The sequence below is a fragment of the Hyperoodon ampullatus genome (genome assembly GCF_949752795.1).
Source record: "Hyperoodon ampullatus genome assembly, chromosome: 10".
Taxonomy (NCBI): Eukaryota; Metazoa; Chordata; class Mammalia; order Artiodactyla; family Ziphiidae; genus Hyperoodon; species Hyperoodon ampullatus.
Window position 1 is genome coordinate 86,987,635 of NC_136923.1, and position 144,179 is coordinate 87,131,813.

Below are 144,179 nucleotides of genomic sequence, written 5' to 3' on the forward strand. Positions count from 1 at the left end.
GTCATCCACTACTGATAACTTCGAGCAAGAGATTTGCAGAACATACCTGTAAATTATTGCATTTGTGCCCTAAGAAAATGCATGCCCTTGTCAGCCCTCTTTCTGAAACTCTCTCAACTAAAAGCAACTATTTACCCTTCTTCTGCCACTGAGAGATACATTAATTTGGCACTACAGAACTCCCATTTTATTTGTTTTAAAAAATATTTATTTATATATTTATTTATTTGGCTGTGCTGGGTCTTAGTTGTGACACACAGGATCTTCGTTGCTTGTGTGGGATCTTTAGCAGCAGCATGCGGGATCTTTAGTTGCGGCATGCAAACTCTTAGTTGCCACATGTGGGATCTAGTTCCCTGACCAGGGATCGAACCTGGGCCCTCTCATTGGGAGCATGAAGTCTTAGCCACCAGACCACCAGGCAAGTCCTCAGAACTCCCATTTTGGATCCAACTGTATCCATCCTCTTCAGGCACTGCCCCATGTTCTGAACTGATTATCTTTTCTCCTATTCCCCCATCCACCATGATAACTCCTGCCTCTTTACAGCATAGAGTATAGTGCACTCTGTGGTGCTCATGGCAGCAAACATCCATCTCTGCCTCCATGCACTTATATCACCTCAGTTCTAGTTGTTGGCCACAATCGGTTCTAGCCGATCAGAACAGTCCATCCTCCAGGCCCACAGTAATTGGTTTAGGGAAGGTCACGTATTGGAATTTGGTCCAATAAGAGTCCACTTATGACTTTGTTCAGGGATAGAACAGGGGGCAAGATGCTTGCTTGCCCTTTTCACCTTTCAGTTACAAAGACCAAATTCTGAGATGAATACAGAGGCAAGAAGCCAGTTTGAGTTAGATATCATCCTTTTACTTATAACTGGAAGCATTTTAAGAGTTATCTGGGAAAAGAAAGAGTGTGTTGTAACATATTACATACACAATATGGAACTCGCTGATCTGGGGATGTCAGGCAGGCCCAGAACAAGAAGAAGCCCACTCTACCAATGAGAGAATTGGCAATTTTGTTTTGTGTCATCTCACTAAAGATGTGTTCACTAAGTTATAAACTCTGATGGTATAATTATGCAATTTTATGACATAACTCTTCCAAATTATTTGCACTTTTAAGGTCAGCCTGTTAAGCACAAGGGAGTTCTTTTCTTATGCTGCAGTAAGTTAGTTTGTAGGCCGGCAGAGTTTCCTATTTGTCTCTCAAATCATACACACTACTCCATCTGTGGGTGATACATGTTGAGTGAACAACAACCAAAAAAACAATACAACCTCCCTATCAATTTAGATAATAAAGGGAATGCCATTCATTAACATAAGCAATAATTCTTCTTAATGCTCTTCTGTACCATTGCTCTCTTTATTTCAAGCGCCCCACTGTGTTAAAACTTGTGCTTATTTTTTAATTAAGTAATATCTGGCATGGTTTCAGGAACATCTTGATTCTCCCAAACCTCAAGTTTTTCTTAAGGTTGTTATTTTGTTCTATTTTTTAAAATTTTCTATGAGTGGGCACTAAACACAACTACCAAGGACATGGCCACACACAATTTCAGTCTCAGCTGCATAACCAAGGCTGATAGAAAGATGCAGCATGTGCTACACATTCTGGGTAAACATACTGTAGCCTTTTAAGCAAATATAAACTCAAGGTGCCCTGTCCTTCCGCCCAGACCTTTGGCTGGCATCCGGGAGTCATGGTGAACCATCTGTCCACTCATGTCTATAGCGAGTTGTTGAAGACAATTGTGAGGTTGCCTCACTTTGTCTAGTTTACAGATGTGGTCCATATTGTGCACTAGGAAGATGCCTGGGCTGCAAGTGAAGAAGCCTGGGTTCTGGTCATTGCTTTGTGTCTAACCAGCAACATAATCTCAGGTAGAACATTTCACCTTACATGGTTCCTTTTCTCATCTATAAATTATGGGATTGAACTGGATGTTCTCTGAGTTGCCTTCCAGATTCTGTGAAGAGTTTTTTTTCATGGCAAAATATGACCTCCCTTCCCTGTAACCTGGCACAGAGCCTGAGTACTCTGCTTTGACAGAATCCTTCAAAACCTGAAGAAATAAGTTTGGACTTATGAGGAAGCCATGTGGACTAAGTAAGCTGTGGTAGTCACTTCCATAAAGTACCAGTCCAATAGACACCCTCCCGGGGCACAGCTGGGCATCCCCCCACTCATCCATCTATCTGTCTATTCATCCAGCATGTCTTAGACACTCACAGTGATGGGGACTCCTGTATGTGCTGTGTGAGAAGAGAGGAGTGTCAGGGATGGGAAGGGACAATGCATGAGACATCATTTCTCTGTGCTCAAGAATGGAGCTCACCATCTAGTGAAGGGATAGACAGAAATAGGGGATGAATTGACTAACTTCCTGTTGTTGAATTGAGGACCAAGGATCAGAAATTAAAGGAAAGTAATGGGGCTAAAGTAAAGAAGACTCAAAATAAGAGTCTTTTGACCCTCAGAATGCTAGGGACATATTCTTTTCACTTGCTTACTTTTCCCCACCACAGTTAGAAAACTGCCAGAAATAAATTCATTCCATAATAGCAAGAGCCTCATTGAGAAACATAGATGACTAAATATGCACTTTATAAATCAATTTACTAGATAAATGTGAGCTTGTTGAGTACTGGAACGGTGACTCTTTTATTCACTGCTGTACCCGCTACATGAGGCAGAGTCTACATGCAGTGGACACGCAATAAATACTTGCTGAGTGGCTGTTGGATGAACGAACTCGAACTAATTCTAATTGAAGTAGTGTGATGTTTTCTTTATCAATTATTAGATAAAAGAACTGATATGCCAATGTGTATGAAAGGTATTTGGCTGATTCATGAACAACAAAACATAACTTCACTTTTATGAAATTAGGAAGAGAATGATGACATGAGTATATGCTTTTAAACTTTGTGTGGTCATGGAGATCTAACAATCCTAGCTAATACAGAATCTGCTAATCCTTGATTATGAGTACATTTACTAAAAAGCCCCTGATACCCTATAAAAGCCCAGAGAAGTTGGAGGAGCCCTCTCAGTAGATGGCAATTAGAGCCAGGGTGGCCAAGTTTGGGCAAAGATTTAAGCAGCCTGAGAAACAAAGACATAGCACTTCACCCTATGATAGGCCTTGGAAATTGCAGCGGTAGCCACAGACCAAAGGGTGTTGAGTGTGTGGCTTTGTGACTCTTTGTCATCCCAGCAATGAGCCTTCTACTGTCACTGAGAGAGTAACAGCAGTAATGTCATAAAGATTATGGCAACTACTATGGCTCTTTTTTTTCCCAACAAAGGAGACCAATATACATAGGAGTTCTTTATATTTTATTTGTATACAATAAGACATATTTTGAATGCAAACCATTGCTTTTATGTAATTTTTACTGATGGACCCCATTCTTTTGGCAAAGGAACTCACAGGCCTGGACCTTCTCAAGTGAAAATAATTTAAGCTTTTATAGGAGCAGTAGAGTCATTTGAAGCAATAGGGAATGTCTTAATGATTAAAGACAGATATTTTTCAGTGTATGTGGGGGCTGATGGAATGGCAGCTTGGTCAGATCTGTATGGGATAGAATAGAGTCAAGCGATCAGAAGCTTTCAGAACGTTTTGTGGCTTGAAGGGGAAAGCTTTCAAATCTTTTAAAATTGCTCTGCACTAAGGTATTTCAGGGCCCACTTCCCTTTCAGCTTCAACCATTACAAAAATGGGAAACATTGCAATCATTCCAAATGGGCACGGTGTGCAGAAGGTAAGAGGAGAATTAGGGGTATTAGAATGCTTTATACTGGTATGTGTTCCCTTGGTCAGTCACTCAGCTAATCTACTGGCAGTGATTCTAAAACTCTAATGCCACACGGTGTGAGCCGGGAATTGTGTGAGATCTCTTCATAGGAAAAAAAAAATCTGAAGGAAATGGTATATAAGAAAGAATGATTGAAGTCAGATCAGATTAAAGTGCTAACATAGCCAATATGTTTGTAGACAATTCACTAGTGACCCTCTGAAATGAAGTTTGCTGAGAGAAGAGACAGCTCAGCCATTAGGAGTTAACTCTTTTTCATACCGGCTCCCACATAAATTGACATTTGCTAAATTTGCTGAATATGAACCTTTTTTTCTTTTAAAGGATGGACTGGTCATACAAATTAGGGTATAGTGGTTCACCTTGGTACATTTTTGTAGCAGACATTTCCAGTTGTCAATCCAGAGCTTCATCATCTATCTGCATGGACAGAGCTCAGATCCCCTTGTGGATGGACAGAGCCTGATGGCTGAAGAGCCTGTACCAGTAGATGCTGGCCGCCGTCCAGGCTCCATAAATGTTCAGTTATTCCAGTGTGCCACAAAATACACAAAACAATTTCATTTTTATGTTCATATGACATTAATTTTTTTAGGAAGTACTCACCTCCCAGATATCTCTTCTCCCCTTCTTTTTAAAGATAATTCTGATGTTGTTTGGGGAAGTACTGTGCTCAGTGAAAATATTTAATATTCTGGTTGCTACTAGTGATGTCCAGGTGACAGTCATTGCCAATAAAATGTAAGCAGAAGTGTGCTTACGTGGACCTTCTGGGAAACAGAATTTCCTAGAGTGTAGGGTTTCAAAATCCCTGGACCAGCAGCATCAATATATCCTGAGTGCATGTTAGAAATGCGAAATTCTTTACCTAGATTGTTACTCAGAAATGGGGTAACATTGTCCCAGCAATTGTCCCCAATTGTACAGCAATCTTTGTATTAAAAGTGTCCAGATGATTTTGATGCTTGATAAAGTTTGAGAACAAATGTCTTCGACCTAGGGTAATGGACCTTAAAGGTGGTTGAAAATTTGAGTCACCTGGGGTGACAGATGCTTGGATACTACCCCCCAGAGATTCTCTTTAAATTGGTCTGGGATGTGGGTTGAACCAATGCCAATCTCCTTGTTGTGACACTACTGCTCTCTAGTTGTGCAAATCGTCACCCTCTACTCCCCAGGTGATTCTGTAGCATGTAAAGATTGAAAGAGCCTGGTCCCCTAATGGCACATTCCACAATGATCAGAGTTATTCAGTGATGGAGAAGACTGAAACCATGTCTGCATTTCTGCTTCTATTCACTTGTTTGTTGAAAGCCTTGCTTTAAAAGTAAGTAACAGGGAGAGAAATGCCAAGAATCTTGTGTGTTTCCTTTTATCCATCTCCCCACCCCCAGTTGTCCTAGAAAATGAAAAGTGGGTTAGATCCCAAAGGTATTGAAGAAATTTTAAGGATGGTAGCAATGATAATAGAGCTCGGGAGCAATAAAAGAAACTTTGCCTAATGTTCACTGCAGGATCCTTGAATAAGGGAGGCTATGATATTTACATATGCTCATGTGGTCCCTCCCCAGCATTCTTAGGAGGTTCTTGGGAGGCCTCAAGCTACGGTAGCAAATGGATTTGCCCCAGCTTGAGGTATGCTAAGTAAGCAAACTCAGTAGTTTAGATCTGAGGCACTGTGGTTTGTGGCTGTCCAAGTTTACTTGTTTATTGGCCTCTAGGCTTTCCTAAATTGTTGGAGAAGGCAGCCAAAATGGGCACAAATGGTTGAGGCAGGAATCTGAGCAGTGTTTAAAAACTGGGTTGTGGTGAATGAGCAAGACTGGGTGGAGTTGATGCATTTAGTAAAAGCACACATTAGCAGTTGAGAGTGATTTTGTTTCCTAGTAGTGATGAGAATGCACAGCTCAGAATAATGCTCAGAGAGAGAATTCAGCAGGATCCATGGCTTTGTCTCTAGAGGTAACGTAGCTGAACTGGAAACCAATTTGCTTGAAATCAGTTTGATAAACTTATGGAAGTTTATTCCCCCTAGCCCCCTCAGCTACAGAAAATTGTAGCAAGTTAATGTTTCGTTAGGGCAGCCTTGCAGACCTGAATGGCATACACACCAGTTTTAAAGGAAAAACAAAACCCTTCCTTATTTTTAGTAGTGACGTAAGATAGTTTAAAAACATTTTTACTTATAAATAAAGAAAATCAACAGCCTGCTATTAGAATTGTCATCAAATTAATATGATAAATGATGTCTGCTGAAGGAAAAAAAATCTTCATTTTCAACCATCAAGCTGTGTTTTGTTTTTTTTTGGCTCATGTGTTAGTCTGGGTCCTCTCAGGAGCAGAAGCCAAGATGAACATGAAAGAATTTTAAGAGAAACACCTGTGAGAAAGAATGGGGAGAGAGCCAGGAAGTGTGATAGGAGTTTGACCGGAAGGACAGAAGGAAGTTTGGTTGGGCATTCTAGACTGCTGGGAGCTTAAGGAAGTGTTTTCGACGCCATTGGGGAGTCTGTGAGCTAACGGTGGTCATCAGAGAATTCCTGATGTCACAGGAAGGAACGTGCTTTAGTACCCCTGCTGGTATCTTTGTTGTATACTCTTGCACTCACTAGTAACAGATTATTACAAATTAGTGTGTAGATAGGTTACATTCAAGTTAGATAGTACTAACTGCTAACAAACAAGATCTTTTTAGATGGAGATGCCTGTATAACAATGAGATGTTCGATGATTTAGTTCTCCTCCACTTTCATATATTGTGAAATATTATTGATACAGCATGTTCAAAAGGTCATTTGGACTTCACTTTCCAAAATTTCTTCATTTTCACATTAAATCTTTCTCTGTTTCTTTCTCAGTTGCCAGGAACAATTAAAAAGCAATATATTTACTTTGTGCTGTTCTTGTGATTACAAGTCTAATTTTTTTAAAAAGTCATTTGTTAAACTACAGTGTGGTTTCCATGAAAATATTTTTTAGTTGTGAATTACTAGCGCAAAAGAAGTTTTGTGTTTACAACTGGAAAAATAATTCAACATGAGTAAATGGCTGCCTTTATGCAATTGTCATTTTTATAATAGAATAGAGCAGCTTAATGATAGCCAGTTACACTTACCAATGCACGAAAAGTTAAATATCATCATGTTAGTAGATCATTTGTCACAAATATAAGTATAAATACAAATGCAGTGACAGCACTGCATTCATATAGTGCTGTGGGATGATTAGGTGGCTGCCCAGATAATAAACATAAAGGATTCTCAATCCTGGCTGCCTAATAGAACCAAGGAACTTCTAAAATATACATCAGTGCCTAGATGTCACCCTTTAAAGATTCTGATCCAATTGATTTTGAGTGGAGCTGGGTGTTTATATGTTTTAAATGAAAACAACCCATACATTTATAGTGAGTTTTTGGATTATCTTAAAAATGAGAAAATAATTATCATAGAGAGCTTCTGTTATTTTAAAATGTGATCATGGGTGGTACAGTCACCTTGGAAGACACTTTGGCAATTTCTTACAAAACTAAACATGCTCTTACCGTATGACTCAGGAATAGTGCTCCCTAATATTTACCCAAAATGAACTGAAAACTTATGTCCACACAAAAGCCTGCACACAGACATTTATAGCAGCTTTATTCATAATTGCCAAAACTTAGAAGTAACCAAGATGTCCTACAGTAGGGGAGTGGATAAATAAACTGTGGAACCTCCAGACAATAGAATACTTTTCAGTGCTAAAAAGAAATGAGCTATCAAGTCATGAAAAGACATGAAGAAACCTGGAATGCATATTACTAAGTGAAAGAAGCCAATCTTAAAAAGCTACATACTGTATAATTCCAACTATATTACATTCTGAAGGGCAAAACAGCCAAGATAGTAAAAATTAGTGGTTATTAGTGGTTGGGGAAAGAACGAACAGGCATAGCACAGAATTTTTAGGATGGTGAAACTATTCTGTCCTGTACTACAGTGGTGGATACATTTCATTAAGCATTGGTTCAAACACGTAGGATGTATGACACCAAGAATGAACCCTAATATAAGGTATAGACTTAGGTAATAATGATGTATTGATGTAGGTTCACTGATTGTAAGAAATGTACCATCATAGTTGGGGAGGTTTGCATGTGTGGGGGAAATCTCTATACATTCCACTTAATTTTTCTATGAACCTAAAACTACTCTAAAAATAAAGTTTATTAATTAAATAAATATGATCATGGGTCTAACACTGGATTAGGGTAAATGAATAATAATTTGATTTAGGAATAAGAATTGATTGTAAAAACTCTTATTTCTAGTTTCTCTTTCTGTGCATCTACCCTCTCATTGATGTTTTTTCAAAATTTAGATTATTTTTTATAATGTAAGTTTTTAAGGCAATTCACTGTAAATAAAACTTCATAATGATGCAGTAGAAGAGTTTATTTGAATTCAGGAACACAGCACTTCTTAGACAAAAGAATGCCCAGGGCTTCAGTGGTGTTGGCAATTGGTCAGCCTGTCCCCAAGCAGATTTAGTAGCTGATCTCAAGTAGTTACATCGATAGAATTTGTACAACAGAAGAACTTAGATAGTAAAGGATTGCATCACCATTCCAGGTGAGGAAGCTGGAAAATTTATAACTATGAAAACTGGTCAGTTTCCTTAAAGGTTGACTGTTGAAATACATTTGTTTTATTCACAGCTACCAGGCAAATAGACAACTTCCCCAAATTTACTAGAATCACTGAAAAATAAAATTTTTATAATATAAAGTGCGGGGTGTTGTTTTATTTTTATTTAAATGAATTTCAATAAAGTATTGTCTCAAAGAATAGCTTGATATAATTTAAAAGTCAGTGGTTTAGGAATCTTATAGACCTGGTTGCTAATTGTGGCTTTACCTCTTATTAGCTTTGTACCTCAGGAATGAAATTAACCTCTTTTGACCTCAGTTTTTCAAACTGCAACACAGAGATATATAACTCTCATATATAACTCTCTGAGAGTTATAACTCTCAGACTTTTAGGGAAGTTAGGAGAGATAATATTATAAAGCAACTGGCATGAAAGTCTGTATTTCATGACCTTGTTGCTTCTGAAGAGCACTGAAGAGTTATTTTTTTCAAATGTCCCTCAATTTGGGTAAGAATGATGTATTCTTCTGACTGGATTGAGCTTATGCATTTTTCTCAAAAGAAAAAAACAGCACAAAAATGATATGGTGTCCTTTGCAGTGCATCATATCAAGGGATACATGATGTATTCTGATATTATTGATGATGTTTACAACTAAACACAATATGGGATACTGGAACAGTAAAGGAACATTAGTGGAAAATTAGCGAAATTTGAATAAGATTTGTATTAACATTAATTTCCTTTTCTTAATCATTGTGATATGGTTATATAAGATTTTAACATAAGGTGAAACAGGTTGAAGGGTATAAAAGATCTTCTTGTACTATGTCTGCAATTTTTCTGTAATTCTGAAATTATTTCACAATAAAAAGTTTTAAACAATGCAAAATATTACAAAGGAAGGTGATTGAGGAGTCTGATAATCTATCATTAAGTAATAAATTTCTATCTAACCAAATGTTGGTTGAAATGTCTCTATATACATGCTTAGCATTCTCTACTACACTAGATAAAACCTGGCCGTATAAAATATAGGAATGCAACATTTGATATCTAGGTAAAATGTTTAAAAAACAGTTTAATAAATAACTGAACATATTCCATTCCCATCTCCTCCAAAACTAAAAATGAATTACAGTAGGAATTTTTTTTTCAGGTTTGCAAATATACTGTGAGATTACTTGTTCAGAGTTTAATGCTATGACAGTTTCAGTCTATATAGCTGTCCTCCAAATGAACTAAAAAAATAATTTTAAACATTTCATCTCCCTTTCCCAAAATCCTCTTAGAGTTTTTCTTTTGTAATATGACTCTGGACCAATATAATTACAGCTTAAAATCAGAAGAGGTTCAGGCAAATAGTGTAAGATTAAATCACTTTTTTTAAGGCAGCTGGAGTTTATAAGTTGAAAGATCCCAAAGGCTTGCCTCAGAGTGTTTATAGAGATTTGTATTTGAAAATAACTTAGGGAAAAAAAGAATATTATTTGTTTAAAAATGTGTTGCCATTGATATTAAAACAAATGTTAAAAATAGAGCCTTGCTTACCATTTGTGGGTTGTTTGTGGCTTTTTTTTTTTTTTAACTGCTATTACTAACTTTGTGTTGCTGCTTTTTATATGAACTGTTTGAGTCAAAGCAGCTGTTTTTGCTGGGACAATATGCCAATTTTGCTAGAAATTTTGGGGACATGATTTAAATGTCAAATCCATTTAAGGTGTTGTAGAAAGGCTATCTAGGCTAAATTAAATAAGTCCTGTAGTACCCAAGATCCCCCTGTAGCTTCAAAAAATGCATAGCATCAGCATTTGTGTGTCCCAAATACACACGTATGTGTCCATATGGGTGAGTATGATTAAAAAGCCCTAAACAGCAAGTCCATGGTTTCTTTTTTTTTCACATAGACATACAGTAAGTCCCCTACATACGAACCTTCAAGTTGCGAACTTTCAAAGATGCGAACGTGCGTTCATATGTCCAGTCACGTAAGTTAGTTCCCGTGTCTGGCATACATCGTTACGTGCGTGCATCCTCTACAAGTGGTTGTGCTTTTGTGTACTTTACTGTACAGTACTGTATAGAGTACAGTAGTACAGTATCTTTATTTCAAGCTAGATCTGCAAGAGGAAGACTTCATTGAACTTTTTGTTGTGCAACACAAGGAGCTGACTAATGAAGACCTGATGAAACTGGAGCCCAGAGAAAGGACGAAGAGAGAAAAGAGGAAGAAGAAGTAACTGAAGAACCGAAGAGATTCACGATGCAGGAAATGGCAAGGGGATTTTCTTTGAGGAGGCACTGTTAGTTTTTGAGGCACAGGACCCGAATGTAGACTGGTACATGAAGACTGCAGCAGCCATTCAGAATGCAATCCAGTGTTACGTGTCATCTATGATGAGAAAAAAAGAGCAACTACCCAGACATCACTGGATCGTTTTTTCAATAGAATTGAATCCAGCAAGGAGCCAGAACCTGTGCCATCAACATCAGGCATTAGTGAAATTGCAGCTTGCCCTCTGTCTCCTATTGCTGACGATCCTTCAGCTCTACCATCTCCCACCTCCTCTCCCCATCTCCAGTCAGTGACTCTTCTTGCCTGTTCACTCAATGCCAGCCCCTGTATGCCAGCTGTTGGACTGTACTACTGTACTTTTCAAGGTATTGTACTGTAAGATTAAAAATGTTTTCTTTATTTTTCGTGTTTGTTTTTAATGTATTACTTGTGTGAAAAGTATTATAAACCTACTACAGTACAGTACTATATAGCCGATTGTGTTAGTTGGGTACCTAGGCTAACTTTGTCAGACATACGAACAAATTGGACTTACAAACGTGCTCTTGGAATGGAACTCGTTCACATGTGGGGGACTTACTGTATTTGATTTCTCTCATTTTTTTCAAGCCACACTTCAATCTTTTTTCAAGTTTCAAAGAATATGTTGTTCTGTTATCTTTATAATTGTCTTTTTATCTCTTTGTCATTGAATTAGTTATGACCCTCATCATTCATTAATTTATTCAAGAATTATTTATTGAGGACTAGTTATTGTTCAGGAATTCTTTCAAAAAAGGAAGATTGTTCCTGCCTCTCTCTTGTTAACATCTTTCAATGAGTCTCTAAGTTTCAAGAGAAAGCCCACGCTCTAACACAGCAGTAAGGCCCATAACAGCTTGGTGTTGCTGCAACCTGATACATAACTCCCAACACATACAACATGGCTGTGGTTCAAAACATATCAGATTACCTGTGGTCTCTTAAACTTATCATGCATTTCACATGACCATACCCTGTATGAAATTCTTCACTACAAAATCCAGCTGCCTTTCGCACATTCTTTAAAAGTCAGCTGAAGGGCCACTTTCTCTGGGAATTGCTGCCAAGTAAATGCTTGTAGAATAAATGAAGGGATAAAAAGAGAGTTAAAGTAATGAATGAATTCCTGATTCTTTTTCTGATCTGCTCTGAAGGGCTTTCCAGAGAGTTTGATCCTGAGGAGAGAGTCTAGAGCAAGAACGGCGGATAGAATAGAGCAGTCTGTTGAAACTTCTGGTTTCTGTCGTTCATTTGGTCAGTTCCTAGAATGCGAAGAGACGTGTGTGTTTTGTTTAGTTTTTCTTTTTGTTTGTTTTCTCTTTAGGGCAGTGAAGATAATGGTCTCTCTCAAACTCAAGTAAGCTGCTAATCGAGAGCAACCCATATTGGACTTGCTTTGAGGTACTCTGGAATCCTTGTTCAATCAAGAGTGTTCCCTGTTCTTACCTCAGTCACATACATACCTTCACCAAGTAGAGAAGAATCATTGTAAAGACAGAATACTCAGTCCAGTCAAGAATATTTGGGTACTAGAAAAGAAATCCTTCTAGATAATTCTTAACCAAGAGCTCCGAATAATTCTTGAGCATTGAGTGAGACCCTCATTGAAGAGAGTCCTTTTCCATTATCACATGCTGGGTTTTAATATAGACCACTGGTGTCTTCCCTCAGACCTATATTAGAGTTGACCCATGGTTATTCTCAAGAGTTAACAGTCCTTGGCAGGGAAGTCAGACACCCTCTTACTTACCTGAATGTATTGCTGTCAAGTAAGTTTTATTGCATTCTCTCTCAATTTTATTCCCCTACAAAGGTTTCTTTAAAAAAAAAAGGGGGGGGTAACAATTTCCTCTCCCCTAAAAACTTCCTCTTCCCTTCAATAGCAATTAGGAAGCCCATTCTGTACTCAGTAACTGATAGGTCCTGGCAGAATTCTAACATAGTTGTTACCATTGATTTTGTTGCTGTTTACATAGCAGTGCCTCCCCGCTCCCCAAGTATACTGGTATTTTAATTTACATATATTTTCTATCTTTACTATTAATCTCTAAATATCTTGAAGGAAATATTTATATTTGAGTCATGCATTTACCCTCCACAGCACCTTCCACTATATTTTAGAGATAGAGGTAAATAAATATGGGTTAAGTTACTGATGGAATGAAGTAAAACTCATATTCATAACTTTAGAGAGTAGAGAGTACAATGTGACTTTCTGTAGCTTCTTTCTATAGTAAAACTTTACTCCGTGTTGGTCTCATCATTCTACCAACTTTGAGAAAAGTGTTAGCTTTCTTACTTGTTCACCTATAACAGAATAATTAAATAATCTTAGGTTCTACTGAACAAACATTATTAAATATGTTTTATTATGTACTTATTAAGTTATTAAGGAATCAATATCCTTACATTTAAAAAGTTTCAGCATTAATAATTATTTTGATTTCAATAACTTTGTGTATATATTTGGGGAATGGAGTATTTGGGAACATTTTCAGGTTGAAGTTGGTCCTTTGAACTTGTGTTAGCTTTCAAATGGTATTGGAAACACACTGTGCAAAGTTAACCTCTATTGCCTTTTGTGGTTTGATCATTTAATTCAGATAATACCTCTCATTTGCTCTGTGGAAAAATGTTATTTCTTATTGCGTAGAATATATAGAATGTTTGCCATTTATCCGACATTTTAAATACAACGATTAGCATGTTAAACAGTTTTCTGAAGCCTAATAATACAAGCCCCCAGAATTAATGGAAGTGATAAGACATGATTACATGGTAGGAAGTAACTGCTTTTTCTGAACCAAGGATATATGAAACCCTAGATGTATTCCCTAAAAGTCAAATGGTTGCCTTTTTCTGTGCTGCTTTCAAAAGATAATACTGACGTTTAACTGAGATAGTAAAAGAAAATCAAGTCCTACCAGATAGCTTTCTGTGGAAAGCTCTGGATACCCATTTGTTTATCTTAGCCACTTTTATTCTGGATAAAGCACTGGACTGGGCACCCAGAGATCTGAATTCTCAGCCTATCTCTGAGTTATTCTGAGAATTCATTGTTTACTTTTTTCATGTATTCACAGTCTAACGTATATGATTATATGCATCTGGCACATAATTGAAGCTTAGCCAGTGTTTGTTGAATAGATTAATTCATGCTTAATGTGACTTTGACCTTCCTCATCTCTAAATTAAATATAGTGATGGTCAAGTTCCTTTCTCGCTCTATGATTCTACAATAAGCCCTTTCCCAAGTTGCTACAAGTATAAATCTCAGAGTATTTCTGAGTAGAGCAAAGAAGGGTACTTTTTTATTATTATTTAAGGTGTATATTCACCATTCATCTGTGGCTATTCATCTTTGGAGAAATGAGGGCTTATACATGACTTGTATTTTCCACATTCTTAATGATAAAGGCATTTTCTCTAAAAACTATATTGCTGTAAGTCTTAGGTTGGAAAAGGGTTGAATCTAAATCAAATCAGAGTCCTCAGATTTAAGTTGCCTTCTAGACTGAATTTCTTATTTGTAAAACATAGTGCAGAAGGTGGTGTTCTATTTTGTTAGAGTTCTACTAACCTGTTTCTTTGTCACCACCACACACACTTCAAGATTAGTCACCAAAATCACATCACCATTTAAAATCGCAATCACTGGCTCCCCATCCAGGAGCACACTGTCTGTAACAGCTCTTATACAACAATATCTGTTGAGGTCTAAGCGATTCTTTTGGTTTAAGGGCATATACCAGTGAACTGATGTTCATATAAAGTAAGATCTGATGATGGAGGTGATCTTTAAAGTAAGAACGTTCTGATTTTCTTTTTAACTCTTGACAAGCCATTTATCCCACCATTCGGAAAATATACACATGCACACAGCCTCTATTTCCCCACTTCTCTCTGTCTCAGATTAGTGTTCTCAGTGGGAACTCGAGGGGGAGAATCTTTAAAACTGTCAAATTATGCTGGAAACAGTATGAGCTAAACTTCCTTTTACTGAGATTAGATGTTTAATCACTTGCTAGGAAAATATCAGGGCAATGTAAGCTCTTGGTTAAATACAGACCCTGTAAATATAGACTTCCTGAGTGTAAATTTCTGCTCTTCTACTACCTGGTGGTCTTGGGCCTGGGCTCTCTATACTTTAGTTTTCTCATTTCCAAAATTGAGTCAATAATAGTGTATGCCTGTTTGTGATATTTTTGTGTATTCAACAAATTGATACATATAAAGCATTTAGAACACTACTTGGCAAATCAAAGTATACAGTGGGAATTAACTACTACTATTATAATTATCATTATTATTATTTTGAAAGGAGAGCTTTGAAATAATCTTTATTAGGTACAATAACAATACACTTCCTTATCCAGCATTGTCCAGTATTGAGTTTTAAATATTTGTTCTTTGGTATTATAGTACAATATTGACAGCATGTAAAAATCAATAAAGTATCCTTCTTTAGGAAGTGGCCAGACAGCTTTTTTTAGTCCAGTTCTCTGACAGATATTTTTAAATAGTAATCCAAAGAGTAAATATTTAAAACTCAATATTGGGCAATGCTTGACAGGAAAGTGTATTGGAATTGTTGGTACTGGTATGCTGAAAGACATAAATTTAAACATTCAAAGAGTTCAGCAAAGCCCAAGTAGGATAAATATAAAGCAAACAATACCCAGGCAATCTCAGTCAACTGCTAAAAACTAAAGATAGAGAAAAAGTCTTAAAAGATTCCAGAGAAAAACAAAATATTACATAAAAGGAAATAATGATTCAAATGATCTGTGATTTATCCTCAAGAAAATGGAGTCCTGAAGCTAGTGGAATGCCACCTTTAGGGTGAATACATCTCTAAAGAATGAAGGCAAAAATAAAGACACTTTCATATAAAAGAAAACTACAAGAATTTGTTGCCAAAAGATTTGCACTACATGACCTTCTAAAGGAAGTTTTTCAGATTTAAGAAAAAGTATGCCATATGGAAACTCTGATTTTCAGGAAGGAATAAAGAGCCCCCAAAATGTTTTTAAAACCCACAAGAATGCAATATTTGAAAAATCTATACAACCAGATACAAAAATTAAATGTTTTAATTTTTTTCTCCATCACTGTTTTCAACTGTGCTTGAAAAAAATCTATCCTATTGACCCTAAGACATCTCAGCCACTCTTTCACAGTTAAAAAAGTTCTTTCAATCTACTTGACTTAATCTCATATCTAGTTAACACTCACTCTTCCCCTTCCACTCCTGCTGATAAAATTTTAGCAGACGACTAGGAGTGGGTAAATGTGTGGCCTGTTCTATCACTTCTCTTCTTTCTCTTTTCTGTGTCCCTTTTTCTTATGTTGCGAAGGAAAGGTAGAAAATTAAATAAAAGCATAAAATATCTTTTTACTAGCAAGTGCTGCGATTGTCTTTTTTGGTTGCTCCTGACACAGGTATGCAGACTCTGCGTATCCAGAGCCTGACCATTTCCTGGGACCTTTGAGCCATCTTGTGGTGCATCTCATGGACTGGGTCTGTGATGGGCTTTTAAGAAAACTCTTCATTTTTGATGTTCAGCAATACCTCCTCGCCTACCTTTTCTAGCCAGGTGTTCTATAGCTGCATACTTCTGGGAAACACTCTTTGCCCAGGTTTTGTAAAATATAGAACTGAACATGTCTAGACTTGGCTGGGCTGCTCAAGACTGTCTTCTTTCGTCTATGTCTATTTAAGCCACAAAGAATCTCTACCTGACTACACAAAACTTGTAAAATTGCAGGTTATTTCACTGTGGCCTCCTTTCTCTGCTCAGCCATTCATCCTCACTCCTTACCTCTTCCTCCATTCAAAAGGACAGAAGAAAGATCAGAAGTCTCCTCCTAAGTGAATGAACAATCAGGAATGAGATGCTAGTCTTTCTTTTAAGCCTTCTTACTTGGCTGTAAGGAGAGGATAAAAATACGTCTCCATCCTACAGCCACACAGGAAAAGAGAGAAAAGCTGCAGGACTGTCCCTCTAAGCCAATATCTCACCACTCCTTATATATCCTTGAATTTCCTCCTATTTTAGAACTTTTGCTAGAAGAGTTTAATGGGGAAATGACTGCAAAGGCAGAATAATTTTGACTGCCTGTGTTTAAGTCGTAGGGAACTATCTGAACCTTTTAATGTTGACTGCTTTTAGAATGTAGAAGTAATCATCATCTCTTTGTGTTCATCCTTGGACCCTGTTCACTAATTCTGGGGCAACAGGAAACAACTCAGCATTCTGTCTCAATTGTACAGATCAAAATCTCCTACATATAAGATCCAATTCTTTTTTTTTTTTTTTTCCTATTTGGAAGGTGGAACAAGATAAGAGACAATTGGTTTAGCATTCTTGAGAATTCTAAATTTCTCTGTGTTCTGTCACTGCTAGCAGACATTAACAAGATACGCATTTTGTGAGGTTCAGTCTAAATGACCCCAAGCGCTCTTGACTACGGGTCCTGTAGCCTCTATGTTCTCAATTGCCAAGTTAATTGGGCATGTCCATCAGAGGAGTCGTACTGCTTAGGGTCAATGCCAAGGTCTACAATTGTTTAACTTTGAACTAATGGTTTTATCAATGACAAACTATGTACTCTATATCCACATTTATGGCTTCACTGTCACCTATGTTAATATCTTCTAAATCTGTATCCAGCTGGTCTTCTCCTGAGTTCCAGAAAAGAAAACATGTATGCAATGCTCATGTCCAGTTCAACATGATTGAAACTAAACCTATCATTCCTTTTCAAATTTTCTATTCTTTTTTTTTTTTTTTTTTTTTTTTTGTGGTACACTACGCGGGCCTCTCACTGCTGTGGCCTTTCCTGTTGCAGAGCACAGGCTCCGGACGCACAGGCTCAGCGGTCATGGCTCACGAGCCCAGCCGCTCTGCGGCATTTGGGATCTTCCCGGACTGGGGCACGAACCCGTGCCCCCTGCATCGGCAGGCAGACTCTCAACCACTGCGCCACCAGGGAAGCCCTCAAATTTTCTATTCTTATATTAATTATTTCCAAGAATATATTTAGAGCATTACTCTCATGGATTAGTCCCATCTCATGGAGGTAGGTGGATAACAATGGAACATTATGTAAGATAATAAGTACTACAGAGAAGATGAAAGCAGGGAACAGAGAATGAAGAGAGTGCTATCTGACATAACTTGGTCAGTAAAGTCCTCTATGTGGTGATATCTAGGTTGATATATGAAGGAACTACAGCAGTAAATCATGTGGATATCTGGAGGTCGTGCACTACGAAGACAGAACCTGGGCTAGAGTGTTTAGGAAAAATCAAGAAGGCAAGTGTGCCTGGAGTACAGTGATCAGGGAACAAAGTGGTAGGAAGTGAGGTCAGAGAAACTGTGTGGGTCAGATCACATATGGTCCTACAAGCTGTAACAAGGGTCATGGTTTTTTCTCAGGGTAATATGTGAGACCATTCAGGATTTTTAGCAGAAAGGTGACATGATCTTTTTAAACATAACATCAGTGGAGCCATGTGAAAGCATAGACACAGTGGAGGAAGGGGAGTCATTGTGGCAGAACAAGTATATAGCTATGCAAGGGTGCTGAGAATTAAGGTGGAGATGACATAGATTGTTCCTGACTTCAGTATCCCTCACAAGAAGACCATTAGCAGCTATCCATAGATAAGACACTACTGAGAAAATACTGGGACCCTGGGGGTGAGCCTGAAGCACCTCCCTGGACCACAGAGACTGAGAAGGACTTGAGGGTAAGAGAAGCTGTTTCACTTTGCCTACATGGCCCCTCCCCCAGGCTGGCACAACCCCACACTAAGAGCGCCACCCCTAGACCTGTGATTTATCCAGTGGGAAAGATGGTCCAAGATGGACATAAGCTTTCCCATCATTGCAGGATGCTCCTTGGAAGACCCACTCTGTTAAGATTCATGGTGTTGGGCTTACCTGGTGGCGCAGTGGTTGAGAGTCCGCCTGCCGATGCAGGGGACACGGGTTCGTGCCCCGGTCCGGGAAGATCCCACATGCCGTGGAGCGGCTGGGCCCGTGAGTCATGGCCACTGAGCCTGAGTGTCTGGAGCCTGTGCTCCGCAACGGGACAGGCCACAGCAGTGAGAGGCCCGCGTACCGCAAAAAAAAAAAAAAAAGTGACTTTTACAATTTTAAAGTGTATAATTCAGTGATTTGAAGCACATTCACAATGTTGTGCAACAATGATAGAATGGGCCCATACCCTGGGAACCTAAATCTGACAGAACTGCCAATCAGTTCTTTGGCCAGACAGGGTAACCAGCTCCGATCTGCAAAGAGACTAGGCTCTCTGCTTTGGTGCAGCTGCAAGCAGAGGCAGTCTGGCAAGATCTGAGCACTGGTTGCAAGAAGCCCTGCCCTGCTTCTCCACCTCTATCTGATCGCCAGTGTTGAGTGTGGCAGATTCCCTCAGTGTGAACACCATGAATCTTTTTTTTTTTTTTTTGCGGTATGCGGGCCTCTCACTGCTGTGGCCTCTCCCGTTGGGGAGCACAGGCTCCGGACACTCAGGCTCAGTGGCCATGACTCACGGGCCTAGCCACTCCGCGGCATGTGGGATCCTCCCGGACCGGGGCACGAACCTGTGTCCCCTGCATCGGCAGGCAGACTCCCAACCACTGCACCACCAGGGAAGCCCCAAAGTCACCATTTTTTATCTGTATGCTTCCACAATAAAAGAGTTCTTTGCAAAAGAATAAGAAACTTGAAAAGATTTCTTTGTTAGAGAAGAGATCTTGAGTTAGTGATCTATTTTTTCTAAAATGAAATAAACTAACCAGAATTATATAGGAAGCTACTTTCTAACTGATGTAGATACACGTATTTCTATTTTAGACGCTAGAGAATAATTTAGGCATGAAGAAGGGTGGCTGTTGTTTCAATTAAAAGCACAGAATTATAGAATTATTTTGGTAACTAATATACATATAGCTTATGGAAGAAGAAACAAACTTTAGATAAAGTGCATGTAATAACAGCACACATCTAGTAAACGGCAGAACCTGCAATAGAAGTCACATTTCAACACTCAGTTTCCATCTATTGCTAAAGATATAAGTATAAACTATTCTACAAAATCAGTGTAACTCCATGTGGATGTCTAGATATGTTACTATCTAGTAATTCAACCTGTATTGGAGTAAAATAAGTACATCTGATTGTAAACCCTGCTTAATGTAATTATCATTAGGTCAACCTTAGCCCCTTAAAAAAGAACAGATTCTGGAACAGAGATGATTTAATATCTTCTAATCAACATAAGCAAGTATTATGGTTACAATATGCCTTTTCCAGCCATACGCCTGTGTAGTCATCCTAAAAATGTCTCCTGACTCAAAACATCCACCAAAATATATCAAATATCTTATCTAATGTGTAGCTGAGGTCATATGAAATAATGGAACTTGATGCTTCTAATTAAAAGTGTGTTTTGAAAGAAGGCATAAACCTACTAGGATGAGGAAAATGGGAGAGGGAAAAATAGCATTAACATTTTGAAAGCCAGGAAGCGTCACACTTGTGATAATGGAATTAGCAGCTCTAAAAAAGCTGAATTCTAAGCTGGCAGTGGGGAAAGCCAAGAAATCACTTTATTTATACCACAGAATCCTGCCCCCAAAAGGCTCAGGACTTAACAGTACCAGGTACCTAGTAACTGGGATAAATTTGGGAATAAATATATAGAGAGTTATTGAAATTTGCATGAGAAACAGTTAGAAGCCCCAAACTTCTTCCCACACTTTGGCAGTAGGCAGGAGGACCACAAAGTACCACAAACTGGGTGGTTTAAACAGAAGACATTTATTGTCTCACATTTCTGTAGTCTAGGAGTCTGAACTCAAGGTGTTGACAGGGTTGGCTTCTTCTGAGGTCTGTGAGAGAAGATTCTATTCCAGGCCTTTCTCCATGGCTTACGGATGGCCGTGTGTCTTTGCACATCTTCTATGTATATCTCTGTGTCCATATTTTCCTGTTTTATAAGGAAATCAATCATATTGGATCTGGTCCTACCCTAATGACCTCATTTTAGCTTGATTACCTCTGTAAAGATCCTATTTCCAAGTGAGGTCATATTGTGAAGTACTGGAGGTTAATTTAAGACTACAACATACCTATGCTGGAGTAAACATGATACAACTCATTACACCAATAAAATCTCCACGATCCATGAACATACACAAAGCTTCCGGTCTTCCTCTAATGCCTCACTTTTAACTATAAGTAGAGAAAAAGACTGAGAAAATAACTTTGAGGAAACAAACATAAAGGATGAAGGAAATCAAGAAACAAATTCTCAGACAGATATGAGAAGACATCAGCAAACAAGAACAGGTGTTCTCATTAAGCCAGGGTTTAGCATCAATTCTATTCCTATGTGGGTATTTTTCTTTTTCATTTTTATAGATCTAAGAGCTAAGAAACTTTGTTCACATAAATAGATGAGAATGAAAACAATTTCCTTGTAGCTCTTAATCACTTGAACTCCCTCTATTACATATCAAAAACCATGTAGAGATCTACCACTGATTTTTTTAGACATAAATTAAGTAACAAAAGGATTAGATTCCACTAAAATTTTGTTGAAAGTAAAGCATCATGAACCACATAACCTGCATAAAGTATGTAATATAGTCTTTAGAGTTATTGATTTCCTCTAAATAAACCACAATGTTTCAAACTGTCCTTTTGGTACTCAAGGGACTTTTATATTTTAGAGCAATGTTTTAGAGCCATGTTCCATGGTGAGATCCTGAATGAATACACAGGTTTTTATTTTATTTTATTTTACTGTAAATTAACATAGAGAAACATTTATTTATCTGTGCATACAGCTCTGTGAATTTTAACACAGGTATGAATTTATGTAAACACCATGGCAGTGAGGAACCAGAATAGTTGCATCAGCCCTTTCCCCCACAAAAGCATCTCTGTGTTACCTTGATACCTTGTAGTCACACTCTCCCTCCCACACCTCACATCACCTTTGGCAAACAGTGATCTGGTCTCCATTGCTACATATTTGTCTGGCAGAATGTTATATAAATGATTCATATAATATGTAACATTTTGAGATATCTTTTCACTTAGCATAATGCCTTTGAGATTTATATAAGTTCATTCTTTTTTGTTGCTGAGTAGTACTCAGTTGTATGATGTACCACAGTTGGTTATGCATTCATCCATTGAAGGACATTTGGGTTCTTTTCAATTTGGGGCAATCATGAATAGAGCTGCTATAAACTCTTGTGTGTAGGTTTTTGTGTGAACATACGTTTTTATTTCTCTAAGATAAATACGTAGGAGTGGGATTGCTGGGCCTCATGTTAAGGGTATGTTTGATGTTTTAAGAAACTGCCAAACCATTTTTCAGAGTGACAATACAATTTCATATTTATCAGCAATTTATGAGAGTTCCCACTGTTCCAGTCCCACTAGCACTTGATATTGTCTGTGTTGTTTATCTTACCCATTCTAATAGGTGTATGTAAAATGAGAAAAGGGTGATTTTGAAAGGAGATACGGGAAAGGAGAAACAGCACCACACCTCAACCATAAGCACCTTCTCAGGCAGGTCACTTTAGGAGAAAAATAATATGGAAGGTGAAATGAATTGCTTCCATTTAAAGCACTTATGCACACATTCCTCATGGAGACATTATATCTAACCCTAAGGGTACCTTTACCAAGTTTAAAGGGCAGCTCATAGAAAAATGTTCATTTCTCTATACAAAGATAGTCAGACAGGATTGGTCATCACAGTATTGTAATAGCAAAAAACTAGAACTAACATGAGTGTTATGAATGCTGTAATGGCTGAAAGTGAAAAACAGAATGGTGGTTATGGGTACAGAATGGTTGTAAGTGTATCAGTTGTTTACCCTCATGATCATGTAGCTGACTGGGAGCTGTGATTTGCTGCCATTGCCCAGCATCATGGGAAAGTATTGTACCATGTATCACCAGCCCAGGGAAAATATCACAATTCAAAATTTGAAGTACAGTTTCTACTGAATGCATATCACTTTTGCACCATTATAAAGTCAAAAAAATCATAAGCCCTACCATCGTCAGTCAGGGACCATCTGTTAATGTATATTGCAAACTCTAGAGCAACCACTAAAACAGTTTTACGAAAAGAGTATTATAATTGATATATTAAGAAAGCAGGAAAACAAAATCATATAAAATTCTCAATTAAAACCACAAAAGGCAGAAAAAGTGTGCCAGACAAAAATAAGAACAAGGGCAACAAATAGAAAACAGTAATGAATATAGTAGATGTTACTCCAGTTATATCAATAATTACTTTAGGGCTTCCCTGGTGGCGCAGTGGTTGAGAGTCCGCCTGCCAATGCAGGGGACACGGGTTCGTGCCCCGGTCCGGGAAGATCCCACATGCCGTGGAGAGGCTAGGCCCGTGAGCCATGGCCACTGAGCCTGCGCGTCTGGAGCCTGTGCTCCGCAACGGGAGAGGCCACAACAGTGAGAGGCCCGCATACCGCAAAAAAATAAATAAATAAATAAATAAATAAATAAATAAAATAATAATTACTTTAAATATCAATGGTCTAAATATACCAATTAAGAGAGATTGTCAGAATGGTTCAAAGAGCAAGCCCAAACTATAGATTGTCTACAAGAAACCCACTTTAAATCTAAAGATATAATGATTAAAAGTAAAAAAAAAAAAAAAAATGGAAAAAATTATACTATACTAACACTAGTCAAAAGTAAAGAGGAATAGCTATATTAATTTCAGATAGAGCAGACTTCAGAGCTCTGCTCTGAAGAGATAAGAGGTGTATAACATAATGATAAAGGAGCCAATACTCCAAGAAGGCATAATAATCCTTAACATGTATGCACCTAACGACAGAGAGTCAAAATATATGAGGCAAAAAACAATAGAACTGCAAGGAGAAATAGATGAATCCACCATTATGGTGGTACACTTCAACCTATGTTTGTCAGAAATGGACAGATCTAGAAGGCAGAAGATCTAAGGACACAGCTGAACCCACAGCACCATCGATGAACTGGACATAATTGGCATCTATAGAGTACTTCATCCAGTAGCTGCAGAGTACACATTCTTCTCAAGCTCACATGGAACATTCACCAAGTTTGACTGCATTTTGAGCCAGGAAACACGTCTTAACACACTTAAAGAAATAGAAATCATACAGTGCCTGCTCTCAGAACACAATGGACTTATACTAAAAATTAATAACAGAAAGATAGATGGGAAATCCTAATATACTTGGACATTAAAAAACATACCTCTAACAAGTTCAAATAAGAAATCTCAAGAGGATTAAAAATATTTTGGACAGGGCTTCCCTGGTGGCACAGTGGTTGAGAGTCCGCCTGCCGATGCAGGGGACATGGGTTTGTGCCCCAGTCCGGGAAGATCCCACATGCCTCTGAACGGCTGGGCCCGTGAGCCATGGCCGCTGAGCCTGCGCTCCGCAATGGGAGAGGCCAAAACAGTGAGAGGCCCGTGTACCGCAAAAAAATATATATATATTTTGGACAAAATGAAAATGAAAATACAACTTATAAAAATTTGTGGGATACAGTGAAAGCAGTGTTTAGAGAGAAATTTGCAGCATTGAATGCATATATTGGAGATGAAGAAAGATATAAAATCACTAATCTAAGCTTTCACCTTAGGAACCTAGAAAAAGAAGAACAAACTAAATCCAAAATAAGCAGAAGAAAAGAAATAATAAAAATTAGAACAGAAATTGATGAAACTGAAAACAAGAAATCAATAGAGAAAATAAATAAAAACAGAAGCTGCAACATTGAAAAGATCAGTAAAATCAATAAGCACCTAGCCAAGCCAACTAAAAAAAAAAAAGAATACACAAATTACTAATACCAGAAATGAGATAGGGGATATCACCAAGGATCCCACTGACTTTAAAAGGATAGTAAAGGAATATATGAACAATTCCATGTCCACACATTTGATAACCTAGATGAAATGGACCAATTTTTTGAAAGACACACCCTGCCAAAACTCACACAACATGAATAAGGCTATATCTGTTAAAGAAATTGAACCAATAATTAACAGTCTTTCAAAAGAAAAAGATTCAGGCCAGGTAAGTTCACTGTTGAATTCTACCAAATATTTAAGGAAGAAATTATATTAATTCTACACAGTCTCTTTAAGAACATAGTAGCAGAAGAAATCCTTTTACCTCATTCTATGAGATCAGCATTACCCTGATACCCAAACCAGAAAAAGACATTACAAGACAAGAAATATTTCCCATGACCATTGATATAAAAATTCTCAATAAAATATCAACAAATCAGATCCAACAATGTATAATAAAAATTATGTACCATGACCAAGTGGGATTTATCCGAGGTATGCAAGGCTGGGCCAACATTCAAGCATTATTTAATTTAATTCATCATACTAACAGGGCTAAAGAAGAGAAATCAATGATTATATCAATAGAAGCAAAAACTATTAGCAAAACCCAACACCCACTCATGATGATAACTCTCAGCAGACTAGGAATATAGCGCACTTCCTTAACTTGACAAAAGACTTCTACCAAAACCTACAGCTAATATACTTAATGGTGAGAATGCCAAGTTTTCCTACTAAGATAAGGAACAAGACAGGGATGTCCTCTCTCACCACTCCTTTTCAACATGATAATGGAAGTCCTAGTTAACACAGTGGAACTAAAGGGAAATAAAAGGTCTGCTTATTGGGAAGTAAGAAAAAAATGTCTTTGTTCGCAGATGACATCATCATCTATGGAGAAAATCCAAAAGACATGGAGGATACTTAAATGTGTATTACTAATTGCAAAAAGCCAGTCTGAGAAGGCTCCATGCTATATAATTCCAACTGTATGGCATTCTGGAAAAGGCGAAACAATAGAGAGGGTTAAAAAATCAGTAGTTGCCAGGGGTTGAGGGGAGAAAGGATGAATAGGCAGAACACAGAGGGTAAATAAATATACATATATTTACACAGAAAAGTGAAACTACTCTGTGTGAAACTACAATGGTGGATACATGCCATTATACCTTTGTCAAAACACTTAGAATGTATGAAACCGAGAGTGAACACTAATGTGAGTTATGGATTTGGGGTGTAAACGTTGTATCAGTGTAGGTTCATCAACTGTAACAAATGTACCACTCTGGTGGGGAAAGAGGTTGTGCATGTGTGGGGATGGGATATATGAAAACCTCACTGTACTTTCTACCCAATGTTTCTGTGAACCTAAAACTGCTCTAAAAAATCAAGTTCGTTTACCTTAAAGAAGTAAATAAATGTTAGTAATTGGTAGGAAGGTGTATGAAAATGCAGTCATAGACTATTATAACAGGGGTTTCTACAACTGTAATATTTCTTAAGCTCAGTGGTAGGTACACAAATATTTATTACATAATTCTTTATGCCTTTTTTGCTTATCTGAAATGTTTAATAAAAGATTTTGAAAATATCATCCCATCCTTTTCTTGCACTATCAGCTTTTTTTCATGTTCATTGAGTGATGCAATCAATTTCAACTCTGTGTTCTTCTATTATACTCCATTAAAGTCTCTAAATCTTAGAATTGCTTTGGAAAAAAGGAGGCATTAAATATTGATAACAATTTCCAAGGCTGATGATATTCTTTATTTCCAGAAATTTATTTTTGGATTTAGAAAGCAACAAACAATAATTCTAAGAAATTAACTTTTGAAGTTAATCTTCATGAAATTGAGATGATAAATCCAGTGTGAAAAATAACTTTTCAATAACTCAATAAGTTCATTACAATTATGCCTAAATTCTTGGTTAGCTAGTTTTTTATTAGTAAGTGGGCTAGGCCATTAGAACAGTTGCTATGATTAACACAATGGTATAGTGAATTAATTGCAGGCAGTATGATATTCTTGTCATTTTCTTTATCTGTATACTATACTTTCTATGTGACTTGGATTTCTTTGAGCATCATTACCTAATAGAGCAATTAATATAAATTGATTAGCTATGGAAGGGGTGAAATTCCACTTTATCCTAGAAATATTGATTGCTAATATGTTTGCCTTTTATGTATATTTACCAAGAAACCAATCTTTGCACTTCTTGAGGACAGAATGTCTGGTTCAGCCATGTAGTCTCCAGCACTCTCTAGGGTTCCCCCTCTTTCCCCAAAGCAAATGGTTTTTTGTTGAATGACTGAACGAATAAGCAAGTGAAAGAAGCTTATTGAAATGTACTTTTAAAAATTTCATTTGCCTTGTGTTTTACTGCAACTACAATCACATCTCGAGGCCTGCTCCATTTTCGACATGGGCCAGTTCACCCGTCCCTAGGCCACTTAGTGCTCCCCTTCTCCAGGGAGGTCACAGATTGATGCTGAACTTGGTGGGGACACCTGATTGGCAGAGAGAACTACAGCCCAGAACTCCTGGCCCAAGCATCCTCCTGCCTCCGACACTGGAGTAGCTGGGACTACAGTGTGAGCCACCACGCCCTATAATCACATCTTATGTATAGCTCAGTATGTTATATGCATTTAATTGCTTTATACACTTGAGCATTTCTTTATACCATTTTTAGATGATCTTTCTCATTCACATTTCCTAACTGACTTATTTCTTAACAATTACATTAAGGTCTTGATGTCAGTTTACCCATTTAAACATCGTATTTTGACATGGGTGAGTTTCAGCTAACTTCTAGGGCCCTGCCAATCACAACCAGAAATGGCCCGAGACAGCACTGTGTAAATGCCAATAAAATTATCCTAGTTTTGCAGATGTTTAGATTTATTTGTATCAAATTTGACTGTGAATACGTGTCTCCATGTATAATGATCCAGAGCAAAAGGATGAAAGCTGTCCTTAAAAGAAAAAAAAAAGACATTCCGAATCTCTACTGTAAATTATACACCATACAAAATCAGTCCAAATTGTTCAAACGCTTGGACACTCATAGTGTTATTATGCTCGCTGCTCAGAGAACTGTATAATTATCCCAGTTAACAGCAATTTGCTAGTGCTGATCTCCTAAGAAGAGATGCAAGACTTACAGAACTAAAATAAGTACAGATGTGGGTCCCTGTTTTTGTTCTCTGACTCTGCATGTGAAAAACAACCACTTAATTCCGGGCACTTTTCATTTCTGTAGTTAAGATGTTAAGCTAGATGGATCAAGTGGTTGCTTGGTAAATAAGAATTTCAACAGTGAGCTAAATTCTTTTAATGGGAATGGACATGAATTTTCCTTACTTAATGAGGAAACTTTATTTAGTCCATTGTATCTTTTTCCTTCCTCAGCATGGGAAAACTCTTTTTGAAAATGCTTTGGTTTGGGTTGACACTTCAGTATAATTTATTATAGTATCAAAAAATAATGAGAAAAAAAACTAATGGGAAAGTCGATGAGAACTAGACAGGTCTATAGCCACATCCGTACCTCTAAAAGGGAACCAGACCTAAATTGGTCCTTGATTTAAATAAATACAAATAAAATGAGTGAAACCAAATTGTAACACTAATATTGTTGGTCATCCCCCATCCTGGCTTTTTCACTGATCGAGAGAAGAATTGGGGCATCCGGAAGGAAGTTATTACCGAGTATATAAAACCTTCTCCTGAGTACATAAACCTCACTCTCCCAGCGGCTCCTCTGGGTCCTTTAAATCAGTCTTCACTCTTAATTGTGTCAATTAACAGTGCCCTGAGTAAGCCACAGGGGCAAAGCTGAGAAGTCGGAGAAGGAGGTGAATATGTGGCAATTCTCTTGACATAATGGAGACTAACCTAAATTACACACTTTATTATAATGGCATTACTAACCTAAATATCACTGTGGATGATTCATTCCTACCATAATCATGGGGGAACCCTTCAAGGCAGCCTGAAAGAGAATTGGCCCCTCGTTTTTTATCATTTGATTTGACACATTCTGCCTTAAATATAATAGCAAGTTAAGAGTGTGTGGCATTTGTAGTCCATCTTCAAAGAGTTGCTCTTTTAAATCCAGCCTAGATCAATATGACCAAAAATCATGGACATTTAAGCATAGTTAAAAGGAGATTGTTAGGAATGAGGCTGTTTTTACCCTGAGCATACTTCTCAGTTAGTTACTCTGTGGTAACTGGAGCTAATAGGACAGTTCTCCACGGGCAAAATGAATCTTAGAGTTTGAAGCAGTGACCTAGATAATCCAGGCAAACTGCCCACTTTTGCCTGGAGTGTCAGGAAAATTGCTCTAATTTCCCACTTCACTTTGATAGTGGAAGCCTAGTCACTTTTCTTCAGTGTCCTATTAAGCTCTGAGCTCCTCTTCTTAGTCTATAGGATGGGGCTGAGTGTGTCAGTTGGAGTTCGTTCTCTGGAGCTTTGGCTTTGATCACTATTGAACTGGATGGGACTGAAAGAATAATTCTGTTGAACTCAGGGGAGCTGTGCGGTCATGCTATACCATCCAATCACTCTTGTGTCATTTAAAATGATGCTGTGTGAATAGCAATAAACGAATACTTCAATCCTGGTCACTCTTTGTTCTTTCATCCATTTACAGATATTTATTAAGTGTCTATTATATCCCTGTTATAGTCCACAGTAGCGGTATATATGTGGCTATAGTAGAAATTGGTCATTTCTTTTGGCTACCCGCCCCTGAACATCTTTCATGTGTTTGGGAAATTCCCCCAGTGTCGGCTCCCCGCTGCTCTCTGGGGAAGGCATTGACTCACTTTTCCAGCCTCACGTTTCAGGGATGATACAGGCTAGATTTCGAAGACAAAGCCAGTAAAGCAAAGAATCAGGTATTTTGTGAGGGTGGCAGCTCTAAGCTCCAGAGCAGCAGAGAGTCATGGAGTGAGTACCTTTACGGGTTCCACATTCTCAGTGTTGGTGGTAGAAGCTGAAAGGTCTGTGCTCAAGGGAGGAGCAGTGATATCTCTATTGAACTAGTTCTACCATGTGATTTTGGGCATTGGTCTTAGCTGTGAAACGTCTATAACTATTCTGTCTCCCCAAAGGATCCATAAGCTGCCCAATATACTTTAATATATAATTTTTCTGAATAAGCTAGCTAGAGCTGGTTTCTCTTATTTCAGATTAAGTGGTCAGCGAGGAACCCAAGACTGAGTGGTCATTTCTCCTGAGGGAAGAGGGGTGTCAAGAATAGAATTATTCTTGAGCTACTCTTGCTAACCTTAACTGAGACTCAGCTGTACTTTGGCCAAGATTATATGGACATAGTAGAAATTTGGTCTTTGAATAAGGTCTGATTGAAATGCACATACATAGAAATATGGATAGATGGATGATAGATGTCAAATAGATGTCTAATTTCAATTATGAATTGTGATGCTTTGCTATGCCTGAAAAATTAGGGGATTTCACATTAAAATTTGGGGGTTTGTGTCATCTTATTTTATTAGTCAGGGTAATTAATGCAACAGACACGCACTCAAATCTCAGGAGTTTAACACAATAAAAGTTTAATTCTCAGTCATGTCAGAATTATATGCTGGCGTAGCCTCTCCCTAGGGTAGTTCTCTTCCAAGAGGGGACTTGGGCCATATCAGACAGAACGCACAGCCTCCAAAGCCATTCACTGTGGCAGGGGAAGACGGAGAGGAAGGGACAAACTATATCTTAACTGTCTGAGATCAGAAATGACTTACTTCCTTCATATTAACTTGGCCAGAATTTCATATTTCCAGCCTAACTTCCAGAAGGGCTGGGAATGTAGAGAAGCATAGAGATATTTGGTCAATCTTAACAGTCTCTGGCAGTCTGTCCTTTGGTCACTCAGTACTCATTCACTTTCTCTTCTCACACATGGAACACATACACCCCCCGCCCTAAAGGGAGATAACCCAGTCTCATTCAGTAACTGTGATTAGCTCAAGTCTCAGATCTCTGGGTAGTCCCATATCTTCATCATGTCCAGATGTTGTTCCTTTGCTCCTGAGGCCCGTGGGTAAAATATGGCAAAATATCTGTGCTTCTCCATGTTACATAATAAAATGTATATAATTTTAAAATAGGGATGAGATAGATGCAACAAAAAGCCAAAAATCTCACTGGGAAGGAGGAGGAATGAGATAGAGTTGTCAGTGCCCCCTGGAAATTATGAAATCACACTGGGCAGAAACTATAAAGACCCCTTCCCAGTGAGCATGAGATGTATCTTGATTCTGTCCTGTTGTTCTCTCTTGGAAGAGCTCCTTCCCTGGTCCATTTCTTTCCAGGAACCCTGGCTGTATCCTCTCAGATGTTTTTATTTTTCCAGTATCTTCTTTGGCAATATGTGAAATAGATGTTGGGGACTATGACCTCTTTGCAAATTGCACAACTTTCTCAGCCTGCTTCTCCCACATGGAATGTTAGGAGCTTATGGATTGTTTCAATTCTCAAAGTGTCAAAGGGATTCTATGTATGTATGTATGTATGTGTGTATATTAAGGCTTGTGATTTCTTTGGCAAAATAGTGTATTTCCTCCCAGAAATGTAGTAGGTTTCTGACCTATTTTCATCAGTCAGTTTTATGGGTCAGTAAGTATACACAAAGTTCTTTTTGAAACATGGTTTTAAATCTGCTTTTTTCCCTCCTTTCTTTTTTGCTTAGATGCCAACTTCTCTCAACTCAACTTGAGTTTCTATTTGACACTTCCTATGCACCACTTCAAAAGCTGGGTCTCATATTTTATTCCCACTGCTGCTACTCACCCCGTTCTATGAGAGAGATTGCTATCCATGCAACCAATAAGGAAGTGATAACTGTGGTTTAGTTTCCATGGCTAATTAATCCTGTCAGAATGGGATTACTTGGGCTAGTTTACTCTATATCATTAAAGTGAAAAATAAATGAAAACAAAACAGAACAAAAAGTATGTCTTAAACTGATACCCCTGCTATTGCTACTTATAATCTCATATTCCCACTCTCATAAAAGATCTGTTTTTGTTGGTTCTTTATAGCTCTGTTTCAGCTCTTTAGGATTAACTGATCATTAACAGTTTAAGGTGGATTATGCATTTGTATCAATCTCTCAGTATTTTAGGATACTCATTTGATATAAGGTTCAGGCTTATGTCACTTCCTTTACTCAAAGTTATTGCCAAAAATCTCTCCCTTTCCCGTGGAACTTACATCTGATGGCATCGTTTACTACTGCAGTTCTTTTGCTGTATGTAGTCTCTAGGATGTTGGAAGAAAAAGAGTCTCTACAGACCAGTGAAGTAGAGCCTCAAGTTTTCAAATGCTGGATGCAGTCTTTGTGGACAGCTAATAAAGATTATTTTGCACCCTTAAAATTTTTGAGGCCCAGGATAAATTCTCCATCTCTCCATTTTGATGGGATTATACAGTCTGTGAAATGTTTAAATTCATACTTTACTAATCTTTTATTTCAAATATGGGCTAACACTTCCCAATGGCAAATCTTTTTTAACTGAAGACTATAGACTACACACACACACACACACACACACACACACACACACACACACACATTTTGGTAGACTTGGAAAGAATATAGGCCAACACTTCCCAACGACAAACCTTTTCTTTATTTTTTAACTGAAGATTAGATTGTTTGGGTAGACTTGGGAGAGAATTTGGACTTGCTATTTTTCCAGAATGATGGTTCTTTGTCTAACAATAGTTAGTTTGTCAGAGTTCTTGCTGCTGTCACATCACTTATTGTGCAACAAGAAGTTTTTTTGTACACAGAAACAGGTGCATTTCATTCTTGACAGGTAAGACTCACACCTATAACTAGATATGGGGGAATTACTTCTGTATGCTTTTAATTCTATTCTGCAATGAACAATAACTTACAGTCAAGACACGAACTTGAATTTCCTTTCCCATTGAGTCAATCCAGAATTATTAAGATGATCCTGTCCTTCTCAGTTTATTATAGTCCCCTGAACTGTACGGATATTAATGTAATTGTCAGTATTTGCATTGGTGTCAATATTTAGCAATGGTCTAATTCCGTCCATTAGTTTAAAATATTTTTTCGGCAGTCACTGAATGTTCAAAAGGCTCGCTAAAAATGTGAAAGGACAAGAAAGGTTGCCAGGTTATTCTCTTATTTTCAACTTCTAATTAAGGTATTTTAACAACACACAAAAGGAACGTTTTCAAATAAAAACACTTTGGGGGAGTATAAAATGCCATTAATTGTGATGCTTTTGTAACACGCTGAATCTCTCCTCTTTGCTGCTCCAGGAATACATCCTCACTTGGAATTGTTTTGTGTGATAAAAAAATGAGGGGGTGGGAGAGAGTATGTTTTTACTCAGTCACCACACATACATATCTCTACTTGAATGCAGGGGGACCACACACAGTACATATGAAGAAATTTGATGTGGCACAGGATATTTACTTCTGAGTACAGTAATTAATCACACAGGACAGCCAAATTAACCTAACTAGGGGAAGTTAAGAATAAACTGAACCTAAAAAAAAAAAAAAAAAAGACAGAAGAAGGAGACTGGAAGTCTTTGTGACTTCCTGGCATGGGATGGAATACTTGGATCAAACCTAGGACCTAAATAGAATGTTAGAACTGCCCCTTTCCTCTCAGAGCCCTTCCCACCTTCACTCTGGCTTGGAGAGTATGGGTAAGATAGTGCAGGGATAGTGATTAGTTTTTCAATGAATATGGCATGAGATAGAGTAAATGTTCTTTTAGAATTTGTCAAAATATTAAGTCATTTAGCTATGGTATATATCGCAATATTAATTTTCAAGTGTCCAGGTTCCAAATAATAACAAAACATCCAAGTTTATTGTTGAGAAAAAAGATTAACTTTAAATATAATTTTGAAGAGAATTAGTACTTACCTGATTTTAATTCATACTCATTTAGCATATCTTGAGGAACTTGCTTGCTGTTCAGACACCAGTTGATCCTTATACTATAATTCTTTATTTCCTTTTAAAAATACAATCTAGATGAATAGATTTTGTCAATTACAAAGAGAATTTGACTCTTGAGAAGCTTACTCTACAGTTTAAAGTCTAAAATATCTTCAATAAAATGAGTACTCTGATAGAGCTGGACAAATCTGTAAGAACTTCATACACATTTTCTAAATGTTGACTGCTGTTGTCTGAATAAGCCCAGATGTCTTCTGAATTAGTAGGATTATTCCTCTTTCCCCAGTCTGTCACTGTGAATCTTACTTCTTTATCTATTTACCAGTGCATGCCCATAACAGTAATTGGAGGTTAAAGCTTATAAAACAAAGTTCCATCTTTCTGTTAATTCAAAGCCATTTTTTTGCTTTTATTTGAAGAATTTGTATGTTCATTCTCATTTCATAGAAATGCAGAGAAAACACTTTCTTTCTAACTATGAAACTAATATATCTTTAGTATTCATCTTCTGATGAACTTGAATAAAGAATCAGGTCGTTGTTTTGAAAGAAAAATAATAATATAGGGCCAACAAATTTTCATGGAAGTTATTAATTTTGTAAAATGTAAACCTAAATGTAGATTTAAGCAAGACAACTTTGCTGAAGGACTAGATAGTTCCAGGGAGACTAGTAATTTGTATTAAGCAATAATAATAGTTACCATTTGAAACTAACTACAAAGAGCACTCGTAACTACTGTTGCTTGTATGATCTAGAAAGCATGGAAAAAGAAATTAAAAGGGAGGGTTTGAGATTCAGGGTGACATGTTTTTGAAGTGTTTAATTCATAATTTTTAAACGCCATTTCTATTAAAAATGGAGCTATCTCAGATAACTGGCAAATATCAGGATTAGTCCCTTCAGCATTTTTCTGAGCTGAAATTTGCTTTGACATCAAAGACCAGATTTTTTTTTAAGTAAGTGAAAAACATTTATGCATAGGGCTGGCATGGAATTAATCAAGCTAGGAGGTCTGGGATATTTCCATCACCAATAAGAGGATTTATAATTTCTTCTTGCAGTTCAGGACTAGGAATATATTTTTCCAGATCCCTCACTTGTACTCTTTGCTTGGAGGAAGCTAATTCAGGTCTATTCTTTGTGGTGTGTTAGAGGAATTCTCTCATCTTTCACTCAGAATATGAGGTCCTTGATACATGGCTTTATGGAACAGGTCTTCAGGCCAGAAGAGAGAGATCATCATCTCAATGTGTTGCTGTCATAGTCTCTCTGACTCCCTCTTTATTTGCACTTGTTGACTTTCGAGCTCTTTTGGGAAGAAATCTTAATTGGTCTCCATTTCGGTTTCTTAATTCAAGTGATTGCAATTTTCCTGAAAAAGTAAAATTTTGAAAATAAAGTCAGAAACTCAGTGCTATATGTTCTGCAAGCTTTCTTAACCATCCCAGCAGATGTGAAGTGTTCATGTGTATGAACACCTCAGGATATAATGCATGGGTTTGGTAATGTTAGCAAATCTAGTTAGGCCTGTACTGAGATTGCAAAACTTCTTTTGAGTGCTCTAATGTACAGAAAATTCCATTTTCTATACAGAACTATTAAATGATAATCCAGACAAGTTTTTTCTCCATTCATTTAAATGAAAGCTACAAAAATCAAGTATTCAAATATTTTTCTTTTAGCTAAATGTTTAGTCTCTTGTAGAAACAAAATCTCTGTTTTAAATTTTCTTTAGCTTTTAATTATTTTAGTATGTACAAACATCATAATGCTATGTAAAGTAATCACATTTTCTTGCATGATTAACCTTATTCATGAGTTTAACATCACCTAAATAACCCTTGAATAGTATGTCACTGCAGAAAATTTGTTGATTTTCCAGCAAAAAATGAGGAAAGAGTTTCTTGTCAAACATTTTCTTAGGGTTTCAGAATATAAGCATTTTACTTTAGTTATATCACAATTATCAGGAATATACAGTTTCACTTAATTTTATTAATATATTGATTCTCTTTCTAACAAACACTTTTAAATAAGTTGCTTTTTGATTAAATAAGTATTTGATTATGTTACTTAAAGACAATAAGAATTGAAAACAAGTGTACAATGTTTCTTAGTAAAGAGCTTAACATTACATGATCAATAAGTATTTAATTGTAATCTTATTACTAGAGATTAAGTTTATAAAGTATGTCATCTGTGCAGTAATTTAACATAGCTCAGGATGAGCAGATATTAATTATTTAGGTAAGCACTGATAATTACTACACAAATTTACATGCAATTTAAAGCAATAATAGTTATCTGCTTTTCATATAGTATCATCAAATTTGAGAAATAAAACCAAAAGGGAATTATGAAGCACAAGGAGTTTTGTGGCTTCTAGATTATCTGTTGATGGTATGTGTGAATGAGTTTCTGGTGTCAGGTTTTCTTTCAGATCTCTGTGTAGTTATTCCTCATCCTTTTTTAGAGACACATGGATTTGCACCAGTCTACTGGGCATTATGAAATTCTCCAGGATTAGTTTGTTGTAAGAGTATATACTCTTTCTTCTCATAGAGGGAATATGTGGAGGTGAAGACAGGAGAATACAATCACCAAAGTAGAGGCAGCATCAGTGTTGCCTATGCCTAGAGGCACTGGAAGCTGGCATTAGGAGGGGAACCAGGGAAACCCAGGGGAGCACGAGGCAGGGTTAATCAGCAATGATTAGAATGTCTTTCATCAAGTGAAAGTGCTCAGTGAGGAAGCTTGTGGAGGAAAAAAGAAAAAAAAAAACAAAAGATGCCCAAGGAGGACGGCAATGTCTGAGATAAATTGGAGACAGCCGGAAACCTGCTGCTGAGATACTTACCTCATCAAATTAGGCTGTACAAATATGGCAGCAGACAATCTAGTGAAAAATCTCAATGCAGAGATAAAAACATAATCAAAATTCACCAAATATTAATGAAAAGCCAGAACAAATAAAGAGAATGTCAAGCTTACTAAAAACAGTGTTTTACACTGGAGGAAACAATTATTAGGAAAATAAGAACAAGATGTTAAAATATTAGGGAGAAGTCTGATTTTCAACAAATATACATTCATTGAGGAAGAAATAACAAAGGGCACTAGACACATTGGATAACCATATTGAAAACTATATTCAATTCATACCTTGCATCACAAAAGAATGATTAACTTAAAGTGGATCATAGATGTAAATGTAAAATCTAAGACATAAGAATACAAAGGAGAAAATCGTGTCATTTGGGGCTATGCAAATATTTTGTAGGTGTGACACCACAAGCAGAAACCATAAAGAAAATAAATTGCTAATTGGATTTTGTCAAATATATGAATGTCTGCTCTTTGAAGTACTCTAATACAATTAAAGACAAGTTATAGGAAAGACAAATCCTATGTATACAAATTGCATGTTGATTAAAAGATTAGTATTCAGAATATATACAGGACTCTTCAAAACTCAATAAGAAAAACAACCTAGACAGCAGAAGCAAGAAGAACTACAATCCTGCAGCCTGTGTAACAAAAACCACATTCACAGAAAGATAGACAAGATGAAAAGGCAGAGAACAATGTACCAGATGAAGGAACAAGATAAAACCCCAGAAAAACAACTAAATGATGTAGAGTTAGGCACCCTTCCAGAAAAAGAATTCAGAATAATGATAGTGAAGATGATACAGGGCCTCGAAAAAGAATGGAGGCAAAGATCAAGAAGATGCAAGAAATGTTTAACAAAGACCAGGAAGAATTAAAGAACAAACACCTAGAAGAATTAAAGATCAAATAAACAGAGCTGAACAATAAAATGACTGAAAGGAAAAATACACTGGACGGAATCAACAGCAGAATAACTGAGGTAAAAGAATGGATAAGTCACCTGGAAGACAGAATGGTGGAATTCACTGCCACAGAATAGAATAAAGAAAAAAGAATGAAAAGAAATGAAGACAGCCTAAGAGACTTCTGCGGCAACATTAAACGCAACAACATTTGCATTATAGGGGTCCCAGAAGGAGGAGAGAGAGAGAAAGGACCCGAGAAAATATTTGAAGAGATTATAGTCAAAACCTTCCCTAACATGGGAAAGGAAATAGCCACCCAAGTCCAGGAAGTGCAGAGAGTCCCAGGAAGGATAAACCCAAGGAGAAACATGCCAAGACACATAATAATCAAATTGACAAAAATTAAAGACAAAGAAAAATTATTGAAAGCAACAAGGGAAAAATGACAAATAACATACAAGGGAACTCCCATAAGGTTAACAACTGATTTCTCAGCAGAAACTCTACAAGGCAGAAGGGAGTGGCATGACATATTTAAAGTGATGAAAGGGAAGAGCCTACAACCAAGATTACTCTACCCGGCAAGGATCTCATTCAGATTCGACTGAGAAATCAAAAGCTTTACAGACAAGCAAAAGCTAAAAAAATTCAGCACCACCAAACCAGCTCTACAACAAATGCTAAAGGAACTTCTCTAAGTGGGAAACACAAGAGAAGAAAAGGACCTACAAAAACAAACCCATAACAATTAAGAAAATGGAAATAGGAACATACATATCGATAATTACCTTAAACGTGAATGGATTAAAGGCTCCAACAAAAAGACACAGGCTCGCTGGATGGATACAAAAACAAGACCCATATATATGCTGTCTACAAGAGACCCACTTCAAACCTAGGGACACATACAGACTGAAAGTGAGGGGATGGAAAAAGATATTCCATGCAAATGGAAATCAAACAAAAGCTGGAGTAGCAATACTCATATCAGATAAAATAGACTTTAAAATAAAGAATGTTACAAGAGACAAGGAAGGACACTACATAATGATCAAGTGATCAAACCAAGAGGAAGATATAACAATTATAAACATATATGCACCCCACATAGGAACACCTCAATACATAAGGCAACTGCTAACAGCTATAAAAGAGGAAATCAATAGTAACACAATAATAATGGGGGACTTTAACACCTCACTTACACCAATGGACAGATCATCCAAACAGAAAATTAATAAGGAAACACAAGCTTTAAATGACACAATAGACCAGATAGATTTAATTGATATTTATAGGACATTGCATCCAAAAACACCAGATTTCACTTTCTTCTCAAGAGCACACAAAACATTCTCCAGGATAGATCACATCTTGGGTCACAAATCAAGCCTCAGTAAATTTAAGCAAATTGAAATCATACCTAGCATCTTTTTGGACCACAATGCTATGAGATTAGAAATTAATTACAGGGAAAAAAAACACAAAGTACACAAACACATGGAGGCTAAACAATACTTTACTAAATAACCAAGGGATCACTGAAGAAATCAAGAGGAAATCGAAAAATACCTGGAGACAAATTACAAACAAAACACGATGATCCAGAACCAATGGCATGCAGCAAAAGCAGTTCTAAGAGGGAAGTTTATAGCAATACAGGCCTACCTCAAGGAACAAGAAAAATCTCAAATAAACAGTCTAACCTTATACCTAAAGGAACTAGAGAAAGAAGAACAAACAAAACCCAAAGTTAGTAGAAGGAAAGAAATAATAAAGATCAGAGCAGAAATAAATGAAATAGAAACAAGGAAAACAATAGCAAAAATCAATAAAACTAAAAGCTGGTTCTCTGAGAAGATAAACAAAATTGATACACCATTAGCCAAACATCAAGCAAAAGAGGGAGAGGACAGAAATCAATGAAATTAGAAATGAAAAATGAGAAGTTACAACAGACACCAGAGAAATACAATGCATCCTAAGACACTACTACAAGCAACTCTATGCCGATAAAATGGACAACCTGGAAGAAGTGGACAAATTCTTAGAAAGGTATAACCTTCCAAGACTGAACCAGGAAGAAGTAGAAAATATGAACAGATCAATCACAAGTAATGAAATTGAAACTGTGATTAAAAATCTTCCAACACACAAAAGTCCAGGACCACATGGCTTCACATATGAATTCTGTCAAACGTTTAGAGAAGAGTTAACACCCATCCTTCTCAAACTCTTCCAAGAATTTTCAGAGGAAGGAACACTCCCAAACTCATTCAATGAGGCCACCATCTCCCTGATACCAAAACCAAACAAAGATACTACAGAAACAGAAAATTACAGACCAATATCACCGATGAATATAGATTCAAAAATCCTCAACAAAATACTAGCAAACAGAATCCAACAACACATTAAAAGGATCATGCACCATGATCAAGTGGGATTTATCCAAGGGATGCAAGGATTCTTCAATATACGCAAATCAATCAATGTGATGCATCATGTTAACAAATTGAAGAAGAAAAACCATATGATCCTCTCAATACATGCAGAAAAAGCTTTCAACAAAATTCAACGCCCATTTATGATAAAAGCGCTCCAGAAGCTTGGCATAGAGGGAACCTACCTCAACATAATAAAGGCCATATACGACAAACCCACAGCAAACATCATTCTCAATAGTGAAAAACTGAAAGCATTTCCTTTAAGATCAGGAACAAGGCAAGGATGTCCACTCTCACCACTATTATTCAACATAGTTTTGGAAGTCCTAGCCATGGCAATCAGAGAAGAACAAGAAATAAAAGGAATACAAATTGGAAAAGAAGTAAAACTGTCACTGTTTGCAGATGACATGGTACTATACATAGGGAATCCTAAAGATGCCACCAGAAAATTACTAGAGCTAATCAATGAATTTGGTAAAGTAGCAGGGTACAAAATTAATGCACAGAAATCTCTTGCATTCTTATGCACTAATGATGAAAAATCTGAAAGAGAAATTAAGGAAACACTCCCATTTACCACTGCAACAAAAAGAATAAAATACCTAAGAATAAACCTACCTAAGGAGACAAAAGACCTGTATGCAGAAAACTATAATACACTGATGAAAGAAATTAAAGATGATACAAACAGATAGAGAGATATACCTTGTTCTTGGATTGGAAGAATCAACATTGTGAAAATGACTATACTACCCAAAACAATGTACGGATTCAATGCAATCCCTATCAAATTATCCATGGCATTTTTTACAGACCTAGAGCAAAAAATCTTAAAATTTGTATGGAGACACAAAAGACCCCGAATAGCCAAAGCAGTCTTGAGGGAAAAAAACGGATCTGGAGGAATCAGGCTCCCTGACTTCAGACTATACTACAAAGCTACAGTAATCAAGACAGTATGGTACTGGCACAAAAACAGAAATACAGATAAATGGAACAGGATAGAAAGCCCAGAGATAAACCCATGCACCTATGGTCATCTGATCTATGACAAAGGAGGCAAGGATATACAATGGGAAAAAAAGACAGTCTCTTCAAAAAGTGGTGCTGGGAAAACTGGACAGGGACATGTAAAAGTATGAGATTAGAACACTCCCTAACACCATACACAAAAATAAACTCAAAATGGATTAAAGACCTAAATGTAAAGCCAGACACTATAAAACTCTTAGAGGAAAACATAGGAAGAACACTCTTTGACACAAATCACAGCAAGATCTTTTTTGACCCACCTCCTAGAGTAATGGAAATCAAAACAAAAAAACAAATGGGACCTAATGAAACTTAAAAGCTTTTGCAAAACAAAGGAAACTACAAACAAGACAAAAAGACAGCCCTCAGAATGGGAGAAAATATTTGCAAACGAATCAACGGACAAAGGATTAATCTCCAAAATATATAAACAGCTCATGTAGCTCAATATTAAAACAACAAACAATCAAATCAAAAACTGGGCAGAAAACCTAAATAGACATTTCTCCAAAGAAGACATATATATGTCCAAGAAGTACATGAAAAGCTGCTCAGCATCACTAATTATTACAGAAATGAAAATCAAAACTACAGTGAGGTATCACCTCACAACAGTCAGAATGGCCATCATCAGAAAATGTATAAACAAGAAATGCTGGAGGGGCTTCCCTGGTGGCGCAGTGGTTGCGAGTCCGCCTGCCGATGCAGGGGACGCAGGCTCGTGCCCCGGTCTGGGAAGATCCCACATGCCACGGAGCGGCTGGGCCCGTGAGCCATGGCCGCTGAGCCTGCGCATCTGGAGCCTGTGCTCCGCAACGGGAGAGGCCACAGCAGTGAGAAGCCCGTGTACCAGAAAAAAAAAAAAAAAAAAAGAAATGCTGGAGAGCGTGTGGGGAAAAGGGAACCCTCTTGCACTGTTGGTGGGAATGTAAATTGATACAGCCACTATGGAGAACAGTATGCAGGTTTCTTAAGAAACTAAAAATAGAACTACCATATGACCCAGCAATCCTACTACTGGACATATACCCTGAGAAAACCATAATTCAAAAAGAGTCATGTACCACAATATTCATTGCAACTTTATTTACAATAGCCAGGACATGGAAGCAATCTAAGTGTCCATCAACAGATGAGTGGATAATGAAGATGTGGTACATATATACAATGGAATATTATTCAGCCATAAAAAGGAACGAAATTGGGTCACTTACAGAGGTGTGGATGGATCTGGAGACTGTCATACGGAGTGAAGTAAGTCAGAAAGAGAAAAACAAATATTTTATATTAATGCATATATGTGGAACCTAGAAGAATGGTACAGATGAACCGGTTTGCAGGGCAGAATTTGAGACACAGATGTAGAGAACAAACGTATGGACACCAAGTGGGGAAAGTGGTGGTGGGGTGGTGATGGTGGTGTGATGAATTGGGAGATTGGGATTGACATATATACACTGAGATGTATAAAATGGATAACTAACAAGAACCTGCTGTATCAAAAGAAATACCAAAAAAACCTAATAATATAATGGACAAAAGATTTAAGTAGTCACTTACCAAAAGAGATATGTGGATGATAAATAATCATATAAAAAGATGCTGAACATCACTAGTCATTAGGAAAGTACAAATTAAAACCACAATGAGAAACCAACATTGCCAAGAGCTAATAAGGATGTGGAGCAACTAGAACGCTCATATATTGCTGATGGAAATGTAAAAAGGCACAAACACTTTGGAAAACATTCAACCCTTCTTAGAAAGTTAAACATACACTTACCACATGACTCAGCAATCTCAATCCTGTGTACTTACCCAAGAGAGATTAAGATTTATGTCCACACAGACACCTGCTTCCAAAATATTAATAGCAGCTTTAATCACCCAAGACAAACTAGAAACAATTCCAATGTCCCATAACAGGGGACTGAATAAACAAACTGATACATCCATACAATGAACTGCTACTCAGCAATAAAAAGTGACAATCTCTGATACATTAAAAAACATAAATGGATCTCAAATGCATTATGCTGAGTGAGTGAAGCCTGACTCAAAGGTACATGTTGTATGATTTCACTTATATGATGTTCTTGCAAAGGCAAAACTATCAGTGGTCATCAGGGAACTAGAGTGAGGATAAGAGTTTCAGAAACAGAAGAAGGAATTTTTTCAGGTAATGAGTACCTTAATTGAAGTGATGGATGTCTTATATGACTAAGTATTAGTCAAAACTTGTCGAACTGAACTATAAAAAGGGATGGTTTTACTAAATGTAAACTACATCTTAATAAAACAAAACAAAAACAAATCTTAGGGAGGTAAGGAAGAAAATTCCAAATGTAATGTAGCTTATAGATAAATTAATAATATTTAATTTAAAAAATGACTATAAAAAAGAACAAGCAGTTCTTAGAGATCTTAGAATAAAAATAACAATTGTTGATTTGTAAAATCAGTACATAGACTGAATAGAAGAATAACAGAGGTAACAGAAAATTAATACTAGGCATAATTCACACAAATCATCAGGAACTATAACATATTTATAAAAATATATTCTTAAGACCCAAACGACTCAGTAACTATGGAAATGAAAAGATGGAGAGAGTTACATCAGTGCAGATTAAATTAGAGCAGGTTAGACTATTAAAATTGTGAAAAAATGTCATGTAGAACAGTGAGTAGTGATAAACACTGAGTGAGGTTATATGTGGTGCACATGATGGGAAAAAGATAAGGACTTGAAAAGTTCCATTGGCTTGTTACCCTGGAAATCAGTGGTGCACCCATATTACTCTGTTCCCACCATGATCAGGGTAAGGTGAAGAGAATGGCATTCCATTTTTATTACCAGTTCCAGGACCAGGCCACATCAATAAGACAGCTGGCCCATGCCCTGACTCTTGACGATTATGAAATAGTTACTTAGTACAGTACTGAGATCTCTGCTAAAGATGCCAAGAAAAACCAAAGGCCTCTATGACTCTGCTCAGCAAACACAAAAGCATAAAAGCTTCACCTCTGCCCCATTTTCTCCTTGGAAGTCTCACCCCACTGCATCATTCTCTTGGGGAATAAAACAGATCTGGAATGCTGGTTGTAAGGAGTTCTAGGGAATATAAGCTTTCACTTCGTAGCTTCTGCACATCTGCACATCAGGAGTTTAAAATGGATGTTGAACAATCTGCCACACTCATCAAAAACATCATCTAATTTGTTCTCTCTCTCTCTCTGCATACATACACAGAGAGATACATATATACATATACATAAACATAAACATATACATGATTATGTTGTGTTTAAACAGAACATTTCTGTGCCTTCACAGAAATGGATGGGGCATTTGGTGTGGAAGGAATATTTACTTTTAATTATAAAACTCGTTTGTATTGTTTACACATATGCAGGTACTTTTTACCATAATGCAGGAACTCTATTTTAATTAAAAGACTGGGTTTTGAAATAAAAACTTATATAAAATGCTTTCATGCATAATATTCTATCTGGTCTTTATAGTAATGTTGTGAAATAGATTTGTCAAACTTTTTTTCCCATTTTATAATTGAGGATCATGAGCTGCAAAATAGTTTAGTGCTTGATTTCACAAGACTTGAAGCATTTTAAAACTTACTTAAAAGTGAGACTGGCTAGTCTTTTCTTAGGGTGATTTAGTAGTATTTATAAAAATCTAAACTGTTTACACCCTCATATTTAACATTTCTACTTTTTGGATTTTATTCTATATAAACATTCCCACAAGTGTTTGAGGAGACATCTACATGAAAGTTCGTTGTAGTTTCCTTTGTAAAGGAACCAATGAGAAAAATCTAAATATACATCAATATGAAACTGGTTAAATAATGAAAACCTACACAGTCCTTGAAAATAAAAAAAAAGTAGGTAATGTGTGAACAAATGCAATATGCCCAAGATAACTGAAAAAATACCAAGTTGAAAAATAATGTTTTTGATTCATATGTAAAATATGACAGTAATAGTAATGATAAATATGCTAACACTCATGAAAAGCATTGTAGTTATATGCATCACATTACTTAGAGTGGTTATTTCTGATCAGGGGAATTTTCAGAGGCTTTTGTTTTAAATAATGTTTATGGTAACACCTGTATTTAGGCTTTGTGTAATATTTGCAATCTTAAAATGAAAATATCAGGGTAAGATGATAAAATACTAGATGATTAAAATACATGATTTTGATGATTCTCATTATATATAATATTGTATGAGTTTGGCCTACGAGTCTCCTAAAAGCCCAAGCAGATTGATATAACAGTTTGTTAACCCTCACCCTTAAGGAGAGTGGTCTAGTATAAGGGAATCTCTGGATAACTGAATATTATAACATCTGCATTTGAATCAAAACTGTCATTTCTTCAGCAAGTCATGTAATATGACTGAGCCACAGTTTTCTCATATATAAAGTGATGGCAATAAAAATACATAGAATGTTGCTCACAGGATTAGATATGATGCTTTAAAGATCTAATTGAAAACTAAGAGCTGGTATATTGTCAATGAGATAGATAAAGACTATTTTCTGAAGAACTGTGACCATACTTCTTCAAGGCCACTCTTTGAAAGTTTTCCAGAAAATGAAATTGCATGGATTCCCTGAGAGAGCCCATATGGAATGCCACTGGCCAGGTACCACCAGCTCCAAGGCTGTGGACAAAAGAAAGGGATCCACATCATTGAAGAAGAAGAATTCAGAGCTCCTGGGTGAAATTCGAATACAGGGTATTAAAGGGACTAGCAGCACAGTGTGATTCATACACTTGTCCTTTGGTCCAGTAAGAATTATTATGATTATTTTGATAGTGGTTTCCAATTCATCAACTCAAGTTTTGGGATATAGGTGGTATATTGGTTGCCTGTTATGGCCATTAGGTTTCATCTGGAGTACTGTAAGCCATGGGTAATTCACTAGTTTGCATGTTGACATTCCTACATCAAGTTAATGGAATTTTCCCCCTAGAAACAAAATAACCATATATTTAATGTAATTCAAATTTACACAGTGCATTTCCTTATGAAATATTTAAGGATTAGACAAGCCTAGTGCAATTTAGATACTTTACTATTTAATAATATAAAAGAGCATTCTATTTTATTGTGATATCAATTCAACTTATTTTATGATATTTTAAATCTTTGTTCCATTTTATATTTGGAGTTATTTCATATATATGAAAATTATAGGGAATTAAAAAAATGACATCTACATACCTATTACCCAGATCTATCAAAATCTGTTTTGCCATGATTGCTCCATTTATATTTAAGAGTCAAAATACTCCAGAAACATTTGAAGATCCTTAATATCCAGTAAGAATCTGCTTCTTCCCTACTCAGAGATATGACCACCTTAAATTTGGTGCTCATTATTGTCATAAATTTCTCCAAACTACTATTACATAAATAAGTATCCATATACAACACACAGTATTGGTTGGCAAAATTTATAAAAATAAATATACACTGTATGAATTCCTGTACATTTTTTACTCGATATTATATTTTTGACATTACTCGTATTAATACCTGTGTTTTTTCAATCATTTTAACTTTATTTAGCATTTCACTATGTATATGTGTCAGAGATTTTAAAATTATCGCTGATTATTTAAAATTATTTCCATTACTTTTCCTATTATAAGCCATGCTGCTGTAGATATTCTTATACATGTCTCCTTGTGCATATATACATGTTTCTAGAAGATACATATGAAGATGTAGAATATAGGAGCAGAGCATTCATATCATTAACTTCACTAAATCCTGCAAAATTGTTCTCCAGGGAAGTTGAACTGGTATATACTCCCACTATCAGAGTATGAAACTTCCCTTTCTCTATATCTTCTCAACATATTTTTAATTTTTGTCATTCTGGTAGATGCTAAATTATGTTTAAGTATTTTAATTAGCATTTCTCTGATTACTAATGGATTTGAGCATGTTTTTGTTTCTTTTGACCATTTAGGTTTCCTCAGCCAGGTATTCCTTATTCTTAAAGATTTCCCATTTCCAATTGGAGTGATTGTCTATTTATTATAGATTTGGAGAAGATAATTATGTAGTCTGAATGCTAATCCTTTGTTGATTAGGCAGCTGCAGATACATTCTTCTAAATGGTAGCTTATCTTTTTTCTACTTTTTAAAATGCACCAATGTTTTTACTTTTAAGGCAGTCAAATGTATTTTTTTATAGTTTTAATTTTTGTATCTTTTTTTAACAGAAAATCATTTCCTGGCCACATATATACAATATTTTTTCTACTTTCTGATAAAAGCTGAATGACTTTGCTTTTCACATTTAGTTTTAGCGCCACGTATATTACAATTTTTGTATGGTTGAGGTAAGAATCAAATTTTAATTGTTCCTTCTGTAGGACCAGTTGTCCTGGCAACATGTATCTTTTAACTATTGCTTTCTAATTTCACTTCAATTATATATCAAGTTTTTGCATAATGTATGTGAATATTTCTTTGCTTCATATTTTGTTTCACATGCTGTTTTCGCTCCCCACATTTAATTTCTTATTTATTATGTCTACTAATGTTGTTATCTGACTGGGGTTAAAAGTATGTCAGGAAACACAATTCTCAGGCTGACATTTATTTTTGCAATTTTAGAGATGGAGATAAAGGGCAAATTTAAAAGTATTTGTGTTTACACTTTCGTAGGGGGAGAATATTATGTTGTATCCTCAATTCCTCCCTACTTCATAAAGGAAGTCTCTTTAAAAAAGGGGAATCAGAGCAGGAAAACAGAATTGAACTTGGAACCAGAATATCTTGGTCTTGTTTTTGGACATCCTTTCTGTTTCCTTTGTTATAAAAGATGCATAAAATCAGCATTGCCTGCTTTATGGAGTATTACCTCAAATAAGGTAATAATTATGCTCTGTAATTCATTATGCTAATGCTAGTTATTATTATTATCATATAAATGCCTTTTTAGAAAGTGGACAAGAGAAATACTGTTAGTTATATACACACAAATGTGTGTGTGTGTGTGTGTGTGTGTGTATCACTTTCATGCATTGAGCACCTTTTATGTACGTGGCACTACATGGTAGCTGTAGTACTGGTAGTAGAAGTAGTTGTAGTAATAGTGGTAGAAGTCTAGTAATACAGTACTGATAGAAGTAGTAACACCTAGTAACATTTAAGCTGCTAAGTCATTTGCTCAGAATAAATAAAGTATTTTTAAGAACTGGTTTCCTACAATGAGATATCACCTCACAACGGTCAGAATGGCCATCATCAAAAAATCTACAAACAATAAATGCTGGAGAGGGTGTGGAGAAAAGGGAACCCTCTTGCACTATTGGTGGGAATGCAAATTGATACAGCCACTATGGAGAACAGTATGGAGGTTCCTTGAAAAACTAAAAATAGAACTACCATATGACCCAGCAATCCCACAACTGGGCATATATCCTGAGAAAACCATAATTCAAACAGAGTCATAGGGGCTTCCCTCGTGGCACAGTGGTTGAGAGTCTGCCTGCCGATGCAGGGGACACAGGTTCGTGCCCCAGTCCAGGAAGATCCCACATGCCATGGAGCAGCTGGGCCTGAGCGTCCGGAGCCTGTGCTCCGCAATGGGAGAGGCCACAACCGTGAGAGGCCCGCGTACCGCAAAAAAAAAAAAAAAAAAAAAAAAGAGCCATGTACCACAGTGTTCATCGCAGCTCTATTTACAATAGCCAGGACATGGAAGCAACTTAAGTGTCCATCAACAGATGAATGGATAAAGAAGATGTGGCACATATATACAATGGAATATTACTCAGCCATAAAACGAACTGAAATTGAGTTATTTGTAGTGAGGTGGATGGACCTAGAGTCTGTCATACAGAGTGAAGTAAGTCGGAAAGAGAAAAGCAAATACTGTATGCTAACACATATATATGGAATCTAAAAAACAACAACAAAAATGATCATGAAGAACCTAGGGGCAAGACGGGAATAAAGATGCAGACCTACTAGAGAATGGACTTGAGGACAGAGGGAGGGGGAAGGGGAAGCTGGGACGAAGTGAGAGAGTGGCATTGACATACATACACTACCAAATGTAAAATAGATAGCTAGTGGGAAGCAGCCGCATAGCACAGGGAGATCAGCTCGGTGCTTTGTGACCACCTAGAGGGGTGGGATAGGGAGGGTGGGAGGGAGGGAGACGCAAGAGGGAAGAGATATGGGGATATATGTATATGTATAACTGATTCACTTTGTTATAAAACAGAAACTAGCACACCATTGTAAAGCAATTATACTCCCATAAAGATGTTAAAAAAAAAAATGGTTTCACCGGGAGGATTAATTTACTCCACTGGAGTGGGATGGAAATGCACCAAGTTCAGTCTTCTTTTGTCTCAGTTTTGACAAGGATTGTAAGTGACCCAGTGGACCGGGGGCTTTGGGTTCTTAGCCAGCATCTTTAACAATCTTCAATGATTAATTCTGTGGCAGTACTTTGAAATGGTGTGATCCTTTTGATTCCCTTCTCTGAACTAACCACTGCTTTGTCCCTCTTATTGTTCACCATCTCTGCATGTATGATTTCTGCTCCATGGCGAATATGCCTTTGGGTGAACATTATTATTCTCTTGTCTCTCCTCCTGTTCTTGCTTTTGGGAGTGGTTCCGCTCAATGTTTAAGGAATAGTATATTGCTTTCTTTGCGATATACCATCGTTAATGAATGAGAATGAGAATCACTGACACTTTTCAACTGAGTGTGCAATTTTCTTTGACTAAGCAAGAGAAAAAATAGGAGATGAGAGGGTCTCTCTGGAAATGTGTTCAAAATTGTGTTCTTTGTTACAATGTATGTGGCATCTAGTAATGGAAAATAAGAACACCCCCCTCCCACATGGGCCATTCATATAAAGCCAAGAAAGTGAAGCTATATGAAAGTGTATTACAGCTTGGTGTGTGTCATAAGATTCTAATGCTGCCTAAATAGTGTTTACAGAGAGCCACAGTGTGTTTTGAGCAGAACAGAGAAAGGAGATATTCCATACCCTTTCGAATAAAAATAGCCGTGATGGGAACCACTAACTTTCTTGTTTATTTTTGTGGCTTTTTGAGAGTTTTACCTATACACACATTCTCTCTCTTTCTCTTTCTCTCCATACATATACACAAAAAGGTACATGTACATATTTGAACAGGAGAACTATTGAGTAAAATGTATAAAACAAAAATATTTTAGTAGTTTTTGAATGGTAAGATCACATTAAACACACAGAAGCAACAGTGACAAAAGTTTTAATAATTGGATGCTTGGGATGTACCTTGTCCAAAGCATAATAAAATGCATTTTTCCCCCTGAACCCACCTATAATATACTCAGGCACTCAGAAACTGTAGTAAGGCTTCAGACCATAAATGTTAGAACAAAATGTTTCCCTGAATTATTCTCTAGTGACCCGGGTCGTTGAGCTTGTTGATTTAGCAAACATTTTTGGAGTACCTGCTGTACATCAGGCACTGTGCTTGGCACCATGGCTGCACTGGTGCACAGAGAAGCAGGTCCTGGATTTCTCAGAACTTACAGGCTGACGGGATAGGTGTATATTTTTTTAAAAGACTACAAATATTACATGGATTTTTTACATACTGATAAATACTGTGATGGGTGATGAGAGACTGTGGCTGGGAGAATCAAGACCTCTGTGGGGAAGTGACATTTAGATGAGAATTGAAGGAGGAGGATCAGCTTTCCAGAGATGAATGGCAGGAAACTGATCTGGGAAGAAAAATGGAATTATGCAAAGACCCTGACATGGGGAAAGAAGTTGTTACACCAAATGAGCGGGGGGAAAAAAATAATGCGGCTCATTGAGGCATGAAGGGACTTATTAAGGATTTTGGATATTTCCCAAGTATAATAACAAATCACTGAAGTGACTCATGTAATGAAGTATCATAATTGAAGTTAGTTTTTATAGTAATAGCTATCATGTATTGAGTGTGTGTTATAGATCAGGCTTTGGGCTAAGGGTTTTATCTGTATTTAATTCATATTTACAACACCCCTAGAATCACTTCCTAAATGGGGAAAAAGAGAATCTGAGAACTTATGCTGTTTTTACTGGAATCAGGTTGCCAGAAACTGGCAGGGCTGAAATTAGAATTTAGGTCTCTATCGCTGAAGCTCATGCTCTTAAGAATTCTACTAATTGACTTTCTAATGTACTTAATTAGGCCACTAGTATATATCTCAGGAGGTGGAAGAATCAGGCACTATCTACAGTCTAGGAATTTTCTAGAACTGTCGCTATTAACTGTTACTTGAGCAATCTACTGTGGTAGTATTTAAAGACTAAGTAAAAGAATCCCTCCTGAATGACAGTCACCTTCCAGCTGTGCCGAGCATTTGGTTTGGTTAACATGAGGAAAAAATGAAATGTTAAGCTCCCTCCAGTTAGCATTTATTTGTGTAATGAGCTGTAATTAAATGGCACCTCTAGGGCTACCTTGAAATGGGACTGCCCCAGCTGGTTCTCAGCATGTTGGCTGGTTTTGTACCATTTTTCACAGCCACCATCTCTCCTCCCCAGATTTAAAAAAAAGGGGGGTGGAGGCTTGCTAGTGTAAAAACTACTCCTCATGGCTTTTTCCTTCTTTATCAGCAACCTTCTTTCACACTCTCCACTATTTCTCTGCTTGTCCAAGAGCACAACTATTTTTACATATGGTAGAGATCTCATTCTAGATAATCCATTCACAATATCATATGGGCTCAAGTTACTCTGGTTTATTAAATATTCAAACTATTAACCCCTCTGGTTTGAACCTTATATCGTTTACCCAGTTCCTTCAACTAAGTCTTCATCTGCTTACTCTGCTCTCATAACTTAACTCTTTCTCCTCACAGAATTTCATCACTTCATCAAGCCATGTCCACTTTCCTAAGTCACTTTCCTTCCCCTCAGAAAGCGTGAAGATGACTGACTCAATTGCCACTTGTTTAATGAAAACTTTTCCCTGACCTGTTACAACGACCAAAGCTTGATGACATTTTTCTTGTTATTAAAATAGAGGTATGAGAACTACTTATTGCAAACCTTGTGGACCCCAAACAAACTCTTCATCTCAGATGAGGATGGCAATAGAGCAGTGTTGACCATATAACTGTGGAGGAATAGCTGGGCTCTCCCTCAGTGTCAATATGATCTGAAATGAACTTAGAGAATTGAGGCTTAGAGACTTACCATCTTCATCCTTCCTAATTGTATCCCATCTCCCTGGGGCACAGGGAAAGTAACTGAACCCCTTTGAAGTTCCAGGTGCTTGCTGTATGTAGTATATGCTTAACTGTAGTTCTCTCAAAACAAGAAAGGTAACCGTATAATTCATTGATCAAACCAATATACTCTTGAGAGTTAAATGGGATGTTATCAATAACTATTCCAAGATAATATATGTAAAAGGTACTCTTCTGGGACAAAGAAAATACAGTTCACCTAAAAATAAATAACATGTCAAGAGTTCGGGGCGGGCTCTTTGGTGTGGCTAATGGCAGACTCCAGGAGGGCTCACACCAAGGAGTACTTCCCAGAAATTCTGCTGCAGTGTCCTTGTCCCCACGGTGAGCCACAGCCACCCCCACCTCTGCAAGAGGCTATCCCACACTAGCAGCATCGTGGTGCTCTGGCTAGGTGTCAGGCCTGAGTCTCTGTGGTGGGAGAGCCGAGTTGAGAACATTGGTCCACCAGAGGCCTCCTGGCTCCACATAATATCTATCAGTAAAAGCTCTCCCAGAGAACACCATCTCAACTCTAAGACCCAGCTCGACTCAACGACCAGCAAGATACAGTGCTGGACACCCTATGCCAAACAACTAGCATGACAGGAACACAACCCCACCCATTAGCAGACAGGCTACCTCAAATCATAATAAAGATACAGACACCCCAAAACACAACATCGGATGCAGTCCTGCCCACCAGAAAGAGATGATCCAGCCTCATCAACCAGAACAAAGACACCAGTCCCCTTCACCAGGAAGCCTACACAACCCACTGAACCAACCTTACCCACTGGGGAAAGACACCAGAAACAATGGGAACTACGAACCTGCAGCCTGTGAAAAAGAGACCCCAAACTCAGTAAGTTAAGTAAAATGAGAAGACAGAGAAATATGCAGCAGATGCAGGAGCAAGGTAAAAACCCACCAGACCAAACAAATGAAGAGGAAATAGGCAGTCTACCTGAAAAAGAATTCAGAGTAATGATAGTAAAGATGATCCAAAATCTTGGAAATAGAATGGAGAAAATACAAGAAACATTTAACAAGGATCTAGAAGAGCCAAAGAGGAAACAAACAATGATGAACAACACAATAAATGAAATTAAAAATTCTCTAGAAGGAATCAATAGCAGAAGAGCTGAAGCAGAAGAATGGTTAAGTGACCCGGAAGTTAAAATAATAGAAATAACTAAGGCAGAGCAGAATAAAGAAAAAAGAATGAGAAGAATTGAGGACAGTCTCAGAGACATCTGGGACAACATTAAATGCACCAATGTTCGAATTATAGGGGTCCCAGAAGATGAAGAGAAAAAGAAAGGTATTGACAAAATATCTGAGGAGATTATAGTTGAAAACTTTCCTAATATGGGAAAGGAAATAATCAATCAAGTCCAGGAAGCACAGAGAGTCCCATATAGGATAAAACCAAGGAGAATCACACCAAGACACATATTAATCAAACTAACACAAATTAAACACAAAGAAAAAATATTAAAAGCAGCAAGGGAAAAACAGCAAATAACATACAAAGGAATCCCCATAAGGTTAACAGCTGATCTTTCAGCAGAAACTCTGCAAGCCAGAAGGGAGTGGCAAAACATATTTAAAGTGATAAAAGGGAAAAACCTGCAACCAAGATTACTCTACCCAGCAAGGATCTCATTCAGATTCGACAGAGAAATTAAAACCTTTACAGAGAAGCAAAAGCTAAGAGAATTCAGCACCACCAAACCAGCTTTGCAACAAATGCTAAAGGAACTTCCCTAGGCAGGAAACACAAGAGAAGGAAAAGACCTACAATAACAAACCCAAAGCAATTAAGAAAATGGTAATAGGAACATACATATCGATAACTACCTTAAATGTAAATGGATTAAATGCTCCAACCAAAAGACAAACACTGGCTGGATGAATACAAAAACAAGACCTGTATATATGCTGTCTACAAGAGACCCACTTCAGGACTAGGGACACATACAGACTGAAAGTGAGGGGATGGAAAAAGATATTCCATGCAAATGGAAATCAAAAGAAAGCTGGAGTAGCAAGCCTCATATCAGGCAAAATAGACTTTAAAACAAAGACTATTACAAGAGACAAAAAAGGACACTACATAATGATCAAGGGATCAATCCAAGAAGAAGATATAACAATTGTAAATATTTATGCACCCAACATAGGAGCACCTCAATACATAAAGCAAATACTAACAGCCATAAAAGGGGAAATCGACAGTAACACAATCATAGTAGGGGACTTTAACACCCCACTTTCACCAATGGACAGATCATCCAAAATGAAAATAAATAAGGAATCACAAGCTTTAAATGATAGATTAAGCAAGATGGACTTAATTGATATTTATAGGACATTCCATCCAAAAACAACAGAATACACCCTCTTCTCAAGTGCCCTTGGAACATTCTCCAGGATAGATCCTATCTTGGGTCACAAATCAAGCCTTGGTAAATTTAAGAAAATTGAAATTGTATCAAGTATCTTTTCCGACCACAATGCTATGAGACTAGATATCGATTACAGGAAAAAAAATCTGTAAGAAATACAAACATATGGAGGCTAAACAACACACTACTTAATAACCAAGAGATCACTGAAGAAATCAAAGATGAAATCAAAAAATACCTAGAAACAAATGACAATGAAAACACAACGACCCAAAACCTATGGGATGCAGCAAAAGCAGTTCTAAGAGGGATGTTTATAGCTATACAAGCCTACCTTAAGAAACAAGAAACATTTCAAATAAACAACCAAACCTTACACCTAAAGCAATTAGAGAAAGAAGAACAAAAAAACCCCAAAGTTAGCAGAAGGAAAGAAATCATAAAGATCAGATCAGAAATAAATGAAAAAGACATGAAGGAAGCGATAGCAAAGATCAATAAAACTAAAAGCTGGTTCTTTGAGAAGATAAACAAAATTGATAAACCATTAGCCAGACTTATCAAAAAAAAAGGGAGAAGACTCAAATCAATAGAATTAGAAATGAAAAAGGAGAAGTAACATCTGACACTGCAGAAATTCAAAGGATCATGATAGATTACTGAAACTATATGCCAATAAAATGGACAACCTGGAAGAAATGGACAAATTCTTAGAGATGCAGAAACTTCCGAGACTGAACCAGGAAGACATAGAAAATATGAACAGACCAATCACAAGCACTGAAATTGAAACTGTGATTAAAAATCTTCCAACAAACAAAAGCCCAGGACCAGTTGGCTTCACAGGTGAATTCTATCAAACATTTAGAGAAGAGATAACACCTATCCTTCTCAAACTCTTCCAAGATATAGCAGAGGGAGGAACACTCCCAAACTCATTCTACGAGGCCACCATCACTCTGATACTAAAACCAGACAAAGATGTCACAAAGAAAGAAAACTACAGGCCAATATCACTGAAGAACATACATGCAAAAATCCTCAACAAAATACTAGCAAACAGAATCCAAAAGCCCATTAAAAGGATCATACATTATGATCAAGTGGGATTTATCCCAGTAATGCAAGGATTCTTCAATATATGCAAATCAATCAACGTGATACACCATATTAACAAATTGAAGGAGAAAAACCATATGATAATCTCAATAGATGCAGAGAAAACTTTCGACAAAATTCAACACCCATTTATGATAAAAACCCTCCAGGAAGTAGGCATAGAGGGAACTCTCCTCAACATAATAAAGGCCATATATTACAAAACCACAGCCAACATCGTCCTCAATGGTGAAAAGTTGAAACCATTTCCACTAAGATCAGGAAGAAGACAAGGTTGCCCACTCTCACCATTATTGTTCAACATAGTTTTGGAAGTGTTAGCCACAGCAATCAGAGAAGAAAAATAAATAAAAGGAATCCAAATTGGAAAAGAAGAAGTAAAGCTGTCACTGTTTGCAGATGACATGATATTATACATAGAGAATCCTAAAGATGCTACCAGAAAACTACTAGAGCTAATCAATGAAGTTGGTAAAGTAGCAGAATATGAAATTAATGCACAGAAATCTTTGCATTCCTATCACTAATGATGAAAAATCTGAACGAGAAAATAAGAAAACACTCCCATTTACCATTGCAACAAAAAAAATAAAATATCTAAGAATAAACTTACCTAAGGGCACAAAAGACCTGTATGCAGAAATTTATAAGACACTGATGAAAGAAATTAAAGATGATACAAACAGATGGAGAGATATACCATGTTCTTGGATTGGAAGAATCAACATTGTGAAAATGATTCTACTACCTAAAGCAATCTACAGATTCAATGCAATCCCTATCAAACTACCAATGGCATTTTTCACAGAAGTAGAACAAAAAATTTCACAATTTGTATGGAAACACAAAAGACCCCAAATAGCCAAAGCAACCTTGAGAAAAAAAAAAAAAAACGGAGCTGGAGGAATCAGCCTCCCTGACTTCAGACGATACTACAAAGCGACAGTAATCAAGACAGTATGGTACTGGCACAAAAACAGAAATATAGATCAATGGAACAGGATAGAAAGCCCAGAGATAAACCCACACACATATGGTCACCTTATCTTTGATAAAGGAGGCAGGAATGTACAGTGGAGGAAGGAGAGCCTCTTCAATAAGTGGTGCTGGGAAAATTGGACAGCTACATGTGAAAGAATGAAATTAGAACACTCCCTAACACCATACACAAAAATAAACTCAAAAAAAAAAAACTCAAAATGTATTAAAGACCTAAATGTAAGGCCAGACACTATAAAACTCTTAGAGGAAAACATAGGATGAACAACACTCTATGACATTAATCACAGCAAGATCCTTTTTGACCCACCTCCTAGAGAAATGGAAATAAAAACAAAAATAAACAAATGGGACATAATGAAGCTTAAAAGCTTTTGCACAGCAAAGGAAACCATTAACAAGACGAAAAGACAAACCTCAGAGTGGGGAAAATATTTGCAAATGAAGCAACTGACAAAGGACCAACCTACAAAATTAACAAGCAGCACATGCAGCTCAATATGCAAAAAACAAAAAACCCAATCCAAAAATGGGCAGAAGACCTAAATAGACATTTCTCCAAAGAAGATATACAGATTGCCAACAAACACATTAAAGGATGCTCAACATCACTAATCATCAGAGAATTGCAAATCAAAACTACAATGAGGTATCACCTCACACTGGTCAGAATGACCATCATCAAAAAATCTACAAACAATAAATGCTGGAGAGGGTGTGGAGAAAAGGGAACCCTCTTGCACTGTTGGTGGGAAGGTAAATTGATACAGCCACTATGGAGAACAGTATGGAGGTTCCTTAAAAAACTAAAAATAGAACTACCATACAACCCAGCAATCCCACTAGTGGGCATATAGCCTGAGAAAACCATAGTTCAAAAAGAGTCATGTACCACAATGTTCATTGCTGCTCTATTTACAATAGCCAGGACATGGAAGCAACCTAAGTGTCCATCGACAGATGAATGGATAAAGAAGATGTGGCACATATATACAATGGAATATTACTCAGCCTTAAAAAGGAATGAAACTGAGTTATTTGTAGTGAGGTGGATGGACCTAGAGACTGTCTTACAGAGTGAAGTAAGTCAGAAAGAGAAACACTAATACTGTATGCTAACACATATATATGGAATTTAAAAAACAACAACAAAAATGGTCATGAAGAACCTAGGGGCAAGACGGGAATAAAGATACAGACCTACTAGAGAATGGACTTGAAGGGTAAGCTGGGACAAAGGAGAGAGTGGCATGGACATATATACAGTACCAAACATAAAATAGATAGCTAGTGGGAAACAACCTCATAGCACAGGGAGATCAGCTCGGTGGTTTGTGACCACCTTGAGGGGTGGGATAGGGAGGATGGGAGGGAGGGAGATGCAAGAGGGAAGAGATATGGGGACATATGTATATGTATAACTGATTCACTTTGTTATAAAGCAGAAACTGCCACACCATTGTAAAGCAATTATACTCTAATAAAGGTGTTAAAATATAAAAAATTAAAATAATATGTATCCACATATACAATGCCAATTGATGATGAATTTTAAAAAGAAAAATACATCAGGATAAGAGAATAGTAAGCAAAGTGATTATTTATCTATGATCATAAAGGGAATAGTCTCTACTTCAATAAGTGAAGAAGCAAGCCACACAGTTATCTGTAAGAGTAAATATACAAGCACTAAGGCTTGCTTTCTGGGTCTGCAAGGAATTATGTATGACTGAACCAGTGTAAGCAAGGGAAAAGCAAATGAGAGCTGAGTTTTGATGGATAACTGGGACCAGATCATGTAGGGTCTTTCAGGCCATGGTGAAACTTTGGTTTTTACTCCATATGAGATAGGAAACCACTAAAGATTTTATGAAGAAGAGTGGCATTTGCCTAATGTGGCCAGCAGTTCCAGGGTTGATATTTTTGTCAACCAAAGACTAGCCATGTTGAATTAGAATTACTGTATCCCAAGTCAAAATTTTTTTGGAAGAAGTCATTCTCTTGGCTTTTTCCTCACAATTACAACGTGGTCACCAGAGCACCAAGCATCACATCACCTCATGTCAAAGTCCAAATGCAGGAAGGAAAGAGGGACTCCTTCCAGTGCTTTTCTCTCTCTCTCTCTCTCTCTCTCTCTCTCTCTCTCTCTCTCTCTCTCTTTTCAGTGCTCTCTCTACTACTGGAAATAGAGTCATTAGCATCTTTAAATCTAATGAGATAAGAGAGCCAATTCTAGAAACCCCAAAACCAATTCAGAAAACTCATCCTTAAAATTCTTTTCCTCTGGAACAAATCCTGATACCAAAAATCTGTATTAGGATTCTCTGAGGAAAAGAACTAATAGTATATCTCTTATCTCTGTCTCTACCTCCATCTCCACATCCACATCTATATCTATGTCTATATTTATATCTCTCTGTATGTATATATGTACATACCCAAACACACATACACATATCTAGACAGAGATTTATTAAAAGGAAGTGGCTCACATGATTATGGGGGCTGAGAAGTTCCACAATCTACTGTGTACAAACTAGAGACCCAGGAAGGACAGTGGTATAATTCAAAGGCCTGAGCACTGAAGGTAAGTGGAGATCAATGTTCTGCTCATGCAGTCAGGTAGAAGAGGAGGGAGGGAGGGAGGGAGAGAGAAAGAAAGGGACTTTTCTCTTTCAGTTGGGGCAGAAAATCTTTCCCAGAGAATCTTCATAGCATATAACCTGACGTCACATTGCTAAAACCCAGCCATGTGCCCACTTCAAACCCATAACTGGAAAAGGGAAACAGGACTCACATGACTGACTTAGATTAAATATGTTCATCTCTTGACCCTGCCTTTTTTGAACATAATGCATCCCCCACTTTCTAATAATTGAACAGAATTTTAATTCTATTGGTAAAGAAAAAGTTTTGAGTAGGCAAACAGCAGTGTCTGTTACATAACTAAAGAGAGACCAGTAGTTACTGAATAGATGAAGAAAAGAGAAGACTTATTTAGAGCCCAAATGCATTCCATAAAAAGAGAAGGCTACAAACAAATGTTGCCTATTACTTAAGCCCTTTCTCTCTTCACTTTTTCCCACATGCTTATTCTGTGGCTTTGTACAGTCTTCCATGGTTATTAAGCATCGCAGAAATCTGTTCCCAAAGTTATTAATGTTTCCCAAGTCATTTCCCAAGTCATTTGGTTTGCAGGGCTTTCTAAATCTGCAAGTGTAAAATGTTTATTTATTTACTTAACTTCAGGCATTTTGTTATTGGGTCATCCTTTGCTAATTCTAAATTGGTCTAAAAGATACTTCAAATTTAATGCATTCTTCCTTTTTAAGAAGAGAGTTGTACAAATAAGAAAACCCATTCTAACAAGAGAGAAACTTGCTTAACCTAGAAATCAATGCAGAAAAAGGATAGTTTCTCTTTAAATTACATGGATAGTTATCTTCAGAGTTGGACTTTATTATAAATTTCTTGCATTGTTATCCATGTGCCCAGATTTCTCCTTTTGGTGCTCTTTGATTCCTTAGGGAAGCCTGTTTTTCCTACTCTCACAGAGCCCTAATGTTATTTTGATCTCTTCTTTCACCGATCCTTCAAAATTTCAATAAAGAATTAAATCAGAATTTCCACATATAAATGCAGAGTAAGTTTTAATTAGCTATCTTTCTCATGCGCACTTTTGTTGGCTAGCACATCTTACATGAAAAAAAAAGTTTCTCTAAATTGTAGAATTCTAAGTGCCAGGAAGCCATTGAGAATGTGCTTGGACTATGTGGAAGGAGCTGAAACTATTGACCTCACACCATGTATTTTTTTTATTTACTTGTGAGGCTAGCCTGATTGTCCCATTTGCCCTGGGGGTGATGCATTGAATCTCTTTCTGAGAAACTGAAAGACAAAACATACTTTTATATTTAAAAACATGTATGAGATAATTAAATCAGTTAACAATAGTAAATAAGACAGGACTGTAAAGTGGAAAAAGTATTGGACTGAAAATTGGGAGAACAGTGTTCTAAGCTAAACTCTTTCTGTGGTAAACTCTAAGACTTTGAGCTAATCTTTCAGCATCCCTGAATGCATTTCCTCATTCTTCAATTGGAGGAGCTAAACTGAAAAATCTCAAATGCCCTTCTAATTTCTCTGATTCTGTAACTTCTGCTACTTCAGAAACCACTCTGTAAAGAAAAAAAAAAGGGTAGAAAAATGAAAAACCATGTGCAATCAAAAGCAAATTGTATGGTACCAACAAAAATTACTATAACACATTGTCAAAGAGAGTCGGTGCAATAGAAATAGGGAAGATGTGGGAAAGGATGAAGGAAAAAGAAGGACAATGAAGGATGGACAAAAGGTGTGCAGCCATGAGGGAAGTAAAGAGCTATTCCAATGTGTGCAGACTCAGTGCAGACCTAAGAATGACACAAGCTGTGATGGAGATCAGAAAAGGGATAATCACAGGGTTTTATATCATGGTGTGGAGGAGATAAATTAGAATGGATTTAGAAGAACCTGGTTATGAATTTCCATATAAATAGGGAGACCATAAATTTTATCATCCTAAATACAATACAAAGAGTAAAAAGAGGCACCATTAATAACTACTCTAGAACAATAGGTATAACTGGAACTATTTCAGAAAACTTAGACTATCCCAGTTAAACTAGAGTATACGCTCACCTGCTTATAAGGAGTGCACTTCTTTTCCTTGTAAATGTGGAAACTAATGAATCATAGGTTAAAGTTGCAAAGCCTTTATTTAGGTTGTGAAAGTGGAGCCTGCTTGGAATGGGTCTGCTCTAAATTTTAGTTCTCTCAGTCAACTCCCTACAGACACAAACATACAATGTGGCATTTGTTATAAAGCAGATATTTCCTTTGTGGGGTTGCTAATTATACCTAACGGAACAGAAGACCTCCCTGAGAGTAGAAACATGATGTGGAAAGAGGGATAAACTATTGAGCTAGACAGACACACAGAGAAGAAAGATGGAAGAAATCAAGAACTGTAAACAATTCTAAAAATGCCTTAAAATATACACTGACACTTCCAGATGGATCTCTTAGATCCAATTTCCTTGACATTTATAGGCTCGGTTTCTTCCTCCGAAATCTCTGCATTTTGCTCATGGTGGAAGATGTATGGCGATTCCCAATGACACTGATGTTCATGGTGAGCACTGCTCCATTCTATGACTCATTTTATGGCCGTATAAAAAGGCATTCTTCTCTGATCAGATTGCAGTTCTGAAAGCCAGCCAGCCAGATATGCAATAATTTTTCAGCCCATGAAGTGCAAGAGGGGCATAGTAAGAAGGATAAATACAGTTCCTGCCCACTTGGAGCTATGCAGGAGAAGTTCAGAATTCTGTGGCAGCATGTAATTAGGTGATTCCTCTTAGCCAGGACACCAGGTAAACAAACTTATGTATTAATGGTTGCAATAATACAACAATAAAAATAACTATCATTTATTGAGAGGCTATATGTAATACGTGAAGCACTGTTCAAAGACTCGTATAAGCACATTGAATTCTTGCAAAATTCAAAATTCTGCGGTATATGTAGTATTATTGACAAATTACAAATGAAAAATTTATGACTCAGAGTTATTTTGATCTCCACAACACCACATGACTGGTAAGTAGCAGAGCTAGGATAAAAACTTGTGTCTGCCTGGATAGAAAGCCCCATGTTTTCTGTTGTGCCATATTTATTTTTTCTGAACCTCAGTTTATTCATGTGTGAAATGAAGGTGTGAATCTCTGCCTCATGGGCTGTTAGTGAAGATTACATGTGATAACATATATTTTTTTTAAAAGCCTGGTATAGGGCCTTACACATGATTAGATTAGATCTCCTAAACCTCTTTGATGTCTACATCTCAGAACCAAGGTATTCTGGGGTATTTTCCTTCACACCTTTCATGAGTTTCCCATCTTTCAAATTGTAGCCCTGATCATATTTCTCCAGCTTACCTCTTCCCATGATCATCCGTGGTTCTTGTCCTAATTCTTAATAATAATAGTAATGATAGTAATAATAGGAAGAATAGTACCATAGAGCAGCGGTTCCCAACTTTTTCAGCACCAGGGACTGGTTTCGTGGAAGACAATTTTTCCAAGGACCAGGGGCAGGGGGGATGATTTGGGGATGATTCAAGCACATTGCATTTATTGTGCACTTTATTTCTATTATTATTACATTGTAATGCATAATGAAATAATTGTACAACTCACCATAATGCAGAATCAGTGGGAGCCCTGAGCTTGTTTTCCTGCAACTAGATGGTCCCATCTGGGGGTGATGGGAGACAGTGACACCCGAAGTGTGTTGCTTAGGTCCAGTCTACTCCGTAATCTCGTTTTGGTTGCTGTCACTGCAGAAAACCCTGCTTCACAAGGATGGGATGTTGGAAATGGAAGCAGGCTTTTCAGTGCTTTTGTGGCAATCTCAGGATACTCCACCTTGACTTTAATCCAGAACATGTGAAGATTTGAAGTTGTGTCAAACATACTTTTAAGGTCACCGTCATTTGTGATCTCAAGCAGTTGATCCTCTTCTAGCACAGACAAAGTGGATTCACCTGGCTTATTCACAAATGGGTGGCGGATCCATTCCTTCCCAGTTCAGGGTGCTTTTGTGGTTGGGAAGTAATGCTCAAACTCTTCTGAAAGCTGAGATAGGCAACCATGCACCAGCTGGGAGAAAGAAGGCCCTGGCTCAGTCTCTTTCAGAATCTCTGCTGATGTTTGAAACATGTCAAAAATCTCAATGCTTACTCATCACCCCCATAATTCCAGTTTGGCTTTGAATGCAGCCACTTTATCTGCCGACTTGAACACACTTGTCATTCTCCCCTGAAGTGACAGATTGAGTTCATTGAGCAGGTTGAATATGTCACACCAGTAAGCAAGTTTTGTGACCCATTCTGTGTCACTGAAATGTGCTGCCAGTGGTGACTGTTTTTCTAAAAGAAATCTCTGGAGTGGCTCTCAAAAACTCTGGCCAGTGATCTACCTTAGAAAGCCATGTCACTTCTGTGTATAAGCGAAGACATGTGTACTCTGCGTCCATCTCCTCACAGAGCTGCATGAACAGATGTGAGTTAAGGGCATGTACTTTAATGTGGTTGATAATTTTAATCACATCCTGCAAAACGCTGTTAAGTTCGGGTGACATTTTTCGGCTAGCCAGCATTTCTCTACGGATGACACAGTGCGTAGACTCACATTCAGAAGTGACCTCTTTGACCCGAGTAGTGAAACCACAAAGTCGTCCAGTCCTGGGAGCCGCTCTGTCCATGCGTATACCGACAGAAAATGACCAGGTCAGTTTTCCTGGTATGTAATCATTCAAAGACTTGAATAGTTCTGCAGCTGTGGTGTTGCTTGGCAGCAAAAGTGCACATAACATATCCTCATGCCCATCCTCCTGAAAAGCATATCACACAAAAACAAGCACTGTTGCCTTGTTGTCAACATCGGTAGACTCGTCAACCTGGATTGCATACCACGGTGATTCATTAATCCTGTCTAACAGTTGTGCCTCAATATCCTCTGCTATTTCATCAGTTCGTCTACTTATGGTGCTAGCCGGAAGAGGAACACATGCCACCTTCTGAACTGTAGGCTCTCCTAAAAGTTCATGACAAATGTCCTTAGCAGCAGGAAGGATCAACTCTTCACCGACAGTAAAGGGCTTCTTAGCTTTAGCAATGCCATTAGCCACTAAGTATGATGCTCTCAGTGCAGACGCATTTGATGAAGTTGTAGCCTTCAATAGTTGCTTCTGTTCTTCGTGTTCATGTTTTTTTCCTTTTGGAAAACTCCAAAGACTTTTTTTTTTTTAATGCAGGGTGCTTGGTCTCCATGTGGTAAAGCAGTTTTGAAGGGTTCATGGCTTCATTGGATAGCTGGTTGCCACATATTATACAAAGCAGCTTGGATAATGTGAATCACCTGTTGCAATGAACCCCTAATTTAAGTAGGACTCTTGGTATTTTCTTTTAAATGCAGCTTTCTTTTTGTGGGCAGTCTTAGAGTCTTCTGCTGTCTCATCATTGAGTCTTTTCCTCTTTTCAAAGAAGCTCTCCAGCGACGTTTATTTTTTACTCATTTTGGTGAGGGTTAGCTTGTGGGCTTGCAAACACTGTGACTGAGACAAGTGCACAGTGTGGGAAAGAGGCGCAGACGGAAGTGGTAAATAAAATAATGGGCGGGCCATGTGCAGACTAAAATAAGTATCGGATTCTGACTTAAAGCCTGCCACCAGATGCAGCTGTACAATTGAAGTACATCAACTCAGTTGCCACTATAAAGCCTGCCACCAGATGCAGCTTAATTTTTACTTGCTACTCACTGATAGGGTTTTGATATGAGTCTGCAAGCAATTGACTTATTATGGTGTCTGTGCAGTCAGACCTCTCTGCTAATGACAATGTGTATTTGAAGCCGTTCCCCAGTGCTAGAATCACTGCCTCAGCTCCACCTCAGATCATGAGGCATCAGATTCACATGAGGAGCATGCAACCTAGATCCCTCGCATGTGCAGTTCACAGTAGGGTTTGTACTCCTATGAGAATCTAATGCCGCTGCTGATCTGACAGGAGGCGGAGCTGAGACGATGAGAGCGATGGGGAGCGACTGTAAATACAGATGAAGTGCTGCTCGCTTCACCCACCGCTCACCTCCTGCTCTGCGGCCCAGTTCCTAACAGGCCATGGGCCAGTACTGGGGGTTGGGGACCCCTGCCATAGATGACATTAATTAAACACTTACTGTGTTCTATATATTATACAAATATTATCTAGATTAATCTAAGCAATCTGTGTGAAAAATAGTTTAATTATCTATATTTAGAGATGAGAAAACTAGGACAGAGAGAGCTTAAAGAATTGTCCATGATTCTATGGCAAGTAAATGGCAGAGCTAGACTGGAATCCAGGGTAATCTATCCGCAGACCCCATATCCTTCATAACTGTGTTCACCACTTACTTCTGTTGTCATTACTCAAGGATATGTCTAGGATCTCACAACATCCCATGAGTTTAAAATTCTTACACTTACACATACAAATGATCCTCAGAGTTAGACAATTAAAATAGATTGGGTGATAGAAGGTTGGAAGAAAAATCATTCTCCCCCCTAAACATACACTTACCTAAATAAGCACTGGTCCATAGTCACAGAAGACATTTTAAATAGAAATAAGAGCTTTGGGGAATTTAAAGTTGCAAGGCAAGGTCAATAATTAGAAGAATATCTTGGAGCAGAGGCAAAGATCTCTGACAGAAAAGCATAAAAAGCATTTTCAATCTGTGAACATGGTAATATTAAGGGGACCACAGTGGTGGAAAAGTAAGGTGATTTGATATAGACTGAAGGGACTGTATGGGGAAGAGAAAGGCAATGATGGTCAATGATGGTCAATCAAGTTCCAAAGCCATGAAGTCAGGCAGGCCACAGAAGAACTGGCTAGAGACTGAGTGTGTAGAAGAGAAAGTTTGCTTGTTCGCTTTTAGAGGAATTTTTGGAAAAGAATATCAGAACTATACCACACTCTAAACACCATACTCTGAATGTTCTAAGGTGTGGGGAATGTCCTTTGATCTGAACTTTGGAGAGTACCTGGAGAAATTAGGGTAAAAAATAAAATATATTTTATCCTTAATTACTGTGGTATTAAGAAGGAGGGACAAAGAAAAGAACAAATGAATTTGAAAGTTGTTCTTATGATAATCTATTCTGTATCAAGTCAACTGAAATGGTACGTAATTGCATAAGTTTACCTTGAGTTTGCCATATTTTAATAAGGCCAGTACATCTCCTCCATGGCTTCAGGATTGCTGTGTGCCTGCTTGAGGCAGGTACCCTTAGCCCCTGGGCTCCAGAAACTTCTCAGTAATTTTTCTCTCTCCTTCATCTCTTCAGTCTGGTGTGGTGATGGCTTCCTGCTACTGCTAATCTACAGTTCCTCACTGCTCTCTGTTGACTCTCAGCCACTCTTACATGTAAATGATTTCCTACATTTGATTCCCTCTGCTGCAATTGCAGTGTCCTTAACACGTTTCTTTGTTACGAGGAGACTAGATGCACTAGTTTTCTAGGGCTGCTGTAACAAATTGCCACAATCTGGGTGGTTTTAAACAACAAATGTTTATTCTCTGGCAGTTTAAGACATCACAAGTCTGAAACCAAGGTGTCAGTAGAGTTGGTTCCTTCTGGAGGCTCTGAGTTAGAATCTGTTCCATGCTTCTCTCCTAGCTTCTAGTGACTGCCCACAATCCTTGGCATTCTTTGTCTTGTAGGTGCATGTCTCCAATCTCTGCCTCCATCTTCACAAGGCCTTCTCCTCCGTGTTTTTCTGTCTCAACTCTTCCTCTCCTTTCTTTCTATAAGGACAATACTCATTGGATTAAGGGTCTATCATAAATCCAGGATGATCTCCTCTTGAGATCCTTAACTTAATTGCATCTGCAAAGACTCTATTTTCAAATAAGGTCACATCCATAGAAACCAGGAGTTAGGACTTGGACATATCTTTTTGGCGTCACCATTCAACTCACTATAGATTTTCCCATTTTTCTGTTTAGACAGTAAGAGAAACAGAATGGTCCCCACTCTCACATTCTAAAATGGCACTGTACAATAGAGTTTTCTATGATGATGGAAATGTTTTCTGTCTGCACCATCCAATTTGGTAATCATTAGACATGTGTGCCTATTGAGTACTTGTAATGTGGTTAGTGCAACTGAGAAACCGAATTTTTAAATTTTTCATCTTAATTTAAATTTAAATAGTTATATGTGTCTGCAAGCTATTGCATTGGACAGAGCAGTTCTATAGGGAAAAACTGACAGATGCCAATCACATTAATTCAATGTAGTGAGTGTTATGAGAGTGCACATTTGGGGGAAAGTAGTCAGAGATAGAGTTACAAAAGCAATAACATAAGAATGGGGCTTTGCCAGGTTGGAAAGGGGTTTTCAACTATCAAAATAACATGCATGAAGGCACAGGATAGAAGGAAATGTCATGCAACATCTAGAGTACACGGTCCTAAAAGAAGGGAGGCTGCAGAGGTGACTTATAGATAACTCAATTATCATGTTGGAGAATTTGAACTTTGCCCATCGTGTAAAACAGGAAAGTGAAAAGTTCATATTATTTTTTTCCATCTTTATTGAGGTGTAATTGGTGAAAAAAAGTGGTGTATGTTTAAGGTGTACAACATGATGGTTTAATAATAATATACATTGTGAAATGATTAGAGCAATCAAGCTGATTAATATATCCATCACTTCACATAGTTACCATTTTTGAGTGTGTGGTTAGAACACTTAAGATCTACTCTCTTAGCAAATTTCAAATATACAATACAGTGTTATTAACTGTAGTCACCATGCTGTACAGTAGATCCCCAGAATTTATTCATTCTGTATAACTGAAACTTCATACCCTTTGACCAACATCTCTCCATTTCCCCTACTCTCAGCCCCTGGCAACCACCATTCTACTTCCTGGTTTTATGAGTATGACCTTTTTAGATTCCACATATAAGTGAAATCATACTTATTTTTAAAAGGTAGCCTTACCTGGAAACAGAATGGAGGATGAGTTGAAGCAGGGAAAGCCCAGAACTGTTTCTTGTTCTAGTTCCCCACTAAGAATCTATATGATGTGTGCCAAACACTACAAGTATCCAAATGTGAGAGATGAGGAAACTGTGCTGAGTTTACATAAGAGAATCTGATACATGCTTCAACTCTGTATGTACAAATTAGTTAGTAAACATGTTGCATTCTGTAGAGGAGTAAAGTCTTTAAAAAAAAAAAACTTTTTTGCTAATTCCCTAGGCAGTCTAAGGTATTACATACAGTATGTAAAAAAGAAATAAAAAGATCCCCCTGTGGCAGTTCACCTTCTACCCAGAATCACTTAGAGAGATGGAAGAACTGTCCATCTTCCAGTTGTAGGCCTGTTTGGATTTGATGACAGCAGTAATTCCTCTTGTAATTGTTGACTAATGCATTAACATTCAGGGTAATTTCTGCCATGCATAGGCTGTACTGTGCACCATCACGGTTCCTACTCTGTAATTGTGAGGATCCTCATTAATCTGAAAGAATATTTTGACATTGTGAGCTTACAGGAGAGACAATTCATGAATGACACAATAAAGGCTTAAATTATGCTGCTTTTGATGATGAGAGATGCAGAGCTGCATTTTTTTAACTTTTGCAAAATTAGGATTTAGCAGCTGTAATACAATTTCTTCTATGATGAAAGTGGATGGCGTTCAGACACAATCAATTCCAGGCCTGCCTTGAGGAAACCTTTTATTTCAGGAAGAGATTAAAATTTCAAAACTGTTTTCTGGTGGCAATTTTATTGATAAGCCTGCATTTAAAGCAGAGCTTTAAAAAATGCATGAGATGTACATAGCCAGGACATACCATGTTAGAAACTGCTGCCTAGAGTCTGAAAGCTCACAGAATTTTACAGACTACTCTGGACAGTCTCCAAGACATATTTTGACATATGTTAAATATTTTACACTCAGCCCTACTTGATGAGAAAGAGTTGTCTTTGGGGGGTAGGTGTTCCTTTGATATTGAGGACCTAAAGACTGTTTACTTTTTTTTTTTTTTTTACTGTAAAAAAGACGGGTACAGTTTTACATTTAGACAAAAGAGATACCAAAAAGACTTCTCTCTGGTATCTTTCCTCTGTATGTAAACTATCATCCATAGAAGAAGACTTGTGGTGTACACACTCTTAAAAATTTAGACTTCCTTTATTTTTATCAGTGAGGGCATTGAAGTACAGAAAAGCAGGCACTCTTTTAAGATCATTGATTCTTGTCACTGATTGGTGGCAATCTAGGGGAAAAATAAGCCTTGTTTTTCTCTCTTCTGGTTCAGTACTGTTTTGGAAACATCATGCTAAAACAAATGAATCACTATTTACTTAGTACCTCCTTAGTGCCTATCGGTGTGCTAGACATCAGAAATGACTTTGACACCAGGAAGTTTGTAATCCTTTTTGGAAAACTAAGCTGGCACACACGAAGTTATGCTCAACGTCACTAATCATCAGAGAAATGCAAATCAAAGCCATGAGATATCACCTCACACATTTTAGAATGACTGTTATCAAGAAGACAAGAGATAAGTTTTGGCAAGGATATGGAGAAAGAGGAACCTTGGGGAACTGTTGATGGGAATGTAAATTGATGCAGCCACTATGGAAAACAGGGTGGATGTTCTTCAAAAATGAAAAATAGAACTGCCGTATGATCCAGAAATCCTATTTCGGAGTATATATCAAAGGAAATAAAAACAGGATATCAAAAAGATGTCTGCACTCCCATGTTTATTGCAGTATTATTCATAATAGCCAAGGTATGGAAACAAACTAAGTGTCAATAAGTTGATGAATAGATAAAGAAAATGTGGCATGCATTATATATATATATATATATAATGCAATATTATTTAGCCATGAGAAAGAAGTTAATCTTGCATTTGCAAGAACACGGATAGACCTTCAGGTCATTATGGTAAGTGACATAAGTCAGATGGAGAAAGACAAATTACTGTATGATCACTTATATGTGGAATAAAAAACAGCAGAAACGATAGAAACAGAATAGAATGGTGGCTACCAGGGCTGGGTGGTGGGAGAATTGGGTAAATCGTTAAGGGTACAGACTTGCAACTAGCAGATAAATAAGATCTGGAGATCTAATGCACAGCATAGTGATTATAGTCAACACTATTATAAACTTCAAAGTTCCTAAGAGATTACCCCCCAAATGAAATGATAATTATGTGATGTGGTGGAGGTGTTAGCTAATCATACTGCAATATATAGATGTAGCAAATCAATATATTGTACATGCTAAACTTAGACAATGGTATATGTCAATTGTATCTCAGTTTACAAATGGTGGTTAACAACAGCGATACTTTCCAGATATAATCTCATTTAATCATGACAACTCTGGGCTACATTTTACAGATGAGGAAACAAACACAAATACATTAAATAACTTGATGAAGTCACCAAGATGGTAAATAAGGTGCTGGCATTTAAATCTAGACCATCTAACTTCAGAGCCCAAACACTTAACCCATACTGTCTCTTGACAGCCGATATAATGTGGGATCAGAAAGGGGAAGGTATAAGTCTAAGCTGGAATCGGGAAATGGCATAATTTCCTAGGATTCAAGCAGAGCCTTGAAGGTGGAAAGAATTTAAGTAGGCAGCAGAGAGGAGGAGTATATTCCATGTTGGGGGGAATGGAATGATGCTATCTGAGCAACATATTACAGCTGGAAGAGAATGCAGTGGCTGAATTTATAAAACAGGCTCTAGGCAAGGCAAGTAAGCTACAGCATAATATATCAACTATATAAACGATGCATTTGATAACTGGAAACAGTGCCCTGTCAGACACACTGATAATGCATTTCTGCTTAGGGATATGCAATTCTGTTAAACTTTTCTCAGTCCTTGTCAACACAAGTGAAATTTGTTTCAAGTTAATGACATGTAGGGATTTCGGTGGTTGTTGGTCAACTTTCTCTCTCTCCCTGAAGGAACATATGGAAATGAGGAGCTGTGTCTCTTATCTGTGTGGCTGATATGACCTCACCATATGGACACACTTACTCAGAATAAAGTCTTGAGGAACTTCGTTGAATTCACATAGTCTCAACACTGTCAGAGGAGGACTCTAATTGACAGGGCTTCTCTAAGAATAGGTGCCCTTTTGCCATTCCAGAAACATTTCATTCTCCGTAGAGAAGGTCAAAAATATTCTCCCTTACTAGTGAATAGGTTTTGTGTTGACAGCTCCTGATGCCAGTGGGGACCTATTAAATTAGATTCCATCAAACTCTGAATATTTCAAAACATAGCTCAAGGTGGACACCCCACATATATTCCAGAGACGCATGCTTGGAGAAAAACTAATATCCTAACCAATGCTGTCTACTTATTTTCAAGTCCTACCTAATTACAGAGACTTCCATTCCAAAGTGATCAGTTTTATTGAAATTTGTGTTGTCTGCTCTTTGTCATATATCACACAAGTTTTTCTCACTGTTCAAAAAATGGAGTATATGAGTTTTCTGCTTTCTTTAAGTTTTAAGAGTCCACTTTTTACACTATATTCTGCAAGCTCAGACTTGTAAAATAAAATTTTTAAATAGTGGCTTAACTTTTTATGACAATGACCCAGACCCATGATCCCTGTATTAAAAAATATGTAAAAGCACAAAGAAACCAATAAATTTCCCCAAGTTTCTAGGAGTAATCGCTGTTAATATATGATTCCAGAAAGAGAGTTTTGCTAAATAGGTGGTTGCAGTGATAAATAGAAATAACTTCATAAAAACAAATGATAATAAACATGCCTTAAAAAATAAAATTTGGTATATATCAGTTTACTTGCCTTTAACATCAACAACAAAAATAAGGTATAGCAAAAAGGCTAGGATCGCCAATTTCCAAATAACCTTTTTTTCCCTTTTCTTTTTGCTGCAAGAGATATTATTTCTATAAAGTGTAAAGGTAAAAGATCATGAAAAATATTAAGAAATTGAAGTCATGTTATGTTTTTACACATTATTTAGTTTTAATTAGCAGAAGTGAAATAAAATTAAGGACTGGGACATCAGCACTCTTACGTTTAGTTTTTTATTTTTTAACATCCTTATTGGATTATAATTGCTTTACCATGGTGTGTTAGTTAATGCTTTATAACAAAGTGAATCAGTTATACATATACATATATCCCCATATGCCCTCCCTCTTGCGTCTCCCTCCCGCCCTCCCTATCCCACCCCCTAGGTGGTCACAAAGCACCGATCTGATCTCCCTGTGCTGTGCGGCTGCTTCCCACTAGCTATCTATTTTACATTTGGTAGTGTATATATGTCCATGCCACTCTCTCACTTCGTCCCAGCTTCCCCTTCCCCCTCCCTGTGTCCTCAAGTCCATTCTCTACGTCTGCATCTTTATTCCTGTCCTGCCCTGAGGTTCTTCATAACCATTTTTTTTAGATTCCATATATATGTGTTAGCATACAGTATTTGTTTTTCTCTTTCTGACTTACTTCACTCTGTATGACAGACTCTAGGTCCATCTACCTCACTACAAATAACTCAATTTTGTTTCTTTTAAGGGCTGAGTAATATTCCATTATATATATGTGCTACATCTTCTTTATCCACTCATCTGTTGATGGACACTTAGATTGCTTCCATGTCCTGGCTATTGTAAATAAAGTTGCAATGAATATTGTGGTACATGACTCTTTTTGAATTATGGTTTTCTCAGGGTATATGCCCAGTAGTAGGATTGCTGGGTCATATGGTAGTTCTATTTTTAGTTTCTTAAGAAACCTCCATACTGTTCTCCATAGTGGCTGTATCAATTTACATTCCCACCAACAGTGCAAGAGGGTTCCCTTTTCTCCACACCCTCTCCAGCATTTATTGTTTGTAGATTTTTTGATGATGGCCATTCTGACTGGTGTGAGGTGATACCTCATTGTAGTTTTGATTTGCATTTCTCTAATGATGTTGAGCATCCTTTCATGTGTTTGTTGGCATTCTGTATATCTTCTTTGGAGAAATGTCTGCTTAGGTCTTCTGCCCATTTTTGGATTGGGTTGTTTGTTTTTTTGATATTGAGCAGCATGAGCTGCTTATAAATTTTGGAGAATAATCCTTTGTCAGTTGTTTCATTTGCAAATATTTTCTCCCATTCTAAGTGCTGCTTTTCATCTTGTTTATGTTTTCCTTTGCTGTGCAAAAGATTTTAAGTTTCATTAGGTCCAATTTGCTTATTTTTGTTTTTATTTCCATTTCTCTAGGAGGTGCGACAAAAAGGATCTTGCTGTGATTTATGTCATAGACTGTTCTTCCTATGTTTTCCTCTAAGAGTTTTATAGGGTCTGGCTTTACATTTAGGTCTTTAATCCATTTTGAGTTTATTTTTGTGTATGGTGTTAGGGAGTGTTCTAATTTCATTCTTTTAAATGTAGCTGTCCAGTTTTCCCAGCACCACTTATTGAAGAGGCTGTCTTTTCTCCATTGTATATTCTTGCCTCCTTTATCAAAAATAAGGTGACCATATGTGTGTGGGTTTGTCTCTGGGCTTTGTATCCTGTTCCATTGATCTATATTTCTGTTTTTGTGCCAGTACCATACTGTCTTGATTACTGTCGCTTTGTAGTATAGTCTGAAGTCAGGGAGCCTGATTCCTCCAGCTCTGTTTTTTTCCCTCAAGATCTCTTTGGCTATTCAGGATCTGTTGTGCTTACATACAAATTGTGAAATTTTCTGTTCTAGTTCTGTGGAAAATGCCATTGGTAGTTTGATAGGGATTGCATTGAATTTGTAGATTGCTTTGGGTAGTATAGTCATTTTCACATTGGTGATTCTTCCAATCCAAGAACATGGTATATCTCTCCATCTGTTTGTATCATCTTTAATTTCTTTCATCAGTGTCTTATAGTTTTCTGCATGCAGGTCTTTTGTCTCATTAGGTAGGTTTATTCCTAGGTATTTTATTCTTTTTGTTGCAATGGTAAATGGGTGTGTTTCCTTAGCTTCTCTTTCAGATTTTTCATCATTAGTATATAGGAATGCAAGAGATTTCTGTGTATTAATTTTGTATCCTGCTCTAGTAGTTCATTGGCTAGGAGTCAGTAAGATATAGATATATCAATATAACAGTCTTGCCCTTAAGAGGATTCAGGTAAGTGAGCTGGGGGTGGAAAGCAGTAAGCATGTTTACCACACATTAGGAGAATTGCAATAAAAAACAGAAAACGATGAAGTAGTACAGAGGAAAGCAGTGAGTTAGGGATGTTTCTCAAAAGAAGTTAGTGCCTGAGCTGGTTTTGAAGGAGGTTTAAATAAAAGAACTTGCTAAACATATGGGTGGGAGTAGGTGACATTTAAAGCAAAGAGGGGCAGAATGGCTAGCAGTAGTGAGGTATAACATAGCATAGCCTTTTTTTTTTTTTTTAAGGAACCAGAAGTATTTAACCATTGAGCATAAAGTACAAAAGGAAAGTTAGTTGAAAATAAGACTGGGAAAAATAATTACATGTGTTACCAGGAAAAGCTGTCTTATGCTAAGAAGATTGGACTTGCCCTGGAGGTAATGAGGAGCCACTAAAAATGGTCAGTAGGGACATACTAGGGTCCATAGCCTCTGGGACCAGAAGGAGAGAGACCTTTGACAAGGTTACACAGTAACAGTCAGACTGATAAATTAAAGGATCATGAATTGGAAGCATTGTATAGAATCCAAAAATATTTAAGAGATAAAGACAGAAGGGATTGATGATTGCTCATACATATAAGGAAGATTGAAAAGGCAATGCTGTCTTTCAGATTTATGATTTGGGTGATTGGATGCATGATGATGGCAACAACCAAAGTAAGGAATAGAGGACAAAGCTCAGGTTTGGAGGGCATGGATAACAACTTCAATTTTGAATTCTTGGCATTAAGGTGTTCATTTACATTCACAAACAGATATCTAAAATATATCTCCATATATATATATATATATATATATATATATATATATATAGAGAGAGAGAGAGAGAGAGAGAGAGAGAGAGAGAGAGAGAGGAGAGAGAGAGCTTGCAAAATCTAGTAGATTTAAGAGATGGATGTAAGTGTTAAAAAATGTAACAAAAAGTGAAGTAGACAAGATAGCAGTGTTCTACCTGTGCTTTCTTAGCTTCTATATTTGTCTACTTGGTTTCCATTAACTAATTACAGGTCCAAGCTAATAGCTAAAGATGTTTACATCTCCTGTATTCAATAGCCCATATTCTGAACTACTTCCTTAGGTAACTCACACACCAAAGCAGTATTTCCCTTGCCCTAAATCAACCCAGGGCCACATACAGACAACTAGGGACAAAGACCCCGATGTCCAAAAGCCCATCAGAATTACTGAAACTAACCAATCCTAAGCTGTTTAGCCCATGAATAGCCCCAGTAAAACTCTGAACTTCTCACTCCTGCCTCTCCCCCCTTGCAAATTCTGGTGCCTCCCTATGTGGCCCTGTCCCTTTCTGTTTGGAAATGTAAGGAATAAACTCTTCCTTCAGAGGCAGTTGTCTCCATGTTTGTCATCTAACTGATTAAAACAAATCCCATGTATAAATCTTGAAACAAGCAGTCCATGAGGAGGTGAGAAGCAAGCATGGGTCAAAAATAGAAGCCTGGGGAATAGGGGGCATCAGAGCGTCAGGGAATAGAATTAATAAGAGAAGTACCAGGAGAGCTAGGCCTTATTAGCATCATCATTTTCATATAAAGATAGTTGTTAACCACATCAGTTACAATAAGGTCTGAAAAGGTGTCCACTGATTTGCAAAATGAAGTTATTGCTAATGACATTAACAAAGTGTTTCATGGATATGGTAGAATCCCAAGCCACGTTAGAGACTATTTATGGATATCAGTTTTCCCTGGTGATCTTTTCTTTCCTCAGATTCCTCAGATAAAACTCATCGAAAGCTATGATTTCTGATCTTTAAGAACATAACTTTAAGCATATAATTTGTACTCTTGAGAATACTTAGGTAAGTGCACTATATATAATACGTGCTCTCTCTATACTTAGAAACAGAATTTATCAACTACAGTGTGATGGTTAGAGAAAGAAAAAAATATATATATATATATGTATGTGAACTGAATCATAGACATAAAAAAAGCTTTGGGGGGGAGAACAATTGAGTGAATGAGTAAGTTATCGCAAAACATGAAGCCAAATTCAACAGACTTATTGAAATTACACAAATTTACAGGTCTGGACAATATTTACCAATGTAATTATACTTCCTAATTTTAGAGGGGGAAAATGAAATGTGAAAAAGTCAACTTGTCTAAGGACCCACTACCATGTGCTCTGGTTATTTGCACAATGTTTTCCCTTCACTACATGGCACATGACCTTCAAGTCATTTTCTATTAAGTCTTTTATCTAGTTTGCTCCCCTTCATGAAAAATGCCTGACATTACCTTGTAATTGTATGATATGATAGATTAGTTCTTAATATTCCATTTGGCAATAGATTCTTCTTTTCTTCAAGATGAAAAACAGTCTCCTCTTTTTTTTTTAATGACCATGGCATTGTCCTGCTTATTTAATTGTGGTTAGAGTGATGTGGATGATGAGGTAATGACATATATAGAATTTTTTTTGAAGATAGTGGTGATGGTGGGGTGGTTGAAAAATTTTAGAAGGGGTAGGATTACACTGATAATTGACCTCAGTGTTTCCCACAAAACACAGATACACCCACAGACAAAAAGGAATAATGGATATTGTTCTAAATCTTGTAAGTTAAATAAGACAAAAAATGTTAGTAATATTTATTACAGAGATTGTACATTTTTAAAACCCTACACAATAAAAAACCAATCTAAGATAATTATTGCAAATTGTCCATTTTTTGATAAGCAAATACCAGAACAAAAAAGCTTCTGAAAATAAATTTTACTGACCTTATCTCTTTTCTTCCTTTCTCGAAAACCTGTCCCCATTTCAACATTCTATTTTTCTGTTCCTTTCCTATTTTCCTCCGCATAGTGGAAGTAGATAGTTATTGATTACAGTTGTCCCAAACACTCTGAGCAGCAGAGTTAAACCGGGCTCAGAGAAAAACATATTGTTCACCCAATGGAAACAAATTACTTCCAGGCCTGATTTTAATCAGACAGTTGTTTCTAGAACCCTTGTAATGAGGCCATCAAAAGGGTTCTGAAACCCTGACAATGTTGAACAAGTGTTTTGCTATGGGATGTATTTCTTCGTCAAGCATAAAAGAAAAGAAAAAGGAGGGGGGAGGGAGAGAGAGAGAGAGAGAGAGAGAAAGAAGGAAGGAAGGGAGGGAGGGAGGAAGGGAGGGAGGCAGGGAGGGAAGGAAGGAGGGAGGAAAAGACGGAGAGAAGAAGGGAGAAAGACAGAAAGAAAGGAGGGTAGAAGGGAGTGAAACTTCACCATCTAGCATTATTGATTTGATTTGATAAGTGTGTTGTAAAACAACTGTTCAGGAAGTTGTATTATTTTCATCTATATTGGGTGTTGTAAATTTTTTAATTTAAATTTTAAAAAAATGTTTTATTTTGAACTAAATTGACACTTACAGAAGAGTTGCAAAAATAGTAGTTTTACTCAACCAGCTTCCACTAATGCTAACATATTACATAACCATAGTACAATGATCAGAACCAGGAACTTAACATTGGTACAATACTATTACAAAACTACAATAACTACTGTATTTGAATCTCACCAATCTTTCTTCTAATGTTCTTTTTTCTGTTTCAAGGTCTTATCCACTATCTTATCTTGTGATTAGTTATTTCACCTTAGTTTCATGCCGTCCATAGAGTTCTTCAATTTCGCCTTGTCTTTCATGACCTTGATACCTTTAAACACTATTGATCAGTTATTTTTCAAATGGTCCTTAATTTGGGGTTAAGCTAATTTAAACTAATTTAAACATATTACCTAATGCATGGTTGAAATATGCAGTATCCTTTTCCCTTTTTCCTAATTTGGATTTGTTCAATGTTTTCTAATCACTGAGCTGAGGTTACACATCTTTGACAAGAATATCACAGAAATGATGTTGTGTCCTTATCAGTGCATCCTATCATGGGGTTCATGATGTTCAGATGTGTCATTACTGGTGGCAGTGATTTTGATTACTTGTTTAAGGTGGTTTCTACTGATTTTCCCATTGTAAAGTTACTGTCCTACACTTTGTAGTTAATAAGTAACTTGAGGAAGATCCTTTGAAACTATATAAATTCTGTTTCTCCTCAAACTTTTACCCACGGAATCTAGCACCCTTAGTGGACCTTCTCTGCAACAGTTACTGTTGTGGTGTTTGCCTAATCGTTTGGGTTCCTCTTTGCTTCTGTATTTATTAATTGGAATTCTACTATAAGGAAGAACTATCCCTTCTCTCCTACTTACTTATTTTTTATAATAATAAATAATTTTTTACTTATTTAAAGTTTAGTCTGTGGATTAAGTTCTAACACTACTGTACTTTATTTTGTTACTCATATTTATTCCAGGTTTGTCTTTTGGGAGCTCCTACAGGTTGGCTCCTTTTCCTTAAAGAAGCCCTCATCTTGTTTTGTATGTCCTTACTTTCTGATACCATCAGATGTCCCAGATGCATCTTGTATATCACCTGCCTTAGGCTTGCAGTCAGTCATTTCTCCAGAGAATCCTAGTTCCTTTATTGGGAGAATGGTACTTAGAAACCTAGAACTCAGTGCTACTGCAGTGTCAACGTCTTAGGCCCTCACAGCAGGCAGAGCTGGGAAATACATACCTGCATGCTAACTGTATTAGTTTCTGAGGGTTGCAGCAACAAATTACCCCAAATCTGGTGGCGTAAAATAACAGAGATTTATTCTCTCATAGTTCTGAAAGCCAAGTGTCTGAAATATTGAACCTATTTTGTATTCTTAGCATAAGTGACACTGGGTCATAGTGTATTGTTATCATTAATGTGGTATTGAGTGTGTTTGCTAATATTTTCTTTAGAATTACTGAATTAATATTTGATTCTGGTTGCTAACATTTTCTTTAGAGTGCTTGAATTAAGGAGTAATATCAGTTTGAAGTTTTGTCTTTGTACTGTTTTTATCTGGTTTGGGTATAAGATTTATTCCCGTTGCAAAATAAATTTTTTTAATTGGGTAATTTTCCCTCCCCCCCCCCCCCCCCAGTGCTCTGGAATAATTTATAGAGTATTGGGAATATCTTTTTTTTTTTTTGGAAGAATTTGGTAGAATTTCCCTGTGAAACCATCTTGTCTCTTTTTTTTACAGGGTATTTTCTTAACAACCTTTTGTCTTTTTACTTATTTTCTGTGAATTTTATGTGTCTTATATTGAGAGTGGTGTATTACAATCTTCTATTAGCAAGACAGGCAAAGGGTAGGTGACCGAGGTACCTTAGACACAAAGTTTCATGGAGCCAAAAAAAATTTAGTAATCAAGATAAATAATATTTAATGGGATATTTTAAAAAATCAAATCAGCAAACTGAAGCCTATGGGACAGACTTCTGTTTTTATGAATAAAGTTTTATTGGAATCTGGGCCAGGATTATGGCGATGTGAGTGACGCAGGGTTGTAAAAGTAAAGAGTTACGTTGTGTTTTTATTTAGCATTTTATAATTTAGTCATCATAGATTTAAAAAATTCACTTTGATCATATTAGTGTAGATCTTATAGACGTTTTGGGTTTTTTTTTTTTTTTTTTTTTTTTTTGCGGTACGCGGGCCTCTCACTGTTGTGGCCTCTCCCGTTGAGGAGCACAGGCTCTGGACGTGCAGGCTCAGCGGCCATGGCTCACGGGCCCAGCCGCTCCGCGGCATGTGGGATCTTCCCGGACCGGGGCATGAACCCATGTCCCCTGCATCGGCAGGCGGACTCTCAACCACTGCGCCACCAGGGAAGCCCTATAGACGTTTATTGAACTCTATTACACTCTCATGTGCTTCACCCTAGTCTAGCTAGGTCTTCTCATCTCTCTACATCTCCTGAAATTTTTGCTTCATAAAGGTGGTAAATGTTTTATTCAATTTTTGAATAAAAATTTTTTTCCCTTTAAGACTCTTGCACTTTGAAATCCCTTCTGCAGTTTTTGCTCTGATCTTCCCAGTTACTTTTTCCCCTAAGATTTAGACTGCATTTATTTTTTCTGGTGATCACACCAGGTCACACCCAGGCCCCATAACTAGTATTTCTGCTCTGATCTCCTTGGGTTTTTTCCTCAGTCTGTTCTGCTGGCCATACAGAGGGCAGAGATGTGGAACTTGTCTTTCTTTTCCTCTTTTTACATGTAATTATTTTGCTGTTTCCACTTTCTATGTCTTCAAATAATTTTGAGAGTGTAGTTTTGTTTTGAATTTTCATATATGTGAAATTATTTCATATTGTTGGGAAGGAGATTTGGGGAAGTTGTTTATTATACATCCAGTATGGCCTGAAGCTATCTGGATTATATTTATAATCCTTTATATTCATAATCCCTTATAATGGAATATGTTCCCAAGTGATATACAAACTAATCAACAACTTCAAAAAATATCAAGAATTGTTAACCTGAAACAGCTAAAGCTAACTGAAAAATGTAGCTAAGATCCTGGGGTCTGAAACTATGCAGTACAGGTACCATTTCCCTATAACAGAATAATGAAGAGACATGCAGATTGATGTTTGATTTTCTGGTTAGGGCATGGGTTTTGAAGGTGAATATATCTCTGTTCGAATTGCCAGGTGCAAAATCCCGAACAAGTTTCCTAACTATCCCAAGTTTCATTTTTTTCCTCTATAAAATCTCCAGGTTGTTGGGAGAAGTAACCAAATCATGTATTAAAAGTACCTAGCAAGAATGCCTGGCATAATGGCATGGGGTGTGTTCAAAATGTTCTATAATTTACCGTTTTCTTTTTCCTTCCCTGCAGTTTCATTGCTATACTATATTACCTGGAGTATTCCTTTTTTTTTTCACATTTCTGTGTTGGAAATATGGTCTTTCCCCACTTTTGACACAAATTTCTCATCACTTTCCTGCTCTCCCTAATATTAAGGCACCAATCTTACCGTATTCTGAGATCCGTAATTCTCAATGCATAGAATGAACTTTAGTTCTCATTGTGTGATTTTTATTGCATAAAAATTATATACAAATATCCAATCATCAGTTCAGACTATTAATACTGAAACCAGTTGGGCACAGGTTGGGATTTGTGATATTTAAAATCCTGTTCCTTTTCTCCTGTCATCTAAGTGCTTCATTACTGGATTATCAAGGAAATCCAGAAATCTCTATCACTGCAGTTCTGTACTGCTTCTGCTCTAGCTGAGCTTACACCCTTTCTTAGGCAAATCAGTATTCTTTTTCTAGTTCTTCTTTATATTCTGTTCCAGTTAGTCAACTCAGTGCAACTCAAGTCAGTTCAAATCCAGTTAAGTTTCAGACATTTCATTTCACACTTACAGAGCTATAGACTGGACACTGTGCTTGTCACGGAGGAAATAAAGTTGGTAAAGGAGCTAAAAGTCTATTAGACCAGCGACAGATACACAAAGCAATGTTGTCACACTAGTGGTCACACCTGGTGCAATAGGATGACAGAAGGAGAGTGGTGAATTCTACCTGGGTTTTAGAGCTGCGTCAGAGACAAGGTGCATTTAGAGCGTGTCCTTGTAATGTGAGTGGGATTTTACCAAAAATAAAATGATTGGTAGCCATTATTTACAGAGATGACCTCAGGTTACATACCAGTCAGTGGTTTTTAAACGGAGCCCTTGAAGGCTTAGATTTTCCCTAAGGACTTCAGAGGCTACCAAAAAAGACTTTGCCTAAAGGGAAAGAGAGATAAAAAAAAGAGTTTGAAGACTGAACATAACTGATACAGGCCAACTATTTTACATTAAAAAAAAATCTACTGACTCCTAAGTTTCAAAGACTTAGCTGATCTTTACCCTAATGAAAGTCTCCTGTTTCTAGAATCTCACAGTTTTTAATATATTCATGCTTTCTTTTCTTCTTTATCACCTTTATTATTTGTCTTTATATCCGAGACCTGGTCTAATTTGTCTTTTACTTATTGCTTAGTTCATATTATGCCCTTCATTTTAATCATTCTGGCTTCCCCACTGTCCAACGACTATTTGCTTACCTCATATATATGAGCACTTTCAATTATGTAGACTAATTGGATTGGGAAAGCAATGTTGGTATTAAAAATTGATATGAATGAGATGGGTTATTATGGAAATTCTGGCCTAGAGCAGCTTATAAAGCTTGATATTCTTCGTCGTTTATAACAAAAGTTTCCCATGCCTTTTTCTTTTCTATTCCTTAGTCCCTTTAAAAAAAATCATGACTTTGTGGACACTTTAGAGGAAGAACAACCTGAATTTCATCATGTTATTTTCCAGCTGAATGTGAAGGCAAAGGTGACCTTAGAAGCTTCTAGCTGAAATGAAAGAGCCTTTGTCAGCCTGCTTTCCTCAGTGACTGGGTAGACCTTCCCTATCGCAAACAATCGGACTTTAAGTGACTGAGTAATGAAGTTGTGTTGTGTTAAGGCATGGAGATTTAATGGCTTATTTATTACAGCAGCCAGCATTACAAACCACTAGATACTAGATACTAGAAACATATACCTCTGTGGGGTTTTTTTAAGCTATTTTTTCTTTTAAAGTCCATTAAAAAAAGCCTTTAAGCATTTCTGGGAAAACTATGTTGCTAAAGAGACTTAAACAAACAAACATATATAACTTTGAATGGGGATGCTAATTTTTTTTTTTTTCAGCCATGCTGCCCAGCATATGAGATCCTAGTTCCCTGACCAGGGATCGAACCTGTGCCCCTGCAGTGGAAGCGTGGAGTCCTAACCACTGGATAGCAAGGGAATTCCCCTAGGGATTCTATTTGTTTGCTTGTTTGTTTGCTTGTCTTATTGGGAATTATCAATCATTCCTAGACTGGTCTAGGAATGGGCTTTTCATAAAAAAATACAAAAAGTTTTTTAAAGTACAGACTGCTACTCCTGGCATTATGGGATGTACAAATAAACAGAAAGGCCATACTGTGAAATAGAAGTTTATTCATAATAATCATAATATGAATAAACTATGACATATATATTTTTTTAATGAAGAGGAAAACAATAATACCTTATATTTATCCATACATTTATTTCCAGTGCTCTTCATTCTTTCCAGGAGATCTGTTATCAGCTTGAAGAACTCCCTTTATCACATCTTGCTCTGCAGATCTATTGACAATAAATTATCCTAGTTTTAATACATAAAAATGTCTTTATTTTATCTTAATATTTGAAGTTTTTTTCTGGGTATAGAATTCTGGATTGTCAGGGTTTTTTCTTTTTTTCTTTGTCTTTCTGCTCTTCAAAGATGTCTGGTCTTCAGTGTTTCAATAAAGAAGCCTGTGATTATTTACATCACTGGTCACCTGTTATTATGTGTTTCTGGCAACTTTAATATCTTCCTTTTGATTTGGTTGTAGCAGTTTGCAGATAATATATCTGTGTCATTTTCATTTTATTTGTTTTGTTTGTAATTTGGTGGGCATCTTAAATCTGTAAATCTATGTCTCTCCCCAAATTTGGAAGTTTTGGGCCATTATTACTTTAAATATTTTACTGCCCCTTTCTCTTCTTTCTTCTTGGGATTCCATTCACTCAGACATTAGTTGTTTTGCTATTCTTCTACAGGTCCTAAGATTTTATTCTTTTTAAAAAATATTTTCCAACTTCCTTTCCAATATAGATGCCTTTTGTTTCTTTTTCTTGCCTTATTGAACTGGCTAGAACCTTCAGTACAATGTTGAATAGAAGTGGATACTCATGTCTTTTTCCTGATGAGGGGGGAAAATTAGATCTTTTGTCATTAAATAACATATAAGCTGTAGGTTTTTCATAGATGTCCTTTTTTCAGATTGAGGCTATTCCTTTCTATTCCAAGTTTTCTAAGAGTTTTTTAAACATCAGAATTGATGTTGGATTTTGTCAAGTCGTTTTTGCATCTATTTCAGCGATATACGTTTTCTCTTCTTTAGTTGGTTAATATGATGAATTACAGTGACCTTTATTTTTTCATAGACCTTTCATTCTACATGAGGGAACCAGACACAAAAAACACACAACACATAAATTATACAATATGTCAGAAGGTTAGAAAACCTATGGAAAAAAGAAAACAATATTGAGGGTGGTTAAAATTGACTAAGAGCATTGTCCTTGGGATAGGGGCTCAATTTTCAACAGGGTGTTCAGTTTAGACATCCTTGAAAGATGACTTCAAGGAGGTACAAGAATTAGAGATTTAGGCCTGCACATTCCTGGGGAAAGATATTTCCAGGAAGATGGAAGAACCAATGCAGAAGTTCTAAAATGACACATAACATGAGTGTTTGAGAAAGAGCAAGGAGGCCAGTATGGCTGGAGAGTAAGGGAGGAACCAGAGGCGTAGGAGAGGGGTCAGAGGGTGAATGAGGAGGATCCTTTTAGAGAATAGAATATGTATTTTCTCCATGAATAATATTCTAACTGGTTCTACTATACTCATTTTTCAGATAGACCCTTGAAGGATATAATCATCTTCTATAGAGCTGTCTTTACAACCCAAACCTAAAATGGGAGGAAAATGGATATGCATGGCACAAAACTGAAAAACACTGAAAAATGCCATATATCTCTATTGATATTAACCACAATATATTTATAATTTTACCACTCAGCCTGTCTCCTCTCATTTTTACATCGCTTCTGACTGAACCATAACCTTCATGTGGCATTATGTTTTGGCTTCCTAGGGTAAATAAATTTCTACAGTTTTAAATTTATTTATTTATTTATTTTTTAACACCTTTATTGGAGTATAATTGCTTTACAATGGTGTGTTAATTTCTGCTTTATAACAAACTGAATCACCTATACATATACATATATCCCCATATCTCCTCTCTCTTGCCTCTCCCTCCCACCTTCCCTATCACACCCCTCTAGGTGGAAACAAGGCACTGAACTGATCTCCCTGTGCTATGTGACTGCTTCCCAGTAGTTATCTATTTTACATTTGGTAGCGAATATATGTCCATACTACTCTCTCACTTCGTCCCAGCTTACTCTTCCCCCGCCCCAGGTCCTCAAGTCCATTCTCTATATCTGTGTCTTTATTCCTGTCCTGCCCCTAGGTTCTTCAGAAACTTTTTTTTTCCTTAGATTCCATATATATGTGTTAGCATACGGTATTTGTGTTTCTCTTTCTGACTTACTTCACTCTGTATGACAGTCTCTAGGTCCATCCACCTTACTACAAATAACTCAATTTTGTTTCTTTTTATGGCTGACTAATATTCCATTGTATATATGTGCCACATCTTCTGTATCCATTCATCTGTCAATGAAAACTTAGGTTGCTTCCATGTCCTGGCTACTGTAAATAGTGCTGCACTGAACATTGTGGTACATGACTCTTTTTGAATTATGGTTTTCTCAGGGTATATGCCCAGTACTGGGATTGCTGGGTCATATGGTAGTTCTATTTTTAGTTTTTTAAGGAACCTCCATACTGTTCTCCATAGTGGTTGTATCAATTTACATTCCCACCACCAGTGCAAGAGGGTTCCCTTTTCTCCACACCCTCTCCAGCATTTATTGTTTGTAGATTTTCTGATGATGGCCATTCTGACTGGTGTGAGGTGATACCTCATGGTAGTTTTGATTTGGATTTCTCTAATGATTAGTGATGTTCAGCATGCTTTCATGGGTTTGTTGGCAATCTGTATATCTTCTTTGGAGAAATGTCTATTTAGGTCTTCTGCCCATTTTTGGATTGGGTTGTTTGTTTTTGATATTGAGCTGCATGAGCTGCTTGTAAATTTTGGAGATTAATCCTTTGTCAGTTGCTTCGTTTGCAAATATTTTCTCACATTCTGAGGGTTGTCTTTTCGTCTTGTTTATGGTATCATTTGCTGTGCAAATGATTTTAACTTTCATTAGGTCCCATTTGTTTATTTTTGTTTTTATTTCCATTTCTCGAGGAGGTGGATCAAAATGGATATTGCTGTGATTAATGTCATAGAGTGTTCTTCCTATGTTTTCCTCTAAGAGTTTTACAGTGTCTGGCTTTACATTTAGGTCTTTAATCCATTTGGAGTTTATTTTTGTGTGTGGTGTTAGGGAGTGTTCTAATTTCACTCTTTGACATGTAGCTGTCCAGTTTTCCCAGCACCACTTATTGAAGAGGCTGTCTTTTCTCCATTGTATATTCTTGCCTCCTTGATCAAAGATAAGGTGAACATGTGTGCATGGGTTTATCTCTGGGCTTTGTATCCTGTTCCATTGATCTATAGTTCTGTTTTTGTGCCAGTACCATACTGTCTTGATTACTGTAGCTTTGTAGTATAGTCTGAAGTCCAGGAGCCTGATTCCTCCAGCTCTGTTTTTTTCCCTCAAGATCTCTTTGGCTATTCAGGGCCTTTTGTGTTTCTATACAAATTGCGAAATTTTTTGTTCTAGTTCCGTGAAAAAAGCCATTGGTAGGTTGATAGGGATTGCATTGAATCTGTAGATTGCTTTGGGTAGTATAGTCATTTTCACAATGTTGATTCTTCTAATCCAAGAACATGGTATATCTCTCCATCTGTTTGTATCATCTTTAATTTGTTTCATCAGTGCCTTATAGTTTTCTGCATGCAGGTCTTTGTCTCCTTAGGTAGATTTATTCCTAGGTATTTTATTCTTTTTGTTGCAATGGCAAATGGGAGTGTTTCCTTAATTTCTCTTTCAGATTTTTCATCATTAGTGTATAGGAATGCAAGAGATTTCTGTGCATTAATTGTGATCCTGCTACTTTACCAAATTCATTGATTAGCTCTAGTAGTTTTCTGCTAACATCTTTAGGATTCTCTATGTCTAGTATCATGTCATCTGCAAACAGTGACAGTTTAACTTCTTCTTTCCAACTTTGATTCCTTTTATTTCTTGTTCTACTCTGATTGTTGTGGCTAAAACTTCCAAAACTATGTTGAATTATAGTGGTGAGAATGGGCAACCTTGTCTTCTTCCTGATCTTAGTGGAAATGGTTTCATTTTTTCACCATTGAGAACAATGTAGGCTGTGGGTTTGTCATATATGACCTTAATTAAGTTGAGGTCGGTTACCTCTGTGCACACTTACTGGAGGGTTTTTATCCTAAATGGGTGTTGAATTTTGTCGAAAGCTTTTTCTGCATCTATTGAGATGATCATATGGTTTTTCTCCTTCAATTTGTTAATATGGTGTGTCACATTGATTGATTTGCATATATTCAGGAATCCTTGCATTCCTGGGATAAACTCCACTTGATCATGGTGATGATCCTTTTAATGTGTTGTTGGATTCTGTTTGCTAGTATTTTGTTGAGGATTTATGCATGTATGTTCATCAGTGATATTGGCCTGTAGTTTTCTTTCTTTGTGACCTCTTTGTCTGGTTTTGGTACCAGGGTGATGGTGGCCTTGTAGAATGAGTTTGAGAGTGTTCCTCCCTCTACTATATCTTGGAAGAATTTGAGAAGGGTAGGTGTTAGCTCTTTGAATCCTTGATAGAATTCGCCTGTGAAGCCATCTGGTCCTGGGCTTTTGTTTGTTGGAAGATTTTTAATCACAGTTTCAATTTCAGTGCTTGTTATTTGTCTGTTTACATTTTCTATTTCTTCCTGGTTTAGTCTTGGAATATTGTGCTTTTCTAAGAATTTGTCCATTAATGTATCGTTTAAAGCTTGTGTTTCCTTACTTATTTTCTTTTTGGATGATCTGTCCATTGATGAAAGTGGGGTGTTAAAATCCCCTACTATAATTGTGTTACTGTTGATTCCCCATTTTGTGGCTGTTAGCATTTGCCTTATGTATTGAAGTGCTCCTATGTTGGGTGCATAAATACTTACAATTGTTTTATCTTCTTCTTGGATAGATCCCTTGATCACTATGTAGTGTCCTTGTTTGTCTCATGTAATAGTCTTTATTTTTAAGTCTATTTTGTCTGATATGAGAATTGCTACTGCAGCTTTCTTTTCATTTCCATTTGCATGGAATATCTTTTTCCATCCCCTCACTTTCAGTCTGTATGTGTCCCTAGGTCTGAAGTGGGTCTCTTGTAGACAGTCTTGTTTTTGTATCCATTCAGCCAGTCTATGTCTTTTGGTTGGAGCATTTAATCCATTTACATTTAAGGTAGTTATCGATATGTATGTTCCTATTACCATTTTCTTAATTGTTTGGGGTTTGTTATATTTGCTCTTTTCCTTTCTTGTGTTTCCTGCCTAGAGTAGTTCTTTTAGCATTTGTTGTAAAGCTGGTTTGGTGGTGCTGAATTCTCTTAGCTTTTGCTTGTCTGTTAATATTTTATTTTCTCCATTGAATCTGAATGAGATCCTTGCTGGGTAGAGTAATCTTGCATTGTAGCTTTTTCTTTTCATCACTTTAAATATGTCCTGCCACTCCCTTCTGGCTTGCAGAGTTTCTGCTGAAAGATCAGCTGTTAACCTTATGGGGATTCCCTTGTATGTTATTGTTTACCCTTGCTGCTTTCAATATTTTTCTTTGTATTTAATTTTTGATAGTTTGATTAATATGTGGCTTGGCATGTTTCTCCTTGGATTTATCCTGTATGGGACTCTCTGTGCTTCCTGGAATTGACTGACTATTTCCTTTTCCATATTAGGGAAGTTTTGAACTATAATCTCCTGAAATATTTTCTCAGTCCCTTTCTTTTTCTCTTCTTCTTCTGGGACCCCTATAATTGGAATGTTGGTGCATTTAATGTTATCCCAGACGTCTCTGAGACTGTCCTCAATTCTTTTCAGTCTTTTTTCTTTATTCTGCTCTGCACTGGTTATTTCCACTATTTTATCTTCCAGGTCACTTATCCATTCTTATCCCTCAGTTATTCTGCTATTGATTCCTTCTAGAGAATTTTTTATTTCATTTATTGTGTTGTTCATCATTGTTTGTTTGCTCTTTGGTTCTTCTAGGTCCTTGTTAAATGTTTCTTGTATTTTCTCCATTCTATTTCCAAGATTTTGGATCATCTTTACTATCATCACTCTGAATTCTTTTTCAGGTAGACTGCCTATTTCCTCTTCATTTATTTGGTCTGGTGAGTTTTTACCTTGCTGCTTCATCTGCTGTGTGTTTCTCTGTCTTCTCATTTTGCTTATCATACTGTGTTTGGGGTCTCCTTTTCACAGGCTGCAGATTCATAGTTTCGCTGTTGTTTTTGGTGTCTGCTCCAAGTGGGTAAGGTTGGTTCAGTGGGTTGTGTAGGCTTTCTGATGGAGGGGACTGATGCCTGCGTTTTGGTGGATGAAGCTGGATCTTGTCTTCCTGGTGAGCAGGACAGCGTCCAATGGTGTGTTTTGGGGGTGTCTGTCACCTTATTTTGATTTGAGGCAGCCTCTCTCCTAATGGGTGGTGTTGTGTTCCTGTCCTGCTAGTTGTTTGGCATAAGGTGTCCAGCACTGTAGTTACTGGTCATTGAGTGGATCTGGGTCTTAGCATTGAAATGGAGATCTCTCACTGATTGATATTACATAGGGCCCGGAGGTATCCGTGGACCAATGTCCTGAACTCAGCTCTCCCACCTCAGAGGCTCAGGCCAGACACCTGGCCAGAGTACCATGACCCTGTCAGCCACACAGCCTGGTATGTGGGGAGTTACTTGCCTTTTGGGAAGTCTGAGGTCTTTGCCAGCATTCAGTAGGTGTTCTGTAGGAGTGTTCCACATGTAGATGTATTTCTGATGTATTTGTGGGGAGGAAGGTAATCTTCACGTCTTGCTCCTCCGCCATCTTGAAAGTCCCTTCCAAATTTCCTCATTTGAAAGAAAAAAGACATCAAGTTTGCCCAGATTCTGCTGAAATAGATTATACATTTTTTTTAAATGGGATGAAATGGCAAAGTTGGTACTTGGATGAATGCATTAATAATTTCTTTTCAGGAATCACATGAACATTTTTGAAGCAATAAATTGTGTTTTCTGAAAGAATGTAAAGATTTTCTCACTGACCTTATAAAATTAAATGACACATTTAAAAATAATTTCCTGGTTCACCTGAGCATTGTCTTTCTAGTGTTTTCTCTTTTATATGATTTAGGCCTTTTTCAGAGTTTTTGATCATTGCCAAATAAGTTGCTAAACAGAACAGTCTTTGTGGTGCTTAAATTATGGCCACGTGACAAGGAAAGCTGTTTAACTTCTTACTGCTGAGAACTGCATGTCCTTTTTAGTTTATTCTTCTATATACCCACTTCCATTTTGGAAGTGTCTTGTAATGCCATGGAGGAGAAATAACCATGACAGCAAAAACAAAAATAAACACATGGAAAAACAAGCAAAGTTTTTCTGGTTTTTTAAAGATTCCATGCTTAAGGCAAGGTCTTCCACAGGTGGTCTTCCAAACCAACAGCTTAAGCAGACACATAGAAACAAGACACTTCTGTAACACCTCAAGGAGAACATTCGAGCTTACATGCTGTTTGTCTTACCCTGCTTACATCTCCAGTAGCACTAGTTTGCCCACTTTATGCTTTGTACAGGGAAATTCTGCCTTTGGAAAGAATTTTTAAAAATGGATTGAACTAATGTAAGAAATAGTGTATCCACGAGCATTAATGTTTATCACTAAACCACCCCTACATAGCCTAATCCTCTTTCCCTATAGTACTAGAAACCATGACATGTTGAGTCTAGAGGAAAGTGAGCAAGTGAAAATAGCATTCACTCACCTGAATTCATACTTAAAATAATAATGATGATGGCAACCACAATTTAAAAAGCATGCGTAGGTTCTGTGTGATTAAACTTTGTGAAAAATTGACATTGTTATAGCAGTAATCATTAATTACCACTAATTAAGTCTTATAAAAATTTTTTGAAATTTTGCAAACCTCTCCAAATTGAAAATCCAGTAAGTATCAGGAAGTTCCAAATCTTTGGATCAAGTGAATTTTAAACTGTGTTTTGTACTATTGCGTCATCAGGTCAGCACACTAGTAGGCAACTCAAAATACAGACCATCTTTGTAAGTATTAGTCTTATATGATGTGAGGGATAAAGGATGTGAGGTTCTCAGGAATGTGTGCTTTGCATAGAATCCTAGACCCTGGTTATGCTATCTCACCTTTCCTTGAAACAATGCTAAAAGTTTGGTGCTACTCTTGTTTTCATCTTGTGAATAAGGACTCTGAAATTCAGAGTGAATAAATAAGTTGTAAATAATCACTCAGCCATTGTGTGTTGACATCAGGATATGAACCAAGGTGTTTTGACTAAATCCTGTGCTCTTTCTATTGTGTCAAGACAACTTAAAAATTGGGCACCTTTTTAGCCCCCACTGGAAATGACTATTGTCTCCTCCTCTTCTGTTTTGTCTGAATTTCCTGACTCAACTATTCACTATTGAATTCCAATCATATGTTAGTCATAAATGTCAGAGCTCCAGGAGGGGAGCTGGCTACAGACAATGGACATATCTTGATTGTCTACATTGGTATACCGCTGTTTGAAGAATCTTATTTTAGGACTTCAGCATCTTTTAATATCCAAACAAAATACTTTGGGACCAGAACAAAATACTTTGGGATGTATTTGGAGTTTGTCACTGAGCCTTTTTCCACAGACTGTCCTATAGCAAGGGACCTGTGGTACCAGTGTAGGTGCTAATTTCCAGCAGGAAATGGAAGGTAGATATGTGTTGCTAGGGTGGAACTTGGAGGTGGTTTTCAAATATGCTTCTACTAGTCTCCAGATCTTAAGAAGTGTCTTTTCACCTCAGCACAGCACCCCACCCTCTAAATATTCCATTTCACCTTAATCAAATGAATTTCTTATTTATCTGTTCTATATAACAAGCTTCCAGTAAGATTTATTTTTATAAAGTCTCTGGTTTAAGTTTGTAAACCATGAGGATTAAGGAATGGGTTGAGGGATCATTAAAGAATTCCTGATATCTTCCTGATGTGGCTTTTCCTTTTGCCCATGATAGATCTATGTTCTAACACTAGATTCCTCCTTATCTCTTTAGTTCATCCTCTAATTTCTAGGGAGGTAAGAAAATAGAGAAATGATTTGCCAAAGTGAGGGCTTTTAATCCAAAGGCATATAACTACTTTTCAAAGGGTGATCATCAAGCAGTGAGAACAATTTGATTCTCAGAATTTTGTAAGTATCTGGCTTAGATAATGAGGGGTAGTTTTGCCCTTTTAAAGTACACTATTGCTTTGAAACAATTATGGATAACTTGTAAAAGCATGATTCTCCAGCATTCAAGTATATGATAAGAGAAACATAATTTGTCAACACTCTGCAAGGATTTCACTGCCCAACACAGTAATGACTACAAGAGTTGTTGTGTGAGACTTCTAGTCTATTAACATCCTACAGTAGTCACCCTGAGTAAAGACAGAATCTGGCCTTTTGTATTTTTTCCCAGATAATGCCAAGGGTCACAGGGTAAGGCGCAAAACTTGTATGGTAGCTCTGGTACTCTTTGAGTCTGCGTTTGGTGGGGGGTGGGGCGTTCTTTATATTCTTCATTATCCACCATATCAGCTTTCTGAGCATCATCTTCAAGTTTATTTCATTCAGAAGTGATGTAAGCCATTCTGATTTAACCTTATAGAGGTTGTCTTCTCTCCCCCCATCCCCACCCTCTTTGCATCCCAAGTCCTTTCTAGTTCCTGGCTGCAAGCTTGACATGCTTCATTTGATATTGATGATAGCAATTTCTGTTATAAGGTTTTTCTACCCTCTTTCTCAAAGCTAGCTTAATGCCAAATGTCGGTTAGGAAGAAATATGCTTCCTTGTCAATAGCTAATTCTTTTTCTTAAATGACATTACTTTCATGGGTACACACTTGCAAGCATATTTAGCGTTTTATGCTTTCCTTTTTGTAAAACTACATTCTGTCTTTCTTAACTCATTTTCTCTGTGCACATGTACATGGTGCCAGAAATTATATTTAAACTACTTGCTTATTGAAGTAGTTACTGCAATTTTCATGCTTTCAGTGTGAAGGCGTTTTAGATGTGATGTATTTAAGGGTTTAAATGCAGCAACAACACACTTTTTCCCCACCCCCACTCCTAGTAGCTGTCTCAAAATTTGAAAACCACCTTCCTTCTTATGTAGAAGGACAAAGAGGCAGGGTCACCTGCCTGCTCCTCGGGCTTAAATTGAGGGGGGATAATTCACGTCTTTTCCTTTTTTTTTTCCTTGAAGATAACTACTATTTTCACCACGGAGACCAAAAAAAGGTCTTACTGTACATTTCTATAGTGGAGCTAAAAGAGTTCAGCAGCCTGTCTGAATTGAAAGGTCTAATTAGATTCTCCTTTAACGTAAGATCTTGGCTTCAAGGTACTTAACCACTAAAAGAGAGGGCTTTAAAGAGGAAGCTATAAAATGTTTAAATATAAGCGTGTTAAGTATATAACTAGGAAATACAAATACAATGTATCATATAAACTGGGAATTTTCTAATCCATTCTGAAAACTACCTTTCATGCTTGGGTCCATTCAGTACATATCCTATTCTCATAAAGGAAATGGTGATAAAAGGAAGTAAGCTATGGAGGAAAAAGAGCCCAGCAAGATCTCTGGGGATTTAAAATAGAAGCAAGCTGTTCTAATATCATTAGTGATACAAAGAGATTCGTGGTTTCTTTCTTACTCTTGCCCCTTCCAAAGGGCAGTATTTCCACATTTTATTGCAGATGAAAGATAGTGAAGGTCATTTTTCTTTTTGTTTTCTACTTTTTTCCAGATTGGCAAAATAGAAACTCTTCATGAATTTATTATTGTTAAGTAATACTTAGCAACAGATGATTATTCTCTTGTCCATATGAAATTTGGGGCCAAATATTCCTGAAATGTAATCTGCGTATTGAGCTTTGCAACTTGAATTATTCAATGATTCTGTGTTTGTATTCCCTGAAGTCCTAATTCTTTGAGACCCCTTAAGGATTAAGCTCCAGGGAAAAATAAGTTTCTCAGACATGAGCTCCAGAATCTGGAATTCTTTTCTGCCCCAGGATTAATTTTGTAATGGAAAGGCTTTCAAGAACCCTACAACTCAGCAAATTTGTAAACTTACATGGATTGTTCTTTTGCTTTCTTCTCTTTTAAAATGTCCCATGCCTTTTTTTTTTTTAATTCTGAAAAGACCAAAAAGTTTTGTGAAAGAAAATGATGGTTTCTGTCCTCTATGGAGTTTATCTTTAATAGAGATTAATTTCGTTCTTTCTCTTTTGTCAAATAAGAGGAATCTTTTTTAAAAACTGCTTTTAAATGGATGCAGAGGTGAACAGGTTTCATTTTATTGATGCCTGCAGCTTTTTTTCCTTAAAATAATATTTTTCCCTGGGAACTTAAGGAAGGACAATCTGCTAGCATTCAGGAAATATTTATTGAGCGACTACTAGGTACCCAGCACTCAGGAAAGAATAAAATGTACTATCAAACAAATATAGATTGCTACATTGACACATAAGCAATGTGTCACATTAGCAAAAAAAAAAAAAAAAAAAAAAAAACCTGGATGAGTTGAGCAGGCTAGTGTGAGTCAAGCTAGTATTTTCCAAAAAAACAAATGAGCTGAATCAGGCAATTGGCTATACATTAATTTTTTGTTTTTAGTAAAGTTGCAAAAATATTACAGAGTTTCTGTATACCCAGCTGCCAGTTTTCTCTGTTGTTAATATTTCTATGGTACATTTGTTGCAGCTAATGTACCAGTTTTGCTATATCTTTATAACTAAAACGCATAGTTTATTCCAATATCACTATTTTTTCTTGAATGTCCCTTTTCTGTTCCAGGATATCAAATTACCTTTAGTCATCATGTTTCTTAAGCTCCAATAGCCTGTAAAAATTTGTCAGACATACTTTGTTTTTGAACACGTTGACATTTCTGGGGATTACTGGTCAGGTGTTTTGTGAAATACCTCAATTTTTTTTTCTGATGTTTCTCATTTTTAAACAGGAGAGAAGAAAGATCACAGAGGAAGGCTGTCCTTCTTACAGCATATCAATGGTACTTGTTCTCAACATGACTTGTCACTGTTGATATTAACCTTGATCATTTGGCTAAAGTAGTATTTGCCAGGTTCCTCCACTGTAAAGTCCCTTCTTGCCCCCTTTCCATAATGTACTCTTTGGAAGGATGTCACTACCTGGAGTGCATCTGAAGGGGTGGGGAGTTATGTGCCAACACTTTGAGGCATGAGCATTTACCAAAATTATTTGGAATTTTTCTGCATGGGAGATTTGTTGAAAAGATGATCCTTTCTTCATTGCATTGACTTTGTGCCTTTGTCAAAAATCAGTTGACTGTACTTGTGTGGGTCTATCTCTGGGCTCTATATTCTGTTCCATTTACCAATATGTCTTTTATTTTGCCTATACTATGCTATCTTGTTTCTGGTAGCTTTGTAAGTCATGAAATTGGGCAAGTTGAGTCCTCCAACTTTATTCTCTTTCAGAAGAACAAAGGACCTAGAAGGTCCTTGAAGCCTTTCTGGTTTATGTTTGTTTTCGTCTGAGAACGTATTCTGTATGATTTCTATTGTTTTAAATTTATTAAGTTACATTTTACGGACCAGAATGTGGTCTATCTTGATGAATATGCCATGTGAGCTTGAGAAGAATGTGTATTCTGTTGTTGTTTAGAGTATTTTATAAATGTCAATTAGATCAAGTTGCCTGATAGTGTTATTCAGGTTATCTAGAACCTTACTGATTTTCTGCCTGCTTGATCTTTCAATTACTGACAGAGGGATGTTGAAACCTCCAACTATAACTATGTGTCTTTCCGCTATAATCCACTGTTATTATGTTGGAGTCTTGTTGATGTTCTAAAATGTGGAGGGGGGAGGGGCATGCTATAACCTTCTTATTAAGTCTCAACCTTTTCATGAGCTTGGGTCTCAGAGGTGAAACCTTCACAAGTATTGCTGTTCCTCCTCCAGGAATGTAGCTTTTTATTCCCCCCATTCTCCTACCCCTTTCTCTGACTGCAGTGTCTCTATTTCCTCAACGTCTGGTACCCTGTTGACATTTTTGTTCTCTGAGTGAGACAGGAAGGCTGGAATTGGAGCAGGATTCCTTTTTCTGAACTGGGGTTAAGGTTGCAAGCTTGCCCTGTGGTGAATCCCTTCCCTCTGGAGACTAGACTTTTGTTAGGGCGTAGAATATGTGTGGATTTTAAGATTACTGCTCCTCCCTTCCCCCAGCCTGGGCCATAAGGGGATCCTTCTCAGATCCTTACCATGAAACCTCAGTGGAGTTTTTGGAATAAAAGCTCACATAAATTTAGGACCTCCCTAAGACTGCTACCCCCAGGAATGTCTCACTCTCACACTAGTCTGAATTCGATCTCTACCAATTTAACAAAATAGTCATTCAAGTGTTCCTACCAAATAAGGATTCCAGTGGCTTCTGCTCCAGATTAAGCCGAGCTCAGAAGCTGTATCTCTCTTGACGTATCTGTTTTTTTAGATTTCGGGGTGGTGGTTTGTCCTGGAACCACAGTTATCTGATTTGTTCAAGAAAAGTCATTGATTTTCAGTTAGTTCACCTTTTTTCTTGTTGTAAGGTTGGAAGTGACAATTTACAAGCTCTTTATATGCTGGAGCTTAAACTGAAAGCCCTGCTCCATGCTTTTAATTAGCCATGGAGTCCTGGACTTATTATTTAGCCTCTGACCATCAGTTTCATCATGTCTTTACAAAAAATAAGATTGGATTATGTACTCTAAATTCCCTTCAAGCAAATACAGTAGGGCTACAAAGGATTAATGGACATGAAAACCTAAAGACTGGCCTCAGCAACACTGGTATTTTAGAACCCCTGACAGGGTATAGAGATTTAACTGAACATTGGTAAGCTACTGTCAGTATTAAAATGCATTTTCATGACTCCTGAGCATTCTCTTTTTCATACTTGACCTACTGGAGGCCTAAAATCTACTGATCAAGTCAGAATTCAAAACGGAGGTTAAAAACTTACTCCAATAATTAAAATGTACTAACCACCCATGAATTCACTCTTTATTCCTTACCTTCTCACTCTCAACCAATATGGTACATTCAATTAATTAATTAGAAGGTTATGCTACTTTCATGATAAAAATGGTCAAAGTTACTAAAGAAAAATAAAACAAAAAAGCCAAACAAGTTTTTCTTTGCTTATTTGTATGACAGAAGGGTTCAGTGACTTGGCCTAATTACCTAAGATGATCACTCATCCTCACAAGTGTCTAAAATTAGAGGTTAATATCTCTAGGATAATGAAAGAGACACCAAACCAAACAACACCATCATAAACAAAATGTAATATGTTGGTCTCCATGATTGTTTTATTTAATATTATACTGTCAGATCTTTAGGCACGGGGGCTTGGAAAGGTTTGAGTTAGTCATGGACGAGTCATAATTATATGTTTTGATTGGCCGTGTACACATAAAAATGACCTCCTGTGTCTCACCATCAGACTCAGAATTTGGGGTGTCCTACATTTATTCTTCGGGACCAAATCATTTAATGCTACTTAGTGGTCTCTTCAAACTAAACAAGGCTCAAAAGTAACTTATCTTTTGTTCTGCTCTGATCCTTTCTCCCATCTTATTTCCGGAGACACTTCCACTATTTTGCCCAGCTCAAAACCTTAGAACTATCTTTGACTTTGTATTCTTCTCCACCTTTTATATTAGTCTATCACAAAGCCTGTTATAACTTCTGACCAAATATCTCTGATTCTCTCTTGTTTCTCCATACAGACTTGTCACCACCTTAAAGGCCAAGTACAATGAGTACATGCTAATCCTCTTTCTTCCAATATGAAACAAATAACATTAAACTATAAAGCACCAAATCTATGGGGTAACATAAAAATAGCCTTATTTTAGATCACAAAAACTTTGACAGGTTAATCAAAGCTGAAATTTACCTCCTGTTTTTTGTGTTTTTGTTAACCCCTGCATTGCTGGTGCCCCAAACATATATTTTGCCTTTATGGGCACATAAAACAAATTTGTTAAGAGTGCATAGTTAACAGATGACGTACGAGACAGCAAGATAGTTGGGGACATGGGAGAAGGATGAGAATACTTGCTTGTGTAATCACCTTGATACAGAGGAGACAGGACACTTTTTCCATCCTCTCTCCTTCTAGGTCCTAGGCTGTGAGCAACTTCTTTGTTGTTGAAAGAAATATTTCATAAGAATATGCAAAGAGGTTTGTAAGTCTAAATGAATTCACAAATTAGTGTTTATTTCTATGTTTTAAATGTTATTACTCTATATTTCTTCCTAGACTAGTTTCAGAACAATGGCACAGCAGAGCCAAAATGACCTACTTTTTTAGGAGGGCTCATTAGCACATTACAAAGTCTCATTTTTAAAATGTCTATGGCATTTTTCCACATTAACCTTATTTGCCATAATAGATTTGTGTTTTATTAAATTGTGAAAATGGCACTTTCTATAATAAGAGATTGGTTAATTTGCTATTTTACTGAAATGGCTAATAGGGAAGATTTTCATATTGAATTAGCATTATCACTCCATAGATTTTAAAACACGTAACTGACTCTCCATAATGCTGCTGAGATTGCTTATTTATTCTTTAACTGTTTCTATGGCAAAGTGGACCATCTGTCTCGAGGTCTGATGATTCTATAGAAAAGGTGATGTTCTTCCTTTATCATCTTGTCCTTTGGTTTCAGGAACAAATTTAGACATTTTTATTTGTACCATTTGGATCTGATGTTTGGGGCATTTAAATTCTTCTCATTTGTTGAATTCTATGAAACATTTTGTTGTTATTCCAGTTTAAGGAGATGTTTGAAACCAACTGCTTTAACTGTTACTTTAAATGAGCTTTTCTGAAGGTTGAAAATAAATCATCCAGAAACCAGGAAAACTGAAACACAGTAACACTACTTTATACTTAAAAATACACACACATATATATATATTACATAGTATATATAATATAAATGATATATCCTTACTATATACTTTTTTAAAAATTTTATTTATTTATTTTTGGCTGCGCTGGGTCTTCGTTGCTGCATGTGGGCTTTCTCTAGCTGTGGCGAGCAGGGGATACTCTTCATTGAGGTGTGCAGCCTTCTCATTGTGGTGGCTTCTTGTTGCGGAGCACGGGCTCTAGGCATGCGGGCTTCAGTAGTTGCAGCACGTGGGCTCAGTAGTAGCAGCACGTAGGCCCTAGAGCGCATGGACTTCAGTAGTTGTGGCGCATGGGCTTAGTTGCCCTGCGGCATGTGAGATCTTCCTGGACCAGGGCTCAAACCCACGTCCCCTGCATTGGCAGGCAGATTCTTAACCACTGCACCACCAGGGAAGCCCTTTACTTTCACGTTTCCAAAAAAGGGAGTAAATATATAAAGTAATAAACACTAAGTAAGAAAAACTGGCAATACTGAAAAGCAGAATGAAGAAAATGGAAATTATACAGTTTTAACAACTTAACACAACAACGAGGCAGTTCTTAGGTATTTCAGATATTTCCCACGCCTAAGGTGTTACTATAGCTATAATAATAATTCATGCACGTTGTACTTTCCTCTTGCACTTAGTATTAAATCAAAGGCATCTTCCCATGATACTGCTTTCTCTTAAATCTCTTTAGAGCCTCAGCAGCCCATTCCAAGGTCATTCCAGTTTTATAACAAGGTAGGTTAAGAAGTGATTACATACCTACAAATGCAGAACAACACTTGGGAAGTAACAATTGTGAGTGTTCTAATGCTTGAAAGTGGTCTCTCATACATTTAAAATAACATGTTTACGTAAGTAAGAGTGGAGGGTAAATGAAAGATTAATAACCCTAGGTCAGAGTCGATTAATGGCCAAAGCAAATAATTGCTGCTATTGTACTATTATCTAAATATGGAAAATGGTCTTTGAATTATTGACCCGTGCCTTTAATAGAAAATGATTATAATTATGTTCCTGGTCTTATAAAATTATAAATTTCATACAGATGGTTATTGTTGCTTCCTATAATATGTCACTAAGGATAATATGTTTTCTTAATGACTATGATGCTAGACTGAACTGAATAGACTATTTCAGTGTAATCTCAGGTTTCACAGAACCATATTTTATGAATATGAATGAACTTCAACCAAAACCATGTAATACTTGCTTATTGTAGTGGACATTCCAAGATCAGACATTTTGTAAATTTCAAACAGTTTACATGGATTGTTGTTGCTTCTACTTAAACTTTTGTATCTTACATGAGGGATGATTTATTTTTAATACAAAGAAATAAGTTTATACTCAAATTCATATGTTGTTAGGAGGAAGTAGTGACTCAATTAAAATACCACTTTATCTTACGATTATTTGCTCTGATCTTTTTCACAAGATTTCAGTAATCAGAATCACTTCAATAGGGACTTCCCTTGTGGTCCAGTGGTTAAGAATCTGCCTGCCAATGCAGGGGACATGGGTTCGATCCCTGGTCCAGGACTATACCCCATGCTGCAGGGCAACTAAGCCCGTGTGCCACAACTACTGAACCCATGCTCTAGAGCCCGTGAGCTGCAACTACTGAGACTGTATGCTGCAACTACTGAAGCCTGCATGCCTAGAGCCTGTGCTCCACAACAAGAGAAGCCACTGCAATGAGGAGCCTGTGCACTGCAATGAAGAGTAGCCCCTGCTAGCCACAACTAGAGAAAGCCCCCGTGCAGCAATGAAGACCCAGAGCAACCAAAAAAAAGAAAAGAATCAGGGCTTCCCTGGTGGCGCAGTGGTTGAGAATCCACCTGCCGATGCAAGGGACATGGGTTTGTGCCCCGGTCTGGGAGGATCCCACATGCCGCGGAGCGGCTGGGCCCATGAGCCATGGCTGCTGAGCCTGCGCTCCGCAACAGGAGAGGCCACAACAGTGAGAGGCCCGCATACAGCTAAAAAAAAAAAAAGAAAAAAAAAAGAAAAAAAAAAAAGAAAAGAATCACTTCAATAAAAGTACAGTAGAAATATATGGAGTCTGCAGGAGATATAAAACTAAAGAAGCAGGTAGGGAAATAATAACACATTCTTTTCAAGAATGTTATTACTCATAAATCAAAAGTAAGTATTTGGTACTCCTAATTGTCAGTTGTGAGTTCCTAGAGCACTATCATTTCTGCAGTGAAAGTCACGTACTTCTCACTTGGATTAAAATGTTTGTTAATTACTTTAAAAAATTTGTCTCAGTAGACAGAGGGCCACTGAGCTATTCAGATGACCTCAAGTGCATTTTTTCTGTTTAATTTTCAAATAATATTATTGAGATAGATTTGTTTAAGGTTAGTATATATTGCTTGGACATTTAAATATTGATGCATCAGACATGTATCTGAGGTATCAAGATGATTCTAAAGTATTTTGGTGTAATTTTGTTTTCAAGGCTTAATGCAGGTGTTCTGGGTACTTAATTTGGGTGTTTAACAAGTGCTCAATAACTCTAAATCGAGTTTGATGAACTTTATAATATTTCCTTAATAAATATCTCATATAAATCTGATACAATGCCCTGAAAATCTCACAGAATCATCTTCGGGGAGAAGAGTTCTCATAGGCTGTCTTAACTGACTTTTTAAAGGCAGAGTCCTGTATATTACTTGATGGCTTTCATCTTTTCTGGATCATGGGGGATAAAATGTTATTATGATAAGATAGCATTTCTTGTTTAATTCTCAAGCTCAGTCTATTTTTTCAGAAACTCATAAAATCAAGCCTGACTTGGGGAGCACTAAGAGTCATTTTCCACAGTAGTTTTATATGAGTATATCTCTACCTATCTATCTACCTATCTACTGTATATATAGAGACATAAATTTTATACATATGTATAAAATATTATTTATTTTAAGTGTATTTTTTCCAAGATTTTCTCTCTCCCTTGCATGAAGTCAATATGATCTTTTTTTCCCAACTATCTCTGGAAAGAGTTCAAAGATGGAAAGGTCTGGAAAGAACTCAGTTGCCTGTGGTCTAGCATTGATCAAAACTCACCAATGTCTGGTTCTAAAAATTGTAATAATTGCAAACATACTACCTCAGATGTTGGTTTATATTAAACTCAGTGGTCAGTTGGCTGTTCCATTGGATGCTTAGATAAGAAATATAAAGTGTCAGACATATTTCCTTTGAGGTTTGTGGCTGTAACATTGACAAATATTGACCTTAATGTCAAAGAAAAATAATTATCAAATGAAAATTTTATCAGTGGCCAATATTTACATTATTACAAAATGTTCTATAAAATGTATTACTTTAAGATTGTAGTGTAAGCTTCAGAATAGCTTGCAGTTATGCTTTTGCACCTTAGGACATACTTGTGATTTTTCTATGAAAACTGGTATTATAGGAAATCAGTTGACATTTTTTTTATTAGCTTCCTATGAGGCCAACATTTTGAAAGAAAATGGATGCATATTATTCATTAGTCTACATTATTTTCAACCTAGGTAAATTTGATAAGATTGGGGCCATAGTCCCTTTATAAGAAAAGAAGGAAAATGATTCCTTCCTTATCGTTTCCTTATCATATTCCTTCCTGAATGAGAGACTCAGGAATTCTCTGATTCCTTATGAAGATCTAGTTGATTTGTCTGTGTTGAGGGGAAAGGAAAGACTGGCTTTTTATTTAAGTTCAATATTCCTGTGGTGCCTAAGAGTCTAGTTCCCAGTATTCCATCTGTCATTATCCATTTAGGTATCAATCAATTTCATTTTGCTCTAAGAAATTGATTAAATTGCCTATGTCATAATTTCATTTGAGTTTAACAGTTTAAGTTATATTGTCACTAATGTCATTGTCATCCAAATAATTTCGCAACTATTTAACTGTATATGGTTCCATGTTTGGGGATCTAAAATTAAGTAAAGTGATATGGTCTCTGCCTTCTAGGAGATTATAATCTTAGGAAAAATTGGTTAAGGCAAACTTGCAGACCTCCATTTGTGATTTTTTTCCTGAGACCTAAGTCTCTATCTCCAGATTTGCCTTTTATTGGAAGAGCAGTGTGTGTGTGTGTGTGTGTGTGTGTGTGTGTATGTACACATAAAGTCTTGGATCCATATCTTAAGTGGAAATACTTTATTAGTCCACAGACCTGGCATGCTTGATTGACTTAAGAAAAAAAAGATGGTAGAAACATTTTCACAGTTTGCAGTTCATCTAACTCTAAACTCAAGGCTTTGCCCAGCACACCACTCCTGACCAGGGAGAAGTCGGAAACACAGAGAGACACCTTTTTCCCCAATGTCAACTTTTGCTTCTGGACCAGCCTGATATTAACTTAATCCAGTTGCTTCTATGTGAGAGGCAACTATGCCTCTTCTTCCACAGCATGGATGTATATAGATCATGAGGCACTAGTGATTTCTGTAGCCCTGGATCAAACAGAGAAAAGCTAAGAGGGATCTGAGGGGACACAGGATTTCTGCTCCTTATCTCCCTGTCTTCCCAAACACAGCCACCTCCAGACTGTGCACATTATTAATAGCTGTCATTTTTCTTTCTGAACAAATCGCCTCCCTACAGTTTGCACTCGAGGGTACTGGAGAGTGTCCTGCCTATCTCTGTACATTAAATAACCTTATTGTGGTGCTGAGCCTGGCCACGTCTCTCCCTTTCTCTGTGGCAGGTGTATTTATCATTTTCCCCACTCTGACATTCGTAGCTTCAGCTGCCAGACCAGGCCTGGCACCTTTCTCTCTGTAGATTAGTTTGCATTCTACAGGATTAAAAAGGTTTAGAGAGCCACTGGGAGTTGGCAGGAAGAGCCTGAGTTGTTTAGAAATGTCAGAAAAGTGTCAAGACTGCCAGTTTTCTGGGGGCTCCAATAGGGGGAGGAACAGAAGCACTTATCAGTCAGATTCTAGCAGACAAAACACCACGAGAAAGAGGCAACAAGGATCCCTAAGATAATAAGAAATTCTTGTATTTCTTATACTCTGAGAAGAGCAGAAAGAGATAGAGGGAGGAGGATGGTGGTAGGGATGAAGAACTCAGCTTTTCCACCAGGCAATTGAAAACTGACAAATCAGACAGCCCCATACATCACACGCCAGTGTCACTATTCAGTGTTAGTCAACCTTGGGGCAGCAGCCACGGGAGAGAAGACAAAGCAGGAGATGGGATGCTCTGAAAGCACACATGTGACTCATGCATTTAGCAGCATCTCACTTTCCCATTTCACTTTCTGCTTATATTTGGATTTCTTTGATTATTTGTGGAGGAGGGAGCTTTTATCTTTGATGTGTTTCCTTGGAGAGAGGAGACATTCCCCAGGGCTCAGACAGAAGCCTTGATCTCCTGAAAACTCTGTGCAGGTGACACAGGAAGTGTCTGAGTGATATTTTTTAATGTTGGATCTATTGTATGCACAACCTCAACTGCTGGGAACAAAAGAGGAATTGTTGTATCTGAAAACCCTTAAAGGTGGATTAAGCATGAAAAACGAATCAGAGAGTGTTATTACCTCATGGTATATATGGACATACTGGCTACTCCATCCTGCCAATGTTTTGTGCCTTCACGGATGTATTCCGACGAGCCTTTGAAAAGGTGCAGCACAAAAGGGCCTGAGGCCTGAGAAACCTGTCAAAGAACTTCCTTGGGTTTGGCTGAATTTAGAGTGAAACACTCAAGTCATTTGGCAGATCTCCGCAGAAGTGATTTCCACCGTGCCCTGTGCCAGCTTATGTCACACTTTGGGACCTTCTTAGGTAGAGAAGGAAGATGAACAAGGTTTTTGGCTTCTTCTTCACGGAATGAAGTGTGGGAACAGTCTTAAATTAGCAAGCAGAAAGAAGAAATTTAGTCAACCTCTTGGGCTTTTTTCCTCGTTTGAATTATGGGTTGGTTGATTTCTTTGTAGTATGGGCAGTGGTTGGCCCAGATGATTTTTAAGGTTCCTTCTAACATAAAATCCTATAATTTACTGATTGAATTCACATCCCTGGCCTTAACAGCTGGACTAGGCTAGTGAACTCCCCCCTGACACAGCTGTTCTCTGTGCCTAGGTCCTGTTTAAAGGTGTCATCAAGGAAGAGGTAAAATTATCTTCTCTGCTATGATTCCTTCTTAACCACACGTTGAGAATTCACGGGCCAGTGTCAGGGACATCTAAATATCCCAATCAATAAGAAACTTCCCTTTGGTTAAAGTGTTCTTTTCAAGTGTAGCAAAATTTAATCACTTCTTCTTATGGAAAGCAGATTTCTAAGGGGCTGCAGGCATGTCTTCTATCTGAGAGAAAGAACTGGATCTTGTCCTCTCAGGATAAATCCCGACTCCTATTAAGTTTTTTATCTCCTTACATGTATGAAACCTCATCCACCAATGACCTTCATTCTCTTCTTCTGCGCTGGATGTCTCCCCTTGGACCCCCTCGGCTATGCCTTTACCCAGGAAGCTCTACCCGGATCTTTCCATCTTCTATTGTTCTTTTCATTTATGCATCAACATGTTAGGAACAAAACATGGGACAGGACAGCAAGGGTCCCTGCTCTCGTGCAATTTAATTTCTAATGTGCCATGGGGGTGGAGAAGGGATTCCAGGGTGAGGATGATAAATGATAAGCATGTTCATAAACAAGAAACTTTAATATAATAAGGTCTTTAAAGACAATAAAATTAGGTGATAGGATAGAGAGTGAATGAGAGGTGGGCGGGGGACTACTTGAGATCATGAGGAAGGTGTTTCTGAGGAAGTGGGGTTTGAACTGAAACTAGAAATTACAGGAAAGATCCTGTCTCATAAAGATGCATGAATGTAAAAGCACTTAAGGCAAAGGGAGTAGGAAGTGCCAGACCCTTAAGGCCAGCAGGAGGTTGGTTCTGAGAAGAGAAAGGAGGCCAGTGTGGCTGTGTTACAATGAGTAATAGGGAGTGTGGTAGGAGACAAAAAATGCAGATAGGCATGGCTTCGTCCTGAGCGACTGAGGGCTTGGCAAACTGTGATTAGGATTTGGAGGATGCCCTTGGAGGATTTTAATCAGGAGGTAACATAATCTGATATATATTTTAAAAAATCATCCCAGGGCTTCCCTGGTGGCACAGTGGTTGAGAGTCCGCCTGCCGATGCAGGGGACACGGGTTCGTGCCCCAGTCCGGGAAGATCCCACATGCCGTGGAGCGGCTGGACCCCTGAGCCATGGCCGCTGAGCCTGCGGTGCTCCGCAACGGGAGAGGCCACAGCAGTGAGAGGCCTGCGTACCGCAAAAAAAAAAGAAAAAAAGAAAAAAAAAATCATCCTTGCTGTCGTGTGGTGAATAGATTGTAGAGAAGCAAGAGTAGGAGGCAAAGGTTGGTTAGGAGGCCACTTCAGTAGATCAGGTGAGACATGACAGTGGGCTGGACCTGGACCGTGACAGTGGCATGGAGATGGACAGAGAGAGACAGATCAAGACATGATTTTAAGATTAAATCAACAGTTTGGGATGATAGATCGAACCTGTCAGATAAAGGAGGAGAGAGTGCTGAGAACCACTTCCAGATCTCCGGCTTGAGTACTTGAGTACGTAGGGGTGACAATGACTGAGATGGGGAGAGCTGGGAGAGAAACAGGTCTGAGTGATGATGAAGGATTTGTCTTTGGCTGTTTTCTTTATGTTGCATCCATTTCAAATAAATATTATGGTTTCTATCTGGGGGCAGGGGAAACACCTCACCTTTCCTGTTTCCCTGTGGAGGGACTTCCAGTCAGGCTGATACTGTCGTCTTCTCTCTGCTCTTCACTCATACCTCCCCTGGGGGAGATGTGATGTCAGGTAACTGGTGGTTGTTTTTTTTTTTTTTTTTTTTTTTTTGTGGTACGCGGGCCTCTCACTGCTGTGGCCTCTCCCGTTGCGGAGCACAGGCTCCGGACGCGCAGGCTCAGCGGCCATGGCTCACGGGCCCAGCCGCTCTGCGGCACGTGGGATCTTCCCGGACCGGGGCACGAACCTGTGTCCCCTGCATCGGCAGGCGGACTCTCAACCACTGCGCCACCAGGGAAGCCCTGGTGTTCTTGAATGTATAAAACACTGGAGGGTTGTGTTTGGGTTTGTTTTTGTTTTTTTTTTTTTTTTTTGAGGTATGTGGGCCTCTCACTGTCGTGGCCTCTCCCATTGCGGAGCACAGGCTCCGGACGCGCAGGCTCAACGGCCATGGCTCACGGGCCCAGCCGCTCCGCGGCATGTGGGATCCTCCCGGACCGGAGCACGAACCCGCGTCCCCTGCATCGGCAGGCGGACTCCCAACCACTGCGCCACCAGGGAAGCCCTGTTTTTGTTTTTTGATAAATACGGAGCTTTCTGATACTTACCCAAATCTACTGATTCACTCTTGAATAGCATGGAGCACTCTATGTACCGAGATAATGCTTTTTTATTTTACATCATGACATTTCTTGAAGAACGCAGAGCTCAGCACAAACAGTGGTTCTGATACCATCAATAAGAAGCATATTGAAATGCGCTGCTCCTTGAAAATTGAAACTGGCAGCATTTTTTAATATGCTTCTAAAGGACAGTGACCCAGTGACTTGCTATCAATATCACATTATTGCTATTACCAAACACTTTCAATTACAGAGTACCATCTGGATCTCACAAGCAACTTTTAAGATAAGCAGGATGTGCATTTTAAATTCACACTTGTACAGATGAAGTAACTGAGGCTCAGAAGGAAGAAGTGGCCCAAAGTCACAATATTAGTGGATGGTTCAGTGAGAACTTGAACATGTGTGTCTTAGACAAACACTCTTTCAATGCATTGCGCAGCAGATTTACAAACTTGTGATTGGTAGTATCACAGACTAAATTAATCAGACCAGGGAAAATTAGTGCTGTTTTTTACATACACACACACAGACAGGTGCTCATGCACGCACACAGACATAGGCAATTTATGGGACCAAAAAAGGACAACATTTTTCTTCTAGTTTTTTAATTTTGCTATATTTAATATTTATGTTAATTTTTGTTTCTTGGTAAAATGTCAAAACAGAGGCAGCAGCTAAATGAAATCAAATGCTGCTGCTGCCTATTTTACAGAATTTCCCGTTTTTGATCTAGAACCTTGGCATTTAACTAGAGCTAGCCAAATGCCATATATAATGGGGAAAAAAAAACCTTTTCAGAAATATCTTATCTCACCCATTTCTTTTTTCATTTTTGTTTTTGTCCATGTCCCAAACTCTTTTAAATACCAAATTTGTATGTGTGTGTTGGGGGGAGGGGGGTTGATTTCCAGTGGGAAACAATTTGGGATTGAAGGTTTTCTGTCTCGTGTAAAATCAGGATAGAAGCCAGTGGAATGGGAACTTTGGGGATATAGGAATGATGTGGTTAGTATTTCTGGCCGTCTTGAGTCAGTCCTCACAAGTCCTCCATGAGTCCCTGCCTGGTGCCCCTTGCTCATCTTGCCCCAGCCTCCTGGAATGTCTTTCTCCGGGTTACTGGGGTAGTCTTGGACTGTATTTTATGCATCAGATACCAGATTCAATCTAGGGCTGCTGCAACGAAGTTCTACACAATGAGTGGCTTAAACAACACAACTTTATTGTCTCACAGTTCTGGAGGCTAGAAGTTTGAGATCAGGATAGCAGCAGTGTTGGTTCCTTCTGAGGGCTGCGGGAGAAAAATCTGGTCCAAGCCTCTCTCCTTGGCTAGTAGATGGCTGTCTTCTCCCTCTGTCTTAACATCATCTTCCCTTTGTACCTTCTCAAAGGAATGCCTTGGTCTCTGCCGCCTCGTTTTTTTCCAGTGCTAGTCCATGTATTCTCTATCCCTACAACTTTTGTGAGAGCTGGGAGATGGTCTGTTTTCTTCATTCCTTCATGCCCCAATCTAGAACAGTGCTGCCCATGTAGAAGAGTTCAAAGGAATGAATTAGTGAATATTCACAATGAAACTCTTATGTAGGGTCTTTGAAAGCACAAATGGAATCTCTTTGGTGTTACTGCATCTCCTAAATATTGAATTGGGCATCCTAACACTTGAAAGCCTCTCATCAGCTAAGAGCTCCCAAGTATTATTTGCTTAAGTATATATGTATAGATTCAAAGGTAGACCTCGCAAGAATATATGAGTTTTGTAGCAAAGGTTGGGACTCTAGCCTGGTTTATTTTATTTCGTACTCTTGTCTCTAATTCTGATTTACTTACAGTCAGAGCATTGATTTACTTTTTTTTAGTCTCTTCTCACTTTGTTCTTCATAAGCCCTTTGTTGGTTTTCTAAAAGTTATTGCCACTGAATTAGATTTTAATGGAGTTAATATATCAGTATGTTATTTAGGGTTTTAGTCTGTGATTAATCCTAGAAAAGCTGGGTGAGTGCCTTACCAGAGGGCTGTGTATTCTCCAGGTTGTGGCATTATTCATGTCAGATGCAAAAGGACAAATACAGAGCGGCAGGAAAAAATGAGGCTGGGAAACGGGGAATCTGGGCTATGGTGCTAGAAGACAAGGGGTAGATTTTTTTCAGGGGAGCTCAGTTTTCAACTTGAGGGTCTCTGATGAAACAGGTAGATTTTAACCCTGTGGTAACTAGGATTATGATGTTATTTATTTCTGATCTATGTTTAATGATGAATTAACAGATTTACCTTTATAATCAACTATATTTTATGTTTAATCTAAGCAAGGGGCAGATCATTAGGTTATGATCCAAGACACACCGTTTATTTGTGCCTCTCTCTACTTGCTGGATGAAAAGGAGCTTAACCTTTATACCACTCCTATAAATAATATGCAGGGCAGTTAAATCTGCTCCCTGATTTTTATAAATGCTATCGGATGTACATTAAACTCACTCTGCAGTATCTCTGTGTCCCGTTTCACTAGGTACTCCGCCTCCCTCTACTGCTTTCCTATTTCACAGGCAGAGAACACCAACAGGAAATTTACCTGAATTCCCCTCTTAAACACAGGTGGCTACAAAAACTTGAGAATGGTTATATGGGCAATCCCCTCTACATTTTTCTGTATAAAAGATGGCCTGAGAAGTTGGAGATTCTGCCAGTCTAGGCTATGATGTCAGCATGTCTTCCTGGATACGTTTTATCTACCAAGTCCATGGCTGGCAATGTTATTTCCTCCTTCAGCATTTCGGGGTCCAGTGTGGGATAGCAGTGTTTTTTGTTTTGTTTCATATTGTTTTGTTTTTAGTTCAAGATACCTGGAGTTACAGGTCACATTTTTTTTTTTTTTTTTTTTTTTTTTTGCGGTACGCGGGCCTCTCACTGCTGTGGCCTCTCCCGTTGCAGAGCACAGGCTCTGGACGCGCAGGCCCAGCGGCCATGGCTCACAGGCCCAGCTGCTCCATGGCACGCGGGATCCTCCCAGACCGGGGCACGAACCCATGTCCCCTGCATCGGCTGGCGGACTCCCAACCACTGCACCACCAGGGAAGCCCCAGGTCACATTTTTTAACCAGCAAAAATACCCTGCAGTTCTAGGTTACTTTGACATAGGTAATCCCTCTGAGCTTAGATTTTATGCTTCCTGTTCTCCAAATTAGCTCTCATACCCCACAGGTTTCTGCCTTTTGAGCTTTTAGAGTCTTAAATTTCTAATATAACCAGGGCACTAAAGTCCTTAGCTTATAAGGTCACAAACCGCTGTAGGACCGGGTGGGAGGGGATATGTGTGTATGTTAGTAGGGTTGGGGGGAGTTATAGTTAGTGAAATAAAGCCTTGAAGAATTGTCCTATGATGAGTAGAAGAAATGGTGCTGAGTATCAGCTACAAAGGCACCAGCTAATACCTGACTGAATCTGTGTCAGAACAGGACAAGATTTTGAAAAGGGAGGAGAATTGTAAAACATTATAGAAGGATAATGTTTGTTCCCTCATCTTTCTGTCTTTTTATGTGTATTCTTGAGCCATGTGAAGCAAAGATAAATAAAAATATTTAACCAGGGTTTCACGTACCATGTCCTATGTTTTTTTGCGGTTAGGTTTAACATTTGGAATCCTGTACAGCAAGTCTTTACCAATGTCATACATCTGTCAGCAACAAATACCTTATGAATTGCTTATGGGCATGAATGACAAACATTTTCATTTCATATAATCAGAGGGCTTGAAGGGAAACTCAGGTGTCATCAAAACTGTCTGCCTAGCTGTGTGCAAACATGACCATCCTTACAGAAAGCTGTGGACATATGAGTATCTGGACTGCTTTCAAAGGATGGGGACGTTTCTCCCTTGAATAAATCTTTCCTGCTGTTTAACAACCTTTACAGTTGGGACGTGCCTTCTCATAAAGAACTTGCTTTTAAAATTGACCAGAGTTTTTCCATTTTGCTGGAAGAAATAGACTACTTTGTATTGTTTGACCACATACTAATGCTTTTGCAGCAAAGGAATTCACTGTATGGTGACTGCACCACTGGTGTGGGAGATATTTCTTCCCTGCAGTGGTCTCGTCCCTGCTCTAACCTCGACAATTTCCAATAGGATTGTCCCAGAGATACTGTTCCTGTTCCCTTCTGGGTTACAGTACATCACACTAGAGGGCAGTCACACCCCAGTTTGGGAGTCCATTTTACATCTCCCACACACACAACCTTTTCTTGTCCAAAATAATATGGAATAAAACATGCAAATAAAATCTGTTCATTTTGTACAGGGTTCATTCAGAAAACCTGGTATACAATTAGAGCTGGTTAGGAAAAAAATATGTTAAACGATATTGAAAACTCACACATTGTGGGGGTTTTCTGGGGGGTGGGGATCTTCTGGTTTGTTTCTTTGTTTGTTACTGTTTTTCAGATTTAATTTAATTACAAAAGGAAATTTCTTGGGCTAAAAATCTAAGCTTATGTGAGAAGGTAAAAGTGTATTTCTGAGAAAAGAAAATTCAGCCATGCCAGTTGCTTATGTTTTCTCAAACCCTGTGCTTCTTCCAGCAGATTGGCTATGCTTTTATGCAACATTAACCTGGATTTTCTAGACAGAGACCATCAGATGCAGGCTCAGAGCCCTATGTGAATCGCCCATTAACAGTGAGTAGAATGATTGAAAGGAAAACAAAACCAAAGCAGAAGCTCCTGATACAGTAAAGACCCCTTTTCATTGTGCTTGTGTAAATCTGGAGATCTGCTGAGGATTTAGAGGGAGACAAATTCAGTTTCTGTAAAATATTCTTGGTCAGCTAATCCAGAACCCCAGAATACCCTACTAAGTGGAAACCATCTGAGAGAAATTGTGTGAGAAATGGCCCTACTCTGATTCCACTAATTCATTTTACATATAAAGTAATAAAAAGGTAAAATGTTTTTATCAAAACAGACTTGGCAAACATTTAACTTGATGTTACAGGAATGTTATTTTTTCCCTCTCACAGTTCACAGCCCTAGGCTGTGGAATTCATAGGCACTATGCTCTCATTTTTAAAAAAACATGTAATCACATTTTAAAGGTTACTACAGAGAAAACTGAGGCAGCATCCTAAAGAGCAGTGTGAACTCACGAGCAAATATGAAGAATGTTACTCAGCCTGCATGTGAAAATGCTTAATGCATTATTTATAGATGTTGTTTTACCACGGAGATCAAGGTCATGCATTGGACTCCCAGGCAATGGGTTAAGTCTTGAGAGACCATTCTGATAATCCTGGCTGACAGTTTCTTGGATAGAGTTGGTGAACTTTGAGTAGATGTATTTTCCAACTTGGAAGGAACAGTGAAAACTTTTTTTTTTAATTAGCTGGCTACTCATTTATCCAACTTGATCACAACTCATTAATTTTGATCAGAAACAGTGCGTGGGGTTGGGGGGTGTTGCTATGTTCACATTTTCTCTCCCTAAATTCTATGAATCATTCTACTAAGAGAAATACGCAATTAACCTTGCCTTCTGCCCTTTGCCAAAGTTGTTTCCACATATTCCAGTGTCCAGAGTAAAGCAGACTCAATGATAATGTGACTTATAAGAAAATACTGGAATCCTAGGGCATTTACTTTAAAATTTCCAATGGAAAATTACTTCTAAATATCTCTAAATGCTTATATATATATATACACACATATATATATATATATGTGTAAAATATTGCAGAATTCCTTACCTTTAAGTGGTTACCTATACTGGGTCATTTTGTTATATGTGTGTCCCTTGTATTCTCCTGTATTATACAAGAGATGTAGACCTGCTTGTTCAAGTAATCTTGAGACATGGTATTGAGGTCCTGACCTCTTCTAGCATTAAACAGGCAGTGGCATATGGTGGGAAGATTAGGGGGAGTGAGCCACCCTAGTGCAGGCAATAAGGGGGTAACATTGTCTGCAGAAAATTTAAAAACAATAGGAAACCTTACTAAAACTAGTTCTGTTTTTATTATCATCACGCACCAGCAATTCTAAACAACATCAGTAATAAAATAACCCTATGTGCCAAGCAGGTCCTTCCTTCTCCCTGTCTCCCCTAGAAGGATGCCGAAAAAGGGAAAATTCTTGATGCCATCATATAAGCACAATGTAAAACAAAACAAAACAAAAGCAAAAGAGTTCTCTCATTCTTCCTTTTAATAATCTTTCCCTGTTCTAGTATCCTCTATTTCCTTCAATTTTGATTTGAGGTTTTCACGTATTATTCTTGTGAAAACGAAGGATTTTGTGGCAATTATTACTTTCCATGAATACTGAAGATTTTTATATTGATCTGGGCTTTCCTTGAAATCTTTACTCCTTTCTATCTTTCCCTGCATCTGGGAGCAGTAGATCAGACATCAGTCAAAATAACAGAAATCCTTCATTTTAACAAAATACAACAAAGTCAAAACATTCAGGGGGAAGTGTCCCTGTTGAATAGACAATAGAAATCAGGATAATAAAAGGTGGCAAAGGGCCTTCTGTGAGAGGACAACTGGCAAGAACTTATCACCAAAGCCCATGGGAATCAGGATGGTGCTAAGCAGGCATCTCAGGACATCTCTGTTTTGAGTAAACACCTCTACATTGAGATGTTTCCAGACCAATTAAAAAGATCAGTGATTGAATTTATAGTAAAACCAATGTATGAATGGAAAGCAGTGTTGGAATCATTTGTGCATCCTGGAGAGGTATGTGGATAAGATCCACTATTAGAAGCATAGATTTTAAAGTTAGAAAATCTAGAGTTTTAGTCCTGGCCCCACTGCTTATGAAATGTATGACATTGCTTAGGTTTCTCTCTAAGACTTGGTTTTCTCACCTCCTAAATTGGTATAAAAATAGTATAATAATAATTATATACTATGGGGTCACCATTAGGTTTAAATGATATGATGTAAGTAAAATGTTCCATTCTCGGCACAGAGAAAACTTTATATTCTTCTCAGTTATTTGATTCCATATAGAATTTTATATGCATAGTGGGTGATAGAATAATATTTCTCTTTGGCCTAGACTAGCTACCAATAAAGTCAGTCGTGAGTTCGTAAGGCTTTAAGCAAATGATCACTCCAGCTCCTCATCTTATCCTTCTATATTTACTTACTTTGTCACACATCAGTCCCAATTATTTAGTCCAGCTCTAGTTATTTAGAAGACATACCAGGCCCTCTCACCAGTGTATAAATAATACTATACTCCTAACATGGGTGGTGAATTTTCACCAGAAAAAGATCAGTATGGACTAAAGTAAGAGAAGTTCCTTTGAGAGGGAAGCACTTTGAGGTCAGTCTCTCAGAATAGATTGGGTTTGAAGAGAGGGGAGCAGAAAGATGGTTCTACTCAGGGTTAGAGGAAGAGTGTGAGCAAAGAAATGGAGGGAGGGAGAGACTGTGCACCGAGTGAGAAGGGAACCAGCATCCTTGGTGTGGGGAGATGTGTCATCACATAAATCAGGTTGGCTAGGGAGGCAAGGCTGATCACACAGACCCTTTATTGCTGGACAGAATGCTATTGACTTAAAGCAGGAAGCCACTTGGGATTTGAAATTCATATTTTGGGCTGAGATGCAGTGTGAGAACTGAGGCTAGAGTTGGAGCTAGAAGTTCTGGTTAGGGTTGGCAACTGCGGCTGTGGTTGGGGTTAGGTTTGGGGGCCACTCATGCATAAAAGTGAAAATATATATGTGGATGAATGCATAAATTTCAGAGGATGCAAAGCCCTTGAAGCTAAGCAATGGATTTCTGTTTAAGAACCTCTCTCTCTCTCTCTTTATATATGTATATGTATATATATGTATATATGTATGTGTATATATATGTATTTATGTGTATATGTGTATGTATATATGTATTTATGTGTCTATATAGGTATAAACATATGAATACAATATATGTATACATATAGGCAAAGCAGTGACTGATCCTATTAGAGCTGTCTATTTGTGTGCTAAACTGAATGATAAAAAATAACTAACATTTATTAAGTTCAGACACAGTGCTAAACACTTCATGTAAGTTATCTAATTTAATTTAAATCTAATGGAAATGGAAAAGAGCGATTACAGTTGGGGTGAAAAGGAGACTGGGATCAAGGAAACCAGCTAACTAGCTGTTGCCAAAATCCACATTTGAATTGATGAAGCTCTGGAGTATGGTAACTAGAAGTAGGAAAGGAAAGGAAGAGGAAAACATGAAAAATATTAGAAAGGGAGACATGATATCACTTTGAAACAGACCAGGTGGAAGGGTTTTTAGAGAAGAAACATTGGAAGATGTTTGTAAATTTAATAACTTGGGAGCTACCAGAACAAGAGAGCTGATGAAATGTTTGTAAACTGAATGTAGTTATTAATGTGAGGTGTTATTATATTATTTTACCCACCCGTGCGGTTCTGAGAAAAGCATACTTGACTTCCTGCTACACATTATCCTCTGCTGTGTGATCTGCCTTAGATAATATCCTTCCAGCCCTTCTCCGACTTTGTCTTACTCTTGTTTTCAAGCAAAGGAGAGAGAAAACCCAGCTACAGACTGACTTGCTTCAATGATATCAAACCCCATGACTGTCTCTTTTCCCATCAGGACATGGTTACCCTATTTTAAATCACCATTGAAACAAAATAGACTAGGCTGTAGAAAAAGTGATGTCCTCAGAAAAACATTTCACTGTATCATTTTTTGAGGCCAACGTTGTAATAAGTGGTTTGGTGAAATCAAGAAATATTAACAAGTCCAAACTGAGATAATGAAATTATGATTTATTTTTGTTCAAATCTTCCATTCTCCCTTCTTGTTATTCCTCAACTGGGATTCTCAGATAGAAACATCATGGCATTGCTACACTTTGCAGAATAAGACTGACATTTAACTAAAGGAGATAGTACATGTGTAGAATTCAGGGATGATGTAGGGGTGGGAATGATTTTTCCTAATGTGGTGATTTTTGAGGAAGAAAGCTAACTGTTTTAGTGAGTCAACTATGTGTCAGGTGTCATATGAAAGAATAGTCCTTTGGTACATAAAAGACATCACGGATCCCTTTGGCCTTTTTATCCTAGTTTTTCATTCACTACAAGTTCAATTCATATTTTAGAACTATCAATAGAAGAGTTTTAGAAAATATGGCTAGGGAAAATTCAAGACCATGTCTTAATTGTTCTCTCACTAGTATCAATTCATATTTGAACAGTTGCATACTACTTGCAGAATTTATGTTCTGTGCAGCAAAGGGGGAAGTTTAAACAATTTGAAATGGCTAGATTTATACTGGAAGATAATAAAATCTAGGCATCCAGGTACATAGCATTTTTATTGTAATTTGTTAATGGGTTTATGAAAACTTAAATGTTCTGGAGATTTGGGGATTCTCAAAGTGTTAGGGATTAAGCCAGAGTTTCCTCAATCTAATGAAAATAGGGTGGTCAGGATGAAACTCAAGAAGAAATGAAGAAGGTGATTTGAGCAGAGAATTGAGGGAAATGAGGGACAAGTCATGGGAACATTTGAGGGAAGAAGATGCCAGCCAGAGGGAATCTCCAGAGGAAGGTCCCAAAAAAAGAAATATGTCTGGATGTTTGAAGAAGGACAAGGAAGCTGACATAGAGTGAATGATGCTAGAGTAACAAGCAATGAAGTCAAAGGGTGGGAGTGAGATAGTGTGTTGGAGTATGCCATTGTGAGAAATCATAAGGATGTTGGCTTTTATTTTGGAGGAAATTTTCTGCTAAAACCCACTGCAAATAAGTTACCAAAATCATGTCATTCACATCCTTAGACTTAGATCTGTAGCAGAGATGATACTTCTTTTCATAAAGAGCTAAATAATAAATATTTTAGGTTCATGGGCCATGTGTTATCTGTGGTAACTCAACTTCACTACTGTAACAAAAAAGCAGCCATAGGCAATACACATAAAATGAGAGTAAATAAAATTTTATTTACAAAAGCAGGCAAGCAGCCCACAGGCTAGTTTGCTAATCTGTAGCCTAGAGGGTTAGTCTGATTTCTTTATATTTCTTCCAGGAAAGTTAATCTAAGGGGGAATGTAGAAGAAACTAACATCGATTGACTATTATGTACCAGAATGTGTCCTAGACTTTATATATACACACAGTTATCTATTCCCATTCCTGTTATTAGAGACTTGTCCAAGACAGTTTTATCTCCCAGGAAAATAACTTCAATATCCTCGTCCCTAATTCTGCTTTGCTTGTACACTTCCTCAATTCATTCTGCCAGAATGGTTTTTAAAAACATAGTCATGCCAAATTTTTTTCTACTAATATTGAACATACAAGATCACTCTGGCAGACTGAATTGAGGAGGTGTACAGGCAAAGCACATCAAGGACAAGGTTATTAAAGTGATTTTCATGCCAAATGTTTAAAGAAAGAATAACACTGATTGTATACAATCTCTTCCAGAAGACAGAAGAGAAGGGGTCAGCACCCAGTTCATGGTATAAGATCCACATTACTCTGATATCAAAACCAGACAAAGACAGTAAACGTAGGAAAACTACAGAACAATACCCCACATTAGCATAGACAGAAATTATTAACAAAATATTAGCAAATTGAATGTAATAATATGTAAAAAGAATAATACACTAATATCAAGTGGAGCTTACTTCAAGAATGCAAGGATGTATCAGTATTTTAAAAATCATACAAAGTAACCTACAAATTAAGATTCAAAAGAAGCAAAAGCACTTGATCATATCAATAGATGCAGAAAGAGCATTTTATAGAACTTAACACCCATTCATTATACAGTCTCTCAGTAAATTTGGAATGGAAGAAAACATCTTCAACCCAATAAAAAGCATCTACAAAAACCCTACAGCTAACATCACACTTAATGGTTGAAGAATGAATGCTTTCTTCCTTAGATAGGGAACAAGTTAAGGATGTCTATTCCCCCCACTCATATTTATCATACAACTGGAATCCTAGCCAATACAACAAGGCAATAAAATAAAATAAAATGTATGTTGATCAGAAAGAAGAAGTTTTCTGTCACTATTTGAAGATGACGATCATATTTCCATATTCTAGCAATGCACAGTTATAAACTGATATTAAAATATTATTCAGAATAGCTTTCAAGAAAGTGAAATACTTAGGTATAAATCTACTAAAATGTGCATAGGATCTGTATAGTAAAAACTACACAACAATGATGAAGAAAATCAAAGACCTAAATAAATTGAGAGAAGTAATATAGTCAGGGGTTGAAAGACTCAACGTGATACAGATGATAATACGTCTCAAGTGGATCTATAGGTTTAATGCAATTGTTAACACAATCCCAACAGGATTTTTTGAAGATATACATAAACTGATTCTAAAATGAAGATGGAGAGGCAAAGGAAATAGGATAGCTAAAGCAATTTTGGAAAAGGAGAATAATGTTGGAGAAATCACAGAACACAATGTTAAGACATTTATGGCTACAGTAACCAAAACTGTGGTACTAGCAGAAGGATAGACAGGTAGATCAATGGAACGGAACAAATTAATACAAATAGCTACAGCTGATTTTCAACAAGGAAGGACCGATCTTCACCCAGTCTGCCTTATGACAGTGAATCGAATCTTCGTCCTTTAAGTTGATCACAGTATAAGAGCCTGATATTAAGTTTTTGATTATCAAGGCACCCATTCCAAAAGATATCCATCTTGAATAAACATATTGCCATCTGTGTGACACAGCTACTAATAAAACAACCAGATAAGGAACTAGGCTGCCTCCACCCATGAAGTTCTCCTTTCAGAAAACGCTGGGTGTCCTAAATAACTGACTGCTCAAGTGACCCTGCCCCCACTCTCCCACACCCTAATTCCTTCTCGTCTGCTTCAAATTAGCCAATAATTAATGACTTTGAGAAACCCCAGACTTCCCAGCCTCACACCCTAATTAAGGCAGAGCCTCAGGTTCACAATCTCTCTCTGCCCATGGGATCACTGTATGACCCTTGAGCATGTCTGTACCCTCCAGAACCTGTGAGTAATAAAGATTGTTCCTCAAAGTTCCCTGAAGAATTTTTGCAGAAGTGCTTCTTGTGATCATAACAACAATATTGGCCCCAATAGGGGAAATGTCTGTGGGGACTCAACTATGAGCAATATGGGCCCAGGCGTTCCTAGCCAAGGGCATTACCATCCACAGGCTGAGACTGACGTACCACTGGTCAAGCCCCAAACTAGAGTCATCCTTGATTTTGCTCTTTCTCTCACACCTTTGCCTAATTTGTTAGAAAACCCTGTCAAAGCATATCCAGGCTCTATTCCTCACGTCCTTTGCTGTTAGCACCACAGTCTGGAGCATCATCACCTCTTATCTAAACTGTTGTCATAGAAACTGGCCTCAATACTTCTACACTTTCCCACTCTATAGTCTATAATCCATACAGTTGCCAAAAGAGTTAGACAGTTAAGACATTGTATCAATCCTTGACTCAAAGTCTTCAAATGGCTTTTCATCTCACTAAGAGTATAAACCAAAATCATGATCATGGGGTTAAAAAGTCCTGCACGATCTGATCTGGACTCCACTCTCACTCTGCTCTCAAATCCTCTCTCTCTCTCTCTCTCTCTCTCTCTCTTACTGACTCTTCTCCAGTCCCACTGCATTTCTCGATGTTTCTTGAACATGCCAGTTATATTCTAGCCTCACAGTTTTTGCACTTGCTGTTTCTGGTGCTAGAAACTGTCTTTTCCCAGATCTCAAAAAAAAGATTATTCCCTTAACTTCCTTCAGGTCTCTGCTAATATGGTATCATAGCAGAGAGACCTTTCCTAACCACCTTATATAAAAAAACAACCTGCCCATCCCTGGCATTCCTAACTTCTACCTGCTTTATCTTTTCCTTTCTTCTTGATATATACAACCTGCTAATGAATTCTATTTTTTCTCCTTTATTAAATTATTCCATAAGTAGAACTTAACTTTCATGATGGCAGAGATTTTGTCTGTTTTATTTGTTTATTGCTATATCTCCAAAATCTAGTACAGTTCCTGCCATACCATAGGTACTCAGTACATAAATGTTTAATGAATAAATTGTATAGCCTTGATGTAATTCAGAATCTATAAATATACTCGATAAACAATGAAGCTCTGCTTTCTGTGAATATGTTTGAAAGTACTTTTAATAAACAATTTAGGTTGCATAAAGTATTGCTATTATTGTTCCTTTGATGTCTTTAACACAAGCCAATATGTTTTTGTCCATTCCTCCAAAGTTCTTTCTGGAGTAAATTCTTTATGAAACTCTGTAATTCATTGTTCATCATTTTATCTTCTATGATTTACCATTATTACACTTAGAGACTAGATTCCATGCTCAATGGGCCATCTATTTCTTTCTTAGTCTTTTTTCAAAAATTATTAAATGCTACTTCTGGTTGTGTGCTGGTTTTTGCCATGTGTTCCAACTAGCCAGTTTTAATACAAATGTACATAATTCAAGGAGAAATGTTTTGGATTTTTTTCCAATGTTTTGGATTTTTTCCCATTTAAATATCTTTATTATAACTTTGACAAGATCATGTAGATCTTGACAAGATCATGCATTTCTATTTTAAGAAGAAGTTGCCAAATATTTACTCCAAATACCTCTTTCCTTTTTAATAAATTCAAAGACAAATATAAAATTTAAGGTCATAATTGACAATTATTATAAAGAACTTGTGTCTGGAATCTTATAAACAGACTGGATAGTCTTTGACTTTTTATATGGCAGATCAAAATAAGCAAAGGGCTCAGACTACCTAAATAAGTTTATATAATATAAGATCCATGATATGATTCTTATCTTCATAATGATAATGAGAGTACTACAATAAACAAAATAAGACAAAACAAAAAATAAGCATGTTAGCTTCATGATACCTAATGCGGTAGGAAATTACTATCAGCAAAACTGCTTCTTAAGCAAAGAAACATAGTGTTTACCCTTAAGTTGTCTACAATCTAGGTCATAGGAGAAGCCAAACCCACAGCTCCCGCCGCTTGACAACAGATGAAAGAGAGACAAATTATTACTGAGTTTTGGGTTCCAAAGCCTCTTAGGGACATTGGGAACTTGCAGGGAATCCAGAGAAGAGCCACAGAGATGATTAGAGAGTGTAAAATGGGACCTTTGAGGATAGGTTAAAAGAATTGGGATTATTTAGTTTGGAAACAAGGTTATTTAAAAAGTGGTTTCATAATAGCTTTATGTTAGCTAATTGATGGTGGTGACTAACTATTCTCCAGCATGAGAAGAAATGGGCAAAATATGCTACCTGAGAGATTTGGGTTAAACATACAGTAAGGCGGAGGTTTCAAAGACTAAAGATAGAATGGATAGTCAAAGTATGGTACTATGTTTTCTTTTTGGTTTATTTAATTTTTTAAAATAGAGAAGAGATTCATATAGCTAACGTGCAGAGAGTGAAAATAAGTCACTTCTTTTAAGGCTCAAACACTGGATGACTTCTCAAAACATCTTACAGGTATGTGACCCTTGGACCTTACACAGCATTTGCTGAGTTTTACAATAAGTTTAGTGACAATTTTGAACAGAACATCCTGCACCTTATCCTCTCATCTTTAATTTTTTTTTTTTTTTTTTTTTTTTTTTTTGCGGTACGCGGGCCTCTCCCGTTGTGGAGCACAGGCTCCGGATGCGCAGGCCCAGTGGCCATGGCTCACGGGCCCAGCCACTCCGTGGCATGTGGGATCTTCCCGGACCGGGGCACGAACTCGTGTCCCCTGCATCGGCAGGCGGACTCTCAACCACTGCGCCACCAGGGAAGCCCTCATCTTTAATTTTTATATGACACTAATTATCTCTACAGAGTGAAATTTTAAGTGCTTGGTACTTTGTATCCACTTACAATGAGGCACACCAAACTATCCCAAAGGAATGTACTGTTCGTTTTCCTTAGGAAGTATTTCACAGTTCATTGGTAGATAATGTACAGTCTTCTGGCATATGAAACCAGATTGACAATAAAAATTACTTCCTCATGCATAACAATTTACCCTACATTTAGTATCTCCAAAAAGATTTTTAGAAAAAAACCCGGAAGTAATCAGGCTGAATTTCACTTTTTTACTTCTTAGATACTCATCAAAATAAAAGGAATAGTTAATGCAATGATTATGAAAATAAATTTTTTCAGTCCAAAGGCAATAATTCAATTGAAAACTCATAAAAAGGGATACTGTGACGCAATTCATCTGTCTCGAAGCTTGAATAATGTTTGATTTGTTCCAAACCAAATTTTAAATAGCCTATTAAGCAAACCCCAATTTACTTTAAAACCCAACTCTCATTGTTTGCCGTTTCAGTGGGTTTTCTTCTTGGCAACAAAGAGCCGGAAGTCTTAATAAAGTTGGGAACTTACTTAAATTCAGTGATGAAGAAATTGGGCCAATGCTTAGGAAAACTGTTTGCCAAGAAATGTTGGAACAATCACATTTTAAGTATTGTTCCATTTAAGAGGTGGAATTAAACTTCTGTGGAGCAAAACTGCCGTATACACCTTATCACTGGAGTGTGCTTTGCACAGTTTTAAATGGAATTAGGGTTTTCTCATTAATGAAACAAATAAATCTGAATTTATTTCCTGAAAAGACAAGATATGAATTCCAGTAAGAGTGTTTTAAAACACTTTTGTATACTTACCTACATTACAGTATTTCAGAGTAATAGGAAAACTGGCCATCAAACGTATCTTCATTAATTTCACACTGTGAGCATATAAATAAATAGCTAAGCTCAGGGCAGATTTTCTAAGTCTTTCAACCCCATCCATTTACCTATTCTTTTAACTTCATTTACTGTGATGTTGGAACCATTTGTTTGACCACCTTTTTGGTACATGGATCAGTGCATGTTAGAGATAAAATTGTTTTTCATTGCATGAAATTGCTTACAATTAAGCTGGAAGAGAATTCTTAAAAAGAAAGAAGAAAAGAAAATGAAGCACCCTCACTCTACTGTTACCTGCTTCATATTCTTATATATTTCATATATCTTATTCTTGGATGTAAAGAAAAAGGTCACTCAGTATTAGGAGAATGAAATTGTCATGGTGGTGATGGGATAGATGATACTCTGAGATGGAAAGTAACTGACTTCTATACTTCTGTTTACAACCTTCTTTTCTGTAGCTTCTGGTTGCCAAATTGCAAAAAGTATATTTCTGAGAAAATCGGAAGTTTTCTTCAACAAACAGATCAATATGTGAGACGTGATACATTCTGGATGGACACCTGCAGTGAAAATAACCCATTTAAGGACATTTTACTCTACATTAGTTGGAATACAAAATAAAAAGGCCATCTTGATAAAATTATAATCACTAGCTTTTTACCTCTGAAGTTTTCAGAGATATGCTCTCCCACTAAGGCTCTATTTAGGAAGAAATTAAATTTCCACCCTTATCAGCTGTGCAGGCTTCGGTGGAGTCATGCCCACAGAGCTTAATCCAGACAGCAGTGTTTTGTCATCCACAAATCTCTTCTATTCTAATCTTTGGGTGTGTTTAGAAATATGAATGTGGCATTTTCATAGGCCTGGCTGCAAATTGGAGGCATACCATGCCGCAGAAAATATGAGCTCATGGAGAGGGGGAAAAGAGCTTAGGTATTTTATTCTTCTTATTATTATTTTTTGTGGTACGCGGGCCTCTCACTGTTGTGGCCTCTCCCGTTGCGGAGCACAGGCTCCGGACACACAGGCTCAGTGACCATGGCTCACGGGCCCAGCCGCTCCGCGGCATGTGGGATCTTCCCAGATCAGGACACGAACCCGTGTCCCCTGCAACGGCAGGCAGACTCTCAACCACTGTGCCACCAGGGAAGCCCAGGTATTTTATTCTAAATTGACAAATAGGATGTTTCTGATCTCAAAGGAATTCTTTGGCTCACTACTGAATTACTATTTTTAAAAATGTATAACTGAGACCCAAATTCAGATCTCTTAGGAAATAGAACTTCAGTATACTTTCTACTATTCACAGTAAGAATTAGCACCACTGAATTAAATGTAATGCAAAATGAACTAAATAAAAAAGCCTCTATCCTTGGGAAATATGATGAAGGACATTGATTCAGAAAGAAACACAGAGGATAGGATGTCACTTGTTATGTAGATACTCAAGGGAGAGAGCAAGTTGCAGTAATGTGTTTAGACTGAAAGGTTCCTGAGAAATTACCAAATATTCTTTTGATAGGATTTGATTTGGAAGTAATTCAGGTGATACCTAGATGTACAAGAATAGGAATTTAATGCACAGAGGAGAGTGGGGCATTGCAGGATTATGGTGGAAACAGAAAGGAAGCTTGGAAGATGTACATCAAGGACTGGAAAATGAGTAAGGGGAAGAGAATGGATGTGCACATAAAAGACAAAAAAGTATCCAGGCTTCTTCACTCTCTCTCTTAAAATAATGCTCATATTATGTATTTAACAAATGTTCAAAGGAGAAGTACAAGGTGGTCATAGACATGTGCTAAAACGTTTAAGAGCAAGTCCTGATGGGGAGGTTAGAAGTAAAACTTTCATGCTTTCATTAAAATCACTTGGGTGCAAAAGTACCTTTTAACCACCATCATCTCCTGGCTGTTTTTGATTTCTCAATACACTTGGCATTAGCACATTACAATATCATGAATCTTTTCAGAAGAGTAGTGTTTGTGGGCATCCAAGGAAGTGTATGTGAGACACACACACACACACACACACACACACACACACAGTCTAAGAGATCCTTCTAAGTCTATGTCACCTTCAACCTCTATTTTTAATTTTTTTGGAGTAACTATGTTACTTATTTTATTGTTGTATATGAATTGAGTTATGATGATGTAAAAATATATTTATAAGGATGGTGTGAGTAGAGTTGTATGTAAAAATCTTGAAAATAATTTATTTGGGAATATGGTGGTTATAACACATCAAGCCTTTTCAAATGCATTTATTTTATTCTATTTTTAAAGATTGCTTGTTATATTATATTACATTCTTTAGGTAAGTTTGTAAAAACTTTTATAATGAAATAAGTGCATTTTAGTGGTTGTTGATGGGTGATAATGATCTAATAAGCTTTGTCTATTTCATACTTTTTCTATCTATTTAATATCATTTATAACCATTCATTCTAGAGATTCAAAAAGAGTAATGAACCATTAAGGTAACCTGTCCCTTTCTGCTTTCTCTATACCCAATACATGTATTTTGTTCATTCTTGGTTTCAATACCTTTAGTTTTGGTTCATCTGTCATATTCTGTGGGAAAGTAGTCCACACACTGTTGGTTCTCAATATCTAGATAATTTATTTTCTAATAACATTAGAAATTAGCCCTTAATATTTATAACAAAATATGTTGGTTGAAGTTTGTACAAAATATTCTCAATGGGAATAAATGTATAGTAAATTTTGGATTTATATTTCTGAGCACCTGCAAAATACATGGAAATATGCTTTAAATTATTTCATTAACATGATATCTCATTGAGAGTTAGATCCTTAAAGCTCAATTTTATTAGGATATATTTGGTTTTTTACTCAGAGTATCATATCTCCTATCAATCACCTGGTGAGGTAAAAGTATAAAACATTACTTCAGGGACCGTCCATCATTCTGCCTTCTAAATCTCTCATTACATGTGTAGCACATTTGGATGGAGGTATTGGCTTCTTGTTTTCACATGAGGGTCTGTGTATTTATTTGTATTTGTCCTATCTTTGACATCAAACATTAATCACTACAAGGATCACCCTCTCGTGTTAAATAGCACAATTAGGGAAAATTTTCTTTTTCATACAAATGTAACTCACCTTAATACATTCTAAATGGAAACAAGCACACTGAACCAAAATAAATTTGGGACATTCCAGATGATTTATTGACTTACATGATGTTTTGCATTCTTTTTGGAAAGCAATTGTACTGTAGGGTTAAAAAGTTCTGCATCTACAGCAAGCGTCCCTAGGTCCCAATTCCATTCATGTGTCCTTTAGAAATCTAATGTGTCAAAGTTTCCTTATCTGTAAAGTGGAGCAAAAAATTATTGTAGATCATAGAGTTTTGTTTTGTTTTTTTTGTTGTTGTTGTTTTTTTTGGTTTTTTTTGTGTGGTACAACGGGCCTCTCACTGTTGTGGCCTCTCCAGTTGCGGAGCACAGGCTCCGGACGCGCAGGCTCAGCGGCCATGGCTCACGGGCCCAGCCGCTCCGCGGCATGTGGGATCCTCCCAGACCGGGGCACGAACCCGTGTCCCCTGCATCGGCAGGCAGACTCTCAACCACTGCGCCACCAGGGAAGCCCGATCATAGAGTTTTTATAAGTGTTAAATGAGATAGTGCATGTAGAACACAGAGTATCTAGCTCATAGTTGGCATTCAGTAATTTTTTTTAATAATAATACATTGCTGGTAATAGGCTTGGAGCTGTGCCATGCAGATCCCCTTCAAGGAAGGACTTGTGGCCCCACTGCACTTGGCTGACAGTGTCTGCTGATATTGCTTCAGATGCAGAGAAATACCTCCTTGAAGCTCACATCTTTTGGGATGATATTGTCTTGCTTAGATGCATGGATTGACCAAAGACATGGAAAGGGTTGCAGAGCACTTTAAGGCATGTGAGTTTTCTACATTGTGATATAGTCATAGTGAGCCCAGTGCTATGACATAGATTGCTATAGAATTATATAATATCATTTATCAACTGTATAATCATCATTGTAAAATTAATTATGAAAAGAGGGGGAAAGCCCCATGTTATTCAGGGTCTTTGTTGATTATATTTTACATTTTTCAAGTCTTTTGTGAATCAGAGTCACTTTTTGTTGATTAATATTTGAAAAAATACTTTTATACACTTCGGTGAACTGAGCTGAAAATAATTTCTAGTTTTCCTGCCACTGATTTGCATTGGCAATTTTCAGTTGTTGTTCTAGACATGGCTTTTTAAATTGCTTTTAGATTGAATGACAGTATTAAAAAAGAGGCTAAGAATCAAGGGCCAAAATATTTGTGGTTCAATCTCAATCATGTGACCAATTTGTGTCTCCTTTTTCCCTAGCCTTTGCATTCTAGAAGAGAATGTGTAAAAAGGCTTTTCTAAATCTCTAGATCAATTTGTAATATGAATGAAGAGAAATGATTGTTAGCTACAAGCCTTCATTCATACATTTAAATATACTGTGTGCTTTTTTATAAGTGAATTTTGTTCTATTTTCTATGAACATCCATATCTATCAATGTGATGTTCATAGAAAATAGAGTTGTATCGTATCTAGAGTTTATGAATATTGTTTCAACAGAACTAATGCCTATGGATTCTGTTCATTTTTAGGAGTGCATTCTCACTCTTTAGTCCTTTTTACATTTAAAATGTAAACTAAGAAAGATCACAGTAATTCAGTTACCATGGGTAGAATTTGTGTGGCTGAAAAAGAATGAGCTTATTGGTAGCTTAAGAGACAAAACTGATCCAGGTTTTAATCACATAAGTCATTTCTCAGATGTGAAAACATACTTTAGAGACACTTGAACATCTTCCAGTTTCAAAGAGAAGCTGTGTGGGCAATGAAACATCCTGCCCATTAAATGTCATTTATCTTACTGTTCTTAAACTTTAACTCCGACCAAGATAGCAACATAGGTCATTCTTGACTTTGCTACCTCTCAAAGAAGAACAACTAAAACTATTCAAGAACAAGATACCACTGAGAGAATCCTAGAATGTTAGGGTGAGGCTGAAGCACCCTCCCCCCAGGCAGAGCAGAGACCAAGACAGACTGCATTAGAGGGTAAGAGAAGTAACTACAAGTTGACCACATTACATCTCCCCAAGAGCAACTCAGCACCCCATGGAGAGCTCTGCTAAAACTCCTGTTCCTCCTGTGGGAAAAGATAGCCTAGTGGGGACAACTAGCTCCCTCCACCAACATTGTGGGTCTCTTTATGGGAGCCCCTACTCTGATCTGACCCTGTGGGGATTTCAGGGGCATTCTTAGGGCTCAATCACTGGGAATCTGACTGTGACAGAGAAGAAGGCAGGAATTTACAACAACCAGCATACAGATCTTGAGAGACTGACTTCATACCTGCAGGGCCTAAGTAGTAATACCAGCCAGTGGCTTTGCTCACGTACAGAACTAAGTTCGTGGTGCACTTTGACCAAGGAACTCAGGGATTCTCAAAGAAGGGGTTTTGCCAACCCTAGAGCCTGGTTTGCCCACACCCAGGCAAAAAGCTGAGTCATAGCCCTGACTGCTGTGGAAAGTGTCTCCCAGGCACATCTGACCAGAGGTGTTGGCAGAGCACATGGAAGCTGTGTAGTCCAGCAATGCTTGAGCCAAGAGGTAGGCAGGCAGGGTTGATCGCCTCCAGAGCAAAGCTAGTAACTGGAGTGGAGGGTTCTCATGCTACTCCAGGCAGAGGAATTAATTCATAGAACAAGCTGAGGATAGTGCCTGGCCTCTCCTAAACAGAGAGCCTGTTCAGAAAAGTGAGAGTTACCTGGAGCGACCCCTCCCCTTCCTGCCTGGGCAAGGGAATCTAAGATAAAGCCACACCTTCTGTGGCTCCCAGTCCCATCTGACCAAAAGGGCTGGCCAGAACACCTGGAAGCTGTGTTGCCCAGTGGCACTTGAGCTAAGAGAAGGTCAGGCAGAGCCAGGAGTTTGCAGAGCAAAGCCAGTGGACCTCTTTGGCCAGGGAATTTGGTGCGCAGGTGGGCTTGAGTTAACACAACAAACAAAGAGCTTTACAGGCTTTAGAGCTGCTTCTCACACTGCACCCAGGCAAGGAAATTAGTTTCCAGCTCTATTTATTACTGAATGTAGCCTTCAGCCTGCCTGACCAAGGAACCTAAAGAGCACAGAGGAAGCTGTATAACCCATTCGACAGCTCTGCTTACAATGACACTTGAACAGAAAGCACAGCCTTAGGCTTTACTCATCTGCAGAGCAAAACCAAGGAGTCCACTGCACATTCTTGCCTAATTCAAGGCCTCAAACAATGAGCCGTATAGGCCTCGGGTCTTGTCCTGCTGTCCTATCAGGAAGGGAAGCTAATTCATAGGTCCATTTACTAGTTAATCTAGGTCATCTAATAAACCTGACCAGAGAATCCAGGCAAGCATGAGGCCCATCCTACAGCCTCACTTGGATAGGGAACAAAGCCAGCAGTCTTATCCAACAGTTCTCAGTGCACACACCCCCATTCCCATACTCAAAGCTCAAACAGTTGCTTCACCCAAAATTAGACTACAATAGTAGGCCCCATCTGCCCAGGGATATTACCCTCAAACACACCGAGAAACCCAAACTGAGCTGACTGGTAAAGATCTGTCTCTGCCAAAGCAAACCTGTAAAATTTGGAAGAGGAACCATGTTACTCAAATGTGCAGATACCAACTTGAGGGAACAAAGATTAAAAAAAACAAAAACGAAAAAACAATATGACACCACCAAAGGAAACTAATAAAGCCCTAATAAATGATCTTAAAGAAATGGAGATCTATGAATTGTCTCTCAAATAATTCAAAATAATTCTCTTAAAGAAGTTTAATGAACTACAAGAACACACAGACAACTAAATGAAATTAGGAAAATAATGCATGAAGAAAATGGGAAATATGACAAAGCAATAGAAACCATCAAAAAAATTCAGCAATCCTAGAGTTAGAAAACACAATAACTGAACTGAAGAATTTAGTAGCAAGTTTCAAAAGCAGACTCAACCAAGCGAAGGAAGAATTGGTGACCTGGAGGATAGAGCATTAAAATTATACAGTCAAAGGAACAATAACAATAAAAAGAGTGAAGAAAGTCTGTCAGACTTATGGAATACACTTAATAGAAACAATATTTGCATTGTGGGAATTCCAGAAAGAGACTAAAGAAAGACGGAAGGAAAGAAAGAAAGAAAGAAAGGGAAAGAAAGAAAGGGAGAAAAGGAAGGAAGAAAGAAGGGAAGGAAGGAAGGAAGAATGAAACAAAGAAAGAGAGAAAGAAAGAAAGAAAAGAAGGAAGGAAAGGAAGGAAGAAAGAAGGAAAGGGAAAGGAGAGAGAGAGGAAAGAGAGAGAGAGGAAGGGAGGAAGGGAGGGAGGGAGGAAAGGAGGAAGGGAGGAAGGAAGGAAGGAAGAGACAAAGTATATTTAAAGCAATGGCTAAAAACTTTCCAAACCTGGGAGAAAAAATGAACATCCAGATCCATGAGGCCCAAAGGACCCCAAGTATGGTGAACCCAAATAGGGCTATATGGAAACACATTATAATGAAATTGTCATAAGACAAACACAAAGAAAGAATTTTAAAAGCATCAAGAGAAAAGAGAGAATTTACATACATGGGAACTCCCTAAGATTATTGACAGATTTCTCAACACAAACATTTCAGGTCATTAGAAAATGGGATAACATATTTAAAATATTGAAGGGAAAACACTGTCGACCAAGAATACTATACCTGGGTAAGCTGTTCTTCATAAATAAAGGCGAGATAAAAACTTTCCTAAACAATCAAAAGCTGAGGGAGTTCATTACTGTAGAGCTGCCTTATAGGTAATGCTAAAGGGAGTTCTTTGAGTTGAAGTGAAAACATGTTAATTAACATCATAAAAACATAAAAAGTTAATGTAAAACTCACTGGTAATGGTAAATATATATTCAAAGTTAGATTCTGTAATTCAGCAATGGTGGTACACTGAAACTCTAGTTTAAAAAATTTTTTAATTAAGTTGTGAAAGTAGCCATAACTATAATAATCTATTACTAGTTACACAATATAAAAATATGAAAACTGTAACAGCAATAACCTAAAATTTCAGGGACAGGAGAAAAAATGTGCAAAGTTTAGAAATTCTATTGAAATCATTATCAGCGTAAAGTAGGGTGCTATGATTTTAAGATTTTTTTTATGTTAGCCTCAAGCCTCATAGTAACCACAGGGAAAGACCTGCCACAATTTATTAAAAAAAAAAAATGGTAAAGAAGTCAAAGCTGATACCAAAAAGACAGAAAACATGGAAAAAACAGCATGATAAGAAACAAGGAGCAATGTATCTATAAAGCAACAAAAAAACAATGAACAGAATGGCAAAAATAAGTCCTTACATATTAATGATTACTTTAAACAAAAATGGATTAAATTCTCTAATCATAAAACCTAGAATGGCTGAATGGATAAAAAAACAAGATCCAATGATATACTGCCTACAAGAGACTTGCTTTAGCCTTAAAGACGCACATAGGGATGAAAAAAAGACATTTCCAAACAAATGGTGACCCAAAACAAAACAAAAACAACCCCCCCTCCGAGAGTAGCTATACTCTTTGTCTCTCAGACAAAAGAGAATTTAAACTAAAAATGGTTTAGAGATAAAGAAGGTCATTACATAATGATAAAGGGGTCCAAAGGAGATGAAAACACTAACTCAAAAAGATATCTACACCCGCATTTTATAGCAGCATTACTTACAATTGCCAACCATGGGAAAAACCTAAGTGTCCTTTGATGGATGAATGGATAAAGAAGCTGTGAAATATATATACAATGGAATATTATTCAGCCATAAAAAATGAGGAAATCCTACCATTTGCAAAAACGTGGATGGACCTTGAAGGCATTGTGCTAAGTGAAATAAGTCAGGAAGAGAAAGAAAAATACTGTATGATTTCACTATGTGTAGAATCTAAAATAACCAAACCAAAAAAAAAAAAAAAAAGCCTCACAGAAAAAGTAATTAGACTTGTGTTTACCAGAGGTGAAGGATGTGGGGAGGAGGAGTTGGAGGAAGGCAGACAAAAGGTATAAACTTCCAGTTATAAGATAAGTAAGTACTGGAAATGTAACGTACAACATGATGACTATACCTAACACTGTCGAATTCTCATCACAAGAACTTTTCTTCTCTTTTTTCTTCTTTTTTCGTTTCTTTTTATAGTATCTCTATTAGATGATGGATGTTATTTGAACCTATTGTAGTGATCATTTCACAATATATGTAAATCTAACAATTGTGCTGTATGCCTTAAACCTATACAGGGATGTATGTCTGTATACCTTAAACTTATACAGGGATGTATGTCAATTATTTCTCAATAAAATTGGAAAAAAATTACCCTTACCTTCTTTGGTTCACCTGTTAGTTTGACAGGGAACTGCAGGATGCTTTTGTGTGTGTGTTGTGCCCCCGCCATCTGCCTTGTCTCAAACTAATGTGGCTAACTAAATGAAAAGGAAAATGTTATTCTGTCACTATGCTCTGCCCAGACCACTGGCAATGAAGAAAAAAATAATTTTTTGAAATTCAATTTGGGGAAGATTGGGATATTAATTTCTTGAGTTATCATTGTCATATTCATTGGATTTTTATATTCAACTTTTATTTCCTGCCATTTATTTATTTATTTATCCTGCTCTTTGTTTCATTTATGATCTAATCAATTCATTTTTTTAATTTCTAAATTTAAAGCATTACTCATCTGGATGGATACTGAAACTTCTGTATGTTAGAAGTGAAATACAGTAAATTCATATGCTAGACCTACTAGTACCATTTAGCTTAAAACTCTAGGAATATGAATAAATTGGTAGAATTTCTATTTATTGTGAGAGTATTCTTTGAGATAGATTCCTTTCTTTGTGATGAGTGGGAACCATAAATTAAGAATATTCATAAATAATCAATGGTTTAAAATTTTTTTGCCTTGGGAATTCCCTGGTGGTCCAGTGGTTAGGGCTCTGTACTTTCACTGCCGAGGGCCCGTGTTCGATCCCTGCTTGGGGAACTAAGACCCCACAAGATGTGTGATGGAGCCAAAAAAATTTTTTTTTTTTACCTCAAAAGTATTTTAAAATTACAAACTACAAATAGATTTGAAGAACGGCTAGTTTGCAAGCTGTTTGGATTTTTCGTGTGTTGGGTGGTGTGGGGATGTGGGTTTGGGTGTGCGCACACCTCTGGGGGTTATAGAGGGTGGGAAAGAAAGATGAGTCAGTTGCTCAAGCCAAAAAATAAATAAGCATGCTCTTCCCTTCTGCATGGAGTGTTATGTTTGGGAACAATGAAAATCTATCACAACCAGGAAAACTAAGTAATTGCTTTAACCTGCTAAAGATCCCTTCTTACTCCTTAATCTATTTAAAACAAGAAGCTTCATTTCCACCTACTACAATATTCTTACAGGTGCAAATGGCAACAAACACCACGAAGGCCCCTGGCAGTGTTTTCTAGGAAGCTAGGGAAAAAAACGTTGCTGAAATGAATCTGTGAATCCAAATATATCATCTAATATCTGTTATAATTTATTTTTCTGAAGAAAGCTATAACTCATATATAATTCATTTGCAAAACACAGCATTGATTTTGTCCCTGACAAAACAAATATATCCCATAGGTAACCCACACACTTTGTGAACTTATTTCAGCAGATACTAAGACTTTTGTGACATTGCATGATGACGATTTCTGCCTTTCAATTTGTTATTATTATTTTTCTTTGAAAATAACATAACTCAGGCTATTTTTCTATATTTAAGTAGACATAACCTTCACAAATAGATCTCTAGGGTGGGAGTGGGAATAAAGTGCTTAATTGGTGGTAATTACCTATGAAACTTAGGATACTGAATATAATCTTTATTAATACTTTCACAAAGAAAAATGTATGATTGTACTCACAATTCTGTAGCAATAGTCCTAAACTCTAGTTAGCATTACAATTACCTAGAGAGCTTATGACTGTTTTAGACATATGCTCTTCACTATTTTCTAAAGATCTTAGATATTCCCCATTAAAAAATAAAGTGCTTTATGTTTCAGAATAGAAGTAGTGTGGACAATTACTATATTTCACAAGTATGGAAACTTACTTAGGAACCCACTGTCTGTGGTGTTTGTAGACTCAGCTAGATACACTCAGTTATTCATTTGAAAAACATTCACTGATTGTGCTGCATGCTATACAGGACCCAAAATTGTTTAAAAATAAATCAGTCTTTTCTTCAATGAGTAAACAAACTGGAAGTAGAAGAAAATAATGCGAACAAAACGTTATATTCCTATGCATTAAAAACTGTCGTAGGAGTACTTCAGGAAAAGCAATAGATTAGAGAGGGATCCCGTGAACCTCTCCTCTGAGCCCCAGATTTTTATAGATATATACAGCTGCTAATGTGACATCTCCATTTGATGTCTAATAGACATTCTCACTCTTAACATGTAGAAAACTCAGCCCCTCATATTTTTCAAAACTACTCCTTCTCTAGTCTTCCTTAATTCAGTAAATATCAACTTCACCCAGTACAAAATATATGAAGTCATGTCAAGCTTCTTTCTTTCTCTCATATACCCCATCAATCCTGGCAAATCTTGTGGGTTCTACCTTATCCATTGCTGCAATTTTATTCCAACTCTCCATCATTTCCACCATTGATGCCCTTTATGTGTTTTCAGTACAGCAGCCAGGGTGAAGCTGTTAAGATGAAAGCCTTTAAAATTTTTTTTTTTAATTTTTAAAATTTTTTATTTTTTGGCTGCATTGGGTCTAAGTCGCTGCATGCAGGCTTTCTCTAGTTGTGGCGAGCGGGGTCTACTCTTCGTTGCGGTGAGCGGGCTTCTCATTGCGGTGGCTTCTCTTGTTGCGGAGCATGGGCTCTAGGCACACGGGCTTCAGTAGTTGCAGCACGTGGGCTCAGTAGTAGTGGCACGCAGGTCCTAGAGCACATGGACTTCAGTAGTTGTGACGTGTGGCGTGTGGGCTCAGTAGTTGTGATGCACGGGCTCAGTAGTTGTGGCTTGTGGGCTCTAGAGCGCAGGCTCAGTAGTTGTGGCACATGGGCTTAGTTGCTCCACTGCATGTGGGATCTTCCCAGACCAGGGATTGAACCTGTGTCCCCTGCATTGGCAGGTGGATTCTCAACCACTGTGCCACCAGGGAAGCCCAAAATGAGTCTTTTAATGTCACTACTCAACTTGAAATTCTCCAGTGGCTTCCCATTTTTCTCTGAGTAAAAACCAAACAATGATACACGAGGACCTACAAAATATAGTTGCCCCTTTCTTCTTTGACCTCAAATCTTAATTTTCCTTCTTGATCATTTGAGTGCAAACTCACTTACCTCCTTTCTGCTTCTCAAACTTTAAGTTGTGCTCCTGACTCAGGGCATCTGCTTGGAATGCTCTTCTGGTTAGCAGACATTTGATCCTGTCCCAAATGTCCATGGTTCACGCCAAAACACATTTTGTCCTATCCAAAATGTCCATGAGCATATTTGGTCCATGCCAAATAATTTTGGACAAGATCAAATATCAAAGACCTTTTGGCATGGGTCAAATGTCTTATGAACATTTTGGACAGGACCAAATGTCCTGCAAGTCTTCCTCCAAATATCTGCAGGACTTTCTTTCCTTCAAATCTATGTTAACTGTCACCTCTTGGGAAGTGTTGCCTTAGATGTCCTTTCTGTATTAGTTAGGGTAAGCTAGCTACTGTAATATGTAGACTTAAACATGTATCCTGACCCAAATATAGTAGGCATTTATTTCTCACAATGGTCCAAGGCAGGTGATCTTGGTGGGAAGAATTCTTGGTTGATGGAGTACTTTTCTTGATGTGATGATTCATTCTATCTTATGGGTCAACCATCCACTAGGGCCGGGGCCTGCCTGGTGGCCAAATGTGGCCCACAAATGTAATTTCTATTTTAGTACGGCCTCCTTGTAAAAATTTTTGTTTGTTTATTTTACATTTTAAGGAGTTGTGAGAGAAAAAGAAGAATATGCAAATGTAGCTGGCTTATAAAACCTAAAATATTCAACATTTAGCCCTTTACATAAAAAAATAAAATGTGCTAATCCCTAGTCAAGAGTCTAAACCGTAGATTAGAGCCAGATTAAATGTAAACATCTAAAAGTTTTAAAGTCACGTATTCTTTTTTTGACTAACCTTTTACAAATGAAAAGAAAAAATCCTAGTCTGTGAGCCATACAAAAGGAGGTGGAGGGATGGATTTGGCCCAAAGCCATAGTTTGCTGGTGCCTATTCCTGGCCATTCACTCACTGTGGAGATGAAGTTATTTTCTACACTTCAATCTCAACAGACATAGTGGAGTTTCTTTTATTAGCAAGTTTAAAAACTATCTAATACCCACAACTTATGTTAAAAGAGTGGGGTTTGTTAGTTAAGGGGAAGAGGAGAAAGATATTTATTCTCCAGTTTTTCTGTCGCTCTGACTGCTGTGCTATCCAGCTGTAGACCAGTGATCCATGGGACCCAAGAATTGTGGTATTCGAAGATCCCAGGAAGCCCTTGGTGATTTTTACTTGATATAAAGTTTTGCTTTAGTGGCCTGCAGGGGTAGCTATAGGGAAAATAATTATTGTGCAAGTCAGGACAATGAACTCAGTTAAAAGGGGACTTTCCCCAGGATGTCCTGATAAAGCCTAAGTTGTAAAGCACCTGTCACTTTAAATACATCTCTTTACTGTAGTGTCTGTATTCATGCCAGCAACATTCACTGTGAGTTGTAACACTTCCCTACATGTATGACTAGGATGATAAACATAACCTTGTGCTAATAGAATTTATTTACTTTGTGTTGAATTTCAGGCACACTAGCACACAGTGAAGATATAAAATTGTAACAAGCTAAGCCAGTGACTGTCATTGTTTTGAAAATAGGAGAAATGAAATTTTCCTGAGTGTTGGAGAAACAAACGATGGGGTGGGAAAAAAAGGATGTGGAAATTGCACTTGCCAAAATGGAAGTCATGAGGTGAAAGTTCCCTTTGTTCTCATGTAAATTGAGTTAATATCAGGTGATGTTTAACTTAACCATGAGGACATTGGAAAATAACTGGTCAAGTAGTATTAGGTCAATTCATACCAGTCCACATTTCCACTTTACTGTCTTATACAAGATGGAGACTGTTGGAATATCTGGGATTATAATTTAGTTAAACCAGCACAGGAAGCATGTTTCCAGTTCAATTCAACACATATTTGTTGAGGGCCTTCTATGTGACAGGCATGTTGCCAGTGAATATTAATTTAATAAATATATTACAACCCCTGTAATTAAGAACAGGTATGAGAGAATAGATAGATAATAGATAGATGTATAGATGGGTGAATAAAATGATTACTAGATAGATGGTAGATGATAGATATAGATAGATAGATAGATGACAGATAGATAGATAGATAGATAGATCGATCTTCTATGTGATAACATTTGACATCGAGTGCTCCATAAAGACTTCCTTCACCTAATCCTACAACTGGGTTAATGTGAAATACTTCAACATATAAAATAAAAGATTAAAAGTACTCAGTAATATTTTTCCATAGATGATACAGATTTTTTTTTTAATGCTACTCCATATTTTTACAGCTACTTTGTAAATTTCAAGACTATCTCGCTTTTGGTGCTACATACATTCACCCACTTACCTTTCTTGACAGTGTTTCAATAAGTAGAAGTGCTCCCACATTTGTGAATTAAAGGCAGTTTGCCACATTAGATTCCAGTAATATCAGAATAGGCTCATGAAATGTAATAAAAAACACATTTTGTATTAGTGTTTCATAGGACATATATATCTTCAGTTCATTTATTAAAGTAATTAGAGTGTGATATTTTTCCTATCTCTGCCTTTGGCCATTGAGTTTTTAAAATTCTTTGGGCGATCGTGTATTTGCACAGATTTAAAATCTGCAAAGTATCTTTTAACCAATTTTTGGCTATTCACAGTACAATAATTAGCATATGCATGAAAATACATGGTTTGAACATCCATTTGTTAAAAAAGTGGCAAATATGTATCTTTTGTTTACTTGAAATGTCAAGGAGTTCTTGCAATGTATATCTTATTATAAATGTTTAATTTATATTACAGGTGCATTTTATTATACAGTATTAGAATACTTAGAAATGAATTCATTATGCAATACCACATGACTTGAATTAGCAGAATCCTTCTAGTAGCTTGTATAAATGTTTTCTTCCAGCTGTGTGTTTTACTGTGGCAGGATTCGATGTGAGAATATATTTCACAATTATCAGTGAATTCAAAAGGGAAATGTGAGTCACATTACAGTGCAAAAATAAATATAAAAGAAAATTTTAAAAAACCTTGTTTTATTCCATCCTTTCAATAAGTATATGCCTAAACCACCCAATGAGATGATTTCCTTTTGGCTATTGTTATTTTATTTTCTTCTGCACAGGCTTCAGTAAGTCTTCAATGCAGTTTTCCAGTATATCAGAAATCTGTCCATCAGAGAGGCTTCAGGGTTTATGTGTGTGTGTCTGTGTTTCTAATTACTTTCTTGAATAGACTGCTGAAAGTTTCTCAGGACTTGAGGTTTAAAGGATGAGAAGAAACAAAAGAATGTAAACATCTTGACATGGGAGAGGGAAGCTTGAATGCTTATGTACCTAGAAAGGAAAGAGCAGTTCTTTATAGCAGGAGAAGTCAGTAGCATGACCCTAAATAATATACCCCCAGAAATCCATGCATAGAAATTTGTGTTTAATCTTCAGGACAATTAGTGACCATAACAGTGTCTTGCATAAAGGTTGAAAGGGCAGACAGCTCTGCAGCATCTTCACTATCTCTTATAAGCCAGATAGAAAAAGGAGAATTAAATAAGGGAATTGGGAGGAAAATGTGAAGTTTCTGTTTTCCTATAAAAATTTTTGGATACTAGCAAGACTATGCATTAACACATACATTGTGGAGCATGGAAAATGGTGTTCCTGATAGAGGAGAAAACTGGGGAAAATGAGTGGACCAGGCTGAAGTCTCTCTACTGCAATGTTACCAGTGTTGTCAGAAGTCATATCAAGCAGATTCCAGAAGCCATTTTTGTATAGGGATATAGGTCCCCAGTTTTTACAAATGAAGCCATAATATTAGTTGTGAGTCTGATTAGTGCTACCTGAAAAGGTAAGCTTGGGATGTTGTGTTAACACACAGAAAGACATCTTAGCAGGTGAGGTTGTCAATGAAGGTTTCCAGGAAGAGGCAAAGCCAGAACTCAGTAACAAAGAAAAAACTGGAGGGGGGAAGAGGGGAAGAGGAAGGGGGAGGGGTATGCAGGAGGCAGTAGGATGTCTCAAAGAGAGGAAGTTTCAGCCTGGACCATCTCACTTAGATCTGTCCTGAATCCTTTCACAATGGAGGAACAAAGAGAGAAAGAATGGAAAGCGTGGAGGGAGAGAGAAAGGAAAGAAGAAAGTTAAATCAAAGTAATAAGCAAATGCTTAGCAGACTTTATTAGTTCTTTTCCACAGAATGAATGGTATATTGAATATTTGAAGAAAAAAAAATTAACACTTTCAGGACACCATTACTTTGAAATATATATTTTTTATGTCAGAATGTTCAGCATTTCCCAGTCATCAATATGTGTGCCTGACGCTGAATTTACCCATCAGGAGATACAGATAACAAAATTATTTTCATGCCTCCAAGGAGGTGTGAAAGAAACTAGTGATTCCTCTAGTTTCATGAGGAATCACTACTTTAACTGGATGTTCAAAAAAAATTTCCTCTTTTTAAAATCATTACTTACATAATCCTCCTTTCCAGTCCCCTGCCACAGTGGCAACTCCTTACGGAATGATGCAACAGAATTTGGCAGTAAAGAACCAGAATATTTTCAAACCACCAGTGATTGTTCTAGACTTCCCTCAGCCACTGCAGATGGCAGCCCAAAGAGTCTGAGAAACGTAAGCCTTTGACAGTGTAGTTCTTAGATGATGGTGCTTACAAGGGCTATGGATAATTTACAGAAATCCCCTTACGATTTCTGTGGCAAAATCACAGTCTCTCTATTCCAGTTCGTTCAGGTCAGCAAAAACATCAAAAAGCTCCTGTGATGAAGCTTCTTTAGGCACTGTTGTCCCAGAGGGGGTCGGGTGGCTTTCCTAAGACAGATGGAGTCCACTTTCAGCTCCTGAGATAAGGGTTTTGAATTGTAAACGTAAAAGAAGACTTTTTTTTTTTTTTAACTGGAAGGGATAGTACAGATTATCTAATACAAACTCCTAATTTTGTAAGAAAAGAAATAGAGACTTAGAATTTTAAATGACTTAATATCATACAGTTCATGACAGAGTTTAGATTATAACCTACATCTTCCGACATTGGAAAGAATGTTCTTTCTTACCATGCCACACTACCTCAAGTTATTTAGTGCAGATTTGGGGAAAAGAAAAGAAACCTAATAAGTTTTAGAATTTATTTCGTTGGTTATGAGACGAGTTTGAGAAAAATAGTAATTGTGAATAAAATTTGACTCAACTATTTTAAACAGGTGCTTCCATTTGTAACAAGAAAAAAAGAACCTTTCTCTAGTCAATTAAACAGGAATATTATGTGAACAGAAATGCAAATTGGAGCATCATTCAGTCACCTCTCTCTCCCCATTCTCTGAAAAAGCTTTTGTTTCTAAGCAGAAATTAGCTAGAGAAAGGAGCCACTTTGCCTGAAACATAGGGCTCCCATGTTATCAGACTTGCTGTGCTGCCTTCCTCTCTCCTCCTTTTCGAATCTGGAAGGTATAATTGTATTTTCCTATTGGAATCACATTCTTAATTCTGCAGTTTTCCCTTTATTCTGAGAAACTGAAGGATAGTCTCAGAAAAAGGCGAAGAGGAAGAAAGAGTGAAAGATGAAGAAAGCAAGAGAAAAAAAAAAAAACAAGAAACATTTACTACCTTTTGCAAACTGCTACTCATGGTAAAAAAAAAAAAGCACAGAGGGCACAGGAGAATGTAATAAATTATGATGAAGGACAGAGAAATAAAAATATGCCAGACTATACTGTGTCTGGGGTATAGAAGGAAAAAACTGAAGCAAGTAGACTGGAAAGAGTCATGGAAATGAAACTCAGGCAGGCATCTTAGCAAGTCCCATAGGAGAAGGAAAAAAATGGATCTGGTCGTTTCAAGCTGAATGTATTGGAGAAGCCAATATCAAATACAAAGTGCTTGTGGCCATTTTTAGCATCTCCCTCTGAGTTCCTTCTGCAATTCAGGAGCAGTCTTGAGTGTCACAACCATTCCGTCTCTTCCTCCTCTCCCCACAATCTTCTGCAGTAGTTTCATCACAACTTGAGTCCCTGAAGATCTTGTTTTCCAAATGGACTCTTCAGTGGCCACCCTGATTAGTACAAAGGACTGCAATACCAACCCCTAAACTTATAGGCAGCGGCATTATGGTGACTTTTATTTCCACCTTTAATCTCAGGTTCACACATAAAGCCTATAGCTACAATCTCAGGAATAGATCAATGTCAAAGGTAGCAAAGGAGGTCAAACTGAGTGCAGAGAGCTTGAGGCTACTGGAAATCATATCAAGGTAGCAGGTCATCGTAATTCCACTTCATGAATACTTTACAAAGCAGGGACCGATGGTCCCCAAACCATTTAAAGCTTTTATTGCTGTCAAACATTAGCACCTTGAGGGCTCTCCAAGGTTGGTAGAGTTTTCGGTTCATCTGTTGTTCTGTCCAGATAAGAGAAGTTGAGTTTGTAATAGAGACTTTGGTGCACTGATATGGCCATTCATGATGTCAGAGTCATGTCTGTAACTCTGGTGAAATAAGTGCCTGCCTCTAGGCTGCAGAAGAAGACACAGCTGTGCAGATGGAGTAAGCATTCAGTGCACCTCCATAAATTTGAAAGTGCAACTACGTTAACGGACTAATGGTGCAAAAAAAGAAAAAATGGAAAGAGAAAAGGAATAAATGAAAAATGAAGGTAACGAGAAAGGCAGCAGGTTTGAAAAAGGTAGGAGGACTAAGGGTGGCAGAAAAAAGTGAGGAAGTGATCTAGAGAAGAACTAAATAAGAGGATAGAAACAGTGGTTTTTCTATGGAAGCCGTTGAACCTATGGCTGATTCAACTATAATGACACTGAGTTGTGGAATTCAAGTTTTTAACAGTAAAGTTAGTTTTACAGTTACTCATGGAAATAGATGTGATTATTGGAAAAGATGTGGCTATGCAATTAATATTAATGGTCCATTTTGGTTTTTAGGACAAGCAATTTGAGCTTCAGCATGTAAGGAAAATCCAGAGCTATTTTCTATATGTAAAAATGTGACATGGGAGAATACAGAGCAAGGAGGTGGGGATGGCCAGGTGGGGAAAAATACATGTATTCATGTGCAGAAAGGACTTTATAGATGTAACAATACCAAAAAGTGTTTGGTAACTATCAATATTTCTAATTTAGATGTGGTATGTTATAATAGTGAAATGGATTATTATGGGACCTCTGTTTACAAAAGGATTATCCTATACTCCAGATGACTGACCTCTATGGTCCTAAATCTATTTTTGAGTTAATTCTGAGATTCTACTAAAAATGAAATACAAGATTCACACAATGCATGCCTTAAATATGACACTTTCCCTAAACATCACACAGACACACAGACACGCAAACACACGCAAAATGCACTACAAACACATGCAAAATTCACTACTTAATAAAGCAGTGCCCTTAATCACCTCTCTCTCTCTTTATTTTTGAGATTCAGCGTTTAATTATCTAATTTTCAATGGTATGGGAAATGCTTCCGTAATACTTTTAGTGAATGAGCAGAATATAACCCTCCATAGTTTTTACAATTCTGTGGAAATTAAGCATAGAGAAACACTGGAAGCAGATATAAATGCATAATGTTCACATTGCCTGTCTGGTAGGCAATGGATTAGAGGTGATTTTCATTTTTTTCTTAATGCTTCTATGCATTTTGCAAATTTTCTTCAATTTGGAAATTACGTTTATAATATATCATTATTTAATGAGGATATATTGCTGGTGTTGTTATCCTTATCCAAGTGGAAAGGAAAGTGAAACCTCCATTTCATGCCACAGTGACTACTTCTTAGGGCTCTTTGACCTTAGTGCTCAGTGTGGGTTCTCAATTTTTATTTTATTTTCTTTTTGCCCAGCCCAAGATTTTATCCTAGAGGTGAATCAACAATGCCTCCAAGATGGATCAGTTCTCTCTAGCAGCTTTCGAGAAGGTTAGGCTTCAGTACTAATTTCACTTACAAAATGTGTACAGATTCAGACACACAGACTATTCTCTTAAAGCTACCATTCTATTATACTTTTAAAAATAAACCAACCCAAAATAAAAATAAAAAAATAATAATTCACTGTATTTGGAAGAAGAGCCTGCGTGCCACGGAGCGGCTGGGCCCGTGGACCATGGCCACTGGGCCTGCGCGTCCGGAGCCTGTGCTCCGTGGTGGGGGAGGCCACAACAGTGGGAGGCCCGCGTACCG